Raw genomic sequence first — 117,052 nt, 5'->3', positions numbered from 1 at the left:
ATTAATGAAAGTTGTATTTATTCACTCTGCTAAGAGAGCTATCCTACAGTCATGTGTGCTATTCAGAGAATAAAACATTGAATTTATCAAAGAAGTGATAACTTGTATGAGTCCTTTTTAACAAAAATGAGAAAGTTTAATAATTTTTGGCTAAGACATTTTCTTCCTGTCACTGTCACCATTTCATGTGCTCCCTTCTTCATAATAGAAATAATTTCATACACATAAAATAATCGTGGAGTGACCGTGATGCTACTTCGAACACGATTGAAACCAATTTGGGATAATTGGATGGTGAAATAATGTCGGTTTAATCTACAAATGTGAGCTCATCTGCTTTTCCTTTTCAGTGATACACTTGTTTTTATGAGTAATCTGCATTATTGCAACATTCAGCTATAGGGCACCTAACACTTTTGAGAAATTTGAAAAATATGAAGATTCAATTATCCCAAATTAGTTCCAATCGTGTTTTCAGTAAATTAAACTCTTAAAATGTAAAAATCACCACAAGCACTGCAAACATTAGGCAGCTGCACTTTCACTCACATCGTACGTTTCCTACACTAAAACAGTGTTCATTTAAGAATCTTTTCAGATGTGCGCCATCAAACAGTGTAAGCGGATTAGGGTCAAAACCACTCAATTAAAAGGACACTTTACAGATTAGCTACCTCGCCGAATGTGGGCGTGCAATTTGATAGTACTTGACGTACATTCATAGATACAATAGATCTAAAGGTCCCTAACTAGAAACCATAGCTATACTCATTGCCATCTTATCTTAATGATAATTACTTCACCTAGTATTCCCTTCGGCAGGATATGCATTACTTCTTTTTAAAACTTACGAAGTCTTAGCGTCGTTGATGATATGCATAAAGTCATTGAATAACACACTTGATTTTAGAGCAGTTAGACACGCAGGAAATCTGTTAGTCTGCTTCATATTGTCTAAGCGTGGAAGCCGGATATATTGATTTTTAGTTAACCGTTGAAATGTTAAGGTGTGTTGTGATTCAAATGACGACAGGCAAATCCATAATAGCAGTAAAGTCCTCGATTTGTTCATTTTATAGGCCTTAGTGTGATTCGCATTAGCATGAGACTTGAGGTAGTCATTACTCGTCGAGGCTCCAGTCAGATCAAGGTGTTAGACACGCGCTTACTACAGCAGAAATAAAAATCTCGATGAAGTGAAATCAAAATATGCTGTATGGATTTCATCATCATCATCACCACCGTTGTTATGTCATATTCATTGTCTTGACAACAGTGCAGCTAGCAAGATCTGTAAGTATACAAGTTCACTATTTCCCTCTAGTTAATACAATTATCATGACTACATTATGCTGCGTTTCTCGTGTCTTCCCTCCTTTATCACCGCATGTCACAGGTGTACTCGCTAGACTTTGGCCCGACTGTCATGGGAAGTCAGCAGCACATCTGAAAAGCTATCATGTTATTATTGACCAAAATATAGAGGAAAATGACATTAAGATGTCAAACAAATGTTGTTTTCTTTTCAATTTCTTTATCATAGGAATAATATCGGGCAATTTCTCATGACAAGATTAAACAAGCAATAATATCACATTGGTATGTTTGTAAAGGGTGTGGTCATCTATATCTCGTCATCCGTGATACTTAAACGTTTGACCTTTTGAGGATTGGTAGAGTAAATACTCTTCGAATCGGTGAACTATTTTATTTGAATAATTTCTTGCAATATCAAGTCTGGGAGAAAAAAACTGATGCACATGAAGGTATTCTAAACGGAGTACGGTATGACGACCTCATAGAATGACACGGTTAATTGGTAAACACAATGGAACACAAAGGGTACTTACCTTAACACGTCTGAGATCTAACTGTGCAGCTTTTGTTATTTGATTATGTAACAAGATGGAACAATGTCGATGCTACTTTTTTCAATACACTTTTCTTCTTGAGGTTAAACGATCGACGCCCTTTCAAGTTTCAAAACAGTTTATTTTTGCGAAAACGAGCACCAGCGGAATAGTTCATTGGTAAAAGCTTGACGAAGTTAAATTTGGCGACAGATGGTTTAAGTTTGCTTCACAGCAATCGGTGTCATTATTGTTGTGATCTTCGTCATCATAATCACCACCACCACCGTCGGGGTATCATGTTTTGATGATAGTACCGCAAAGAACTCCCGCGAGATTTCGTCTTGAACTACTTCCTCTGCTTTGAATATTAAGGTTTTCAATGATGACGACGACGACGACGACGATGATGATGATACTATTGGTAGTTTGCGTACATGATATTTAAAGCAACACCATCACTAGGGTTTCTACTTTGTCCTCTGGAAAATGCAATTCGATAAATAATTCATAAGTGCTCACCTGCTCAGTAATAACAACAAATAAACTGGACAATTTATGACCAAAAAAAATGATTAAAAGGCATTTATCACCGTTGACCATTTGCCAGCTATGCAAACTAAAGGCGAAATTACTGTAATGGCGACATTGTCGTTATAGGGGCATTTTACCATTGTCGTGATATCAACTATGGCTAAGTAAAATGATAAGTTTATGATTTGCAAAGGAAAATCCTATCAGGATTTTTCACAACAACGTAACATCCTTCTACAGTAATGTTCACCTGCTGAATTTTTCAAGTTACTCAAAGCACAGTTTCTGTTTGTCTCTATTATTATTATTATTATTATTATTATACTTGGGCCTCAGCCCAAGTACATTTTTTTTCATTCCGTGGGAAAAACTGTAAGGTATAACCATTTCTGGCTGAGACCAGGGAGGGCAAAATGTATTGGCTTCATCTTTCTTGGCATAATAAATGGCGTAATGATGTTAACTGAATGGAAGTTCTGCTCTCAGCCAGTCTTGAATAAGTGAGATGTGAATATTAATGCTTCTCTATCTGAGTTTTTGCCACAAAATCTTCTGAATATAATCAAAATGTGCATCGAAATGCAACAATTAATGCACCCTCCGTTTCCTAGGCGATGGCACGACCCTTGCTACACCCACTAGACGAGCCAAAGTGGGAGGGGTAATTTCGGTTTGGTCGAACAGGAGGGCTCGAGACCAGAATTTAACATTTAAACTTGAAACATGTTTAATCACTGACAAGATGTGGATTAGTGTTAATCAAAGAGAAAGTTTGAAAAGGAAAGGTTTTATATCCCGGACACAATGAAAAACATTACGACTGGAAACTGTACCCCCAGTTGAGATAGTAATGCCCACAGCGATGGAGAACACTTATCCTTGAGCTGAGAAAACCAGACCATCATTTCGAAATAGAGCTGCAGATTCGAGAAGCTCGTTAAAAATAGCTAGGTACACCCCATAAGGGGTGGTTTCGAGTCTTGAGGGCAAATTTCGCCTCCTTCATTTAGAAATCGTACGTTTGTTTTTCCAGGGGAACACATCATTTGACACAAAATTTGCATGAAAAGGGGTCGCCAGTAAGCACGTGGTCAAATCTGGCATAAGAAACAATATGAAATGTTCGGTAAAGCCAGTCCAAAATAAACTGATTTGAACTTTTGTGTTTTGTAATTTATACCACTGCAGTAACATGACTTTTTTTGACAACATCACACAATGTAATACGTTTTGAAACTGAATACTCCGACGTATTCTGTGTCCCCTTTGCTAAAAAATACGGTATGCCGATTACCATGTAAGGAGATGATGACGTCAAGACAGATTTGTAGTGCGTTTGAGTAGTAAAGTAAACGTGGTCAACTGGGATAAGTAAGAATTTTACACCCATTTTATTCATTTATCTACATGGAGCGAAGGAAAATTTAACCATCCATGTAACTAAAGTGTGACCCTGACCTATATATGAACTCACGCATGCGCAACAGCTGGCGCAGCAGTGCATTGTCCTGAACTAAGCGGGAAATTCCCTGCTGAGCATGTTTATATACGGTTCCGAAGGTGTACGGGAAATTCCGTGTGAGTCATCACCATCAAACTAGCCTATATAAAGGGACTTTAACCCCCCGTTGTCAGTCCGGCCGGCCGGTCGCGGAGTCCAGCTGATGTTGAACACGAAGTTCCTATCGGTACGAACTTGTTCACCTGATAGATAAAATTTTAGTAATTTCCTCTGAACTTAAAATGTGACGGAAGACCATTACTTCAAATAATATGAGACGTTTCAGATGAATGGTACTGATATCTAAAGTGTTCACTCTTTTATCTCTACGTACAAATGTAGTTCCTAAGTCGTTCTCTATTCTATTCCCACCAACAAAACATTCAATACTCATTTCCCCTCCCCGATCTTTATCAATACTTATGATAATATCACAAGTTGTTCTGTTATCTGTTTTCATAGCATAATATCCAACCAAATCGTCAAACTCGTCTCCCGTAGCTAACTTTACACATCTAATGAGAACTGTACCATGTTGAAGTATTTTCATATTATCAGTCATCTGTTGATTTACTGTCTGTAAAGTGAGAACAGCTGCCTCGTCACCGACACTTTTCAAGCCCAGTTTCTTTAAAGTTGTGTCCCAAAATAATCTAACTGGAACTCCGCTAGCTGTATACGAGCAATAATTCTCCCCCTCGTTTATCCACCTTCTTAGTGTATTATCTGCCTTCATTATTGTATTAAGAGGACTAATTTTAAGGTGAATCGTATACCAAGAAGTGCAATGTATGGATTCGTAGGAGTAAGCCAACTACGAAAATCTAACAATTTATATTTGTTTACAATTGCTATCAAAATAAATCACATTCGGAGTTCCTGGTGGTTCAGCAACACCTCCTGCAATTTCACTATCCAATATATCTAAGATGTTACGCGGCACATTATAAGGCATGAATTTCTGACTATCCCCATCCCATGTCAGAGCAAAAGGAGTAGGATCATTCGAAGCCTTTGTGGCGTCAATTACAGTTTCATCAATGTCTTTAAGTTCGGAAAATTCTACAGCATGTTCGTGGGGTGGCGCCGCGGCATTGGCTAAAACGAAATATTTTTCGCGGTCTTTATAACGAAGGACGTAATCCTTATTATGATTAGCAGCCATCTTAGTATTATTGTTAACTTTAACATCACTCAGATCTTCAAGCTCAAGATTTTGCATACGAATTGTACCTAGACCGAAGCCACTTGGATCAGACATACTCCGTAGGGACCTATATACAGTGAAAATTAAAATAATACCTTGTAATATACAATACACAGTCATGGCTTCAGCAATAGGAATGACAGTTCTCGGTGCTGTATTAAATGCAACGGCATTCACAGGAGGAAATATTATCGGACAAAAGCTTTCTGGGAATGGTGAGGCTCTTATTGAAGAGAAAGTCCGACATGATAAAGCATTAGAAAAATTTGAACATGATCGCAACGTCTGGTCAGAAAAAAGATTACTCCAGGCTGACTGGGAAAGAGAAAATCGGGAAGGACGCGCATGCTGCGGCAGAATTAAGAGATACAGATGCAGAAATCCTGGAAGAAGCAGAAGCGGTGCAAAGCAACTCTACGTCAAGTCCAGTTCAATTCTCAGATTATTATCAACCCAGCCCTGAGCAAAAAAATATGAGATGATCTATATTGCTGGAGGATTGGTCGTGGGATGGTTTATGTTACACCGGTAGGCGGAACGACTACAGCAATTCAATACAAAAGCTAATTGGCCAGTTATTGAAATCGATCATGTTCCCATCCTGATCTGTTATCCAGATACGCATTGAATTCATGTAATCTCCCCCTTTTCTCAATGGCATAGAAATTGCTCCGTTTTTAAAATCGTAAGTAACCTTTTCACTTATTTCTCTCGTATCCCGGATGGGAAGTATTTGTAAACAGTTCGATACTTTCCCCTGTATGTATCCTCCGGAGGCACCCGAACCAAATGAAACATAATTTCCAGTAACATCGACTACATCTGAATGAACTATATATTTAGTGACTGTTAAGAAATCCACTTTCTTCGGACTCATAGTACTTTTTATAACTGGGTTGTCCTCAGGTTTATCTGAAAAACCAACGACGTTGGCGAAGCTACCTGTAGCATTGAAATAAACTTTAACATCTTTAGCCAAAGTTAGAAGAACGTGGTTTGTCGGCAGATGTTTTTCAAAATTAATTTTTTGCTTCAACCCGATTGCTTTGTTTAACGTATCGATATTGTAGTTACCTGGACGTATTGATTTAGTCTTCTTCGGTTGGTCACCTTCTTGATATTTTATTACATTATTCGTCGATGTTATGTTATGCCATGAATTATATAGTCCGCACTCTAGCAGTCTTATCTTCGTAAACTGTGTCGTGCCAATACAAGGGTAAAAATTAACAGTAACAGGTTCACCTGTTTGACTTTCAATCCAAATGATCATCGTTGTACGTTGTATGTATATATTACTAAGTATAAATGTTCGATGAATATTATTATTATTCCGAAGGTGCCCATTACGAAGTATAAGGTTCTGCAGGAATAATATTTTTCTGTTCAAGGAGATCTTTGGTCGCAACCGCAGCAGCAGTCGCACCGCCTAATTTTGCCAATCGAATTAAAGTTGGTCGACTTGGATCGCCAACCTCTATTTTCAGAAATTTGCTGGAGATCATAAGATATCCCATCGCAAGTCCTGCGATTACAATACCATCGTACATTGTGTTTACAACTGTTTTAATATCCATGATTGCTGACTAGTATATAAAATAGAAAAATAAAAAATAAAAAATATGGGGAGTTAATCCATCTCATACAATGTAGAGGAGCTGGGTCCCCCCTCTCCCTCCCCCTCCCCCTCCCCTCCCCTCGGAACCCCTGTCGGAACTGTTCTGGAGGGAGCTGCTACGGGCTCTGTTTTTTTCGCTTTCTGAAGCGGTTCCCGCGGTTTCCGGGGAGGACAGGGGGTATGCCGAGCACGCCCCCAATATAGCCCTAATGCAGTCAATGAAACTCCCACAATTCCTAAAACAAGATAACATTTATTATACCAGTGTGAATTATTATCACACTGTTCTTTCATTGTAGGCGGTAGGTCTGCCGCTACCGCATCGATCCCCCCTCCCCCCTCTCCCCCCCACCATTGCTTGGCGTTTCTTCTCCTTGTTTTGCCTGTTCCATTCCGCTAGTCGCTTGCCCGCAGCAACTCTCCCTGGATGCTTCGGTGGCATTGTAACTTTCTCTATGTTGCGCTGTGACGGAGTCGGGAAGGTCGTCGTTTGCGGTGTGGAGGTCGTTCCGTTTGCTGAGTCGGAACCGTTTGCGAAGTTGAATCCATTTATTTCAGGTACTATATTAAACCCGATTTTTTAAAATTTAAATGTTTACCTGTAATTAAACCGGTGGAAACTATAGCAAGTATGGGTCCCCACGTGTACGCTATCCGTCCTGATAATCGTTTTATTTCACTGTTTAGAATAAAATCCTTTTTAAGATCAGTGGCATAGTTATCTCGGTCATTGATCGGAACTACCTGACTTATTGCGCGGGCTCCTAGATCTATGAAACTTTGAGTGATATTATCACTTATAAGAGAACTGTATTTCGCTTCATAGACTTTAAATGCTTTATTCACCGTTTCATCTCCCCATTTTTCTACGTCAGCAACTGAAATCTCCTTACCAAAAAATAACTTACTTTGTCCACTTGCGATGACACAGAGTATTTTTTCACGCTTTGTTTCTATTATGGATCGAGCGTCTGAAGGCACCGAAGACCCTTCGGAACGCGTATTTGCCGCTGCCGATGACTTTATTAAATTCTCCATTGTTTGCAGTATGTTATCTATTCTTAGTAAAAAATAAAAAATTCGTTTAAACCTGAATCCGAAATATAATATTAACATGGTCTGGAATGTTAGTACGATTCCGAAGTATGGAAAATTCTCCTCCATTAAAATCTATATGTATATAGAAACACGAATAATGAGTACAGACTTATTCCCAGTTGCTTTTCAATTGAATAAGACGAGCGTACCGACAGTACAGCATGAAGATATTCCTCCCAAACCGAATGGGGGAATAAAACCTATTCTCATGGACTTAGAAATATATGTAACGCCGACAGATAAATTTACTTTTCATCCTCGGAATATATTTAAAGATAACGTAATCACTCATCGATCAGCTAAAGAAAGTAATGTCTGGCTGGGCGGGCCAAACATGAAATACTGGGACCAGCAATTAAATTTCGCCGTATGGTGCAGCACTACTGGTTGTGGTATATCATTCGCCCATCTCTTCGGTTCCGAAGGGGGGATTTCCGCCACAAATACGATCATTCTGCCGTTTTCATGTATACTTTACAATACGTCGGATCCTTCATGATGGGCGTTGCACTTCCAGACGATACCCCCACCTTCAAAGCTGGCGACAATCCATACAATCTCGTTCAATATGAACTTCTATGTACAGAATTTGGAAATATAAGCCCCACGAAGTCCGACTTTCGATATCGAAAAGGACAAAACTCAGGTCTTGGTTATGGTTATGAATATTACACTAATCGTGGTCCCGTTCGACAGCCAAAAGCGATATACAACGGTCGGGACTTTTTCCTCTCCGCCGACGGAGGCGTTTCTATACACATACCATTTTTGGAAAGAAAAAACATGTACTGTCCGACAAAGACAGACCACACTATTATTTCTTCCGAAATGATGGATCGGAGGGACAATATAATAGTTTCATTCCTCTGAAGGGAGACTCGGGACTAACAAGGCCGGTCTCGCTCGCCTCAATGAAAGCCTTGAAGCCTACGTATATTGCATACTTGGCGCACAAGCAAATATTCGCAGTACCATTGTGGGCGATACTGGCAGTGCAGTGCAAGTAAGAAAAGAATTCGGTGTTCTCCTCGAAGATGAAATTCGTAATACCGACAAAGTAATCAGTTATAGGCGATATCAAGACACAATAATGAATACTGGTGTCAAACTTGATATGGCAGTCTCGCCAAATTTACTTCTCTTACCGTCTGAGATGGTCATTCTTTCGGGCCCAGCAATCTCAGGTTATAATAATGAATTGCAATACGCAACAGATTCTATGTCCTTCGGGGTGAATGGTGATATAAACACGGAAGTTCGAGAAAGTGCTATACATGAGATGGAAGGAGGGGAGGAGGGGGGAGATCCTGTTAAGTGGCAGGACGAGCCCGGAGAGTCACCACCACCACCTCACAATGACACGACTCGGTCCCCGAAGGCGCCTTCGGAACGGGCAGCAGCAGTGACCGGCGCAGACCCTATTCATGAATATGGTAAAATTGGTTTGTTATCTTTAGCAATATTCATTACATTTATGTACAGTATATAGATCCGATGTATGCAACTGTACCATTCAACATGATTGTAACTGGACCGACAAATTCTGGCAAAACGGAATATGTAATGGATCTCCTCACCGGTCCGTACCTAGGAAAATTTGAATATATAGTTTTCATTTGTCCGACATTCATGAACAATAAAACGTATAATAAAAGATTCATTTTCACCGATGACAATGTGTTTGTGTTTCCAGTCGGACTCGATGCTGTGGATGATACACTAGCCTTCGTACGGAACGAATGGGTCGGTACAAACACTTTAATAGTACTCGACGACTGCGCCGCGTCCAAAGATATGAAGAAGCGCAGTGACGTTTTAGTCAAACTTGGTTTCAGCGCAAGACACGACGGACTATCTGTCTGGGTTCTGACTCAGCAATATACTAGTATTAGTAAACCATTTAGGGAAAACATACAGATGTTAGTACTTTTTTACACACCGAGCAAGACAGACAACAAAACTATTATTAAAGAATATGGAATGGAGGTGTCAGAACGGGAGGCCACGGACCTGGTCAGACAATTGAAAAGTAGGCCATTCAGTAAACTAGTATTTCATTTACGGCATCCGTACGACATAAAATTTTTCGTATAATATAGCAATTATGGAAGCTGAAGCCGAAGGCGCTCTTAGAGAATTATATTACAACCCGAAAACTGGTTTTGGAGGTGTACAAAAATTATATGACGCAGCACATGCCAGCGGACTCCACGTTACTAAGAAAGAGGTGCAGGAGTGGTTAAAAACTCAGCTAACTTATAATCTACATAACCGGTACCTCGTACTCGTGGCGCCTTCCGGAGGGGCCGGCGCATTTTTGTAACATCGATAGACGCTCAGTGGGAAGCTGATCTCGTGGAATTCCCTTCATCATTCGCAAAAGAGAATAAAAACATTCGATACATGCTAACAGTAATCGATGTGCTCAGTAAATACGCATGGGCCAGGCCGATACAGTCAAAAACGGCTGATGATACGTTACAGGCGCTACAAGACGTGATTAAGAAATCCGGGAGAAGGCCCGACAAACTTCAAACAGATGAGGGGCGGGAATTTACGAACCGAAAAATGCAGGGGTGGTTGGAGGAGGTGGGAATTCACTGGTTTCACACCTACAGTGACAAAAAAGCTAGCGTCGTTGAACGTTTTAATCGGACCCTCAAGACGATGATGTGGAAATACTTTACATACAGACAGACACGTGAATGGCTTTCTATTCTACCCCACCTTCTCGAGAATTACAATAACACCGTTCACGGAAGTATCAAAATGAAACCCAGGGACGTAACAGAGAGAACGATTGGCAGGCATTTTATACACTATTCGGTCCTGAGTTGGCGGCCGGGGGAGCCAACCCTGAATTCAAGCCGGGAGAACGGGTTCGAATTACAAAATACAAGACCACTTTTAAGAAAGGGTATTTACCAAATTGGACAGAGGAGATTTTCGTGGTTTCAAAAGTTGTGTACGCAGCTGGACTAGGAACGCCACCAGTTTACAAAATAAAAGATCTGAATGGAGAGGAAATACTTGGCACTTTCTACTCCGATGAACTTCAGAGCGCACCTTCAGAACGCGACGAGCTGTACAGAGTAGAACGAATTTTGAAGACGAAAAAAATTAGAGGAAAGAAATATTATCTGATAAAATGGAAAGGTTATCCAGAAAGTTTCAATAGTGGGAGCCGGAGGAAAATGTTATTAGAACTTCGTAAGTTCCTGTGCTGGTACTACGTAAGTACTTCGTAAGTTCCTGTCCATGGTACTTGTCAAGTACTACGTAAGTACTAACGTAAGTATTTACGAAAGTTATTCAATAAGTACCATGGAAAAGTCTTAATTTCTTGAAAGCCGAAAGTGTCAGTTTACCACCCCACTTCCACCCCCCACCTGGCCAAGTATTTATCATGTACTGTCGTAAGTAATGTTCACTTATTGCATCTTTTTCGGCCGTATGTGGATGAGGTGGGGGCCCCTCAGTTCCTGAACATATTAAGTTTGCAAGATCTTCAAAACGACTTCTCATGTTACCACAGTCCGTTCTTTCGAGTCCCCCTTTTTCAGCTTTATCGATAAGTTCTGGTTGAAGTATAATGTACACAACTGACATGAGCCATAGACAAGTAACTTCCCCCCTTTTCATAATGTCAAGTGCTCGTAGGTCAAACGGAGCATTATAAGCACACACAGATTCACAAGCGTTAAGAAGTTTGTGTAGGTTCTTTAGTGAGACTCGAGGTTGTTCTAGTTGTTCTTGACCAGGTGGGAAGTACGCTTTTTCAAGTTCCTCCTCCTTGAAACCGTCTATTAAAAATCCCTGGCTGCCGCCGCTCCATGCAATTCCAAAGTCAAAAGCTCGTGGATATTCTACTGGCCCGACTGTCTCGGTATCAATTGTTGGATTAAGTATATTCTTGAGAACGAGGGGCGTAAGAGCGTTCCGAATTACCAAACATGGAAGCCTGTAGTCGTGGCAAATTTCTAAGAAAGTCTGTTTGAACTTGTTGTGAATCTCTTCTAGTTCTTCTAAGGCGGCTATTTCGTACGACCTGGCTCGAGTCAACACATTCCGCCTGCAATAATCCCAAGGCATATCTTTGAATATGATAATGAAACTGGGTAAATGGTCAAATGCTCTAGAAACAATCTTTTTTTCTTCCGACTCCGTGGAAACGCCCCGGATTCGAGAAAAAGTCAGATGTTGAATTATGGAAGAGTCACAAATAATGTATTGTTCTGAAGGGAGGGGGGAGGAAACCTCCCTCCTCCTCCCAGCCTGACATTGTAAACTAAGCGTATGTTCTATAAACTGGTTCTGAAAATCAGCAATCGAAACGTGGCGCCCATTATAAAAGTCGGCAATGTTGCTGGAAAAACTAGTGTCAAATTCTGGTACGTGATACGGATCCAAATTTACTGCATCGTAACTCTTACCACTTCCAGTTGGTCCATTTATGAATATGTATGACATTTTGGGGATACTATATCATAGAAATTTTTTTTAAAATTTTTTTTTATTAAGATATATACGATAAGACAATGACAATCCTTTCTATTTCAGATGCAATAAAAATACTTGAAACCGGAGAAAACATCAAAATTGATGATGGAGGCAAATTAGTATTTGGTGAATATGTAGATCCTATTATATATGTAGACAGTGAGCTAGAAGTGGTTTTCAATATCGGACCTAAGTACGGTTCAAAAGATCCAGCTACATGTGATGAAATGTGTGTCCGTTGGCAACAAAGTCTTCAAAAGTTTACCGATCTGATAGTATTCCGTACCCTAGGTGAAAGTTTCGATGCATCCACTGCTAAAAGTTATGCTCGCAAGCCTGGCCGCTCACTCCAAGAATACTCGATAGATTTTACTATCCATCTAAAGTGTATCAGAAGCGAGGGAGCGGGGCGCAGCCGGGCATGAGGTATTTAAATTTCGATTTAAAAGAGGGGGAGGGAGAAATCACGATTTCGCTACATGTATTGATATGGTTCAAGAAATTGACTGTGCTTTTAAAGCAGTGAGCCCATTGCCAGTCCGAGAAAATCCTGCTATTGTACCTCGTAATATCAGGAAAGGTAGTAAGATAGAATTCTTAGCATTTAAACCGCGCTTAAATAAACGTGCCCTTTCTTTCACTGTTGAGAGATTAATATTTTGTGCTGCACCTAATAAACCAGAAATTCAAGATGCGGAAGAAATAGTCGACTTAGAAAGATTAGGTGAGATATATAAACAAATAAATGCTGACAAAAATATTATAGTGGATTTTGATGACCTATCATAAAATAATTATTTTTCATTTTTAAAAAATTTTAGGATAGTATATATCATAAAGATTATTATGGCCCATCGATTACATGAAGCATTCAAGGGAGCAGTTTTACGAAAAGAATTTCCTGAAGTCAAGCGAGTCGAGGATATCGGGGAGCTGGTGGATATTGAAGGTATGGTCAAAGGGGGAAAGATGTACTCTGTTTATACCGAAATGGAAGTCAAATTATCGGATCCGAAAACTGGTAATACACAACCGCGTACATTGTATGTTAAATTGAAAGATACATACACAAAAGATGTAAGAGGATCGGGATCGGATGTGGGGCAACAATTAATAGATCGCTACGACCTTATGCTTGATACAATTGAAAATGTTGAGGGTTCTGGTCTCGTTCTCGAGGAGATACTTAATTTTGAAGTAATTCTAGTAGAAGTTTTACTCGGGGCTGGGGCTGGCGCAGTCCAACTTCCCGGATGGTTAAAAAATAAGCATTGTGTTAGCGATCTGGTGCTACCTTCGGGCAGCGAGAATTGTTTTCAATACGCCATCGTAGCAAGTATAAAGTTGACCGACCCCGAGTTTCGTGAAAAGAAATGTGGTCAGGTAAGGAGAAAATGGAATACGTACGCCCCATTTATGGCTGACTACTGTTGGGAGGGAATACCCACGCCCACGCCCGCCGATATGACTGTATTCAGGCGCTTCGAGCAGCAAAATCCAGGGGTCAAACTTCAAGTATTTCAGATCTACGAAAATGATCCCACTCCCCCGTCCGACATAACTGTGTTATATAGTAGCGGAGCCGAAGGCGATCAAATAGCAAATATCTTACTGATAATCGGTGAAGCCCGAAGGTGCCACTATGTACCAATTACTGCGTTAAATCGCCTTCGTAATTCTCGTACTAATCGAAAGAATGAGCGCAGACAGAAGTGTATTTGTATGGTTTGTAAAAGAGGTTTTAAGTCAACAGAAGAATTAGAAATACATCAGGTGTACTGTGGAACAGACGACGCCCAGCCAGTTTTTCCTAAGGAAGTGTGTCAATTCGAAGGACATCGGAAGAAGGTCCCCGCCCCCTACGTCGTCTATGCAGATACTGAGGCAATTATTGAGAAGGGGACCGGCCGACACATTCCAATTTGTCTTTCGTATGTTATGGTGGAACGGTGGGGCGAAGGGCGACCACCCACTGTTTATGGTAAAAGAACATTCACGGGGCTCTCCTGTGTTACAGACTTTCTGAAGGATATGAAAGAACGGGCCGAGTATTATTCGAAATCGTATTATTGGAAAATAATACCGATGAAAGATAGATCTAATTACCAGCGTGACGGATGTGATCCAGTCTGTATTGCATGTGGAGAGCCGGCAGGATACCGAGTAGTGAAGGAGGAGGCGACCTTCTATTGCGAGGGATGTCGCCCGTCGAGAACCATTCCTATCTACTTTCACAACCTCAAGGGATACGATGGTTCTTTTATTTTGAAAAAGTTACATGAAATAGATGAGGGTCCGGACAAGAGCCAAATATAATAGCTAAGACGAGCAATGGGAGAATTATGGGTCTCTCAAACCATTAGGGTCTCTCAAAACATTTATTTTTCACGCCTCAATTGTTGTTGCCGGAGGGAAGAGGGAGATAAAGAGACGTTTCTTTTCTATAAAGTTTATGGACAGTGCTCAGTTGATGATGGGGTCATTGGCGAAGTTGGCAAAAACTGTGCCGGAGACCCACGGGTGGACGGCGGCGCCACTTTCGTATCCGAACATTCAAAGGGCGAAAGGTTTCTTCCCCTACGAATATTTAGACTTGGTTGACAGACTGGGAGAGAACCAGCTCCCGGAGAGGGGGGAATTTTATAGCGAATTGACGGAAGAGGGGATTTCAGAGTCTGATTATGAACATGCATTAAGAGTATGGGACGAAGTTGGATGTAAGACGATTCGTGATTATATGGAATTCTATTGTGAGACCGACGTTCTACTTCTTGCAAATATATTTGAAAATTTCCGTGACACATGTTTAGAAGCATATAAGTTAGATCCGGCCCATTACATGTCAGCGCCTGGCTTGACATGGGATGCTATGTTACTTTACACGGGTAATAAGTTTGGGCTCATTCAAGATGCTGAGCAGATGACTTTCGTACAACGGGGAATACGAGGAGGTATCAGCCAGTGTAATATTCATTATTACAGACAAATCATCCGGCTTACGCTGGCTCCGCCGGCGGGAATTACGATCCAGAGAAGCCGGTGACCGAAATAAAATATCTCGATGCAAACAATCTCTACGGCTGGGCAATGAGTCAGGCAATGCCTACGGGCGGACTTCATTGGATGACGATGGAAGAGTGGGAGGAATGGGAAGAAGGGGCCCGAGACGGCGGAGCGTGGGGACCTGGCGCCACCTTTCCACCAAGTTTTCTAGAAGTAGACTTAGAATACCCAGCCGAATTACATGAAGAACACAGCGATTTGCCATTAGCACCGCATCACTATGAATTTCCGAGGCAGGGCGGTCGACTGATTACAAGTGTGATGGATAGAGAGTCCTATGTCTTACACTACAAGTTGCTGGAATTCTATCTTCGGATGGAATGAGATTGAAAAAGATTTATCGGGTGCTTGCTTTCGATGAAGCTCCATGTCTCGCGAAATATATTGACTTTAACACTAAAATGAGGGCAAAGGGAGGACAGATTTTGAAAAGAATTTCTATAAGCTGATGAATAATGCAATGTTCGGTAAGACAATAGAAGATGTTCGAAAGTACAGAGACTTTAAATTTGTTTCGGACTGGAACGGCACGGATAGTGGACGTAAAAAGATTCAGAAGTATAATCCAAAGATGAAACATATAACTTTCATAACTTCCGAAGAGGATGGCGATTCCTGCGACAGTGCCCTACTGGAACTGAAAACGGATGAGCATAGATATGTAAAACCAGTTTTCATCGGCGCCGCAGTACTGGAACTTTCTAAGCTGCTTATGTATGAGACGCATTACAATTACTTTCGGGCCCAGTTCCCTGGAATACGATTAGCCTACATGGATACTGACAGTTTTGTTACAGTGTGCCAATACCCTCCCCGGATCCGGACGTAACTTTCAATGATATAGTTCGGGAAGATGTTGAAAAGAATGGTGAGAAGTCTATATATGATACTAGTGGGATGAGCTCCGTCCCCAACTTTCCGAAGATTAATAAAAAAGTGATAGGTAAATTTAAAGATGAGTTGAATGGTGAACCTATTCTTGATTTTGTCGGCATACGCTCGAAAGTGTATGCTTTTCGAACTCCCGTTTCCGAGACGAAAAAAAATAAAGGGGTGAAAGATGTTTGTGTTAGAAAACATTTGAACTTTGAAGATTATAAAGATCTATTTGAAACTGGGAAGGAGCCGGAGCCGGCACAGTTTGTACAGTTTGTACGGAAAAAGGCTGGAGAAATCCGTAGTGAAAAGCGTAGTAAAATTATGATGGCGCCAAATGATATCAAACGTGTGCAGCTATACAATCCAGACACAGGCGAATGGCTGGCAGAAACATGGCCGATAGGACGGACGACGGGTCATGGTTAATATTGTAAAGACATTAATCTACTATTTTCAATAGAGACCAGGGCATCACTGATAACATAAATGTGGGCAAATATATTGTCATCGCGAGCGACATCGCCAACCTTAATTGAGGTGTCTTTCTTCAGAATTTCAAGTTGAATTCCGTCCTTTGTGTTCATTACTTTTAAACCATTTCCATGAAACTCAATATCTTTAAAGCTACGCAGATCGATAAACAGACAGAATTTATTCTTCAAATAATCGGCCTCATCTATATCAATTTCACACCAATTTTTATCTTCAGCAAAATACCGTCGTGTTTCTTTCCAAAATTGTCTTGGTATCATCTTCTGAGCGTACACTTTATTTGCAATGCCTTCGATTGATACAGACACAGATTCAATGGAGGGGTTAAAGAAAAGTTCACTGTTCAGTTCTGTCTGATTCTGATTTTTAGTGAAGAGTATTGCGATACCTCTAATGCTACGTCGTGGTACATTTATATTTTCATTGATAACCGTGTCCGATTCTTTGAATGGGATTGTTCTAAAATAATGTATATGCTCGTAAAGGTAACTTTTTCCACCGTTGTAATAACCAGCAGTTGACCTCGCGAGATCGAGGTCAGAAATTGTCTCGTATTCCATTTGAATGTTTTTTAATTTATAATTGGTTGTAACAACCTGATTACTGACAAGTAATTGGGGGGCGGGTGCCAACGTAATTTCCCATTCAATATGACTCCCTAACGCTTTTGGATATACAACTCCATGACCTGTCACGAGGGGATGAGTGAGACGAATAGCATATTTTGTTTTATATGTGTCGAAAAGTAACTTATCGCCCACGACGTTTTGATCTCCATCGGTCGAACCGCTTCTTAATTTTCTTAGATTTTCGTTCTGAATTCCGTACAGTGTCATGTTCGTTCTCTCCTTTTTATGTTTGAAGAGATCGCGATAACATTCAATAAGGTTATATTTATTCAAATCGAAAAGTGTCTGACCCTCAAATGTGAGTTTCATACGCTCCACCAAATTTTTTGCAACATTTTGTACTACTCGGTTATATTCATCTCCCATTACTTCGAGATCAAAAACCAGGTCGAAAGTATCTGGAACTAAGAGTACTCCGCTTTCTAACTTTGGACATCGTATGATAAGTGTCTGGCCTGGATCTGCCTCACTTGGATTATGAGCAATCACGTGATGAGTTCTTTCTGACTTCGTTCCATTCGGTATTCGGTTGGTGAAAGTCGGTGATAATGTTCTATCGTACCCCATTTTTCGTGTAATGTATATAGTAGAAGAAAAAAATTACAGTTAAAAAGAAAATAAATCACATCTTACATTTCACTTCGTGTATATAATAACTTAGAAGAAAAAATCACATCTTTACGTAAATATTTCCGTCTGACTGAAAGATAAATCGATTGCCTGTGTCGCGAATCAATCGAAGAACCCAATATTCTTGGAGATGATGAGCCTCTTGGTCATCCTCAGTATCCTGGAATACAGCTATGAATTCTAGTCGCTTAAAGAAGTTAGTCTTCTGACATTCCTTCACGAAAGCTAAAATGTTATGATATAGATTATCATCTTTGAGTCGGACACCTGGATTTGCTCGAAGTATATGTCGATTTACTCGTCGGAGTTTGCACCATTCCAATTCGACAGAGAAACCAAACAGGTCTTTATTTTTGGAAAGAAACTTTGCAATATTCTTTTCACCAAACATGTTGATGCCGTAGGGGAGTGTCATATATTAATACATAATTTTATTTATAATGACTAATGTTAAACCAGTTAAAAATATCCATAGCTGTTCTCCGACAAATCCAACCACCGATCCTGCTGTTTTTAATAGAAAACTGACAAGGGAGCCGATTAAACCTGGTATTGCAGCAGCACTTTTTGCGGCCAATGTTTTTAACCATTCGCCAAATTGCTTTACAATTTCTTTCGCTTTTGTATATACTTTGGGCGGACCTGAACCTCCTGTGTTTGCTCCTCCTCCCCCTGCTCCCGCTCCTCCTCCTCCTCCTCTAGTTACAGCCAGGGCAATTGTTGATATTGTCATTCCAAGGGCAGTCAGTATTGCAGCGATTGTAATACCATTTCGTTTAAATAATTCTGTCAGCTTCAGTCTCAGTGATAATTCTGGATCAGAAATTACATCACGAAGAGACCTAGTCGTAGCCAGACTTTCACGTGCCTCACTGATCTTACCATGTTCGTATTCAATTCGATTGTCAACTTTAGCTTCTCTTGTTATGAGTTCAGCTAGTAGTTTCTTGGCTTTTTCTTTTCCTTGGGTGCTCGTTTCAGGATCCTTTAACTGTTTTTCAACTTCTCTTTTCTCTAGCCTTATTTTGACTTTTTCGTTGTTAAGGTCGCTAATACGCATATTCGCAATCCTCAATTCATCATTAATAGCTCTATATTCAGGGTTTTCATTATTCCATTTTTCGATTTTATTTTCGATAGTACGTATTTCATCGGCATTATCGCTAAAATTTTCTCGTAAATCTGTTATTCTATCTCTGAGTCGTCCAATGTCGTATGGTTTCAGTCTATCGGCCGCCCTTTTCAATAACATTTTTGTTTCATTATCAGTCAATTCTGTTAAAAAATCTGGATCTATTCCTAATATATCTTTTTTAAATTCTGCAGCTCCCTTACCTTTTATTGAGGAGGGCATTAAAAACTTCTTGCCTTTATTTGATGTCAGCCTGGCGTCTCGATAATACAGCTCTCCATCCCTAATACTAGAATTCGTATGCATTAATTCTCGTTTATGCGCATCAGTAATCCTATTACTATCTAAGTATTGGTTAGCCATTATCTCTGTAATTTCTCCTCTCTGTCTAATCAACGACTCACCTGCGGGTCTGTCGCTTGAGCCGGCCTGGAAAGGCTCGGCTTCTGCAAGGGTATTATCGCCGATAAAAGATGTTTCAGCAGTAGCATCATCGTCATTCAAATTTGTATTAACGAAATCCTGGAATGGTATATCTTCTCCTCCTTCTGCCATATTGTATTTCTATATTACTACAATTATTTTTTATCCCCCCTTACATATACAGTAAAAATGCACATCTCAGTTGTTGAAAGCGTTGAACAATTGGCTGATTACATAGAAAGAACAAGTGCTGCATATCGACGAAGTTACAAATTGATGGGTCGAATTGATATGGCTCTTAATATTACTAAGGGAATTCTTGTAAGTTCTGCTGTAATAGCAGCAATTCCAACAGTTCCGGTACTGTTAGCCTTAACTCCTATACCAGGTGTTGTTATTGATGTAATACAAGGGAAAACGGGTGTAGCAAAGAGACGAGAGAAATATAAACATTATTATGTTCAATATAAACAGCTGCTTACACAAATACAAGAAAAAGGTGCAACCCTTCGGAACGAGGAGGCTCCGGGGTCAGAACTTATTCAGGACATATTTCATCAGGCGCTAGAAATTCAAAAACAAGAAGGATTTAGTCCACCTCTGGAAAGATACCTAAGACATTATGGATTGAATGGATATGAAATTTAGTTCGCACCGATAGGAACTTCGTGTTCAACATCAGCTAGACTCCGCAACTGACTGACAACGGGGCTCCTTTATATAGGCTAGTTTGATGGTGATGACTCACACGGAATTTCCCGTACACCTTCGGAACGTGTATAAACATGCTCAGCAGGGAATTTCCCCGCTTAGTTCAGGACAATGCACTGTTGCGTCAGCTGCCAGCTGTTGCGCGTGCGTGAGTTCATATATAGGTCAGGGTCACACTTTAGTTACATGGATGGTTAATTTTTCCTTCGCTCCATGTAGATAAATGAATAAAATGGGTGTAAAATTCTTACTTCATCCCAGTTGACCACGTTTACTTTACTACTCGTTTGGTCTTGGATGGTGCGCGAAGTTTTGTCGAGGTAGCTTGTGTATTTATTTCCTAAATGGGAGATATTAGGGTCGATCTAAAAGAAGGCCGAAAAATGTTATGATACTCTAAGCGAGCTGAACTCCAATGCGAATGGTTGGATAATTTGGAGGATGTCTAGACTGATCTCGTCTCACTAAGATTATTTGGCGGTCAGTATTGAATTTCAACAGCGTCACAAGTTTGCGTCGAACGGTCAACGAACGATATTTTAGAAATCTGGAGACATGGCACATCGCAGTTTTATTTTAGTATTTTATATTTTACAAAAGATGTAAGAAGCAATGATTTTGTTGAAAATTCTGAAAAAAATATAGGAAGATTTGATCGCGAACACATTTTCACTTGGGTGTCAACTAGCCCTGCGTACGATGCTGTGTGTTCCGCTACAGCTAACCGCCCCGCTCACCACAGCCCTGCAAAGACCCGTACGTTGGGTCGGTGACTTCAAATCCATTTTGGGACTTGACGTAAAAAGCCAAATTACTGCCGAAATTCAGCGTTCTTGGGCCCAAGTCGTATCCCAGCCTACCTCAGCTACTCGATCGCTTCCAAAAATGCCAGTCTTTTATTCACTTCTCGTAAATAACCGTCGATGTCGGCAACTCTCTCGCTAGCCCTGCGTACGATGCTGTGTGTTAGCTGTAGCACATAGCATCGTACGCAGGGCTAGGGGTCAACATGGGGTCGCAGCCATGATGCCTCAAAACTTATTTCTGTCTGCACTCAAAACTCGAAAATGTCGGATATGAACCTGAAAAATAGATGTAATTTTGTTAAACCTCAGCGAAATTTCAGCCTATAGACAAAATTTCATCTAGGTAAGGTAAATTTACTGAAATTTGATCGACAAATAATCCTGAGCTTGAACGTGACAGCTCGCCTTCTCCGGGAAGTCATGCATCCGGCCAGCTGCCATATGGCCGGGTGAATGAGATTGTTTTCAAGCGACGGCGGCAGACCGTACGGGGCTCTGGATATGAACCTACCGCCGGTGTAGCTGTAATAACTGTTGCGTTGTTTTTAATCACCAGGGACGAAGTCCGAGGGGACTTATAGGTTTGGTCATGTCCGTGCGTGCGTCCGTCCGTTCACGCCTAGTACCCGACCCCATACCACGGTCCCTGGAGGGACCGTGGCCCATACAGATGCACGTCGATTTGTTTCACAATGCTATCAAATTTGGCCGTGTTAGAGGACTTTTTAGTTTACACCTCCATAGACTCCCATGTATAAGGCAGTTCTCCATAGACTCGCATGTATGATGCCAAGAAAAATAAAAATTTAGTTTCTCATCGTATTCATATTGCCTAAAGGATGCAGTGACACAGTTTTTTTGTCCCCACGGATAAAGTCCAGGGGGCTTATAGATTGGCTCATATCCGTCCGTGAGTCCATCAGTGAGTCCATCGGTTCACGCAGATATCTCAGACATTTTGACAAAACTTCACGTGACCTCAATGACCTTTGACCTCAAATATACATATTTGTCCACAACTCAGTAACCACAAGTGCTACACCCTTCATATTTGGTATGAAAGGACACCTTATGACACCATATATTGTACCTCATTAATTATGTGCATATCTTATTTTGAGCGAGCCAATAGAGCTAGAGGTCTGATTTTTGGTATATAGGAATAACTTAGCAATACAATTATTATGACAAAATGTCACGTGACCTCAATGACCTTTGACCTCAAATATATATATTTGTCCACAACTCAGTAACCACAAGTGCTACATCCTTCATATTTGGTATGATAAGACACCTTATGACACCACATATTGTACCTCATTAATTATGCGCATATATAATTTTGAGCGCGCCAATAGAGCTAGAGGTCTGATTTTTGGTATATAGGAATAACTTAGCAATACAATTATTTTGACAAAATGTCACGTGACCTCGATGACCTTTGACCTCAAATATATATATTTGTCCACAACTCAGTAACCACAAGTGCTACACCCTTCATAAATGGTATGATGGGACACCTTATGACACCACATATTGTACCTCATTAATTATGCGCCATATAATTCTGAGCAAGCCAATAGAGCTGGATGTCCAATTTTGGTATATAGGGATAACTATAGGGTAGAAATCTAAATATGCCCATCTAAATATTAGACATCTACCATCGAGAACAAAAGAAATTTGCTGTAATTTGAATATTTAAGGAGTTTAAGCAATTCCCGCTATAAATAAAGAACCCCTGCCTCAAACTCCACAAAAGTTGCTAGACATATTTTGCCGTTGTCATGCCATTGCTTCGTTTAATAACCAGTTAATCAAATGCCTCATTGACAGGAGGAAATTCAAGACCATATTTGAATAGTAGTATATATTGTCCTCAAAATTACTCTATCACGGCCCAAGTACTCATTGCCTTCAGCAATACTGCCTTGTTATTATTATTATTATTATTATTATTATTATTATTATTATTTATTTATTTATTTATTTATTTATTTATTTATTTATTTATTTATAGAGGGTGATCTGAATTACAAATGAACTGTAATTTACATCAGAGCCCTCGTCAATAAAGCAAACAAAATAATACAAAGGAAAAAATTATACATCAACAGAAAAGAAGGAAGGATATAACGAAAACATCTAATCCAGTGATGAACCCTCATTATTGAATTTTAGACAATTGCGCGATCGAGATTTTAACTGCGATAGTCTTTCAACACTTTGGATGGAAATAGGAATATTATTCCAAATCGTTGTGGCTCGATAAATGAACGATCTCTGTCCAGTAGCTGTTTTGAAAATTGGAGCGTATAAATTCCTGTTACTAGAACCACCGGTATTAATATTACTCACATCAGAGATATAACGGAACTGGTTTAAGTAATCAGGTGCAAGCCCATTCAAGATTTTAAAGGTCATTACAGCGATGAAGTAATCAATTCGAAAGTCAATGGGTAGCCAATGAAGATGAGAGAAAAGTGTACATGTAGAAACTGTAAGGTCAACACCTAAAATAAATCTGACCGCTCTCTTTTGCAGCCTGTAAATTCTTTGTAAATTACTCTTTGTGGCATTTCCCCATACAGTACAGTATATTCGAATACGGAAAGAAAAGTGGCATTGTAAACTAAAATAAGGACACTATGAGGAGTTAAAGGACGCAGCCTTTGCAAGACTCCTATTCTCATAGATAATTTCTTACACAAGTTATTTACATGATTATCCCAACTTAGAGTACTGTCAATCTCAATACCGAGAAGGTTGTGACTGAAAACATTTGAAATGTCACAGTTGTTTATACATACAATGATTGTCGCATTTGACTCTTTTAAATTGTTGGTCTTTGGGTTTGACGCTACAAACATACTCTTTGTCTTTGTGGTATTGATGGACATCGCATTGTTGTTAACCCAGGTAGAGATAGGCAGCACATTATCCTGAATTGTTTTTTCAACTTCATCAATACCATCCCCAGATACACATAAAGTTTGATCATCAGCAAACATGTCTAAGTTACACATATTTAGACACAAAGGGAGGTCATTTAAGAAAATCAGAAATAAAAAGTGGGCCTAAAATGGAGCCTTGATTTACTCCACATACAATTGGTAAAATGTTTGATTTCTCCCCTAAGTAGCTGGTAAACTGACGAGCGAAACCAGCTTAAAGAGGAACCAGTGACACCATAAATAGAAAGCTTTCTAATGAGAATTTGATGATCAACAAGATCGAAAGCTTTACATAGATCTAAAAAAATTTAAACCATTATACAAACCTAGATCAATATTATTTAAAAGTCGATCTGTTAGCTTAGGAAGTGCATTGTGGCATGAATGAAATTGTATAAAACCAGACTGCGAGCTGATCAAAAGATTGTTTGTTTGAAGATAATCATAGAAACTCTTGTCAACATGCCTCTCAATAATCTTCGATAAAGCAGGCAGAATGGAAACGGGCCTGTAGTTTTTCGACCCACTCTTGTGAATTGGTACAACTATATCACATTTAAAATAGTTCGGAAATGAACCATTTACAATTGACAAACTGAATATTTTTGTGACAGAATTAGCAATGTTGACAACACCAATTTGGAGATGTTTCGGGGAAATCTTGCCTTACTGATATATAACGAAGAAAGTTGATCCATAACAAAGCTACAGGAAATAGGCGGAATTTGAAAAATGACAGGGGCAGGATCCATTTGTTCAGTTACCCATGTTTCAATCAGACTAAAGTCAGGCTCAGTGTGAACACTTTGGCGATAACTGTTTACAATACTTGTAAAGTGGGTATTGAACGCATTTGCGATGGCCTTATTGTCAGAGAGCAACACACCATTGTGAAAAATCCGGGAACTTTGGGATGGAGAGTTTCCTTGGGACAGCATTTCATTTACAGTACACCACACAACTGAATAATTCCTGCAATTTTCTGTAAAAATATTTTTATAATAACGACGTTTTTCGGAGGCAATGGTGTGAACAACCTTATTCCTAAGAGATTTGTAAAGGAACCAGTCATCAGGCGAGTTTGAACGGGAAGCCTTGACAAGATTAAAGTCCCTAGCGTGCATGAGATTTAAAATATGTGTAGAGAACCATGGTGGCTGTTTTAGCCTTTTAACTCTTCTGACATTGTAGGGGTTGTGGTTGTTACAAACAGAATTTAAGGAATTAACCCACTCATTAAAAGTGTCATTGATGTCATTCATATTGTCAATATTAGGCCAGGAGACTGAGTTCAAGTCTCTGGTAAAATCATCTGAAACAAAATTACGATATAAAGTGTTCTCAATATAGATATGATCACCAGTACCACAACAATTACTGTTATGGCGTCTAATTACGTAGATAGGGTAATGATCAGAGAGACCTACTTCAGGTACACACACAGAAGAAATATTAAGGGGATAATTCACATAGACATGGTCTAAAGGAGTACCAGAAACCGGCCGGGTAGGGCTAGTCACAAGTTGCTCAAAATTCAAAGACGTCATACATCTGTATAAAATATGATTCTCCCCATTAGATACAAAAGGTTGATGTTAAAGTCACCCAGTACAGTCATTTCCTTTGCTCAAAGGTACCGAGTTAACTCTCGTCAGCCTGAGTATATTCTGAATTGATAAAGCTAAAAAAATCAAACATAGATGTTTCTTTTACAGAGTAAACATATATGTGCATCTCATTTCCGTAAAACCTATACTCCGTCCACAATAACATATCAACATAGACAAAATTATAACTCAATATTTACCAGCAACAACATCCTCTATTTTTATTGGTACTTTCAAGTTGCTCATAGTGACCTTTGCACTCATCTCTGATCCGTGATAAGATACCTACTCCAAAAATTTGCATGTTCATACTCAACAATGATGACATTCCTTCTATGAGTAATGCACTCACCTTTAACACTGATTAATCTACTTTTCTGTCGAAAACCCTTCTTAGGACAGTAAAGTGCTTTGTGTATAGTACCAAACGGTACAAATATAAATCTCTTAAAGTACAAGGTAGTGATTTTTGTAACGTGCTGAGTTTGAATTTGTTCGATTTGCTCAAACTCCGACTTTTTACTCATAAGTTTCAGTCGCTTTTGTACGACGACTTGCATTCTGAAGCACAATCATGAGCCTATTAAGGTGTAGTATGCGCCTCGAAAGTGAAAGCCTTAAACTTTTGCTCAAACTCTTTAAGGAATCTTTCAACCATTCTCTTTCAAAGTCAAGAATAAAATCGGGGGTCACGGTGCAAATTTTGGTACTAGATAAATTAATTACCAACGATTCATCGATATTTGAAATTCAAAATGGCCGCCCTCCCTGTGTTAACTCTAGGGAGAAAAATAAAATTTTCGATTTCCAAAAAAAAAGACGGTGAAAGTTTTTCTTTCTTCAAGGGCTTCAAAATGAGATACCACAAGTGGCAGATCAGAAATTAATTGTAAAAGTTTGAGAGTCCGAATATCTGTCCCTGAGGTGCATTATCCCTTAGCAGGTACTGTAAGCGGCGCAGACCGACAATTTACATGTAAACAATTGATAACTTGAGTATTATTGTAGATTACACGTCCATGTTTAAAACTGAAAGTACAGATGATATATCTGACGATAGAGTATGACATTTTTAGATTTTTGTTTTGAACTTTTTGAAGCTTCCAAGACACAGTACATACAGCAACTGGTACAAGAGCAGGGTCTTGGTGAAAAGCTCTTCCCCGTTGATTTAAATGTCAATGCAAGATGGTTATATGTATATAGACAGACCGTCATGGTGGTATATGGTACCGGGAATGAATATTCTTATCATCGGAATCGAATTAAATTTGATATATAATTCGCTTGTAGATTTATGTACTATCTGTGATTTCAAAAAATTGTAAGTTTACTTAAAGAAGAAAAATATCAACAAAGCCGTCTAATTTTATTCTAACAATGGTGCGAGTAATGAGTCATGAAATTGTTATTATCTTCCAAAAATCATTATTTTTTTTCATCGGGTAGGGAGTGTCCCTGGCCATAACTGAACGCTCCCTATAAATGCTTTGTATGTGCGCGCACACACATGTACATAACACACTAATTAACTAGAACAAGCATTCTGAATCCATTCCAGCAACTGGATTTGTCTCAGCTCTATACCTCTGACAGTCCTGCATTTGAGTGTCCTGTCGGTAAGTTGATATCGAGTAGTTTTGACGAAAGAAAATATTTACGAACATAAAGAAGGAATCAAAGCACACACAGTAGTGTGTTCATTAATTGCGAATTTGTACAGCATTCACTCAGCTTATTTGTCTTATTTAGGTTCTCATTGCATATAGATAGATGCAAAGACTTCGGTCAAGTTTGGTCCACTGCCGCCTATTTTAGTAAGATTTGAGATATCACATTGAAAAACAGGGATAGGCATAGAATTTTCAAACATTTTTGTGGTTTTCATGATTGGGAAAAAAATTGACGAAATTGGTATGAAATGACAAAAAGGACCTTTGATATTTGAAACCAGTGTTTTAGGGATGCCCGTTGACATCCACGCTAAATTGACATAGAGGAGTATCTAAAGCGGTGTACATACACATTAAGTTTTTAACTTTTAATGTTTTCAACTTAATTTGGAACCACGGAAGCATGGTTAGATATTGCTACACTCATTTCTGTTTCTACAAACTTATATTATGTACGGGATCTAGTTGTCGCTACAAGCTGTGTTAGCAGGTATTTAAACCTACAAGATCGGGTGTCAGCATTGGTCGAACTGTTGTAAGGCCAGTAGCACTGTGTTTCAGTGACCAGTTATAAAAGTTTTTCACCAGTGATATATTTAATATAGGCGAGAATGTTTTATTTCCTTCGCATCTAGGTTTTGTACAACGTGGTGTCTCTTGTTACCGTTGTGTAGTACAATTACAGTCATGGCAGAGTGCCGAAAATGTCTGTCAGGGGTAAGATTTAAATTGTTATTTTGCCATCGTGTCTGTCAGGGATAGGTTTGAAATTTTTACTTTGTCATCGTGTCTGTCGGCGGTAAGATTGAAATTGTTACTTTGCCATCGCCAAAACAAACATCCTTTGTCGGAAACATTCCATTATGAAGAAATTGAAATAAACATCATGAATGTGATATAGTTTTCCTTTCATTCCATCGCAATATGTGTTTACATGGCAACTATAAAAGATGAAAGCAAATCAATGAGTTCAAGTTAACGAATCGGCTATTTATGGAACACTATTTAATAATACCTTTATCAATTTATGAGTGACATGTTGGTCCTACTATGATAAATAAACATTGAATGCTTTATAAATTGTAAATTTCTCTCTAAATAGGTCGGGAGCCCATCTAACATCGGTCAAGGGTTACTCCGAGAAGATGTTTGTTGGTTTGTTGATGAGACAAACACTGGAAAAGGTGTATTCAGTATCCTACACCAATTCAATTACTTCTTGGATAGGTAAGTCATTAACTGATACACTTATGAATGTACTCTGTGGACGAAGAACCACTCATAATTTACATGAAATCTTATTTTCATACCAGGGATGTAATCTACCAACAGCATGTAAATAGCAAGCCAACTAAGCTTTCTTTCAAAATTCTAGGGTTTCATCGTCTTGAAACTCATTCAAGTACTGGTTATTCGTGGGCAGAAGGCGATCAAACGACAGTATTAGAGGGCACATGGACAAGGGGACAACCCGACAACGCTTTTGGAAACTGTACGCAGATGTATTTATCTGAAACTCACTATCCATGGTCGATGACAACGTGTGTGTCATTGCTGCCTTATACATGTAAAATTCCAGCATGCCTGTCAGGTAAGACATCAAAAGTCAATGTTGGTAGTGTGACCTTTGCACGATAAGGACAAAGCGAAATCACAGGGAATAAAGCCCGATCATAGGAAGCACAGCATTCTGGATTAAATAACCAAACATGTCTGACAACGGCTTAAAGCCGACCGTCGTACGTTCAGCTGGCGTATATCATAATTGAAATTTCACATTTTGATCAATGCTTCAGTGTCAACTATTTTTTATTGCTGGAACGGAAAGGTTTTGTGACGAGAGACAAATTTATTTGGACTGAACAAATATTGATTTAAAAATGATATCTGTCAATACAGTACACTGGATAAGAGAAGAAATGCCGGCCAATTTTAGGCAATAGTATCGTAGTAACACTGGTTGTTGTCTTTGTTGTTGGTGAATTGCCATCTCCATTAGAAATAATTGACCATGACCTGTTCTGCGTATTATAAAAAATCTGAAATGCTCCAGTGTCATAGCATCGATCATCTCCATACATAGTTTTCATTTAGTATGTTAGCAAAAAAGGAAGAACTTCGCTTGCACTTTTGCAAGTAAGGGAATCCGTACTAAAGTCGTTTGCAAAACCTCTTCTCGCTGATATGTACCTGACAACGAAGTGAGCAAACAACTGCTACATTTGTAGACAAGTTGAGTCTACATGGACTTCCTCGATTGAATCCCCACCTGTCTTCTTTGCACATCTCGTACGTCAAAGGACCTTGAATTAAACCTAACATGGAGCCACCTTGATTATCAGCTGAGTCTAGAACTTAATCGTGGTGACAACATAAAGACCTATTATTCCACGTAAAGTTGAATATGGTGGAGTCGAATATTACAATGACTAAAACGTATACACACATAATATATATATATATAAATAATATATATATATATATATATATATATATATATATATATATATATATATATATATATATATATATATATACACGGCTAGTTTTCAATCGGGTTCGAACCTACAACATACGGCATCAGTCGCCTAGCGGAGAGGCCACAGAGAGAACCGCTCGGCTAAATCTCCACTCCCAAAAGAGTGGTTCAATAGCCGGCTAAGTTGTTACATTTTTCTGACTGAGACCGCTCCACACGTTGTAGAGTTCGTGAAGCACTCACGCACGCATGCTCACTATCACACATCGCACATACAAACTTTATCGAAGCGAAGCAACGAATACATCGCTTTAAGGAAGACTGAATAGACTGATGAAGTTTACACGACAAATGTTCATCTCACTAAAAAGTTGTCTTACATTATTTCTCGTCTAATTCTATATTTTGTACTGTTTTGTATTGCACTGTTCTTTGTTACACTGATCTTTACTGTACGGTGCGGTACTACACTGTACCAACTGTACTGCACTGTGCTGTACTGTACTGTACCACACTGTACCGACTGTACTGTACTGTACTACACTGTACCGACTGTACTGCACTGTTTAGCACAGCACAGCATGATAACCATTATAAAACACTGTACTATTAGAGTATTTTATTTTAATTTCAGCATTATAGTTATCTATTGAATAATTGTGATATTAATTTTCCTTTGTGATAATATGAATCATTTCTATTATGAAAAGTAATATTATTGACAATACACACGTTTTCGATATTATCATTCAGGTCAGTTTCGATGTAGAAACAGCGGAAAGTGCTTACCAAAACAGTTGGTATGTGATGGACAATTGGACTGTGGAGAACAGGACGTGTCTGACGAACAAGATTGTATCCAAGGCTGTGGAGGAAGCGTTGACGGGGATGGTGGCAATATCGTCAGCCCTGGTTATCCAAGTGTGTACGATAATTTTCAAGAATGCACATGGACAATAACTGGATCCCCCAAATCAAAAATTTTGTTGACAGTAAGTTGTAATTGAATTCGTGCCCTATGGATGCGTTACTACCTCAATTGTAACCGTATGTAACATTCACACAAAATCCCTACGTGAATGGAGGATTCTATTTTAAATAACGCAAGCTCAAGTGATATTGAATGCGTGTTTGCTTTCCCATGAAATTCAATAATATTACTTTATCTCGCAAATTCCTAAATATGAAAAGAAAGTGAATTTTTCAAATGGTGGAACATCAACAGAAGCTTAATTATTTAAGATCTTAGAATATGAAAAAAAGTTTAGAATAATATTATTCTTATGCTTTGATAAAGAATTGTCATAATTGTGATTTTGACGTATGTAGCGAAGAGGCTGTCCTAGCAATGGTAAAAAAAACGTTTCATTACTTCGTTTCAACATCATTAGGTTTGTCAAATTTCCTATATTATCGTAAAATATAACAAGGTAGACCATCCTAGTCATATACATTTAATAACAATACATGATGGTAAATCTGTTGTAATACACGACCAAAGTCTATTATTGAATAATAATTCTTAATTGTCCAGGTTGTACGATTTGACACCGAAATGTACAACGATCAATTAGAAGTGATCGATGGGCCAGCGTACGATTCAGATAATATATTCAGCACAATGAGCGGGAATGAAATTCAGAGTATTCCCCTTTCGTCAAGCAATGTCGTCACTCTCCGATTTACAACGGATCATTCGCTGGTATATTCTGGATTCAACGTCTCCTGGCAAGCAGGTAATGACACTTGTTTTCAATAGAATGTGAAATAGCAACTTTGGTTTTTTTCCTCTTCTTTATAATAGTACACCGTCAATTAGTTATACGTTCATTTGAACATTATATCTCTTCCAATATATAACTTCCCTAGTTTAATAACACAAAACTGTTTTAATACCGCCATTTGAATAGATAGTTCTGTAACTATTTATAACATTTCAATTACTTTTGTTCTTCAAAAAGAGCACATTTCCTCCTCCTCCTCCTCTTCTTCTTCTTCTGTTAACGGTTTGCTTACTACCCTACCGCAGTTTTCACATGGTATGAGGCAAGGTTGCTCTTTTGGTCAGCTTTAAGTCTATCATTTTCTTTGCCTTTTTGTCATTTAGAATTTTGAACCATTTGAAAAGTCAATGAAAATCTTCTTCTTCTTTCACTCAAAAGCGTCCTGACACTAAAAAGTCTTCCAGTGTGCACGATATGAAGTGTCGCTGTTAACAGATGAATTCCAATCAGGACCAGAATTCAATTGTAAACAATTAATTGGGCGTCACATAAAAACACAGACTATTGGGACAAGTTAACCATCAAGCATTTTGACATGGTTTATAGAGTAGAACAAGATATAGAATCAATGAATAAATTTATGCAGACAACTACTACAACTCGGTTTTCGGTAATATCTATATTAATTTGTTAACTGATGAAGTATCAATCTCCCGTTCAACAGTGACATATGAATGTGGAGGTGATATTAGTGCACTGCCATTCTATCAAAATTTTACCAGCACGGGTTTCATGTCCAGAATTAATTACATCAACAACGAAGAATGTGTGTGGAGAATAAGAGCTTACGACCCAACTGATGTTATTACTTTACAGGTAGGTCTCAAAGATTTATCACTACAGTCTTGTGAAAAATCACTCCATCACAGATCGATCATATCTCTGATAAAACTGTAATTGCATTTCGGAAGTCTCTATGGGAAGGCCGTAACGACAATCCGATGTAGAAAGTCTCAAAACTTGTGCCACTTCAATGATCGGTAATACAGAGCAGACTATGGGCAAACCAACTTTAGATGTAACGATGGTTTTGTTCTAGTGATTAACGGCATTTTGATGCTATGACAATATGGCAATGGCAATTGCTCGACTATTCAAATTCGTGATACATCTGTTGTGAAATGATTTACTGGATTTTTACAGTTTCCCTACTTTGATACTGAGCCAAACAAAGACATAGTGTACATCAATGATGGTAGTACTGCGCAGTCTCAGCATAGATTAGCACAAATCTCTGGCTTTTCCTTACCGGAAGTACTAATAAGTACAAGCAGTGACCTGCTAGTCACCTTTGTCACCGATGATGATAACGTCTTTTCTGGATTTCAAGCTCTGTATAAATCAGGTACGTGAATTAAATAACATTTCCTTTAAGAAATGGCTATTAGAAGAGTTGTCCATGAAAATAATCGCCTTTCGAAAATCACATTATCAGTTTTCTTACATGTAAACTCTATTTTGAAATGAATTTGTGGTTTTCGATGATGAGATTCTTAGAACAACGTTTTTTTGGTTTAGAAAGTCAATTATCAATGTCACATACAGAAAACTATTTATACATTCATTTCAGGTTGTGAAGACATCAGATTATTACAGAGTTATGGTACTATTCAAACACCGGGATATGGTCATAAAAACTACCCAACTTCGTTATCTTGCTCATGGCAAATTATTGAACCAAACGGAGAACCTGTTACACTTATCTTTGACAGCAACTTTGAGCTTGAAAGCAATACTGAGGCCGACTTCTTAATCGTAAGGAAAACACTTGGAGTTATAGAAGCAATCATCTAAAAACCATTCATAAATTATGTTATTGTATATGGATAATATTCGACACACCCTGGATAAAAAGCCGAATCTTAGCATATCTTGAGGAGTACATTTATTGTCTACAAGTTGCCATGGTCACTTTAAATCTAAACTTGTCTGAGGTCATTCCAAATTCGACTAATAAATTCATCCCTGTCCACTCTAAAGCTGACCAACGACAGCCATAAATATTACATACAATATAGTAAGCTGTATCAAAACTCAGATCTTAACTATGACGATGTATTCGTAATTTATGTATTTCTTTCAAACGCTTTGTTTCATGAAAATTTTAAAATTATACTTCGATACTCCTTTCATAAATTTACAGGTTTACAACGGCACTGATGATACAGGGGCAAGTTTGACAGGAAGGTATTCTGGAAATACAAGTGGAACGCTCCCTCCCGGTACTCAGCGATCTCTTGCTGGAAACTTGTATGTCACCTTCGTCAGTAATCAGCAGCGATCTGGTATTGGATTTAGAGCACACTTTTCTAAAGGTATCTAAGTGCATGCTTTTCTACAATATACATCTTAACATGGTTACGAAAAGTCAAAGTTTGCATGCAAATATACTGCGTTTGATATTTGATTGACAGTGAAACCAGATAAAAGAGAAATCGTCCCTCGTTTTTCACTATGGGGAAATATTACAAAAGTAGAGCGAAAAGGCCATATTACACTTTCTCTTTATTCTCACCCTGGCGGTTAGAAAACTTGTTCTCGCTAACGAATGTTGAAAATTGCATTCCTCCGTGAGAATCAAGTGTGACAACCTGATTCCACCCGTTGAGTCTAGAAGTTCCAACTGTACATGGTGAGGCTGGAAGTTGTCATCATTTTTTGGCGAGAATGTACAATTTTCACCAGTCGAGAGAATTTTCTACTTCGGTGACAATCAGAATGTACAGCATATTTCATTCTCACCGATGCAGTGACAATGTCTGATTCTCACCGTAGAGGGAGTTTCTCGCAACGACTTGGTGGTGGAAGTGGTATATTCTCAACGCTGTTGGTGAGAATTCCCATTTATGGCGAAAATTTCCAGTCTTCAGCCTTACCTGTGAAAATCATGCTTTCATATTTGATTCTCACCTAATACTATAATTCCAATCATTTGTTTGTGAGAACAACAGTTTTCCCACTTACAGCAGAGAGAATTACGACAGATTCTTTGCAATATTTTCCCGTAGTATTTGTTGTTGGCTGAGTGCACGTGTTTATAACAGCATTAGTATTAATGCTAATGGCAATGTCGCAATATTGTATTGCTATCCTGGCATGGCCAGGGTGGCGGATACAGTATCGGAAGATGGTGAGTTCGAGGCTCAAACATATTGAACTGACTTCGAGTTAGAGTATTTTTACTCCTCGTCATAGAGTCGTTTGATGGATCATACTTTCATTTTGCCTCAGTCATTTTGATGATTGAACGTCGTCTCTAATAATTATTATATTACCATCCCCTGTGTCCATTGCGTTTTAATTGGTCGAGCTGAACCACGTGACTGCCCACAAATACACAGTAATGGTTTGTTTTCATGCCCGTGAATATGAATAATATCGTAAACATAGTAACTTTACGGCTAAAACGAAAATTTTGATTTGTAAAAAGATCATAATCAACCACAAATAAAATGGAGCATTTGTGGGCCGGGTTTAGACGCTTTTTTTCGAAAAAAAATCTCCGGATTTGGAAAATTTTTGCAGCGCGCGCATTACTCACAGACAGGTTCTGGGGCCCAGTTGTCGTTCGCACGGGCAATTTTCGTAAATTTTGACGGTTTTTCGGGGTTCGTTGATAATATAATGGAAATAACAGACGATACGCTGACCATTAACGTTTATTTATGGGCGCGGGTGAGAGGAAAGCCAAATTAACGGGCTCGGCAAGCCTCGCCCGTTAATTTTTGGCTTTCCTCTCGCCCTTGCCCATAAATATAGAAATAACGGGCGACGCGCTGACCATTAATGTTTATTTGTGGGCAAGGGCGAGAGGAAAGCCAAAAATTAACGGGCGAGGCTTGCCGAGCCCGTTAATTTGGCTTTCCTCGAGCCCGCGCCCACAAATAAACGTTAATGGTCAGAGCGGAGTCTGTTATTTCCATTATATTATCAGCGAACCCAAGAAAACCGTCAAAATTTCCGAAAATTTCAGGAGCGAACGACAACTGGGCCCCAGAAACTGAGCAATACGCGACGAACTGTCACGCGCGCTGTAAAAAATTGGCAGATCCGGAGATGTTTTCAGAAAAAAATATCTCAACTTGACCTACAAGTGCTCCATTTTATTTTGTGATTGATTATGATTTACGTTTGAGCTGTGAAGTTACGATACTTTGAGTTGTTAATCTTATTATTCATATTCACGGGCATGTAAACAAACCATTACTGTGTATTTGTGGTCAGTCACGTGGTTCAGCTCGACCAATCAAAATGTGACGGGCAGGGCATGGTAATATAATAAACGTTAATGGTCAGCGCATCGTCTGTTATTTCTATAATCATGCTAAGGTCAATTCAGATTAATCTGATTTGAAAGTAACCAATGATGTGTGCATGTTATCGTTAAAAGCGTGATTAGGAAACATCTGCATCACTTCCTAGATACCATGTACCTATTTGTGGCATTTGACCCTGTTGTTTGTCAACTATCCCTCTCAGAGAAAACCAACACGAAGACAGTAACATTAACATGTGTTCGTCACGTTTTTTCAGAAAGACATCATGATTAAAGAGTAATGATAAGGCCATAAAAATGCTGTGTGTTTCCATTAACATGCCCTCTTGAAACGGGGAAGCTCGGTCAAGAACTTTTGTTTTGTTTTGTTTTGTTTTAAATTGCTATTTTGGTGTGACCTACTCAAAACAGCAAAATCCTATGATTTTTGAACATGCAAAAAACGTCGAGGTCGGTAGATTTTAAATAGGGTATGTCGGTTTATCGGAAACACCTATTTCTGTATTTGGCTTGCTTGTTATTTTTATTTTTTCCATTGAACAGACTGTCCAAAACTAGTGTTACCAGCGGAAGTGGTGGTGAGCACTCAGAGTTGTGAATATGGAGCCTTGGTTGATTTCAGTTGCATTGACGGATACATTATGGCCAAAGAGTCTGTGACGACTGTAGTGTGTGAGTACGGAGGACAATGGAACATCACATCGATGGCACTACTGCCAATATGTCAACGTAAGTCATAATGATTACCAGGTTAAAACGTTTGCAATGCTAAATTATTAGTTATTGAATTATTAAGAACAACAGAATGCTTTTAGTCAGTTCATTTGATATTACTGTGTGTTCTTGATGATGACTTTCATGACTAAGATTGTCACTTTGTCAAATGAAAAGAGTTCACAAAGGCAAGTTTTTACTTCCGCTCAATGACTAACATGAACATGTACATTATCCCGACTCTACTCCGTATCAGGCGTGTTTTGCGGACAACCTGATCAAATCGCATATGGAAATTTTGTCAGTATAACAAGTAGAGTATATCTGGGAGTGGCTACGTTCGAATGCGTGGAAGGATATACATTCGTTGAGAAGAATGTAACGGAAATCACGTGTCAAGGTGATGGTACATGGGGACCAGAATATCCACGATGCTCAGGTAGGATACCCCTATGACCTGGGTCATCCAAACTTGCTTTAATCATTGACTGAAATTCTATAAACTTTTGCGTTGTTGAATTACTGATATCTAACGCGCCGTGAAAATATACCGCCTTACAAGAGGTCTCTAAGTCATATAAAAAGCGTGTGATTTGTGATAGGGTAAACTTAATGCGGATCATTTACAGTATTTGAATCAAACTGCACCATTTAAAATATTTTAAGATTGAAGAAAAATTTACAGATTGCGGCGAGACAATTTTTTTACAGTGTCCATATTGCATTATCGAACCAACCCCTTGCCCCAAAATCTAGTTGCGCTTCCAGCCACAACAGAATATGTCTAACATTGCGTTCAGATTATCTATTTTTATTTTTTAGTTTAGTGAGATGTATGGTTGATTTATTCTCTTGAACGGACCATTAACTTTTACACTAGTCATTTAGATTTGCATTTTGGGTTTTTTATATTATTATTATGTTTAGCACTCACATGTCCGCCATTGTCTGATCTCGGCATGGTTAATGTCATCGCGCAAAGTCATACACACCCGCTCGTCTTTGGCAGTGTAATTGAATTCGGTTGTCCGGACGGATATGAAATAATAGGATATACCACATCAATATGCATGGGAAATGGGACTTGGTCAGGTGATAAACCAACCTGCAAATGTGAGTTTGGAATGCTTTCTTTATTTTGTGAATCCATCATCAATACATTATTTCGTCCTTCCTTTGGTTCATTAAAGATATCAAGCGTATAGACTTTGTATTCAAATTTTTACTTGTCCTTATCCTGACAAATTGTGAAATGTTCGAGCAATCAAGTTACCAATGAAAGTAAATGGTACTTGGCACAGACAACTCTTGCTGAACTAATAGTATGCCCAAAACTGCCTTTATTTCGACATGCCGATCACTTTACAATGGTTCATCTTGATATACTTGTAATGACAATCTCAATCCGATAGGAAGTGATAATTTTTTTTCCGTTATAGTACGTGATTGTCCAAATCTCCTGCCTCTTAATTCATTCACCATAATCGGTGACAATGGTCCTTTTTCTGTTGGAGACAACGTCACATTTTCCTGCCATAGAGGATATACGATCTCTTCAAATCAACCTGATCGTCTGATATGTCTCACAAATGGATCCTGGGACGCTTTACCTCCGGTATGTTCGGGTACGTACAGTCCTAATGTCCATACAATTATCTACTTTTGGAATAACCAAAGACATGTGGCGGGACGGTTTGCGAAATGTTAACTTCTAAAATTCAGAAATAAACAACGAAATACGTAGACAATAAAAGGTTGCAACCTGAAATATATATTCATTGTACCAGTATTCCGGAATAAAATAAACGAATTCATGAGTAAATACGCAGACGCAGTAAGGTGGGTGTCTACGGAAAAGTACAAATATTGTCATTGTCTTTGTGATTACGTATGTTGAAGGGTACAGTGAGTAGACAAGATATATGATGAGAAAAACAGTGTTTCTTACTTCCTTTTTGAGAATGCATAGTAAAAGCTATACGCGATACCCTTTGTTTGATTTTGTGCAGTCTACACTATGACAAATTTTAGCTGATTAAGACTGAAAGCGTTGCTATTTCCTGAAGCGTAGAATTCTAAAGCACTCCTTTACAAACAGCTTTTCGATTGCACGAAGAAACGTGTGATGACAAACATGCCCTATGATATATTTATCAAAAGTACTAAGAAAACTACCGAGTAAGCATTTTTTGCAAGTTCAGGGCAGGAATAATCTTGCTGTCTATTTTGATATCTGATTTTGAAAGATTCAAGAAAATGACAAATTACAAAGTTTTCTTTCATTTCTTCATATGAACCAGTAGAACTTGCTGATACTGTTCTATTCATGGATAGTCCCCCTACCATGCGTAAGTTCAGAGAAGTAAGAATGTAGGATGAGTGGTTTTTTCAAATTTGATTACGACACTCAGTCACTCTTTGTTGAAGACTTGTGGTTCTCTGATTGATGGAATTTATAGATTTGAAATTATTTTTCTTTACAATCAAGATGTGAACGAGTGCGAGAATACTGCATGTGGCAACAATTCGATTTGTCGAAACTTTAATGGAGGATATTCGTGTGAGTGTGTAGGTGGCTACCAGTACCAGGGCACGGTCAATCCGACTTGTAAAGGTAAGTATTTTATGAGATAATGTCACGTTCATTGGCTCTGAGCCGATATCGATATATGGTATTTCGCGTTCGCGAATCACAGTGAATAGTCAAATTGAACAAAACGAATCCGTTTGAATTGGCTTGTTGATGCAAGCTGAATTGTTTCATGTTTGCCATATTGGCCTAATCACACCTAAGTTTCCTATAGTTTCCAATTTAGTTTAATGTCCACATGTTTGTTGTTTTAATATAGCAGATCTGTTGGTGTCTGTTGTGCACGTAATTATGGAATTACCCTTCAAGGGACAAACTTGCTATCTTTTCAAATATTTCGGTATTTTTTTTTCATCTGATTGAATATTTATGTTGTTCTGCTTACTGAAATATGGAAATTTGTCACTCTTCAGATCTCTACTCCCTCCCTGCTTGCTTGTAGAGTCTTCGATGACGCGATTTATGGGCATTGGTGCAAATAACAATTACGTCATCAGCATATTTACATGTGATGTGTCTACAGAAGGTGTGAGTAGAGCTGCACTGATTGATTGATTGATTGATTATTCAACATGTTTCAGTTGAGCAGAACAGCATAAATAACTTCTTTATACAAAATAAAAACAATCGAATAATTGGAAAAATTAGTGACTTTTTCCCTTCAACTCTTGGCTAATCTTATCCTTTCAATGTAGAAGACACAACCACCTAACCAATGCTTTGAAAATAAAATATAAACGATGACAGTAACTATCGAAGAATAATCTCATGCATACAAAGATACAAACATTTTGATGTAAACTGCTCTAATGCCCAGACATCAATATATTGACTTACAGACATTGATGAGTGTGAAGATCTGGACACGAGTTACTGTGATCAAATCTGTTACAATAGCGTCGGTGGTTATGAATGTTCCTGCTATGAAGGGTACAAATTATTTGTCGGAAGCAACGTAGCAGATTTTTCTTATGGTAGTAGCCTGGATATAGGCTCCGATAGCAGTGGACTTGAAGTCAACAAATCTTGTATTCGTAAGATATACTCTATTTTATAAATTATAGGCTAGCCGTCAAGTCAAAGAATCATGCCTTCACAAGCTTGGACTCTTTCTCAACATTTAAAAATTACAGGCCGTGTACAATGATTGAATTGAGTCAACTTGAATGATATTGCTGGACAGTTTTGCGTTTTAGAATAACGAAGATATTGATAGAGTTTGAAAAATTGACCATGCCGCTTTATTTTAACGCGACCGTATGTCAATCGCTCTTTTTTTGAAACTTACAGTTACCTTTTTTAAATTCATCTTTTCGCAGCAATTACATGTGAACTCCCGGCTGACATTAAACATGGGAAATTTATCCATAATAGTTCCATTCTTGTAAACAACATGACTATAATCAACAGCAATGATACAGTAGAAGTTGTCTGTGAAAGAGGTTACGTGGCAAATGATACCTCGTCCATTACTTGTAATATAGACGGTTCGTTTTCCAGTGCAGTACCTAGATGCATTGGTAAGTAGTATCTAGACACTGTTAAAAGTAAGTATCTCTGTGTTTGAGACAGCTCAAAAAACGGGAAATTTCGCATTTAATTTCATTTACCACTGATGATGTTTTACATTATTGAAATTTTTTTCTGACAACATAAGACGATAGAAATATTGAATAGGTGGCGCTCTGACCATTTTTTGGTTTTTTTCGCGATGCCCTGGAAATTGTGTTATTGTAACTAGCGTTGTAAATCTGTGGGAAAAATAAGAGATGAAAGTTGCACGAGCGAGAAATTCTCAAACGATCTTCATTTGTTATCTTCTGCAAAAAGTCTTATAATAATCATATAAACAGAACAATGGGCAACTATGCTTCATACGGTATACCGTAATTTCGTTTGGAAAGTGTCAAGGCATATGTCTCTTTTCTATTATTTCAGTTGCCTCTTGCGATGAACCAACACCTATCAATCATGGATACTACAGCTTTGTTAATGACAGCTACCATTATTTAAGTGTTGTTTATTACTTCTGTGATGAAGGGTATCATCTATATGGTAATGAATATCGCTCTTGTCGTTACAACTCTGTGATGAAAACGTATGAGTGGTCTGGAGTAACGCCTGAATGCAAACGTAAGAATTTTGCTCTTATTTAAGTTGCAAATAATTTATCAAAATTAAAACACAAACGACGAAACTTGATGAGCATTCCATTGAAACCTTATATTTTAAAAATCCTTTATCGAAAAGTAAGAAAAAATGATCGAAGCAGAGAGACTTTGTTTGAAACTAAGGCGAAGAGGATACAACACAACTACTCAACATAAGGCTAATTCTTTGTCTTTGTTATGTACGTTTAGTCGTAGATTGCGGAGCACTGGCAGCTCCAAAGGAAGGCTCTCTATTTTATATTGATGGAAGCACTACCTTCAATAGCATGGTTTCATTTTATTGTAATAGAGGATACACTTTAGTTGGATCAAAATATCGTCACTGTCAGTCAAATGGTTCGTGGAATGGAACATTCGCTACTTGCATTTTTACAGGTAAGGAATGGGGATTTTTCATGTCGCATCGTAAATGCGTCTAAGCAGTTATGGCATGAGTAATCTTCTTTTATCGGGAAATGGAGGTGCAAAAACGCTTGTTTTCTGCCATTATTTCCATTCTGTCATTGACATTTAGGCCATTTCCTATTATTTGTGCTTCTCTATTAATGTCGTGATAGCTTCTCCGGTCTGCTAATTTGTAGTTCTTTATTATATTTCCCTTTATGAGTTTCTTATATTGTGTTTTTATGAGCTTGTTGAATTCACAGCCGATGATTAGGAATTTGATGTATTAAATCACCTCCTCCGCTACGAGAAAAATCTTCCTTATGAACTTCACCATGAACCTTTACAGTATTCGCAATATTTGATCTCCATACATACCACCTGCGCTGACGACAGAAATCAACAGTTGTCCGATGGTCATACTACAGCATCGAGAGTCACAACGAAACAAGTTCACAGAAACAAGTTCATAGTCAACATGATTTATTACTTTACTATAACGAAACAAAAATTTAAATCAACCCGAAGGACTACATCGAGTGAGGTCTGATTTTAGCGAGGACACTTCTTTATTCGTTTATATGTGTATTCTTTTCTTATTTCACATTTAGACTATTGTGCTGATATCGTTGCCCCGTTGAATGGTCACATAATCAACAGTGACTTCACTCTGGGATCCATAGCAACATTCATGTGTAATCCTGGTTACCAACTGTATAATAATGAGCCATTGGTGTGTCAGCAGACCGACGGAGTTTCCGGGACTACGACTGCGCAACTGATGACTTCTACCAGTACAATAGTGACACTTCCATCTACAACACCTGTTGTATCTAAACACTCAAAAGAATATACATCCTCTGGTGCGGTAATCAAACACCCTCAGTGCCCCATACAGTGTCAGGAACAAACTTGCAAAGTGAAAAATATATTCTTTCAAGTCAGATTGGAGAAGAAGAAACAACGTTAGATTGGACATCGTCAGAAGAAAATTATATTAATACGGGAACGAGTTCAACCTCAACAAGACATGCAACTGTTTCCAATGCAGAAACGCCTGTTAGAACGAGAGAACCAACGTCTACTATGAAATTTCCTTTATTTGATGAAACGACTGTAGAAATCACTCGTGATGACTGGTTCTCCAACAACGCTGCTTCTTCTCCCCAAATAATTTCTGACCGGGGAAGTGATAGTATAATATCGACTGATGGAGGGGCATCATCCACAGCATATACTTCTCTCAAAACCAGGCAAAATGCGGTGACAAATAACGAAGTTACAAGATTTTCACTTACAACTTCAAAAACAGCAAAAAAAAGTACCCTTTCCGTCGATGGACAAAACAATTCTCTAACAATATCATCCATCACACAACTGGCCAGTAGCCCTTCCCAAACAATCGAAGGTTCTTCTGATAAACAAACCACCACTTTGTCCATAAGTTCTGGTACGAAATCACTTCAGTCGACGTCCAATAGTGAATACACACCTACTCTGATGGAAACCTCTGGGATAGCAAATGAGGGCAGTACTGCAGCATTTGATAGTTCAGGCTCAGCAACTGACATTGAAGTCTCCTCTGTTTACGATGTTTCAATTTCAACTTCTCGCTTGACTTTAAGCACAGCAGATTCTACTGACGAAAATTCCATTTTTCTCAAGACGACCCCCACGATTACAGAAAGTATTGTTTCATCACATAAAGATACCGCAGATTCCACAAGTTTTGACACAAGAGCTACAACTTCTGTGTCAATAAACGAAGATAAAGCTACTGCAAAAACTTTCTTGATAACAAAAGGACCATCTGAAAGTCAAATGTCCACTGTTGGACAAACAAATGCCATACAGACGACAACAGACATAAACTTTAGCAGTCCTATTTCAAAAGCAAGAGATACAAAGAGTACCCTTACAACATACAAAACAACCGATGAATCTGCATTATACACAGTCAAAGATAACACACAAATGGAAGAAACGCCAGACTCCGTCACCAGAAGTGTGTTCTCTTCTGATTTCAATGTCACAACTGCACAGTCACCTACAATCAAAGCACATGAAAGTTCTGTGTCATCAATTGATGACACTACTGAAATGATGGCATCCCCCCTTTTCTCAGAAACAGGCATCACTCTGACTGATGGTGATTATACAACCTCATCTACTGAAACAGAATTTCAGACACATCTACTTTCGACAACAAGAGATTTAGATTCAACTCTCGAAGATGTACCGGCTCATTTGATAACATCTATCAAAACAAATACAGGATCGGTATCTACTGTAGAAAGAGACAATGTAGTGCACAGCACTGCCGACATCATTAGCAAAAGTGTAATATTAGCTGACACAAATAGCACTTTCAGTACAAACATAGCATTCGATGGAAGTGAAAAGCAAACAACCTCTGTTTCAGTGGCCACGGATGTAGTTCCTGATAATGAAGATACTACTCTCTCTTTGACACCATCAATCACACCAGATATACACACTGCAACCACTTTTCAAAAGATCTCAACATCACCCAGTGTTGCTATTATGAATAAGAGCACATTTTTGTTGCCATCGACGTCAAACATCGAAGATAAAGATTCAGTGTCCACTGTTAAAAAGAACACTGGTTTAATAATCACTAGCGAACTTTCAAATAACAGGAATACTGCTGTTTCTTTGATAGCATCAATTGTATCAGATCAATACACTGCCACTTCACTTGAAAGGACTTCAATTCCGGCCAGTGGTGCTACTACTGAAGACAGTGCCATTCGAACACAAGCAACATCAACCACAAAAGATGAAGATTCGATGTCCACTGAGAAAAACAATACTAATTCGCAAACAATTATCAATACAATATCGATCCTTGGTGTTTCTACTGACGAAGATAGTGCAGCTACACCAACAACATCCTTAACACCAGGTGACGTTTCAGTATCCACCACTGATGATATTTCTGAAAAGACCTTGACATCGGCAAGTGTTTCTCCAACCAGTGAAAGACCTATTCTAATGCAATCAACATCAAACACGGGCAGTAAAGGTTCAATGTCCACTGCCAATTACGATAGTGGCATGCACACAATTTTTGGCATAATATCAACAAGTGGTGTTTCCACTGATGAAAATACAACAGCTGTTCGAACATCTGATTCAACATCAGGTGATAGTTTACTATCCACCACTGATAATATCTCTGAAACATGGACAGAGTCTATTTCAACAATTGTTCGTTCTCTCCCAACTCTTCAAGATATTATAACCACATTGAAAGGAACATTTCAAGATCCAATATCCACAGCTCATGACATTACCTACACGCAGGCCAAATCAGACTATAACTTTTACAGTCCTATTGTAAAAGTCACAGATACAACGACCACCACCACAACATACTCCGCAACAGATAAAGAATTATCATCCAGTAACGAAGGTAGCACTAAAATGCAGAAAACATCAGACTCATTAATCACAAGTGTATTTTCTGATGGATCTAATGTAACAACCTCTATTGATGGCTCTACTGATATAATGACATCCACCCATCCAATAGACACGAGCCTCACTGATACTGATAATGATTTTACAACTTCACCTTTGCCCATTACAACAGAATCTCCGTCATCACCGATTTCAACAAAAGCTAATTTAGGTTCCACTATCAATGGCGTGATAACCAATCTGACAACATCTATCAAAATAAATACAGAGTCAACAGCTACTATTCAAGAACACAATGTAATAAACACTGTTTCTAACTCAATACAAAGAAACGTAACATCTGGTGATGACGGTGCCACTGTCGACTACAGTATGTTCAACACATCCGATGGAGTGGTACAGCAAACAGACTTTCTTTCATTAACGACTGCTGAAGTTACAAATAATAAAGATATTACTGCCTCTTCAAAAACCATCACAAATGATCAACAAACTGAAGCAACCTTTGAAATAACCTCAACATATGCGGATGATACTAATGGAAGTGAAAATATAACTCTAACGGAATCTATAACAAATACTGACATGACAGGCCCATTGACCTCTACCGAAACAACAACACAACCATTGACTGTCAGTCAAACCAAAAATGAAATGGAGAGTATTACCGGTTCACTAGAAGGAAGTCTTCTATCTACCGATAAGGATACTACTTTCATGGACACTACGACGATCACTTCAGTTTCAACACAGAAAAGAACAGGCTTTGATTCGACAACCATCATTGTACTGTCAAATAATGAAGAGGTTACTACCTCTTCGACAGCATCCATCACATCAGATCAACAAACTCTCAAAATCTTTGACAAAACTTCAGCGTTTGCCAATCCTAGTGCTACAAGTAAAAGCACCACTGTAAAGCCATCGACTAATACAGAGCATGAGCAGGTAACGTCAACTGTAAAAATTAACACTGAGGAACAAACAATGTTTGGCTTAACATCAACGAGTCATCTTTCTACTTATGAAGATAGTACAGCTGAAGACACAACTACCTACACATTAGGCAGTAGCTCAACATACACGGCAGAGCGTGTCAATCAAAAGAGAACAGGATCTATTTCAACAGCCTTCAATTCAGTACATACTGATCAAGACGTCATATCCAAACTCACAAGTGCATTTAAAGGCCCAAGATCCACTACTGAAGATACCAGTTACACACCGAAAACTTCGTTTTCAAACTCTAATGCTCCAATTTCAAAAGACACTGTTACATTGACTACAATCACAGCACAAAGCACAACAGATGAGCAGTTATCATCCACTGTTGAAGAAAGTACTCAAATGGAGAAAACCTCTATGTCCACTATCCAGAGCGTCTTTTCAACTCGTTCTGAAGAAACTAATGGACTATCATTTTCATTGACAACAGATGATAGTTCTGTGACATATCAAGACACTACAGAAGGAAATATACCTTCCGCTTCTAGAGACACAAAAGCCGCTCCTCATGATGATGATGATGACTCTACAACTTTACAATTTCATAGTACAACAGAAAACCCATCATCTACACAGGTAACAAGACTTGATTTACTCTCTTCTGTCACTGACATGACAGGCCCATTGACCTCTACCGAAACGACAACACAACCATTGACTGTCAGTCAAACCCAAAATGAAATGCAGAATATTTCTAATTCACTAGAAGGAAGTCTTATATCTACTGATGTGGATATCACATTACTGGACAATACGATCATTACTTCACTTGCAACAGAACAAAGAACAGACTTTGGTTCGACAACCACCAATGTTGTCTCCAATAACGAAGAGACTACTCCCTCATTGACAGCATCCATCACATCAGATCAACAAACTCTCACAAGTGTAGACAAAACTTCAGCTTTAGCCAATCCTAGTGCTACAAGTAAAAGCACCACTGTAAAGCCATCGACTAATACAGAGCATGAACAGGTAACGTCAACTGTAAAAATTAACAACGAGGAACAAACAATGTTTGGCTTCACATCAACGAGTCATCTTTCTTCTTATGAAGATAGTACAGCTGAAGACACAACCACCTCCACATCAGGCAGTAGTTTAACATACACAGCGGAGCGTGCCACTCAGATGAGAACAGGATCTATTTCAACAGCCTTCAATTCAGTACCCTATGATCAAGACTTCACATCCAAACTCACAAGTGCATTTAAAGATCCAGAGTCCACTGCTGAAGATACTAGTTACACACAGACAAACTGGTTTTCAAACTCAAAAGCTCCAATTTCAAAAGCAACTGATACACCGACTGCAATGACAGCACACAGCACCACAGGTAGGCTGTTATCATCTGCTATTCAAGAAGGTACTCAAATGGAGAAAACATCTGTCTCCACTATCAGAAGCGTCTTTCCCACTGGTTCTGAAGTAACAAGTGAACTATCACTTTCATTCACAACAGATGAAAGTTCTGTGACATCTCAAGGAAGCACTACTGAAGAAAATACACCTTCTGCTTCTGTAGACACAAAAGCCACTCCTCATGATGATGACTCTACAATCGTACCTTTCCATAGTACAACAGAAAACCCATCACCTACTCAGGTAACAACAGTTGATTTACTTTCTACAGTCACTGACATGACAGGCCCATTGACCTCTACCAAAATGAAAACCGGAACATTGACTGTCAGTCAAACTCAAAATGAAATGCAGAGTATTTCCAATTCACTACAAGGAAGTCTTCTGTCTACTGATATGGATACTGCTTTCAGCACAATAGATGAGCAGTTATCATCCACTGTTGAAGAAAGTACTCAAATGGAGAAAACCTCTATGTCCACTATCCAGAGTGTGTTTCCTACTAGTTCTGAAGAAACAAATGGACTATCATTTTCATTGACAACAGATGATAGTTCTGTGACATACCAAGGCACTACAGAAGGAAATATACCTTCCGCTTCTATAGAGACAAAAGCCGCTCCTAATGATGATGGTGTCTCTACAACTTTACCATTTCATAGTACAACAGAAAACCCATCATCTACACAGGTAACAAGACTTGATTTACTCTCTTCTGTCACTGACATGACAGGCCCATTGACCTCTGATGAAACGACAACACAACCATTGACTGTCAGTCAAACCCAAAATGAAATGCAGAATATTTCTATTTCACTAGCAGGAAGTTTTCTATCTACTGATGTGGATACCACTTTCGTGGACAGTACTATCAACGCTTCCGTGGCAACAGAACAAAGAACAGGCGTTGATTCGACAACCACCAATGTAGTTTCTAATACTAATGAGACTACTCCGTCTTTGACAGCATCCATCACAACAGATCAACAAACTGTCACAACCTTTGTCAAAACTTCAATGTTTGGCAATCTCTCTCCTACAAGTAAAGGAACTACAATAATATCAACTTCAAATACAGAGCATGAGGATTTAACGTCTACCGCAAAAATTAACACTGAGGAACAAACAATGTTTGGCTTCACATCAATGGGTCATCTTTCTGCTTATCAAGATAATATAGCTGAAGACACAGCCACCTCCAAATTAGACAGTTATTCAACATACACGGCAGAGCGTGTCAATCAAAAGAGAACAGGATCTATTTCAATGGCCTTCAATTCAGTACATACTGATCAAGACATCATATCCAAACTCACAAGTGCATTTAAAGGCCCAAGATCCACTACTGAAGATACCAGTTACACACCGACAAATTGGCTTTCAAACTCTAAAGCTCCAATTTCAAAAGACACTGTTACATTGACTACAATCACAGCACAAAGCACAACAGATGAGCAGTTATCATCCGCTCTTGAAGAAAGTACTCAAATGGAGAAAACCTCTATGTTCACTATCCAGAGTGTGTTTCCTACTAGTTCTGAAGTAACAAATGGACTATCATTTTCATTGACAACAGATGATAGTTCTGTGACATATCAAAGCACTACAGAAGGAAATATACCTTCCGCTTCTATAGAGACAAAAGCCGCTCCTCATGATGATGGTGTCTCTACAACTTTACCATTTCATAGTACAACAGAAAACCCATCATCTACACAGGTAACAAGACTTGATTTACTCTCTTCTGTCACTGACATGACAGGCCCATTGACCTCTGATGAAACGACAACACAACCATTGACTGTCAGTCAAACCCAAAATGAAATGCAGAATATTTCTATTTCACTAGCAGGAAGTTTTATATCTACTGATGAGGATACCACTTTCGTGGACAGTACTATCATCGCTTCCGTCGCAACAGGACAAAGAACAGGCTATGATTCAACAACCACCAATGTAGTTTCTAATACAAATAAGACTACTCCGTCTTTGACAGCATCCATCACAACAGATCAACAAACTGTCACAACCTTTGTCAAAACTTCAATGTTTGGCAATCTCTCTCCTACAAGTAAAGGAACTACAATAATATCAACTTCAAATACAGAGCATGAGGATTTAACGTCTACCGCAAAAATTAACACTGAGGAACAAACAATGTTTGGCTTCACATCAATGGGTCATCTTTCTGCTTATCAAGATAATACAGCTGAAGACACAGCCACCTCCAAATTAGACAGTTATTCAACATACACGGCAGAGCGTGTCAATCAAAAGAGAACAGGATCTATTTCAACGGCCTTCAATTCAGTACCTACTGATCAAGACGTCATATCCAAACTCACAAGTGCATTTAAAGATCCAGAGTCCACTACTGAAGATACCAGTTACATACCGACAAATTGGCTTTCAAACTCTAATGCTCCAATTTCAAAAGACACTGTTACATTGACTACAATCACAGCACAAAGCACAACAGATGAGCAGTTATCATCCACTGTTGAAGAAAGTACTCAAATGGAGAAAACCTCTATGTCCACTATCCAGAGCGTCTTTTCTACTCGTTCTGAAGTAACAAATGGACTATCATTTTTATTGACAACAGATGATAGTTCTGTGACATATCAAGACACTACAGAAGGAAATATACCTTTTGCTTCTAGAGACACAAAAGCCGCTCCTCATGATGATGATGATGATGACTCTACAACTTTACAATTTAATAGTACAACAGAAAACCAATCATCTACACAGGTAACAAAACTTGATTTACTCTCTTCTGTCACTGACATGACAGGCCCATTGACCTCTACCGAAATGACAACACAACCAATGACTGTCAGTCAAACGCAAAATGAAATGCAGAATATTTCTAATTCACTAGACGGAAGTCTTATATCCACTGATGTGGATACCACTTTATTGGACAATACGATCATCACTTCACTTGGAACAGAACAAAGAACAGCCTTTGGTTCGACAACCACCAATGTTGTCTCCAATAATGAAGAGACTACTCCCTCATTGACAGCATCCATCACATCAGGTCAACAAACTCTCACAAATGTAGACAAAACTTCAGCGTTTGCCAATCCTAGTGCTACAAGTAAAAGCACCACTGTAAAGCCATCGACTAATACAGAGCATGAACAGGTAACGTCAACTGTAAAAATTAACAACGAGGAACAAACCATGTTTGGCTTCACATCAACGAGTCATCTTTCTTCTTATGAAGATAGTACAGCTGAAGACACAACCACCTCCACATCAGGCAGTAGTTTAACATACACAGCGGAGCGTGCCACTCAAATGAGAACAGGATCTATTTCAACAGCCTTCAATTCAGTATCTTATGACCAAGACTTCACATCCAAACTTACAAGTGCATTTAAAGATCCAGAGTCCACTGCTGAAGATACTAGTTACACACAGACAAACTGGCTTTCAAACTCAAAAGCTCCAATTTCAAAAGCAACTGATACACCGACTGCAATGACAGCACACAGCACCACAGGTAGGCTGTTATCATCTGCTATTCAAGAAGGTACTCAAATGGAGAAAACATCTGTCTCCACTATCAGAAGCGTCTTTCCAACTGGTTCTGAAGTAACAAATGAACTATCACTTTCATTCACAACAGATGAAAGTTCTGTGACATCTCAAGGAAGCACTACTGAAGAAAATACACCTTCTGCTTATGTAGACACAAAAGCCACTCCTCATGATGATGACTCTACAATCGTACCTTTTCATAGTACAACAGAAATCCCATCACCTACTCAGGTAACAACAGTTAATTTACTCTCTACAGTCACTGACATGACAGGCCCATTGACCTCTACCAAAACAAGAACACAACTATTCACTGTCAGTCAAACTGAAAATGAAATGCAGAATATTACTAATTCACTACAAGAAAGTCTTATATCTACTGATGAGGATACCACTTTCGTGGACAGTACTATCATCGCTTCCGTAGCAACAGAACAAAGAACAGGCGTTGATTCGACAACCACCAATGTAGTTTCTAATACTAATGAGACTACTCCGTCTTTGACAGCATCCATCACAACAGATCAACAAACTGTCACAACCTCTGTCAAAACTTCAATGTTTGGCAATCTGTCTCCCACAAGTAAAGGAACTACTATAATATCAACTTCAAATACAGAGCATGAGGATTTAACGTCTACCGCAAAAATTAACACTGAGGAACAAACAATGTTTGGTTTCTCATCAATGGGTCATCTTTCTACTTATCAAGATAATATAGCTGAAGACACAGCCACCTCCAAATTAGACAGTTATTCAACATACACGGCAGAGCGTGTCAATCAAAAGAGAACAGGATCTATTTCAACGGCCTTCAATTCAGTACCTACTGATCAAGACGTCATATCCAAACTCACAAGTGCATTTAAAGGCCCAAGATCCACTACTGAAGATACCAGTTACATACCGACAAATTGGCTTTCAAACTCTAAAGCTCCAATTTCAAAAGACACTGTTACATTGACTACAATCACAGCACAAAGCACAACAGATGAGCAGTTATCATCCACTGTTGAAGAAAGTACTCAAATGGAGAAAACTTCTATGTCCACTATCCAGAGCGTGTTTCCTACTAGTTCTGAAGTAACAAATGGACTATCATTTTCATTGACAACAGATGATAGTTCTGTGACATACCAAGGCACTACAGAAGGAAATATACCTTCCGCTTCTATAGAGACAAAAGCCGCTCCTAATGATGATGGTGTCTCTACAACTTTACCATTTCATAGTACAACAGAAAACCCATCATCTACACAGGTAACAAGACTTGATTTACTCTCTTCTGTCACTGACATGACAGGCCCATTGACCTCTGATGAAACGACAACACAACCATTGACTGTCAGTCAAACCCAAAATGAAATGCAGAATAGTTCTATTTCACTAGCAGGAAGTTTTATATCTACTGATGAGGATACCACTTTCGTGGACAGTACTATCATCGCTTCCATGGCAACAGGACAAAGAACAGGCTATGATTCGACAACCACAAATGTAGTTTCTAATACAAATAAGACTACTCCGTCTTTGACAGCATCCATCACAACGGATCAACAAACTGTCACAAACTCTGTCAAACCTTCAATGTTTCGCATCTCTCTCCTACAAGTAAAGGAACTACAATAATATCAACTTCAAATACAGAGCATGAGGATTTAATGTCTACGCAAAATTTAACACTGAGGAACAAACAATGTTTGGCTTCACATCAACGGGTCATCTTTCTACTTATCAAGATAATACAGCTGCAGACACAGCCACCTCCAAATTAGACAGTAGTTCAACATACACGGCGGAGCGTGTCACTCCAAAGAGAACAGGATCTATTTCAACGGCCTTCAATTCAGTACATACTGATCAAGACGTCATATCCAAACTCTCAAGTGCATTTAAAGGCCCAAGATCCACTACTGAAGATACCAGTTACATACCGACAAATTGGCTTTCAAACTCTAAAGCTCCAATTTCAAAAGACACCGTTACATTGACTACAATCACAGCACAAAGCACAACAGATGAGCAGTTATCATCCACTGTTGAAGAAAGTACTCAAATGGAGAAAATTTCTATGTCCACTATCCAGAGCAAGTTTCCTACTAGTTCTGAAGTAACAAATGGACTATCATTTTCATTGACAACAGATGATAGTTCTGTGACATACCAAGGCACTACAGAAGGAAATATACCTTCCACTTCTATAGAGACAAAAGCCGCTCCTCATGATGATGGTGTCTCTACAATTTTACCATTTCATAGTAGAACAGAAAACCCATCATCTACACAGGTTACAAGACTTGATTTACTCTCTTCTGTCACTGACATGACAGGCCCATTGACCTCTGATGAAACAACAACACAACCATTGACTGTCAGTCAAACCCAAAATGAAATGCAGAATATTTCTATTTCACTAGCAGGAAGTTTTCTATCTACTGATGTGGATACCACTTTCATGGACAGTACTATCAACGCTTCCGTGGCAACAGGACAAAGAACAGGCTATGATTCGACAACCACCAATGTTGTTGCTAATACAAATAAGACTACTCCGTCTTTGACAGCATCCATCACAACAGATCAACAAACTGTCACAACCTTTGTCAAAACTTCAATGTTTGGCAATCTCTCTCCTACAAGTAAAGGAACTACAATAATATCAACTTCAAATACAGAGCATGAGGATTTAACGTCTACCGCAAAAATTAACACTGAGGAACAAACAATGTTTGGCTTCACATCAATGGGTCATCTTTCTGCTTATCAAGATAATACAGCTGAAGACACAGCCACCTCCAAATTAGACAGTTATTCAACATACACGGCAGAGCGTGTCAATCAAAAGAGAACAGGATCTATTTCAACGGCCTTCAATTCAGTACCTACTGATCAAGACGTCATATCCAAACTCACAAGTGCATTTAAAGATCCAGAGTCCACTACTGAAGATACCAGTTACATACCGACAAACTGGTTTTCAAACTCTAAAGCTCCAATTTCAAAAGACACTGTTACATTGACTACAATCACAGCACAAAGCACAACAGATGAGCAGTTATCATCCACTGTTGAAGAAAGTACTCAAATGGAGAAAACCTCTATGTCCACTATCCAGAGCATCTTTCCTACTCGTTCTGAAGTAACAAATGGACTATCATTTTCATTGACAACAGATGATAGTTCTGTGACATACCAAGGCACTACAGAAGGAAATATACCTTCCGCTTCTATAGAGACAAAAGCCGCTCCTCATGATGATGATGACTCTACAACTTTACAATTTCATAGTACAACAGAAAACCCATCATCTACACAGGTAACAAGACTTGATTTACTCTCTTCTGTCACTGACATGACAGGCCCATTGACCTCTACCGAAACGACAACACAACCATTGACTGTCAGTCAAACCCAAAATGAAATGCAGAATATTTCTAATTCACTACAAGAAAGTCTTATATCTACTGATGTGGATACCACTTTAATAGACAATACGATCGTTACTTCACTTGCAACAGAACAAAGAACAGCCTTTGGTTCAACAACCACCAATGTTGTCTCCAATAACGAAGAGACTACTCCTCCGTCTTTGACAGCATCCATCACATCAGGTCAACAAACTCTCACAACTGTAGACAAAACTTCAGCTTTAGCCAATCCTAGTTCTACAAGTAAAAGCACCACTGTAAAGCCATCGACTAATACAGAGCATGAGCAGGTAATGTCAACTGTAAAAATTAACAACGAGGAACAAACCATGTTTGGCTTCACATCAATGAGTCATCTTTCTACTTATCAAGATAATACAGCTGAAGACACATCTATCTACACATTAGGCAGTAGTTCAACATACACGGCAGAGCGTGTCACTCAAAAGAGAACAGGATCTATTTCAACGGCCTTCAATTCATTACCTGCTGATCAAGACGTCATATCCAAACTCACAAGTGCATTAAAGGCCCAAGATCCACTATTGAAGATACCAGTTACACACCGACAAATTGGCTTTCAAACTCTAAAGCTCCAATTTCAAAAGACACTGTTGCATTGACTACAATCACAGCACAAAGCACAATAGATGAGAAGTTATCATCCACTGTTGAAGAAAGTACTCAAATGGAGAAAACCTCTATGTCCACTATCCAGAGCGTCTTTCCTACTCGTTCTGAAGTAACAAATGGGCTATCATTTTCATTGACAACAGATGATAGTTCTCTGACATACCAAGGCACTACAGAAGGAAATATACCTTCCGCATCTGTAGACATAAAAGCCGCTCCTCATGATGATGATGACTCGACAACTTTACCATTTTATAGTACAACAGAAAACCTATCATCTACACAGGTAACAAGACTTGATTTACTCTCTTCTGTCACTGACATGACAGGCCCATTGACCTCTACCGAAACGACAACACAACCATTGACTGTCAGTCAAACCAGAAATGAAATGCAGAATATTTCTAATTCACTACAAGATAGTTTGATATCTACTGATGTGGATACCACTTTTATGGACAATACGATCATCACTTCACTTGCAACAGAACAAAGAACAGCCTTTGGTTCGACAACCACCAATGTTGTCTCCAATAACGTAGAGACTACTCCCTCATTGACAGCATCCATCACATCAGATCAACAAACTCTTACAACTGTAGATAAAACTTCAGTGTTTGCCAATCCTAGTGCTACAAGTAATACCACCATTCTAAAGCCATCAACTAATACAGAGCATGAGCAGTTAATGTCAACTATAAAAATTAACACTGAGGAACAAACAATGTTTGGCACCCAACCACATCAAAACAGTCATCTTTCTACTAATGAAGATATTACAGCTGAAGACACAACCACCTCCACATCAGGCAGTAGTTTAACATACACAGCAGAGCGTGCCACTCAAATCAGAACAGGATCTATTTCAACAGCTTTCCATTCAGTACCTTATGATCAAGACTTCACATATAAACTCACAAGTGCATTTAAAGATCCAGAGTCCACTGCTGAAGATACTAGTTACACACAGACAAACTGGTTTTCAAACTCAAAAGCTCCAATTTCAAAAGCAACTGATACATCGACTGAAATGACAACACACAGCACCACAGGTAGGCTGTTATCATCTACTATTCAAAAAGGTACTCAAATGGAGAAAACATCTGTCTCCACTATCAGAAGCATCTTTCCCACTGGTTCTGAAGTAACAAATGAACTATCACTTTCATTCACAACAGATGATAGTTCTGTGACATCTCAAGGAATCACTACTGGAGAAAATACACCTTCCGCTTCTGTAGACACAAAAGCTACTCCTCATGATGATGACTCTACAATCGTACCTTTTCACAGTACAACAGAAAACCCATCACCTACTCAGGTAACAACAGTTGATTTACTCCATCCAGTCACTGACATGACAGGCCCATTGACCTCTACCAAAACAAGAACACAACCATTGACTGTCAGTCAAACTTCAAATGAAATGCAGAATATTTCTAATTCACTACAAGAAAGTCTTATATCTACTGATGAGGATACCACTTTCGTGGACAGTACTATCATCGCTTCCGTAGCAACAGAACAAAGAACAGGCGTTGATTCAACAACCACCAATGTAGTTTCTAATACTAATGAGACTACTCCGTCTTTGACAGCATCCATCACAACAGATCAACAAACTGTCACAACCTCTGTCAAAACTTCAATGTTTGGCAATCTGTCTCCCACAAGTAAAGGAACTACTATAATATCAACTTCAAATACAGAGCGTGAGGATTTAACGTCTACTGCAAAATTTAACACTGAGGAACAAACAATGTTTGGCTTCACATCAACAGGTCATCTTTCTACTTATCAAGATAATACAGCTGCAGACACAGCCACCTCCAAATTAGACAGTAGTTCAACATACACGGCAGAGCGTGTCACTCCAAAGAGAACAGGATCTATTTCAACGGCTTCAATTCAGTACCTACTGATCAAGACATCATATCCAAACTCACAAGTGCATTTAAAGGCCCAAGATCCACTACTGAAGATACCAGTTACACACCGACAAATTGGCTTTCCATCTCTAAAGCTCCAATTTCAAAAGACACTGTTACATTGACTACAATCACAGCACAAAGCACAACAGATGAGCAGTTATCATCCACTGTTGAAGAAAGTACTCAAATGGAGAAAACCTCTATGTCCACTATCCAGAGCGTCTTTTCTACCCCTTCTAAAGTAACAAATGGACTATCATTTTCATTGACAACAGATGATAGTTCTGTGACATATCAAAGCACTATAGAAGGAAATATACCTTCCGCTTCTATAGAGACAAAAGCCGCTCCTCATGATGATGACTCTACAATCGTACCTTTTCATAGTACAACAGAAATCCCATCACCTACTCAGCTAACAACAGTTGATCTACTTTCTGCGGTTACTGATATGACAGGCCAATTGACCTCTACCAAAATGACAACACAATCAATGACTGTCAGTCAAACCCAAAATGAAATGCAGAATATTTCTAATTCACTAGACGGAAGTCTTATATCCACTGATGTGGATACCACTTTATTGGAAAATACCATCATCACTTCACTTGCAACAGAACAAAGAACAGCCTTTGGTTCGACAACCACCAATGTACTTTCCCATACTAATGAGACTACTCCGTCTTTGACAGCATCCATCACAACAGATCAACAAACTGTCACAACCTCTGTCAAAACTTCAATGTTTGGCAATCTGTCTCCTACAAGTAAAGGAACTACTTTAATATCAACTTCAAATACAGAGCATGAGGATTTAACGTCTACTGCAAAATTTAACACTGAGGAACAAACAATGTTTGGCTTCACATCAACAGGTCATCTTTCTACTTATCAAGATAATACAGCTGCAGACACAGCCACCTCCAAATTAGACAGTAGTTCAACATACACGGCAGAGCGTGTCACTCCAAAGAGAACAGGATCTATTTCAACAGCCTTCCACTCAGTACCTACTGATCAAGACATCATATCCAAACTCACAAGTGCATTTAAAGGCCCAAGATCCACTACTGAAGATACCAGTTACACACCGACAAATTGGTTTTCCATCTCTAAAGCTCCAATTTCAAAAGACACTGTTACATTGACTACAATCACAGCACAAAGCACAACAGATGAGCAGTTATCATCCACTGTTGAAGAAAGTACTCAAATGGAGAAAACCTCTATGTCCACTATCCAGAGCGTCTTTTCTACCCCTTCTAAAGTAACAAATGGACTATCATTTTCATTGACAACAGATGATAGTTCTGTGACATATCAAAGCACTATAGAAGGAAATATACCTTCCGCTTCTATAGAGACAAAAGCCGCTCCTCATGATGATGATGATGACTCTACAACTTTACAATTTCATAGTACAACAGAAAACCAATCATCTACAAAGGTAACAAGACTTGATTTACTCTCTTCTGTCACTGACATGACAGGCCCATTGACCTCTACCGAAATGACAACACAACCAATGACTGTCAGTCAAACCCAAAATGAAATGCAGAATATTTCTAATTCACTAGACGGAAGTCTTATATCCACTGATGTGGATACCACTTTATTGGACAATACGATCATCACTTCACTTGCAACAGAACAAAGAACAGCCTTTGGTTCGACAACCACCAATGCTGTCTCAATAACGAAGAGACTACTCCCTCATTGACAGCATCCATCACATCAGGTCAACAAACTCTCACAAATGTAGACAAAACTTCAGCTTTAGCCAATCCTAGTGCTACAAGTAAAAGCACCACTGTAAAGCCATCGACTAATACAGAGCATGAGCAGGTAATGTCAACTGTAAAAATTAACACTGAGGAACAAACAATGTTTGGCTTCACATCAACGAGTCATCTTTCTACTAATGAAGATAGTACAGCTGAAGACACAACCACCTCCACATCAGGCAGTAGTTTAACATACACAGCAGAGCGTGCCACTCAAATCAGAACAGGATCTATTTCAACAGCTTTCCATTCAGTACCTTATGATCAAGACTTCACATCAAAACTCACAAGTGCATTTAAAGATCCAGAGTCCACTGCTGAAGATACTAGTTACACACAGACAAACTGGCTTTCAAACTCAAAAGCTCCAATTTCAAAAGCAACTGATACATCGACTGCAATGACAGCACACAGCACCACAGGTAGGCTGTTATCATCTACTATTCAAGAAGGTACTCAAATGGAGAAAACATCTGTCTCCACTATCAGAAGCATCTTTCCCACTGGTTCTGAAGTAACAAGTGAACTATCACTTTCATTCACAACAGATGAAAGTTCCGTGACATCTCAAGGAATCACTACCAAAGAAAATACACCTTCTGCTTCTGTAGACACAAAAGCCACTCCTCATGATGATGACTCTACAATCGTACCTTTTCACAGTACAACGGAAAACCCATCACCTACTCAGGTAACAACAGTTGATTTACTCCATCCAGTCATTGACATGACAGGCCCATTGACCTCTACCAAAACAAGAACACAACCATTGACTGTCAGTCAAACTCAAAATGAATTGCCAAGTGTTTCCAATTCACTACAAGGAAGTCTCCTTTCTACTGATATGGATACCGCATTCAGCGCAATAGATGAGAAGTTATCATCCACTGTTGAAGAAAGTACTCAAGTGGAGAAAACCTCTATGTCCACTATCCAGAGCGTCTTTCCTACTCGTTCTGAAGTAACAAATGGGCTATCATTTTCATTGACAACAGATGATAGTTCTGTGACATACCAAGGCACTACAGAAGGAAATATACCTTCCGCTTCTGTAGACACAAAAGCCGCTCCTCATGATGATGACTCTACAATCGTACCTTTTCATAGTACAACAGAAATCCCATCACCTACTCAGCTAACAACAGTTGATCTACTTTCTGCGGTTACTGATATGACAGGCCAATTGACCTCTACCAAAATGACAACACAATCAATGACTGTCAGTCAAACCCAAAATGAAATGCAGAATATTTCTAATTCACTAGACGGAAGTCTTATATCCACTGATGTGGATACCACTTTATTGGACAATACCATCATCACTTCACTTGCAACAGAACAAAGAACAGCCTTTGGTTCGACAACCACCAATGTACTTTCCCATACTAATGAGACTACTCCGTCTTTGACAGCATCCATCACAACAGATCAACAAACTGTCACAACCTCTGTCAAAACTTCAATGTTTGGCAATCTGTCTCCCACAAGTAAGGAACTACTATAATATCAACTTCAAATACAGAGCATGAGGATTTAACGTCTACTGCAAAATTTAACACTGAGGAACAAACAATGTTTGGCTTCAATTCATCGAGTCATCTTTCTACTTATGAAGATAGTACAGCTGAAGACACAACCACCTCCACATTAGGCAGTAGTTTAACATACACAGCAGAGCGTGCCACTCAAATGAGAACAGGATCTATTTCAACAGCCTTCAATTCAGTACCTACTGATCAAGACATCATATCCAAACTCACAAGTGCATTTAAAGGCCCAAGATCCACTACTGAAGATACCAGTTACACACCGACAAATTGGCTTTCCATCTCTAAAGCTCCAATTTCAAAAGACACTGTTACATTGACTACAATCACAGCACAAAGCACAACAGATGAGCAGTTATCATCCACTGTTGAAGAAAGTACTCAAATGGAGAAAACCTCTATGTCCACTATCCAGAGCGTCTTTTCTACCCCTTCTGAAGTAACAAATGAACTATCATTTTCATGACAACAGATGATAGTTCTGTGACATATCAAGACAATACGGAAGAAAATATACCTTCCGCCTCTATAGAGACAAAAGCCGCTCCTCATGATGATGATGATGACTCTACAACTTTACAATTTCATAGTACAACAGAAAACCCATCATCTACAAAGGTAACAAGACTTGATTTACTCTCTTCTGTCACTGACATGACAGGCCAATTGACCTCTACCAAAATGACAAACACAACCATTGACTGTCAGTCAAACCCAAAATGAAATGCAGAATATTTCTAATTCACTAGACGGAAGTCTTATATCCACTGATGTGGATACCACTTTATTGGACAATACGATCATCACTTCACTTGCAACAGAACAAAGAACAGCCTTTGGTTCGACAACCACCAATGTTGTCTCCAATAACGAAGAGACTACTCCCTCATTGACAGCATCCATCACATCAGGTCAACAAACTCTCACAAATGTAGACAAAACTTCAGCTTTAGCCAATCCTAGTTCTACAAGTAAAAGCACCACTGTAAAGCCATCGACTAATACAGAGCATGAACAGGTAATGTCAACTGTAAAAATTAACAACGAGGAACAAACAATGTTTGGCTTCACATCAACGAGTCATCTTTCTACTAATGAAGATAGTACAGCTGAAGACACAACCACATCCACATCAGGCAGTAGTTTAACATACACAGCAGAGCGTGCCACTCAAATCGGAACAGGATCTATTTCAACAGCTTTCCATTCAGTACCTTATGACCAAGACTTCACATATAAACTCACAAGTGCATTTAAAGATCCAGAGTCCACTGCTGAAGATACTAGTTACACACAGACTAACTGGCTTTCAAACTCAAAAGCTCCAATTTCAAAAGCAACTGATACATCGACTGCAATGACAGCACACAGCACCACAGGTAGGCTGTTATCATCTACTATTCAAGAAGGTACTCAAATGGAGAAAACATCTGTCTCCATTATTAGAAGCATCTTTCCCACTGGTTCTGAAGTAACAAGTGAACTATCACTTTCATTCACAACAGATGAAAGTTCTGTGACATCTCAAGGAATCACTACTGGAGAAAATACACCTTCTGCTTCTGTAGACACAAAAGCTACTCCTCATGATGATGACTCTACAATCGTACCTTTTCACAGTACAACAGAAAACCCATCACCTACTCAGGTAACAACAGTTGATTTACTCCATCCAGTCACTGACATGACAGGCCCATTGACCTCTACCAAAACAAGAACACAACCATTGACTGTCAGTCAAACTCAAAATGAATTGCCGAGTGTTTCCAATTCACTACAAGGAAGTCTCCTTTCTACTGATATGGATACCGCATTCAGCGCAATAGATGAGAAGTTATCATCCACTGTTGAAGAAAGTACTCAAATGGAGAAAACCTCTATGTCCACTATCCAGAGCGTCTTTCCTACTCGTTCTGAAGTAACAAATGGACTATCATTTTCATTGACAACAGATGATAGTTCTGTGACATACCAAGGCACTACAGAAGGAAATATACCTTCTGCTTCTGTAGACACAAAAGCCGCTCCTCATGATGATGACTCTACAATCATACCCTTTCATAGTACAACAGAAATCCCATCACCTACTCAGCTAACAACAGTTGATTTACTCTCTGCGGTTACTGATATGACAGGCCCATTGACCTCTACGAAAATGAGAACACAACTATTGACTGTCAATCAAACCTCAAATGAAATGCAGAATATTTCTAATTCACTACAAGAAAGGCTTATATCTACTGATGTGGATACCACTTTCGTGGACAGTACTATCATCGCTTCCGTGGCAACAGAACAAAGAACAGGCGTTGATTCTACAACCCCCAATGTAGTATCCAATACTAATGAGACTACTCTGTCGTTGACAGCATCCATCACAACAGATCAACAAACTGTCACAACCTCTGTCAAAACTTCAATGTTTGGCAATCTGTCTCCCACAAGTAAAGGAACTACTATAATATCAACTTCAAATACAGAGCATGAGGATTTAACGTCTACTGCAAAAATTAACACTGAGGAACAAACAATGTTTGGCTTCACATCAATGGGTCATATTTCTGCTTATCAAGATAATATAGCTGAAGACACAGCCACCAAGAGTCTGAAGAGAACAGGATCTATTTCAACGGTCTTCAATTCAGTACCTACTGATCAAGACATCATATCCAAACTCACAAGTGCATTTAAAGGCCCAAGATCCACTACTGAAGATACCACTTACACACCGACAAATTTGCTTTCAAACTCTAAAGCTCCAATTTCAAAAGACACTGTTACATTGACTACAATCACAGCACAAAGCACAACAGATGAGCAGTTATCATCCACTGTTGAAGAAAGTACTCAAATGGAGAAAACCTCTATGTCCACTATCCAGAGTGTCTTTTCTACTCGTTATGAAGTAACAAATGGACTATCATTTTCATTGACAACAGATGATAGTTCTGTGACATATCAAGGCACTACGGAAGGAAATATACCTTCCGCTTCTATAGAGACAAAAGCCGCTCCTCATGATGATGGTGTCTCTACAACTTTACTATTTCATAGTACGACAGAAAACATATCATCTACGCAGGAAACAAGAATCAATTTACTCTCTTCTGCTACTGACATGACAGGCCCATTGACCTCTACCAAAACGACAACACAACCATTGACTGTCAGTCAAACCCAAAATGAAATGCAGAATATTTCTAATTCACTACAAGAAAGTCTTATATCTACTGATGTGGATACAATTTTCACGGAAAATACGATCATCACTTCACTTGCAACAGAACAAGGAACAGCCTTTGGTTCGACAACCACCAATGTTGTCTCCAGTAACGAAGAGACTACTCCCTCATTGACAGCATCCATCACATCAGATCAACAAACTCTCACAACTGTAGACAAAACTTCAGCGTTTGCCAATCCTAGTGCTACAAGTAAAAGCACCACTGTAAAGCCATCGACTAATACAGAGCATGAGCAGTTAACGTCAACTGTAAAAATTAACACTGAAGAACAAACAATGTTTGGCTTCACATCAACGAGTCATCTTTCTACTTATGAAGATAATACAGCTGAAGACACAACCACCTCCAAATTAGACAGTAGTTCAACATACACGGCAGAGAGTGCCAATCAAATGAGAACAGGATCTATTTCGACAGCCTTCCATTCAATACCTACTGATGAAGATGTCATATCAGATGAGATGTCATTATCCACTATTGAAGAAGGTACTCAAATGGAGAAAACATCTGTGTCAACTATCAGAAGAGTCTCCCCTGCTGGTTCTGAACTAAAAACTGGACTATCATTTTCATTAACAACAAATGATAGTTCTGTGACATATGAAGGCACTACAAAAGGAAATACGCCTTTCGATACCCAAGACACAAAAGCCACTCTTGATGATGATGACTCTACAACTCTAGCTTTTCATAGTACAACAGAATACCTATCATCTACGGAGGAAACAGCATTTTATTTACTCTCTGCTGTCACTGACAGGACAGGCCCATTGACCTCTACTGAAATGAAAACAGGGCAATTGACTGTCAGCAAAACCCAAAATGATGTGCAGAGTATTTCAAATTCACTACAAAGAAGCCATATATCTACTGAAATGGATACCACTTTCATGGACAGTGCAACTATCACTTCAGTTGCAACAGAAAAACAAACAGGCTTTGGTTCTACAACCACCAGTGTAGTTTCCAATAATGAAGAGACTAGTCCCTCTTTGACAGCATCCATAACTTCAGATCAACAAACTCTCACAACCTTTGACAAACCTTCAACATTTGGCAATCTGCCTGCTACAAGTAACAGAATATCTGCATTGCCATCTTCATATACAGAGCAAGAGGATTTGTCGTCTACAGTAAAAATTAACAATTGGGATCAAACAATGTTTGGCTACACATCAACAAGACATCTTTCTACATATCAAGATAATACAGCTGAAGACACAACCACCTCCACATTAGGCAGTAGTTCAATATACACGGCAGAGCGTGCCACTCAAATGAGAAGAGGATCTATTTCAACAGCCTTCAATTCAGTATCTACTGATCAAGACGTCATATCCAAACTCACAAGTGCATTTAAAGGCCCAATGCCCACTGCTGAAGATACTAGTTACACACCGACAAATTGGCTTTCAAATTCTAATGCTCCTATTTCAAAAGACATTGTTACATTGACTACAACCACAGCACAAAGCACAACAGATGAACAGTTATCATCCACTTTTGAAGAAGGTACTCAAATGGAGACAACCTCTATGTCCACTATTCAAAGCATCTCTCCTACCGGTTCTGAAGAAACAAATGGACTAGCATTTTTATTGACAACAATTGATAGTTATGTGACATACGAAGGCACTACCGAAGGAAATACATCTTCTGCTTCTGTAGACACAAAAGCCACTCATCATGATGATGACTCTACAACTTTATCTTTTCATAGTACATCAGAAAACCCATCATCTACACAGGCAACAACAGTCGATGTACTCTCTACTGTCACTGATATGACAGGCTCATTGAACTTCACCGAAACGAGAACAGGACCATTGACTGTCAGTCAAACCCAAAATGAAATGCAGAGTATTTCTAATTCAGTACAAGGAAATCTTGTATCTACTGATAATGATACCACTTTCATGGACAGTACGATGATCACTTCAGTTGCAGCAGAAAAAACAACAGGCCTTGGTTCGACAACCACTGATGTATTTTCAAATAGTGAAGAGACTTCATCCTCTTTGTTAGTATCCATCATATCAGATCAACAAACTGTCACAACCTTTGACAAAACTTCAACGTTTGCCAATCTTTCTGCTACAAATAAAAGAACCACTGTAATGCCATCTACAAATACAGAGCATGAGCATTTAACATCTACTGTAAATATAAATGCAGATGAACAAACAATAGTTGGCTTCACATCCACGAGTGTTCTTTCTACTTATGAAGACAATACAGCTGAAGACACAACCGCCTCCACATTAGGTAGTAGTTTAACATACACGGCACAGAATGCCACTGAAATGAGAACAGGATCTATTTCAAACTCTAAACTCACAGGTGCAATGAAAGTCCCAATGTTCACTGCTGAAGACACCAGTTATGCAGAAACAAATTGGAGTTCACACTCTAATTCTCGAAGTTCAAAAGCCACTGATAGATCGAGTACAATCACAGCACAAAGCACAACAGATGAGCTGTTATCATCCACTGTTGAAGAAAGTAGTCAAATGGAGAAAACGTCAATGTCAACTATCCCAAGCGTCTTTCCTAGTCGTTCTGAAGTAACAAATGGACTATCATTTTCATTGACAACAGATGATAGTTCTGTGACATACCAAGGCACTACGGAAGGAAATACAACTTCCGCTCCTATAGACACAAAAGTCACTCCTAATGATGATGACTCTACAACTTTACTATTTCATAGGACAAAAGAAAAGCCATCATCTACACAGGTAACAACAGTTGATTTACTCTCTTCTGTCACTGACATGACAGGCTCATTGACCTCTACCAAAATGAGAACAGGACTATTGACTGTCAGTCAAACCAAAAATGAAATGCAGAGTACTTCTATCCTACCGCAAGGAAGCCTTATATCTACTGATATGGATACCACTTTTATTGACAGTGTAATCATCACATCAGTTGCAACAGGAATAGGACCAAGCTTTGGTTTGACAACCACCAATGTAGTTTCCAATAATGAAGAGACTACTCCCTCTTTATCAGCATCCATCACATTAGATCAAAAAACTGTCACAACTAGTGAAAAAGACTCAACAATTGCCAGTCTTTCTCTTACAAGCAAAAGAACGGTAATGCCATCTATAAACTCAGAGCATGAAGATTTAACGTCTGTTAAAATGGACACTGATGAACAAATAATTTTTAGAGACCAATCTTCGAGTGATCTTTCTACTAATGAAGATAGTACAACCATAGAAACGACTTCCTCTACATCAGGTAGTAGTTTAATGTACTCGGTTGAGAATACCATGGGGACAAAATCTATTTCAACAGCCCTCCATTCAGTATCTGGCGATGAAGACGTCAGTGAAACTCGAAGACAGACTGCTTCTTTACTAACAACACTGGTTTCAGTCTCTTCTAATAAATTAGTTTCCGATGATATCAACACCACACCAAAAACAAAAACCTTTAGCAGACAATACGAAATTTCAGAGTCCATTATTCAAGATACTCAAGACAGTACAGAAATTCATCCTACAACTTTAATAGCAAGTGTAGCTTCTGTTGGTGGAAATGCAAACACAAGATTGTCAACTTCAGACGGAAAATATGTAATATCATCGTCAAGTATTGAAAATAATACTGGAATGCAGAAACCTTCGGTCTCACTAACGAGGAAAGTAACTCTACCAGTCGAAGATAAGTCAGCTACGGAAACTACTGATGCTTTCATTCAAACTTCTCACACTTTGATGTCTACCCGCGAGGTATCATCCAGCAGACTATCGACGTTTGGTGCAGGTTCGACTTCTCGCAACAGTACACAAGGTTAATATATAATTCATTGAGAAAATTCTAATGTTAGTGTTAGTCAATATAATTTCACTAAAATAATTATAGAAGAAGTTCGTGTGTAGCCGTATTTTTCTAAGGGTCCTTTCAAATCAGCATTGCATTTTTCTTAAAAATCTTCCCGCACAGCAGAACATAAAATATTAAACAAAAGCTCGAAAAGCTCACAACACTTTCTGGAAATAAACTGTGCAATTGAATGGTACCAAGAACAATTTATGATGCCTTTGGTAAAGCAGAAGAACTATATTGTGCTTCTCTACGGCGACAATTCTATAAAATGCATTCAACAAGCCGCTCCTAACAAGAATCTGAAAGTGATATTTTCTATTGAAAGAGATACTGTCAGTCACATCTTTGAAGCAAAGCTTCATCGCGACCATAATGTCAACATCTCAAAAACTGAACGACCAACTCTCTCTTTTTAACTGGCAGCCCGCAAAAGACGGGCGATAGAAGACCATTATCTCGAAAATGAAAGGACTCAGAGGAAACCCTACTTGCCAAGCGAGTCGCCATGTAGCTCGTTCAAGACAAGGAACAGTGAAGAAAACCATCCAAATCAGCGACAACGTCGAAGTGCAGAGGACGAAAATCTTATTATTTCATGGAATGGCTCAGTACCTACCTGTATAGGTTAGTTTAACATAACCAGTTTAATATCCTGGAGTTGCCATCAAGGAACAGCGTTCCTGTGTTGCCGTCTATGATTGAAGCTGTTCATTACAAAAATACCACAAAGGGTCACGAGGGTATAAGCACGGCTAATCGCGCGGTGCTTATCAGCTTATGTCCGAGTATTTTCGTAATAATATCGCCCTGCACTTCCAGCCTGTGCATCTAAACTGTACAGATCGAGATCATTCAATGGGTCCCTTGAAGCCATCCGAAAGTGAACGAACAGAAGCCTCGAGGAATACACTTGCGCGCCTGGAAACAGTCAAGGTTAGCGCACCCAAAACGTATTGTTCTGGATGGTAGATGTATGGTAATAGTTCATAAAGTAGGTAGAGAAAACTTTATGTATCCTTTTCATTAGTTTCTGATTTAAGTCACTGCTTTGATTTTCTTTTTTGCAGATGTTCATCCTCCTGTGTTGCAGTGCCCAAAAAATTTTGTTGAGTTTGTCGATCAAATTTTCTACAATATTACTTATCCAAACATAGATGTGAGTGATAATGATGGTGTCTTTGAAATAATAATTGACCCTCCAAATGGTACCATTGTAGCTACGTATGGATTCGTCTTCGTTACAGTAACAGCAATTGATCACGCTGGCAACATGGCTCAATGTGAATTTACGATTCAAATAAAACGTAAGTGTTACACTGTGTCAGCTCTTTAATTATAGAAAGTATTCTGTACTTTTGATATGTTTGTTTATACGCATTCTACGCAAGTATTTGATTGATAGATCAAACATTTCAAATGGTTTTAGATGCCTGACAAGCTACTTATGTTCTGCTATTTTAAACCAAATTTCCGACACTCTGTTTTCATATCTTTTTACATCACGTTTTCCCAGCTGCGACATGTCCTGAGTGGTCACTTCCATCTCCAATCGCTGGTAAAAAGACCTGCAATACCTCAACCTATGATGGACAGACAACTGGAAAATCATGCGCTCTATCATGTTCAGAGGGATATGACTTCACCCAAAACGTTGGTTCACCAGGATTCTACGAGTGTGAAGTTCGTGGATCTTGGAACCCGCACAACTATGTGCCAGACTGTTCTAGTATGCAAATTTCGGTCGTTCTGGTATTCTGTTTATGATGAATTTGATCAATGAAACACTGCCATTACCATATCCGCAAAATTCCCCAGATAGATATTGCGTATTAAACATGCGGACACAGCTACCCAGTTCAAATACGTTAGTCGATTTCGTTAAAAAATATAAACAAATTACATTCTCATTTGTCCGCTTTACTCTTATATAGTTGTTTTTTATGTGGTGATAGTACTGTACTTAAAATCCTGAATGCTGTATTTCGGAATATTGAGTACTTCCTATAACACGATCTTTGCCATTAACAAAGTTAACACAATACCATTGTTACAGAACGGGAGATACCAAACGTTTGCTTGACACTTAAAGGGGACTACGTCGCTTCTACAGCATTATTCACGGCAGACTGCCAATCAAGTTTTGAGATGTCTGTGTTGGACTCTTACATAAGGGTTATCAAGACAGCCTTATTGTTTGAGTGCGATGATGTGATTCTAGATGAAGATGAAAGTAACGTTACCATCGAAATTAATAACTCAATAGTAAGTGTAAACTTCATTTTTGACGAATTATTTAGGTTTGACGAAACGTGCATCTTGCAGCATATATCTTGCACGGAAATGACAGTACGTGACTGCAATGAAATGTCAAACGTAAAGAAATATAATATAAACGGTAGATAATATCAATCTAGATTACCATTTACAGTGAATCAACATTATCAACAGCTGCTTATCAATTAAATCCATAGATAACATCAAAATTTTGTACACACATGCTTGTGCTAAAATATTGCGACCCACCTGTAATTTCTGTCCAATCCCTTTGAGGGGTAATTTCAAAATTATAGCAAGTCAGAAGGGGAAATTTGAACGTAAACACCTTGTAAGTTTGTAAGGGGGTCATTTGAAAAAATCTGAGAATTTTTTTTATTCTATCAGCCCCCCCCCCCCGCGAGGTGTTTGTGTGTGCAGCTTTACACAAGCAAATGGGGGGGGGGGGTTCATGACATTTTTTCATCTTAAAAGGGGGGGTCATCAATTTTTTGGTGCAGTGGGTAGGGGAGTTCACTTATTTTGACTGATGCGCAGGAATAATTTGCCAGACCACCCGGGCCATAATAACTGAACGCTCCCTTAGTTGTTGCCCCAATTACCATTTGCGTACGTACACAAATATTTATACGAGATATCCTCGAAGAGACAGGCACACATTGCGGGTTCACTAATTGTAATGATTTTTGTTATCTGTTTCAGAAAAAGCTGCTAGGATGACGAAATAATGCTTTGTTTATGTTCCAGATTGAAATTGTATTGACTGTTAAACTAGTCAGCCTGTCCAACAACGACAACATGACTCACCAAGACATGCTCTCATGCGGTTTGAATGTATCAAATACAATACGCGCTACCTATCAAGAGCTTGACATAGCGTCTATTGAATCCGAATATAGCACCTGTCCTGAAATTACCCTGACGTCACCGCCACAGGAAGACATGGCCCAACTTTGCTGTGAAGTCGGTCAAATCTTGAAATCTAACATGTGCCGTATGTCTCCATATTTTATCTTTCTCTGACAGCTTTCGCCGCAAGCTTCTTTTAAAATTCCTAGTTATATCACTATATTTAGTTCAATACATGGCTCGATGATAATAACAATAATAACAATATAATTACAAGTTTAGGTGTAATTCTGAGTTGAAACGTCACACTAAGAGAATCAACAGCTAGATAGCTATACAAAATCATGGAACACTAAAAGAATTGCAGAGCAATTCCAAACTTTTGTAAGTGACATGGTTTCGATGCTCCTTGGCGCTCGGATTATACCAGTACAGAAAGAAATTATCCACGAATGAGAGAAAAATCAAGTCATTTGCCTTTATATCACTCTTTTTATTTGACAGTAAACTGCATGGCCGGCACATACGCTGAGGATAATGAATGTGTTAGCTGTCCGATTGGAACTTATCAAAATATGAGTGCTCAGATATCTTGTATCAAGTGTCCTTCTGGCTACTCTACAAAAGAACGGCACAGCAAATCACGCGATCAGTGCCTCGGTGAGTTCAGGGTTATCTTCATGACATAAATACAATATATCAACCCTATCGAATCACAGTTTTCATGAAAAAACACTGCATAAAAACCCTATAATACTTACTGTATTAACATGGATTATTGCCTATATTTTAGCTGAAGAGTGCATATACAGATGAATACAGTCAAGAATCCATTTTTTGTATTCAGCAAGCCTGTATTCATGTGGATTCATGTGAATTCACGTGTATTATACTATAATACAGGCAACTCATTAATGTGAATTTATCTGAATTATTGGGTTTTCATGAAAAAAGTGCTACAAAAGTGCAAATTGTGAAAATCAAGGTCCTCTTTAGAAAATTACATTTCGATGACATCGCGTCACATATTATTTGCTATTCCTCAACAGCCAAATGCAAACCAGGCTACTTCTCGAATGACAGTTTACCACCTTGTGAGAGGTGCCCATCCGGCTCATACCAATCAGAAAGAGGCTCTAACTATTGTTTGTATTGCCCTAGTAACAGGTCTACCATCGATGTGGCAATTTCTGCAAGCGATTGCAAGGGTGAGTACGCCTTGAAAATTTTCTTCCAATCTCATACAAGTAAAATACCGAGTGACAGGCATATTGTAAGGTTGTCTAGTTTAATTGACTTATTCGCAACTTTTACAGTAAAATTATTGCAACGGCAACTTTGGTGTAATCATAAAAAATTCGTCTGAATTCGTATTATTCAATTTTTACCTCAAACGACTCAAACAAACCCAAATTGAGTCTCTTGGCACTGCAACGCTTGCAATCAAAATAATGCAACTTTAAGTTCATGATGAAACACATAAATGCAATATTGGATCATAGACTTTTATTAATTTGTCAAAGTTGATGTCCTGGTAAATAATGACTGTTTTGATGAATGGTACATTAATAGAATTCATTTTTTGAGTTTTTATCCAATCAACCACTGGAGTAACATAAACCCGCTCTGCCAACCTATGACCATTCCGTTGATTTAAAAGATCAGACATTGTACATAATAGAAGCAGTCTATAAGCACAATAATATTAATAATATCAAGTGGACGTTGGGCATGGCACTAGAACCAAAAGTTTGTGATCTGACAGGTTGTAAATTTCAATTAAACACAACAAAAAAAACCAGACTACCCATGCAGTATTCAGAAATAACAGAATCAATATTATTATTATTATTGTACTTGGGCCTCAGCCCAAGTACATTTGTTTTCATTCCGTGGGAAAAAACTCTGTAAGGTATAACCATTTCTGGCTGAGACCAGGGAGGGCAAAATGTATTGGCTTCATCTTTCTTGGCATAATAAATGGCGTAATGATGTTAACTGAATGGAAGTGCTGCTCTCAGCCAGTCTTGAATAAGTGAGATGTGAATATAAATGCTTCTCTATCTGAGTTCTGGCCACAAAATCTTCTGAATATAATCAAAATGTGCATCGAAATGCAAAGATTAATGCACCCTCCGTTTCCTAGGCGATGGCACGACCCTTGCTACACCCACTGGACGAGCCAAAGTGGGAGGGGTAATTTCGGTTTGGTCGAACAGGAGGGCTCGAGACCAGAATTTAACATTTAAACTTGAAACATGTTTAATCACTGACAAGATGTGGATTAGTGTTAATCAAAGAGAAAGTTTGAAAAGGAAAGGTTTTATATCCCGGACACAATGAAAAACATTACGACTGGAAACTGTACCCCCGGTTGAGAATAGTAATGCCCACAGCGATGGAGAACACTTATCCTTGAGCTGAGAAAACCAGACCATCATTTCGAAATAGAGCTGCAGATTCGAGAAGCTCGTTCAAAATAGCTAGGTACACCCCATAAAGGGGTGGTTTCGCGTCTTGAGGGCAAATTTCGCCTCCTTCATTTAGAAATCGTACGTTTGTTTTTCCAGGGGAACACATCATTTGACACAAAATTTGCATGAAAAGGGGTCGCCAGTAAGCACGTGGTCAAATCTGGCATAAGAAACAATATGAAATGTTGGGTAAAGCCAGTCCAAAATAAACTGATTTGAACTTTTGTGTTTTGTAATTTATACCACTGCAGTAACATGACTTTTTTTTGACAACATCACACAATGTAATACGTTTTGAAACTGAATACTCCGACGTATTCTGTGTCCCCTTTGCTAAAAAATACGGTATGCCGATTACCATGTAAGGAGATGATGACGTCAAGACAGATTTGTAGTGCGTTTGGTCTTGGATGGTGCACAGCCCTGCAAAGACCCGTACGTTGGGTCGGTGACTTCAAATCCATTTTGGGACTTGACGTAAAAAGCCAAATTACTGCCGAAATTCAGCGTTCTTGGGCCCAAGTCGTATCCCAGCCTACCTCAGCTACTCGATCGCTTCCAAAAATGACAGTCTTTTATTCACTTCTCGTAAATAACCGTCGATGTCGGCAACTCTCTCGCTGGCCCTGCGTACGATGCTGTGTGTTAGCTGTAGCACATAGCATCGTACGCAGGGCAAGGGGTCAACATGGGGTCGCAGCCATGTTGCCTCAAAACTTATTTCTGTCTGCACTCAAAACTCAAAAATGTCGCATATGAACCTGAAAAATCGATGTAATTTTGTCAAACTTCGGCGAAATTTCAGCCTATAGACAAAATTTCATCTAGGTAAGGTAAATTTACTGAAATTTGATCGACAAATAATCCTGAGCTCGAACGTGACAGCTCGCCTTCTCCGGGAAGTCATGCATCCGGCCAGCTGCCCATATGGCCGGGTGCATGAGATTGTTTTCAAGCGACGGCGGCAGACCGTACGGGGCTCTGGATATGAACCTACCGCCGGTGTAGCTGTAGTAACTGTTGCGTTGTTTTTAATCACCACGGACGAAGTCCGCGGGGACTTATAGGTTTGGTCATGTCCGTGCGTCCGTTCACGCCTAGTACCCAACCCCATACAGATGCACGTCGATTTGTTTCACGATGCTTTCAAATTTGGCCGTGTTAGAGGACTTTTTAGTTTACACCTCCATAGACTCCCATGTATAAGGCAGTTCTCCATAGATTCGCATGTATGATGCCAAGAAAAATAAAAATTTAGTTTCTCATCGTATTCATATTGCCTAAAGGATGCAGTGACACAGATTTTTTGTCCCCACGGATAAAGTCCAGGGGGCTTATAGATGGGCTCATATCCGTCCGTGAGTCCATCAGTGAGTCCATCGGTTCACGCAGATATCTCAGACATTTTGACAAAATATCATGTGACCTTGGTGACCTTTGACCTCAAATATACATTATTGTCCATAACTCCGTAACCACAAGTGCTAAACCTTTCATATTTGGTATGATGGGACACCTTATGACGCCACATATTGTACCCCATTAATTACGTGCATATCTAATTATGAGCGAGCCAATAAAGCAAGAGGTCTGATTTCTGGTATATAGGGATAAGTTAACAATATAATTTGTTTGACAAAACTTCACGTGACCTCAATGACCTTTGACCTAAAATATACATATTTGTCCACAACTCAGTAACCACAAGTGCTACACCCTTCATATTTGGTATGAAAGGACACCTTATGACACCATATATTGTACCTCATTAATTATGTGCATATCTTATTTTGAGCGAGCCAATAGAGCTAGAGGTCTGATTTTTGGTATATAGGAATAACTTAGCATACAATTATTATGACAAATGTGACGTGACCTCAATGACCTTTGACCTCAAATATATATATTTGTCCACAACTCAGTAACCACAAGTGCTACATCCTTCATATTTGGTATGATAAGACACCTTATGACACCACATATTGTACCTTATTAATTATGCGCATATATAATTTTGAGCGCGCCAATAGAGCTAGAGGTCTGATTTTTGGTATGTAGGAATAACTTAGCAATACAATTATTTTGACAAAATGTCACGTGACCTCGATGACCTTTGACCTCAAATATATATATTTGTCCACAACTCAGTAACCACAAGTGCTACACCCTTCATAAATGGTTAGATGGGACACCTTATGACACCACATATTGTACCTCATTAATTATGCGCATATCTAATTCTGAGCAAGCCAATAGAGCTGGATGTCCGATTTTTGGTATATAGGGATAACTATAGGGTAGAAATCTAAATATGCCCATCTAAATATTAGACATCTACCATCGAGAACAAAAGAAATTTGCTGTAATTTGAATATTTAAGGAGTTTAAGCAATTCCCGCTATAAATAAAGAACCCCTGCCTCAAACTCCACAAAAGTTGCTAGACATATTTTGCCGTTGTCATGCCATTGCTTCGTTTAATAACCAGTTAATCAAATGCCTCATTGACAGGAGGAAATTCAAGACCATATTTGAATAGTAGTATATATTGTCCTCAAAATTACTCTATCATGGCCCAAGTACTCATTGCCTTCAGCAATACTGCCTTGTTATTATTATTATTATTATTATTGGTGTTGCGTTGTTGTTGTTGCTGCTGTAGCTGTTATTGTTGTTTTTATTAGAACCATGGTAATATTTATGTATTGCACTTGAACAGTTGTATAACATCAACTTTTATTCAGTGTCATTTGCGATGACAATTACAAAATGACTTGTATCTGTCACTCCAAATTTATGAATATGACAATTGGAACAATTTTTGGATAATCGAGTTGTGATAAAGCGATAGCAAAAATTTCTTCACGTTACTTTTTATTATGTGACGCCTATCACATTTGCATGTAAATGAGAATTTGCTATGACTTGTAACTTTCTCTGTTGTAAGTACCTTCGACAAACTCAAGAAATGTTTCAACACAATTAGAATGTTAAATGTGAATCTGAAGTTTCTTCTGAAGACAAAAGACCCATTAACACATCACATCTTTTACGAGACAGAATATTGCCAACCAGGTCATTATTCATCATCGGGTCTAGAACCATGTACACCTTGCCCCCGTCACTTCTATCAGCCAAACATTGGTACCACAACGTGTATCGAGTGCATGAATGAAACAGGAACAATGATTGTCGGAGCAACTGGTCATAGTGACTGTACCGGTAACCAATTTTGTCTATTTGTATGCCTACCCATAGTGACTGTACCGGTAACCGATTTTGTCTGTTTGTCTGCCTACCCATAGTGACTGTACCGGTAACCAATTTTGTCTATTTGTCTGCCTACCCATAGTGACTGTACCGGTAACCAATTTTGTCTATTTGTCTGCCTACCCATGTCAATTTCTAACCATTCCTCACTGCCTCTTTGACATTTTGTTGTATTTACTGTTTATCTAGTTTTCTATTTTCTCTTTCCAAGATAATATTAGTCACCGCTTCCTTCGACTATACATTCAAAGATTCGAGGTTCATGAATGTGTTTGGTGGTTGATACACCGCTGGCCACTTCACTGTTGATTTAATCCGCTTGATGCTGTCAGAAATGCTGCCATTTTGACAAAACCGACCCTTGAACACAGGGTGCCAATCGTAAACTCTCACTTACAACCCTTGGCAAGGTCGGTTTTGTCTTTGTACAAGTAGAATTTCTAACTGTATAGTAGGCTTAATCAACAGTGAAATGGCCAGCAATGTAATTCATTATGTCTGCATTGCCATACTTTAACTAAACATTTAATGCAATCTGTACAAATGATGCTAAAATGTCGCCTAGGACATCTTGGCCTAGAAACTATTATTTTTCATGTGTATCGTAGTATTAGCAACTTAATAATATCTAAAGTACCCTAATCATTGGTCACTTTCGTAGTTCTGGACGTATGTGGTACGACTACTCCTTGTTATAACAACGGTACCTGTATAAATATCGGCAGGTGGTATGCATGTACCTGTACTGAACACTATACTGGGTAAGTACGTTTAGTTCAGCTTCAGTCGTAAGGATACATACAGACAGGGAGGTCATTACCGTGCTAAAGACAGGGAGGTCGTTATCGTGCTAAAGACAGGGAGGTCAATACCGTGCTAAAGACAGGGAGGTCATTACTGTGCTAAAGACAGGGAGGTCATTATCGTGCTAAAGACAGGGAGGTCATTACTGTGCTAAAGACAGGGAGGTCGTTATCGTGCTAAAGACAGGGAGGTCATTACCGTGCTAAAGACAGGGAGGTCATTACCGTGCTAAAGACAGGGAGGTCATTACCGTGCTAAGGACAGGGAGATCGTTATCGTGCTAAAGACAGGGAGGTCATTATCGTGCTAAAGACAGGGAGGTCAATACCGTGCTAAAGACAGGGAGGTCATTACCGTGCTAAAGACAGGGAGGTCATTACCGTGCTAAAGACAGGGAGGTCATTACCGTGCTAAAGACAGGGAGGTCGTTATCGTGCTAAAGACAGGGAGGTCATTACCGTGCTAAAGACAGGGAGGTCATTACCGTGCTAAAGACAGGGAGGTCGTTATCGTGCTAAAGACAGGGAGGTCGTTATCGTGCTAAAGACAGGGAGGTCGTTACCGTGCTAAAGACAGGGAGGTCGTTACCGTGCTAAAGACAGGGAGGTCGTTACCGTGCTAAAGACAGGGAGGTCATTACCGTGCTAAAGACAGGGAGGTCGTTACCGTGCTAAAGACAGGGAGGTCATTACTGTGCTAAAGACAGGAAGGTCGTTACTGTGCTAAACACAGGGAGGTCGTTATCGTTACCGTGCTAAAGACAGGGAGGTCGTAACCGTGCTAAAGACAGGGAGGTCGTTATCGTGCTAAAGACAGGGAGGTCGTTATCGTTACCGTGCTAAAGACAGGGAGGTCGTTACCGTGCTAAAGACAGGGAGGTCATTACCGTGCTAAAGACAGGGAGGTCGTTATCGTGCTAAAGACAGGGAGGTCATTACCGTGCTAAAGACAGGGAGGTCATTACCGTGCTAAAGACAGGGAGGTCATTACCGTGCTAAAGACAGGGAGGTCGTTATCGTTACCGTGCTAAAGACAGGGAGGTCGTTACCGTGCTAAAGACAGGGAGGTCATTACCGTGCTAAAGACAGGGAGGTCATTACCGTGCTAAAGACAGGGAGGTCATTACCGTGCTAAAGACAGGGAGGTCGTTATCGTGCTAAAGCGCTTCCACTTGTGTCATTTCGATAGAAAATGCCAAAGTAGGTAATATCCCTAAAAACTTGTCTTTATGAACGCTGAGGGGTTTCCAGCTCTTTTATCAAATTTAAAACCAGTTTGCATGATTGTGTTCAAGTGCGTGTAAAGATCACAGCAATGTCTTAAACGGTTAAGTCATGTAAGTAGTATGAACGAGACTACCATGATTGTTTGGGAGCGTCTTTGATATTGTCCAGCCTGACAAATGTTTAATGATATGTGAAAGTACAATGTTACATTTCGAACTTGCCTGAGATCGTATTTCTTTATTTTTACAACAGTTCAAGATGTCAAATCCCAGCCCTGTGTGCAAGTAACCCCTGCAAAAATAATGGAACCTGTATAGAGATTTCAACTTCAGACCCAATATTGGATTTCTACTATTGTTCTTGCATGGAAGGTTACAGTGGAAACGTCTGTGAAATTGAAGTGGATGAGTGTGTTTCATCACCCTGTCAGAACAACGCCACCTGTGAAAATAGCATCAACTCTTTTAACTGTCGATGTAATCAAGGATTTTCTGGGAATCTTTGTGAAATTCACGTCGATAATTGTCACCACCTTCCCTGTCAAAATGGTGGTCACTGTTTAGCTGACGTCACGGAATACCATTGTAGATGTAGATCAGGATTCATTGGCAATAACTGTGAAATAGATACAGGTAATATTATGACCATCAGAACAAGTTCAATGTAAATATTAATTTTAGCGTTGTCAATTGCCTGAGATATTATTGAAAAATCTACATCGCTTGAATTTTCATTATTTACATATTTCTCTGGGGGCGTATCTCGGAAGCAAAACCAGAAAAAGAAACTTTCGGGAACGTGGAGAAAAGAAACATTTTTTATCCTCGTTTATTCTTGAAGAAGAGTTTTCGTGGGTCACATCGATCGGACTTGTTCAGAGATTGCTGATGGAATGTGCTGTCATCATGTTTCAGATGAGTGTGCATCTCACCCCTGCCTAAATAATGGTACGTGCAGAGACAGTGTCAACGCCTTCTCATGTTATTGTCATGATGGTTACTATGGAAATAGGTGTCAATACGAGTTTGACGAATGTCAGAGCGATCCATGTCGTAACGGCGGAACCTGCACTGACGATATCAATGCATATAGGTGTACCTGTAACTATGGATGGTCGGGTGAGTTGTACATGTAATGCTTATACGAAAAGATAGTATGCGTTCAAAATGTCGAACTTATCCATGTAAAAGTGTGATATCTGTCAAATAGCTCAGTCCAGAAATGTATACGTATTAACTTTTTCGTGTAAAAGTTGTATCGTTATTCTTAACATTCACATTAGTCCACAAAACGGTCCATTGTTAAAAATGCTGGCTAGATCCCTACATTAAATTCAATTGCAGTAACTGTTTGAACAAAACATAGAGCAAAGTATTCTACACTGAAGGGATAATATAACATCTCTTCAAGGACAGTTTTATCGACAAACCAATAACGGAATTGTTTAATTTCAGGCAGTAATTGTGAAATAGATGTAAATCCATGTAAAAGTCAGCCATGTCACAACAACGGAAGCTGTGAACTGTCCATTTATTCGGAAGATTACATATGTGTATGTACAGCGGGTTACACAGGCAAGACGTGTCAAGTAAGTATATTGTCACAGGCGAACTAGACATCAATAGTCTAAAAATATGATATTATTTTCGTAATTATTAAAGTAATAAATCATAAATTGATATCACTAAAAGCGAGTTAGTATTTCATCCGGGTTGAGCTTCCTTTCTGAGGAGAAGCCAGGTGCAGCCAACGAACAATGCACTTTTAATTGGGTCTTTACTACGACAAGATATATTGTGCATGACAAGTAATGTGAACTGACTAAATTCAAGTCATGAGGGAAAATAATTAGCTGTTCATAATTTGCCTTCCCACTGAAATTTTTTCGACTTAACCCTCCCGCAATCAGACTCCATTTTTACCCACTCCCACTTATTTTTGCCCGTTTCTCCTCCCCACTGTCAATTTTTGAAGCTCCCCTGCCCTGTGGCGAAAAAAACTTGCCGATTTCCCCTTCCCTCGAAAAAATTTCCCTCAATTTGGCATTCCATTTCCCTGCAGACATGAAGCTACCCTACCCTGAGATGAAAAAACCTGCCGATTTTCCCCTGCCCTGTGATAAAATTCCCCTGAAAATTAACATTCCCATACAGACACATACTGCCAGGGGCCTTCTGCCGGAAACACCATGGCTCAACTTCCCCTGTACCTTCCCCTCTCTCCTCGTTTTATCGCCAAGCCCTGTCCCGGAACCATCAACCGATACCTGCCCTGCCCGACAAGAACAACTAAAATTTGCTCCCCTGCCACCTAAAAATATGTCCCCTGCCCAAGCAAAATTAAAATTTTCCCTGCCCTCAAAAATTGCTCCCGGAATAGCTTTTTCAATGAATAGCTCCGTTGGCTGCACCTGAGAAGCACTGGATAAAAGCGCTGTAGGTGTATGAGTTGTGTATGACATAGGCGGCCGGTCGGTCCGCTAGGGTGTCCAATATACTAAAAAAGGGGTACTCCTACTATATCGGACGCCCTAGCGGGCCGACCGGCCGCCTATGTCATACACAACTCATACACCTACAGCGTTTTTATCGAGTGCTGCTCCTCAGAAAGGAAGCTTAACCCGGATGAAATACTAACTCGGTTTTAGTTAAATCAATGTTTCATAATTATGATTTATTAGTTTTAATAATTACGACAATAATATCATATTTTTAGACTATTAATGTCTAGTTCGCCAGTGATATCGTTTGTGTATCTGTGTTTCGCTAGTACAAGTGTTGTGTTATTGTGATGTATTCCACATAATTTTCGGTGTTTTCCTTGAGAAACTCGTGTATTTGAAGTTATTATTCATTTGCCGTTTTTATGCTAACGGTAATATCACACGAATTTTGAATGCCCAAACTTTGTCAAAATGCCATACATATAAAATTGTGGATCGCTACAATTCTCTTGTCAACTGAAGTCAAACTACAAGTGTTTTTACATGTAGCTACATTTATCAATAATGATTTGGTCTTTGCACTGTTTCCTGAACATTTCTTTGAAGGAGGACATCGATGAATGCAGTTCATCACCGTGTAAAAATGGCGCTACTTGCCATGACCTTGTAAATGGTTATCAATGTCAATGTCAAGATGGATATGCGGGACTTCATTGTACTCTCAATATCAATGACTGCAGTCCGAACCCATGTCAAAATGATGCAGAATGCATTGATCTAATCAATGACTACGCATGCAGGTTCGTCACATACAAATAATTCTTCAGTGCATAAAGAAGGTGAAGGCATTAGTACATAACATACAAGTGTTTTGCTTTTGAATTGAGACTGTTAGTTGTCTGAGGAGTAGACTTCGCATTTGTATGTTTTGTTTTTAACTTTATGAATTGAAAACAAGCAACATCGCAGTACAACTGATTCGCACAGTATCACTGTCTATTGAGCTAACAAAAACTGAAATTGTCGCTCATTGAACGGAGAGATGTTTACATGCAATGAAACTAAATGCATGAGGAGCTATTGCAAACAGCTCTATTTTAAAAGTTCATCGACCTTTGCCGATGGTATCTTAGAACAATGCAGCAAAGACCCGAATTACTCATATGGTCGCGATTTTGTAGATGTCAGCTAGGTTTCCAAGGGAAGAATTGCAGCGCAGATATCAACGACTGTGCTGGAAATGCCTGCATGAATAATGGAAAATGCATCGATGGAATTGCAAACTATACGTGTATTTGTACTGATGGTAAGTCTGACTGGAAAAGAATCTCCATGACATAAAGCCATACACGTTGATGCGGTACAGCTAATTCAATTTGCCCCGAAATTGTCATTTATGTAAAAGAAATCTTTGGAAAATTATAATTTGTCATGCACTTACAGACAATTAGGCGAGAGAAAAGACGTCTGGGTCCGACTGAGCCAGATTTTGTCCACTTTATAATTTTCTTCTTTTTCCCAATAAAGTCCTTACACATGCAATATCGCCTATGTTTAACTCTGCACACGGCTTATTTCAAGAGTGTAGTCCTATATATGTATTGTACTATGGCTGTAAGAGATACTGTTTGGTCTACAAGTACAATAGACATCGCTTGCCTACTCAACCGTTACTGTAAAGCTAATACCATGCTATGTATGCTGGTGCGAAACATTCCTTACGTGGTGTTGATACTAGTTGTCTGAAAGAAAAATATGTTGTTATCGTCCGTTGTGGATTGTCTACGGAACAGAATGCTTTTCTGCGCCGTAGGAATGGTATGTTTTTCGTACCAATATAACGTATAGCTTTCTCTCTTACATATTATTACATGTTTTGAGTGGTAATGATTGTCAGTTAAAGTTCTACTGGGCTTTTAAATTTGATAATTGTTTCCTTTATATTTAAGGTTTCATCGGCGAAAACTGTGAACTGAATGTAAATGAGTGTGATTTTGATATTTGTGAAAACCAAGCTACTTGTAATGATTTGTACGGAAGCTACAATTGTGTATGTCCCATCGGGTTTGAGGGCAAAAACTGTGAAATTAACATTGACGACTGTCTCCATGGCAATGAATCGTGTCAAAACGCGCAGAATGCATTGATGGTCTTGGTGATTTCTCATGTCTTTGTCCAAATGGCTACGAGGGACGGCTGTGCGAAAAAGGTAGGACACTGTGTGATACTTATCGCTGTTGGTGTTCGCAATCTTCGAACACCATAGAAGTTTAACATATACATATATACATATCATCAACTGATTGGTCAGTAGATCTCTTTGTATTGCTTATATGTCATGTGACTGGTCAAAACAAAGAGTGCAATAAAGATAAATCTTACCTTACACTTCCGACACAATAAGCAAACCATTCTAAGCAATGCAATAGTACTGCGTGTGTTTGGGAGGAAGCCAAGGTGTACCATTAAACTGTTATCCTTTACACAAGAATCACGTGAAAGAAAATTTAAAATTGCCATGATGCGATAATTCCGCAAGCAATATCCAGATATTAGAGGAAACGTTTAAAGTGTCTGCGATGTTCTCAATATATTATATGTTCAGTTATGGAGCATCAAATACTTCGCACTTCTTAATTTGTAAAAAGCAATGAATCGGCATGAATATCAGTTGTCATTTAAAATGTAGCCATATTTTTCCACCTGTATAATGAGTTTGCATTACACATTTTAAAAAAATCATGTATATTATAGAGGTATTAAAGTCAATGTTTCACGGAGATCACTGCTTAGGATACTTCTTGTATTTGGTCTTTCCTAGTCTTACTATATGGCATCTTACACTTGACTGTGACTGATTTACATTTAGTTGAGAATTCATCCGTTTATTTATGTTTAACCTTACAGAAAAATCGGCAAATTTTGAGTTACTTTTTCTAGCTTCAAATTCATCCATGTCAAAATCGGGTATGTTTGATTGCCGAAGAAATTTCAGCATTTCGTTTTGGATACGTTATTCTGAAAGTGGTGGAACCGGCACGTATCTGTCACTAAATGACCATTCTAGGTAAGTAAAAACAGTGAAACTGCTGTTCAAACTTTCCGCTTTGTCCAAAACTTCATCCTTGTGATCAGTCGATAGGTTCTGTAAACCTGAGTAAACGTAACAGCGTGATCCATCAACAGTACACTCTGCTTTGGCATAATCATCCCTAGCCAATCATCCCTAGCCAGTCTCCCATGTTTCCATAATTATAGCAGATTCGTCCCCCATTTTGCTAAAATAACCATGATATTCCATGGTGTGTTAAGAAAAGGAAAGACACCAACTTATCACATGTATACAATTAGTTTTATTACAGATTTTTATTTACAGATTTTTAGTTTTTATGTTTTATGCTTCACCTGACAGAAGATAATCTTATCTGTTCTTTTCGACGCACCTGGTATGACGTCACGACGTCTAGAAATCATTTATGAAGCAAATTTATCTGATTTTTTATCTGGCCAGAATTGCTTACTCCTGTTAATATGTGCCATTGTCATCCATCCATCCTTCCATCCGTCCATCCATCCATCTCCATCCCTCTATCCATCCATCCTTCTATCCATCCATCCATCCCGTCATTAATTCATTCAGCCATGCGTCATCAGATTGTTCCTAATGACAGTTAAATGTGGGGGTCATGTAAAAGTGGGATTACTGTACTAGGTAATATCATATCACTAACGGTGAAACTATGGCGTAAGAGAGATTAAGATGATACAAAATTGTTGTGATGTTGAAATTACGGAATAGGGGATTTATTTCCCAGTCGACTTTTGTGTCTATTTATGATCAACAGCATTCGATCCATTAAAATATATAATAAAATATATCAAATTATTTCATCGTCGACCAAATACTGGACGATTTCTGAAAGAGCAGACTAAAACACTCAGCTTTAGAGTGACCTACTAGACATGCAGAAAGAAACTCTCTACTGCATCGTTAAAAGAGTAGCCTCATTTAATGGATAGTACTTGTTATATCAATCGCTTTCGTTGGACTTAATACTTTCCAACGAAAGACCCATTCTTTGTTGCAACTTTTATCCCCGTGGTCCAATCGCTAATATTCGTCGGATTAAATGTTTCCGGAGAAAAATTTGTTCTTTTTTATCTTCAATCTACTCAATTTTGAATTGGTGCGTTTCTGTTAATTATTCACAGTGGGACGATTGATGACAATGTGCTGATAAGGTTTGGTCACAACATAGAGACTTCCAGAGGAGACCGTATCAATGATGGCAAGTGGCATCAAGTCACAACTACCATAGGATGGCCAACAATGGTAATATACATGGATGGAACTCTAGTAAACCAGTCATATCACTATTCAACCAATCACGATCAGTAAGTTTACTCTAAAAATAGTGTTATCAGTGTAATTGATTAATTCCTTTGCCATAGAGATGCACTGCCCATACTGTGTCTGTACCTACAACGGCCCTAAATTATTCGTTTATTATTCAGATGATATTCTAATGTAGAGTAAAACAAGTCTTGTCGACAAGATTTTGAAATGTTAGCTGTCGAGCATGTACACTTTACTCAATATCTTGGATCGACAACGTGGCATTGTGTATACATGACTTTCTGACTGCGCCAAATTTAAAACGGTACAGTACGTCAGTTGAGTAACGTCATCGCTTTCATTCTCCTTTGTAGATGTTCGATCATTCTTGGTGAGATGTCTGACATCCATGACGATAGCCAAGGGGATAAGTGTTTTAAAGGCGAAATTACACAGTTAAATGTGTACGGCAGGCTTTTCAGTACCGATGAAATTGTTTCCACAGCTTCCAGTTGCACCCAGAATGCACCGGGTGAAATAGTACAGTGGGTGACTATGGATAACCAATTGACAGGAGACGTCATCAAACAAATGCCGTCATCATGTGGTAGTTTAAAGTGCCCGGATGGATATACTGGTAAATCATGTGAAACTGAAATAGGTAATGAGTTGTTTTGGTTGAAAATATACTTGAATATGACATATGCGTGTTCGTTATCCGTGATTACAGATGCTCATTTCAAGTTAAGACGTCTAATTTTACCGTACTTTTTAAAAATTGCAGAAATAATCTTTGCTCCAAAAGAGTCGTTCAACTAACTCCCTATCCGCCGACTTTACTCTTAACAGCTATGGATATGCTAAAATCAAAGCTCATTCAAAGCAGACCGATATTCTATTTTGCGCCTCAAACCGAAGGTTATTGTAGGTTACTGTCTAATGCTTAGTTTAACGTACTTGACATAGACTTGGAGGAGAGACAAAGTGAACAACTTACCAACTGTGAGTAGATATCGTAAGTGATTTGTTGTAAGGCGTGCGTATTGAGGGCCTGGGCTCAGGAATCCGACACATTATTCCTTCCATATCATGAAAATATTACATCGTCATCTCTTGTTCCGGCATCATCGTCAAAATCTGTGGAAGTGATTCATTTAGTTATGTTCTTTTCAGATAAAATTCCACCAGAGGTTCTGTTTTGTCCAAATGATACGTGGATTATAAATTCCAAGAGTCGTCTATCTGTAGGAGAATGGGAAGAACCGATTTTCACCGACAATGTTGAAGTGATAAATGTTACCAAGTCATACAGGATAGGTAAAATTTTGTAGACATTGTTAATATATGATATTTATTAATACTATGAAAACTATGCTGAAAAAGTCTTATTCTCTTGTGTTTGAATTTGATGGATACAAAGTTAAGCCCTGATAGCTGTAGCTTCACAACCTATCAAACTAAATAAATAACGATATCACGTCCCAGACTAAATTAAGACCATATAATTTCGTTTAACGTTTATTTTACTTGACAACACACTTTGTGAAGTCTGGTAGTATCTTGATGAGTCTCTTCACGGCATGCATGAATTTCATGTCTCCTTATTAATATTATACACAACTGACTGGCCAAACGGGTAACAGCATACGTATGTTGCCCAAGTAGGAAAACAAACGTGATACCCGAATATGACCAGCCAATATGCATCAGCGCCAAATGAGTCATACGGCGTAACCGACTCTGTACAAGTTACGATTATTGCTCCTTCATTGATTGAATCACGGATAATAAAAACCATATCATTTCCCTCTAAATGCAACAAACACTTTCTTCTATCAATGTCTAATAGTCACACAAATATTTTTTTTTAATTTTCTTTACAGGTACTGTCTTCGCATGGGGACAATATCTAGTCGCATACGTTGCAGCAGACGCCTCTGGTAACACTGCTATGTGCATATTCACTCTTTATGTCTTGCGTAAGTTGAATATTAAATTTTCAAAAACTCGAACTCATCACGGAGCGACAAGTAAACTTTTGACATCGCTATTTTCGACAAAGTGAACGCTGACATGGGCAACCAGGTATTCGATCAGTCTAGGTCATCAATAAATGATAATACCAAGTATTCTGTACGTTTTCAAATCCTTTTCAACAATGCCAATATTGGTATTTATTACAGATTTTATTAACATCAGAAAAAATTGCCGAGTACTGCTGTTTCTGTTCATTTACCCTCCGATATGTCATTGTCGCTTCAAAAGGTCAACAGAGATTATGTGAATGATCTTCTCCTGATGGATTGGAACTAAAATGTTTCAAAATTGAATCATATATAGCCATTATTTACATCCACTTCTTTGAATATGGTAAATGAATTGTCTAGATAGCGTCTCACTAAATAGTCAAACCAATCAAATATGGAAAGCTGTGGAAAGCTATGAGCACGGTATCGATGATATTGCAAGCATCTGGACGTACCATTTTAGCCAGCCACAATGTTCGAAGTTTGTCACCGTAGGCTAGGGGGTCAGCCGAGAACGTGTCCCTTAAATCCTTGGCAATTAAGATGCAGAATATGCTTGCTTTCTGTTTCAGGATTTAGAAAAAAGTTATCTGCCAGAACGGTAAAATTTATGATACTTTAGAATATCTGTGCAGGGTGTGACGTCATGTAATTGTATACTACGGATACATACATCCTTGGAAACTTTTTTACAGATTTAAGACAGTTCTCGCCTCGAATGTTAAAACTTTACTGACGCAAACTTTTAACCATTGTCTTTCAAAAAGTAAGAATAAAATTGGGGTCACCGTGCAAATTTGCGTACTACAGAAACATATTACCCAATATTTACCGATATTTGAAATTCAAAATGGTTGCCATCACTGTGTTATCTGTATGGAGAACAACTAATTTTCCATTTTTATAAAACCAAGCAGTTGAAAAATTTTATTAACTCCAAAAACTCAAAATGATCCCCAACAAGTGATAGATCAAAAGAATACTGTAAGTGTTTGAGAGTCCAAATATTTGTCCCCGAGGCTTATTCTACCTAAAGCATGCGAAGATTTATACGCAGCTATGTCTATCTATGTTGCGGGAATTTGTGAAATTCTAGTCATTATCACATTGCTGGCATATATATATCCATAAAACAGTTATGTAAACAGTGTACACAGATGAATGTGATGCACATCTATGATTTGACAGATGAATGTAACATTCTATTTTTCACATTAATGTTTTCGGCTGCTGCTTGTAAAAAAAAGCTACGTAACAAGAGTAACAGAAGAGAGCGGTTGTTTGTTCCAAATGTTGTTTGTTATACTCATCAATATCGACATTTTTTCTACTTGCTAAATATATATTCTTGTTGTTTTTACGGTTTATACCAAAGCGTTTGACTGTGAAATACCAGACCCTCCAGCGAATGGAATAAGAGTGTGTGACAGCTGGCAATATGGTATTTTCTGTGAAATACAGTGCCACATAGGTTACCAGTTTTCATCACCGCCACCGTCGTTTTACACATGTGGTCGTGAACGAAGTTTTGATCCGCAAAACCCGGAACAACCTCTGGTATTTCCTTCCTGTGCTGGTAAGACATAAATCTTGAATATCCCTGTTGTGTCGGTGCAAATCTTTTTATCTCATTAACAGTGACGTTCTCTGGGCGTAATCAAATAATACATTTGAAAATAATATTTTGACAATTTTACATGTACTATTGTAATATTGTTGCATATATCTGGTCCTACAGAATTTGAAAGGACATAATATAATGCAATGAATCACATCCGAACTTTTTGGTTTTCTGCATAAGTTGATATAAGACACAGTGACATTCACTTTGGCAGTTTATGAAATTACACATCGAAATATATGAAAAAATTCCACGGTGTCTGTAAAGTCCTATGATACATGATTTAATCCGACGGATTAATCAAAACACGTTTTACTCCCCTGCGCCACCAGATATGCCAGAATGACATGTAACAAGGTCATATGAGGCAATTTAAATGTTGTAGTCCAGAAGTGAAAAAGACTTTATTTGCAGCTTACTGTGGAAATCTATACTGTTGCCATCTTTGGGTAACTTATAGAGTTAAAGTTATGAATAAGTTAAAGGTTATGTATAATAATGTATGGAGAAGACTTTTAGGTCTTCCTTCATTTAGTAGTGCTTCTGCGATGTATGCTACAAATCATATCATGTCTCTTGGAGAAGTTATGCGCAGAAATATCTATAGCTTTAAATGTAGACTTGAAAAATCAACAAATTTACTTATTGCCGCTATCTCCTCATCAGATAGAGTAATTGATAGTGCATTCTTCAAGTTCTGGAGAAAACAACTGTATTTGAAGTAGTTTTTCTTTTCTTTTTTTTTCCAAAAGTCTGAGTTTTGTATTCATTTTCATTTACTAAATTTCTTTTCTGTATATGGACAACCCAGTCTGAAATAAATAATAATAATAATAATAACAACACGAAGACAGCTAATCAATCGATATTTTCAATAATGCAGTATTTCTCTTATGAAAATAGTTTTTAGGAAAACAGTGAAGGTATAAGCTTACGTACGCCATAATCGCAGTATCTCTGTTAACTCTTTGAGCCGAATGCTTCAACGGACCGTTTCAAAGTACACCGTCAATATGTTTACGAGGGCTGAATAGTGAACACAGAAATGACTGTAAAAGTCGGAGCTGAGCAAGGATAAAACAAGCAGACGTTTTCATGATATTGCTATCTATTATCAGTGTCTGCTTCGGTATTGTAAAATTGTTGTGTCTCGTTAGAGGTTCGAAAGACGACATCTATATAATGGTATACTGATTGTGTCATTAAAAACTGGTATATTTTCAGCTGCTATCTCTGCTGCCTCAAATTTACAAGGTAGTGTGGCTTACCCATCGGCTCAATGCGATGAAGACACGGTAAACGGTGTCATCAGTGTTTTTAAGAATGCAATGGTGCATTTAGACGCTGTCTTTGGTATTTGTGGTGATGGCGGTTGTATAATTGGAAACAACGTAAGGGCAGTGTGTGGTACAGGTAGCAGGAAAAAGAGGCAGGTTATTCAAATTGGTATAACCATCGAATTTACTATACCTTCAAACAGGTGAGTAAAATAAGTTATGAACATCCTGAAATATAACCTATGTCTTCCTGCACAAAATTATATTTAGCATTGTAGTCCACCTAACAACGAACTCACCTTAGTTTTAGAAAGAAAAAAACTGATGAGCGACTGTATGTCAACACATCCGACGATCGTAACATATGTATTATTCGAAATTGGTTTTGTACAGTAATTGGTGAGTAAAGGACGACGACTATACAATAGTCTTAGAATGAATCAAAAGTAGAATATTTCATCGAAAAATTCATTGCAAATGACTTCACTTTATGAATAGGGGCTTCGTACAGTAAAATGTGACTAAAGCATATCAGAATATAATGAATGAAAGTGTGGAAAACAATTTGAATTTCACAGTGAAGAGAAGAAAATAGAATTATGGAATATTGTCATCAGCCATATTTGTGGTTTTCCTCAAAAGAAGGTATTTAAGAATCGCCTTTTATCTTTAACAGCTCTGTTCAAATTGACACTTCTAAAATCGTAGCTGAAGCTGTGAAAGATGGATCATTCGATACCGTTAACATAACTGCTGACTCCAATAGCTTGATTGTTGAAAGAATCCAATATTGTCAGCTCGGGCAGATTTTAGTCGGCGATCTGTGTGGTAAGTCTTGCTTTGTTTACAGGCTGAATTTCTAGCAACTTGTTGGGATTTCTTGACGTCAGAAATATTGCTTTTATTTGGTCCATTATTTTATACTTAATAGATGAATGTTATGTTTTAGTATTTGTATGTAGTATAAAACATAGACTTCTCGCAGATATATTCTTTTTAACAAAAAAGATTGGACATGCATAATGCTAACATAATTTTGCAACATCTTTGAGGTTAATTGTCTAATTATTACTATTTTCTAGTCACCTGATAGGCTGCTTGCTCTTATGAAAATTACAGAGGTTTTACAGATCTATGTTCAGTAATGGATCGAAATACACTTTAAACCTAATTCTAAAACCAATACTACAATGAAAGAAACTCTCATATTTACATTGACAGTGAACTGTGGACTTGGAGAGTTTCACAACACAACCACTGATCAGTGCGTCAAATGTCCGAAGGGTTCATATCAAGACAAGGAAAGACAACTATCTTGTCAAATGTGTCCTAACGATACAACTACACAGGGAATGGGATCAACCTCAATTGAAAAATGCTTTGGTAAGTAAGATCATGCGCTATTATTTTATTTTGAACACTCCATATTTTGTGTGCTGTTGTTACAATTTATTGGTAAAGGTTTAATCGAAGAGAAGCAATGAATTGCTCAATTAATCTAATGGAGCTGAAAGTGCTGCCAACTTACAACTTTGAAAGCGTCAGTTCCACGTCTGTCTGTTTTTTTCTCTGGCTGTTTGTCTGTCTCTGTCTTCTTCTGAATTATCCATTTGGTCAAATTCTCAGTTTCCACTTCATGGTATCCTACTGTGTATTGAGTACTTGCTTGCCCACAAAAGACACACGTGTGATTCCTTTTTGCTTTCAGAATTGTGTATAATCGGGCATTACTACAATCTCCAATTCGGTATCTGTGAACCTTGCAGACCAGGATATTATCAGCATGAAGAGGGAACATTTTCATGTTTATCATGTGCAAGCGACTTAACGACAACAGACTTCGGAGCCGTCAGTATTGAAAACTGCACAGGTGCATGCATCCTTTTTGTTTCATTTTTCTGCGATCACTTTCCTTTGGTTTTCTGTTCCTGCACTAATCTTCATTTGTTTTTTGGGTTTTTTTTGTTTTTTCGCTTGCCTTCGTTAGTTTTCTGTTTCTGTGCTTATCTTTGTTTGGTTTTTTGTTGTCCAATAAGTTTCCTTGTTGAAGCGATGTCGGTAGAGTATTAAATGTATTGAGATAATTCTTCAAATTAATGCGATACGTCTGAATAAATCTTGTCAGTACTACCATGATAACAGAACGCTACCTAATTGTTTCAGTTGCCTGTGATAACCCGGGTGAGGAACAATCAGCCAATGATACCTGTGTACCATGTCCCCATGGCAGTTATCGCTCAAATCCATCCACTCAACCAAACTGTGCCCCGTGTCCTTTCGGGTATACAACGGAAGTAACAGGAGCAACATCAGAAGAAGAATGTCTAATTGGTAAGTTATTGTAGAAATAAGATCGGGAATTATTGTCTTTTTGTTAATATGGGAAAGTAGAGCTGTCCACAACCAGTCTCACTACTCACTAGAGGGCTGTCCCCTTCCAAAGATCGTTTTGTCCACCTTAAGCTAATGGGCAATTGATTATATCATATGTATTTATACTAGAAATCATCTCTTGATGATAGAAATATCCTGTCTTCATATCTGATCAATGTTGATCCAAAACCAACAAAATACCAAATATCGAAATGTTGTTTCTTTCAGCTGATTGCAATGTAGGTCATTATCGTAACGTGACCCTTAACATTTGTGTTAAATGTCCACCTGGAACCTACCAGCCGGCTATGCATCAGGATACGTGTTTAAAATGTGGAGAAGGTTTCACAACCACAAGTTCAGGAGCAAGACAGAGTACAGAGTGCATTGGTAGGTACATCTCTGATCCAAGATTAGAAGCATCAGCGGAATGGAGATTCATTGATTGATGGATGGATGGATGAATGGATGGACTGATTCATTTATTCATTTACTTACAGCAGTATGAATTTAAACGAATTTACAAAGTGCCTATGGAATAATCGCAATATGATGACTATGCAGTTTCCATTCATTTCTTAACATGCCGTTCCCGCTAATCTTTCATCAAATTATTTCTTACATACGGAGAACTTTCAGAAATACTTATTTCTTCTCAGCATTTTTGTAACAAAGTTCAATGATAAAGATGTTTGTCGTCTTAAGTTACATTGTGGGCAACGAATTGAGTTAGTAGCTGTGTTAACAATACTATGCTTGTTGATCCTCTTACAGATGAAGACGAATGCAAGTCCGGTAACGATAAATGTGATGAATTTGCAGATTGTATCAATAGTGAAGGTAGTTATAGATGCATCTGTCAAAATGGTTACCAAGGTGATGGCTTTACTTGTAATGGTAAGTATATATTTGTCGGTGTGCAAATTCAACGTCGCGACAGATGAAAGCCAAGGCTAGCAGTAGCATCTGGAAAATGTGGAAAAATAATTATTCCCGAACTAATGGCAGAATGCTACGGTGTCTTTTCGCACATCAGAATATTTTATTTTGTTGTTTATGACATTTGTATGGTTGAAATTTGTTTTCCTCGGAGCTAAAATTGTAACGCATATGTTATCCTATGACATGTCTGTGAATGGCCTTAAGGTAACATCAATCGAAATCGGAAATTTTAACACTAAATGTGTAATTCCATCAGACATTGGAGTAAGAAGTACGAGGGGAACGACTCCTTCGCTAACAACAACGTCATTTACGAAGAATCAGCCCCTTACTCAACAAGGTAACGTAGTCATAATTCCTCGATAAAGTACATCTATCCAAAACTTGGTAGACATCCATGGATAGTCTGTCTGTGAAATCTAACAAACAATTCCATTTCTCGTATACGATACAATGATTTAATTTTGATTTTATCTTACTTTCAGAACTCATTTTAATCAATTTCAAATTTTTATTTCAGAAAACATGAACGTGACAATCATCGCCAGTTCTGTTATTGCGAGTGTTGCCCTTATATTGGTTATCGCAGTGATCATTCAGCTGATAATTATACGGTTAGTCACACAAAGTTTCTCATTCGACTACATTGAACAACGTAGCTTTGTCTTTGTGTCTCAGTCTGTTTGTTCGTACGTCTATCTCTTCCTATGTTTTCTTTGTACAGCTTCCGTGAAAGTACGCAAATATAATTTATCAAAATATTATTTATCAAATATTATTTATCAAATTTCAACACCACCTACAAATAGAATGGTATGCCCCGATCATTCATATATAAGACTGTCAAGCTAAGAATCATTTCACTACTTCTTCTGTGTGATGATTGCAGGATACATGAAACTGAAGTAACAGATATCATTAATGTACTTGAAGTAATTTTGTGTTATAACGCTCTGCTTTAGCATCGAGCACTGTAATTTCCCACGAGGAGATCTGTATACATCGATATATATATATATATATATATATATATATATATATATATATATATAATGATCGCTACAGAGAGCACATGTAGCGTAAAACTCTGAGTAACGCCTAAGTCCTGTGTTCTACTTGTTATCAATTTTACTGTATGTGTGTATATATATATATATATATATATATATATATATATATATATATATATATATATATATATATATATATATATAAAACTAGATTATTTTACTCTTTCATCCACAGGTTGATGAGACAACGTCGCGACAGAATACTCACTGAACAAAGAGATAAAATTATGAGAAACTTCATTCTAGGAGATAACATAAATGAGTTGATATTTGACGGTGCAAGCTTAATAGGTGAATTGGCGGCTAATGAACAGCAAGTTAGAATACCGAGGGCACGAATTGTCAGCGTTGATATGCCCTCTGAGTTTTTCCATTACAACCCAGTGTATACAGATGGATACGGAGTCGGAGCTCGTTTTACATATTCAAATGAACCAAGCATTGCTTCGGCCGATGAAATACCTTCGGATGCACTTCAGTCCGATCCAGAATCACACTATTTTTAGATATTTCACTCGCTTATTATCGAATCAACACTTTGTGGTGGTGAATCTTTTTTCTGTTATTATTACCGTACTGTATAACTTCAACCAGGGAGTGATGGTCATTAAGTTATCCCAGGGAAAATTCTCACGAAATCGCTAATTGCAACACGCCAAGGATATGTTTGACTCAAATCGCTCTGGGTGTAAACATCTCTTGTAGTAATTAGAATGAAGATTGTTTCAAGCGTGCTCAAATGGTCACTTAAATACCATGTCTGGCCAAAAAGTTTTAAACAAAATTTTAATATTTAGGCATTTATGAACATGACTATTAGCTTTGCTGTATAAATGAATTGTTTATTTGTGTTGGAAAATGTTTGCCGTATTCTTGTTGTAGGAACCGTTTCTAGTTGTGTAACGATTTATCAGTTATACCACAGGCAGTAGAGTTCCTCTAATGTCTGTGGTTATACAAAGTATCACCACATTATTAAATGTGATTTGATTTTTACTTGTATCTTTAATATAAACACGATGTGAACTAATTTGAGAGAATACGATGTTATTAGAATTATAGGTTTTTATGAGAATATGGTTGTTTTGAATGGATTTTAGACAACATAAAATAACAAAATGAAACGCTACATTTCCTTCAGCCAGCTGCATGATGAAAAATGTTTCATTGTGAGTTTGTTTTACAACTGATATAAGTGGGCCTTCACAATTATCATAAACCTCGAGTAAAATCACTTGCCAGCGAGGAAAACTTCTGAAACTTCTGGTTTTCAAGCCAACCAATAGAATACACAATATAGTGATGCTGAGACGCTATTCATAAATTTGAACCGCTTTCCTAGTTTTGTTTATTTGTATTATTATCTAATATAATCTTCCTAATATCTCTATCATAGTATAGCATATAGCACGAAGTTTGATATCTTGAATTGCAACCAAATTGAAATTTTAAACTTCATTATTTATATATGTATCTAAATGGAAATAATAATTAATTTATGAAAAACTATTTGAGTGGCAAGAGAATGACACAACGCGATGTTCATTGTCTACCATCAAATGTTGTCTTCTCCTTCGAACTAACCATTGCGATTACCAACAGCCTGTAAAATTATCAATGCTTGATTTGTACAGATTTGTACATATGAACACATACATGTCTTTGTTGTTTCAAGCTTAATTGTCATTATACAAATATCAAGTTGAAAATTAGGCAGGCACTCAACGGTGCTATACAAGTCGCACTGATAAACCTATATTCTTGGATGTTGCTTTTGCAAAGTTTAGCAGCTGAGGCAGTCACAAATTGTTTAACATGTAGATTAGTAAGATTTTATTGACTCCAGGACAAAATAAGAATTTTACACCCATTTTATTCATTTATCTACATGAAGCGAAGGAAAAATTAACCATCCATGTAATTAAAGTATGACCCTGACCTATATACGAACTCACGCATGCGCAACAGTGCATTGTCCTGAACTAAGCAGGGAATTTCCCTGCTGAGCATGTTTATACATGTACGGGAAATTCCGTGTGAGTCATCACCATCAAACTAGCCTATATAAAGGAGCTTTTTTTTTACCTGTGTTGTCAGTCCGGCCGGCCGGTTGCGGAGTCTAGCTGATGTTGAACACGAAGTTCCTATCGGTACGAACTAAATTTCATATCCATTCAATCCATAATGTCTTAAATATCTTTCCAGAGGTGGACTAAATCCTTCTTGTTTTTGAATTTCTAGCGCCTGATGAAATATGTTCTGAATAAGTTCTGACCCGGAGCCTCCTCGTTCCGAAGGGTTGCAGCTTTTTCTTGTATTTGTGTAAGCAGCTGTTTATATTGAACATAATAATGTTTATATTTCTCTCGTCTCTTTGCTACACCAGTTTTCCCTTGTATCACATCAATAACAACACCTGGTATAGGAGTTAAGGCTAACAGTACCGGAACTGTTGGAATTGCTGCTATTACAGCTGAACTTACAAGAATTCCTTAGTAATATTGAGAGCCATATCAATTCGACCCATTAATTTGTAACTTCGTCGATATGCAGCACTTGTTCTTTCTATGTAATCAGCCAATTGTTCAACGCTTTCAACAACTGAGATGTGCATTTTTTTTACTGTATATGTAAGGGATGATAAAAAATAATTGTAGTAATATAGAAAGACAATATGGCAGAAGGAGGAGAAGATATACCACTCCAGGATTTCGATGATGCAAATTTAAATGATGATGACGATGTTACTGCTGAAACAACTTTTTCCTATGATGATAATGCCCTTGCAGAAGCCGATCCTTTCCAGGCTGGCTCACGCGATAGCCCGCAGGTGGGTCGTTTGGATGAACTTAGAGTAGGAAGCAAAATATATAAGGTTAGTCAATTCTTAGACTATAATAAAATTACTGATCCGGATGCATTAAGTGTATTGTCTACGGTTTCTGAGATTAGGGATGGAAAGCTGTATTATAAAAACCTCAAGCTGTCAAAAGATAGAGGAGGTGGATTTTATAAGCTGTCCACATTAATGAGAGAAAAAGGAGGACATGAATTTATGAGAGATGTATTAGGAGGTCGCTCTAGCGCAGAGCCCGAAAATGTGAGTCATACATCGCATTCTAAAGATGTGATAGATGATAAAATACCGGCTGAGAAGATGACGCCAGAAGACATGGGTGTATACAAAGATGAACTGACAGAGTTACGGCAAGATGCTTCTGGTAATGCAGATAAAATACAAGCTTTTGAAAATAAAATCGAACAATGGAACAATCTAAACCCTGAATATAGAGCTTTTGTTGATGAATTAAAGATGGCAAATATGCGTCTTAATGAGCTTTACAGTGAAAGAGATAAAATTATGTCAGAACAGACAGAACTTACACCTGAACTCAGAACAAGACTAGCTAAAATTAATAATCGAATTGAAGTACAACATGATATGATCAGTGGGGCACGTGAAAGACTGGCGTCGACTAGGTCTCTTCGTGATGTAATTTCTGATCCAGAATTATCACTGAGACTGAAGCTGACAGAGTTATTTAAACGAAATGGTATAACAATCGCTGCAATACTGACTGCCCTTGGAATGACAATATCAACAATTACCCTGGCTGTAACTAGAGGAGGAGCGGGAGCAGGGGGAGGAGGAGCAGGAACTGGCGGGTCTGGTTCAGGTCCGCCCAAAGTATATACAAAAGCGAAAGAAATTGTAAAGCAATTTGGCGAATGGTTAAAAACATTGGCGCAAAAAGTGCTGCTGCAATACCAGGTCTAATCGGTTCCCTCGTCAGTTTTCTATTAAAAACAGCAGGATCGGTGGTCGGATTTGTCGGAGAACAGCTATGGATATTTTTAACTGGATTAACATTAGTCATTATAAATAAAATTATGTATTAATATATGACACCCCTACGGCATCGACATGTTTGGTGAAAAGAATATTGCAAAGTTTCTTTCTAAAAATAAAGACCTGTTTGGTTTCTCTGTCGAATTGGAATGGTGCAAACTCCGACGAGTAAATCGACATATCCTTCGAGCAAATCCAGGTGTCCGACTCAAAGATGATAATCTTTATCATAACATATTAGCTTTCGTGAAGGAATGTCAAAAGACTAACTTCTTTAAGCGACTAGAATTCATAGCTGTATTCCAGGATACTGAGGATGACCAAGAGGCTCATCATCTCCAAGAATATTGGGTTCTTCGATTGATTCGCGACACAGGCAATCGATTTATCTTTCAGGCAGACGGAAATATTTACGTAAAGATGTGATTTTTTCTTCTAAGTCATTAATACACGAAGTGAAATGTAAGATGTGATTTATTTTCTTTTTTCTTCTACTATATACATTACACGAAAAATGGGGTACGATAGAACATTATCACCGACTTTCACCAACCGAATACCGAATGGACAAAGTCAGAAAGAACTCATCACGTGATTGCTCATAATCCAAGTGAGGCAGATCCAGGCCAGACACTTATCATACGATGTCCAAAGTTAGAAAGCGGAGTACTCTTAGTTCCAGATACTTTCGACCTGGTTTTTGATCTCGAAGTAATGGGAGATGAATATAACCGAGTAGTACAAAATGTTGCAAAAAATTTGGTGGAGCGTATGAAACTCACATTTGAGGGTCAGGCACTTTCCGATTTGAGTAAATATAACCTTATTGAATGCTATCGTGATCTCTTCAAACATAAAAAGGAGAGAACGAACATGACACTGTACGGAATTCAGAACGAAAATCTAAGAAAATTAAGAAGCGGTTCGACCGATGCAGATGCCACCGTCGTGGGCGATAAGTTACTTTTCGACACATATAAAACAAAATATGCTATTCGTCTCACTCACCCCCTCATAACAGGCCATGGAGTTGCATATCCAAAAGCGTTAGGGAGTCATATTGAATGGGAAATTACGTTGGCACCCGCCCCCCAATTACTTGTCAGTAATCAGGTTGTTACAACCAATTATAAATTAAAAAACATTCAAATGGAATACGAGACAATTTCTGACCTCGATCTCGCGAGGTCAACTGCTGGTTATTACAACGGTGGAAAAAGTTACCTTTACGAGCATATACATTATTTTAGAACAATCCCATTCAAAGAATCGGACACGGTTATCAATGAAAATATAAATGTACCACGACGTAGCATTAGAGGTATCGCTATACTCTTCACTAAAAATCAGAATCAGGCAGAAATGAACAGTGAACTTTTCTTTAACCCCTCCATTGAATCTGTGTCTGTATCAATCGAAGGCATTGCAAATAAAGTGTACGCTCAGAAGATGATACCAAGACAATTTTGCGAGAGGTGCGACGGTATTTTGCTGAAGATAAAGATTGGTGTGAAATTGATATAGATGAGGCCGATTATTTGAAGAATAAATTCTGTCTGTTTATCGATCTGCGTAGTTTTAAAGATATTGAGTTTCATGGAAATGGTTTAAAAGTAATGAACACAAAGGACGGAATTCAACTTGAGATCCTGAAGAAAGATACCGCGTGGGTTGGCGATGACGCTCACAATGATAATATATTTGCCCACATTTATGTTATCAGTGATGCCCTGGTCTCTATTGAAAATAGTAGATTAATGTCTTTACAATTTTACCATGACCGTCGTCCGTCCTATCGGCCATGTTTCTGCCAGCCATTCGCCCGTGTCTGGATTATATAACTGCACACGTTTGATATCATTTGGCGCCATCATGATTTTACTACGCTTTTCACTACGGATTTCTCCAGCCTTTTTCCGTACAAACTGTACAAACTGTGCCGGCTCCGGCTTCTTCCCAGTTTCAAACAGATCTTTATAATCTTCAAAGTTCAAATGTTTTCTAACACAAACATCTTTCACCCCTTTATTTTTTTTCGTCTCCGAAGTTGGAGTTCGAAAAGCATACACTTTCGAGCGTATGCCGACAAAATCAAGAATAGGTTCACCATTCAACTCATCTTTAAATTTACCTATCACTTTTTTATTAATCTTCGGAAAGTTGGGCCACTCATCCCACTAGTATCATATATAGACTTCTCACCATTCTTTTCCACATCTTCCGAACTATATCATTGAAAGTTACGTCCGGATCCGGGAGGGTATTGGTACACTGTAAACAAAACTGTCAGTATCCATGTAGGCTAATCGTATTCCAGGGAACTGGACCCGAAAGTAATTGTAATGCGTCTCATACATAAGCAGCTTAGAAAGTTCCAGTACTGCGGCGCCGATGAAAACTGGTTTTACATATTTATGCTCATCCGTTTTCAGTTCCAGTAGAGCACTGTCGCAGGAATCGCCATCCTCTTCGGAAGTTATGAAAGTTATATGTTTCATCTTTGGATTATACTTCTGAATCTTTTTACGTCCACTATCCGTGCCGTTCCAGTCCGAAACAAATTTAAAGTCTCTGTACTTTCGAACATCTTCTATTGTCTTACCGAACATTGCATTATTCATCAGCTTATAGAAATTCTTTTCGAAATCTGTCCCCCCCTTTGTCCTCATTTTAGTGTTAAAGTCAATATATTTCGAGAGACATGGAGCTTCATCGAAAGCAAGCACCCGATAAATCTTTTTCAATCTCATTCCCATCCGAAGATAGAATTCCAGCAACTTGTAGTGTAAGACGTATCTCTCTCTATCCATCACACTTGTAATCAGTCGACTGCCCTGCCTCGGAAATTCATAGTGATGCGGTGCTAATGGCAAATCGCTGTGTTCTTCATGTAATTCGGCTGGGTATTCTAAGTCTACTTCTAGAAAACTTGGTGGAAAGGTGGAACCAGGTCCCCACGCTCCGGCTCCGCCCCCCGCTCCGCCGGCTCCGCCTTCCCATTCCTCCCACTCTTCCATCGTCATCCAATGAAGTCCGCCCGTAGGCATTGCCTGACTCATTGCCCAGCCGTAGAGATTGTTTGCATCGAGATATTTTATTTCGGTCACCGGCTTCTCTGGATCGTAATTCCCGCCAGCTCCGTCAACGTAAGCAGGATGATTTGTCTGTAAATAATGAATATTACACTGGCTGATGCCGCCTCTAATTCCCCTCTGTACGAAATTCATCTGCTCAGCATCTTGAATGAGCCCAAATTTATTACCTGTGTAAAGTAACATAGCATCCCATGTCAAGCCGGGCGCCGACATGTAATGGGCCGGATCTAACTTATATGCTTCTAAACATGTGTCACGGAAATTTTCGAATATATTTGCAAGAAGTAGAACGTCAGTCTCACAATAGAATTCCATATAATCACGAATCGTCTTACATCCAACTTCGTCCCATACTCTTAATGCATGTTCGTAATCAGACTCCGAAATCCCCTCTTCCGTCAATTCGCTATAAAATTCCTCCCTCTCCGGGAGCTCACCCTCTCCCAGTCTGTCAACCGAGTCTAAATATTCGTAGGGGAAGAAACCTTTCGCCCTTTGAATGTCCGGGTACGAAAGTGGGGCCGCCGTCCACCCGTGGGTCTCCGGCACAGTTTTTGCCAACTTCGCCAATGACCCCATCATCAGCTGAGCACTGTCCATAAACTTTATAGAAAAGTGGCGTCTCTTTATCTCCATCTCCCCATCGACAACAATTGAGGCGTGAAAAATAAATGTTTTCGAGAGACCCATAATTCCACCATTGCCCGTCTTAGCTATGATTTTAGGCTCTGGTCCGGAACCCCCATCATCTATTTCATGTAATTCTTTCAAAATAAAAGAACCATCGTATCCCTTGAGGTTGTGAAAGTAGATAGGAATGGTTCTCAACGGACGGCACTTTTCACAATAAAAAGTCGTTCCGTCTAGGTATCCTGCCGGCTCTCCACATGCAATACAGACTGGATTGCCGTAATTAGAAGGATCTTTCATTGGTTTTATTTTCAAATAATACGATTTCGAATAATTCTCAGCCCGTTCTTTCATATCCTTTAGAAAGTCTGTAACACAGGAGAGCCCCGTGAATGTTCTTTTACCATAAACAGTGGGTGTCGCCCCGTTCCGAAGGGCGCCCCCACGTTCCACCATAACATACGACAGACAAATTGGAATGTGTCGGCCAGTTCCCCGTCTCAATAATTGCCTCAGTATCTGCATAGACGACGTAGGGGGCGGGGACCTTCTTCCGATGTCCTTCGAATTGACATACTTCCTTAGGAAAACCTGGCTGGGCAGTGTCTGTTCCACAATAATTCTCATGTTCTTCCAACTCTCCTGTTGACGCAAATCCTTTTCCACAAACCGTACAAATACACTTCCGTCTGTGCACATTCTTACGATTATTATTAGAATTAAGAAGGCGATTTTCCGCAGTAATTGGTACGAAATGGTTCCGTGAGGCACCGACTATTAGTAAAATCTTCGCTGTCTGTACCGTTCCACCTTCCCCTATCGGAACAGTTCTGTTAGGGGCTCCGCTACAGCTACTATAAAACACAGTTATTCCGGACGGATCGGGATCGGACTCGTAGATCTGAAATACTTTGAGTCTGATGCTCGGATTTTGTCGCTCAAAACGCTCGAAAATAGTATCATCGGCGGGTGTTGGAAATGGAATGCCGTCCCAACAGTAATCGGCTATAAATGGAGAGTACGTATTCCAATTTTTCTGGTATTACCAGCCTTCTTTTTACGAAACTCGGGGTCGGCTAACTTAAACTTGCTACGACGGCATACTGGAAGCAGTCCTCGGCGCCTCTGAGTAGGACAAGATCGCTCACACATTTCTTATTTTTCAACCATTCCGGCAGTTGGGGGCCGGGGCCAGCCCCAAGTAGTAATTCTACCAGTCTTACTTTAAAATTAGTATCTCCTCGAGAACTAGACCAGAACCCTCAACAGCTTCAGTTTATCAAGCCATTCTTTGTAGTCTTTTACTAATTGTTCTTCACTGCCGCCCCTCCCTTATCTTTTGTGTATATACCCCCTTATAGTTAACATAGTGTGTACGATTTTGCACACTTTGATCTTTTGGATTTTTGAATTTGACTTCCATTTCTGTAAAAACACGGTACATCTTTCTTTCTTTGGCCATACCTTCGATATCAATCTGCGCGATATCCTCGACTCGCTTGACTTCGTAGGAAAAATCTTTTTCTATAACTACATCTTTGAATGCTCTCCGTAAGCGACGTTTTTTTATGCTGTAATGCACAGTAAGTCTCCTTGGAATAAACTGCGGCGGCACCTTCTCCCATTTCTTCACCAATTCTTCTCTAAGATCATTGAAATCTATCCATGGTTTTTTACCGAAGGGATTTTCTAGAGTAAAACCTTTACCTGAAGAATCTGTTAAATCTGTGTGAGTCATGGTATACAGATAATTCTGAGTGTCTAGCCCTCTATTTAAATCGAGGTCAAGTATATCGACCAATTGGTTTATCTTATATTCATTCACGATTGGATCCATTGTACTGTCCTATATATATCATAAATAAATTTATTAAAAGAAATATCTATTCTAATTCATCAAAATCCACTATAATATTTTTGTCAGCATTTATTTGTTTATATATCTCACCTAATCTTTCTAAGTCGACTAGTTCTTCCGCATCTTGAATTTCTGGTTTATTAGGCGCAGCACAAAATATAACCTCTCAACAGTGAAAGAAAGGGCACGTTTACTTAAGCGCGGTTTAAATGCTAAGAATTCTATCTTACTACCTTTTCGGATATTACGAGGTACAATAGCAGGATTTTCTCGGACTGGCAATGGGCTCACTGCTTTAAAACCGCAGTCAATTTCTTGAACCATATCAATACATGTATCGAAATCGGAATTTTCCCTCCCCCTCTTTAAACCGAAATTAAAATACGCAACTGGCTGTGCCTCGCTCCCTCGCTTCCGATACACTTTAGATGGATTGTAAAATCTGCAGGTCGTTCCGATAGGATTCCCTTCGGTGACGGTTCCGATAGTATTCTTGGAGTTAGCGGCCAAACTTGCAGCATAACTTTTAGCAGTAGATGCATCGAAACTTTCACCTAGGGTACGGAATATTATTAAATCAGTAAACTTTTGAAGACTCGGTTGCCAACGGACACACACCCCATCACATGTAGCTGGATCACCTCCGAACCATATTTAGGTCCGATGTTGAAAACTACTTCTAGCTCACTGTCTATGTATATGAAAGGATCTACATATTCACCAAATACTAATTTGCCTCCATCATCAATTTTGATGTTTTCTCCGGTTTCAAGTATTTTTATTGCAGTTTGAAATAGAAAGGATTGTCATTGTCTTATCGTATATATCTTAATAAAAAAATTTTTTAAAAAAATTTCTATGATATAGTATCCCCAAAATGTCATACATATTCATAAATGGACCAACTGGAAGTGGTAAGAGTTACGATGCAATAAATTTGGATCCGTGTCACGTACCAGAATTTGTCACTAGTTTTTCCAGCAACATTGCCGACTTTTATAATGGGCGCCACGTTTCGATTGCCGATTTTCAGAAACAGTTTATAGAACATACTCTTAATTTACAATATCAGGCTTGGGTGAGGGAGGAGTGGGAGGGGTGTTCCCCTTCAGAACACTACATTATTTGTGACTCTTCCATAATTCAACATCTGACTTTTTCTCGAATCCGGGGCGTTTCCACGGAGTGGGAAGAAAAAAAGATTGTTTCTAGAGCATTTGACCATTTACCCAGTTTCATTATCATATTCAAAGATATGCCTGGGATTATTGCAGGCGGAATGTGTTGACTCGAGCCAGGTCGTACGAAATAACCGCCTTAAAAGAACTAGAAGAGATTCACAACAAGTTCAAACAGACTTTCTTAGAAATTTGCCACGACTACAGACTTCCATGTTTGGTAATTCGGAACGCTCTTACCCCCCTCGTTCTCAAGAATATACTTAATCCAACAATTGATACAGAGACAGTCGGGCCAGTAGAATATCCACAAGCTTTTGACTTTGGAATTGCATGGAGCGGCGGCAGCCAAGGATTTTTAATAGACGGTTTCAAGGAGGAGGAACTTGAAAAAGCGTACTTCCCACCTGGTCAAGAACAACTAGAACAACCTCGAGTCTCACTAAAGAACCTACACAAACTTCTTAACGCTTGTGAATCTGTGTGTGCTTATAATGCTCCGTTTGACCTACGAGCACTTGACATTATGAAACCCTACGGTTCTGTAACACCGGACTTTGAAGTTACTTGTCTATGGCTCATGTCAGTTGTGTACATTATACTTCAACCAGAACTTATCGATAAAGCTGAAAAAGGGGGACTCGAAAGAACGGACTGTGGTAACATGCACAGTCGCTTTGAAGATCTTGCAAACTTAATATGTTCAGGAACCTCCCCTGTACCACCTCATCCACATACTGCCGAAAAAGATGCAATAAGTGAACATTACTTACGACAGTACATGATAAATAATTGGCCAGGTGGGGGGTGGAAGAATAATGGTAAGTTGTCACTTTCTTCTTTCAAGAAATTAAGACTTTTTCCATGGTACTTATTGAATAACTTTCGTAAATACTTACGTTAGTACTTACGTAGTACTTACGTTAGTACTTGACAAGTACCAGCACAGGAACGTTACGTAGTTCTAATAACATTTTCCTCTGGCTCCCAACTATTGAAACTTTCTGGATAACCTTTCCATTTTATCAGATAATATTTCTTTCCTCTAATTTTTTTCGTCTTCAAAATTCGTTCTACTCTGTACAGCTCGTCGGCTCCCCGTTCCGAAAGGGCGCTCTGAAGTTCATCGGAGTAGAAAGTGCCGAGTATTTCCTCTCCATTCAGATCTTTTATTTTGTAAACTGGCGGCGTTCCCAGTCCAGCTGCGTACACAACTTTTGAAACCACGAAAATCTCCTCTGTCCAATTTGGTAAATATCCTTTCTTAAAAGTGGTCTTGTATTTTGTAATTCGGACCCGTTCTCCCGGCTTGAATTCAGGGTCAACTCCCATGGCTGCCAACTCAGGACCGAATAGTGTATAAAATGCCTGCCAATCGTTCTCCTCTGTTACGTCCCTGGGTTTCATTTTGATACTTCCGTGTACGGTGTTATTGTAATTCTCAAGAAGGTGGGGTAGAATGGGGAGCCAGGAACGTGTCTGTTTATATGTAAAGTATTTCCACATCATCGTCTTGAGGGTTCGATTAAAACGTTCAACGACGCTAGCTTTTTTGTCACTGTAGGTGTGAAACCAGTGAATTCCCGCCTCCTGGAGCCATCCCTGCATTTTTCGGTTCGTAAATTCCCGCCCCTCATCTGTCTGAAGTTTGTCGGGCCTTCTCCCGGATTTCTTAATCACGTCTTGTAGCGCCTGTAACGTATCATCAGCCGTTTTTGACTGTATCGGTCTGGCCCATGCGTATTTACTGAGTACATCGATTACTGTTAGCATGTATCGAATGTTACGATTATCTTTTAGGAATGGGGGAGGAATTCCACGAGATCCGCTTCCCATTGAGCGTCTATCGATGTTACAAAAACGCGCCGGCCGCCCCGGAAGGCACCCCCGCGAGTACGAGGTACCGGTTTATGTAGATTATAAGTTAGCTGAGTTTTTAACCAGTCCTGTACCTCTTTCTTGGTCACTTTAGTCCGCTGGCCCGTGCTGCGTCATACAATTTTTGTACACCTCCAAAACCAGTTTTCGGGTTGTAATATAATTCTCTAAGAGTACCTTCAGCTTCCATAATTGCTATATTATACGAAAAATTTTATGTCGTACGGATTCCGTAAACGAAATACTAGTTTACTGAATGGCCTACTTTTCAATTGCTTGATTAGGCCCACGGCTTCCCGTTCTGACACCTCCATTCCATATTCTTTTATAATAGTTTTGTTGTCTATCTTGTTCGGTGTGTAAAATAGTACTAACATCTGTATGTTTTCCCTAAATGGTTTACTAATACTAGTATATTGTTGAGTCAGAACCCAGACAGATAATCCGTCATGTCTTGCGCTGAAACCAAGTTGGACTAAAACGTTACTGCGCTTCTTCATATCTTTGGACGAGGCGCAGTCATCGAGGATTATTAAAGTGTTCGTTCCAGCCCATTCTTTATGCACGTAGGTTAATGTATCATCCACTGCATCGAGTCCGACTGGAAATATAAACACATTATCATCGGTGAAAATGAATCTTCTATTATACGCTTTATTATTCATGAATGTTGGGCAAATGAATATCACATATTCGAATTTCCTTAAGTACGGACCGGTGAGGAGGTCCAACATAAATTCTGTTTTGCCAGAATATGTCGGTCCAGTTATAATCATGTTGAATGGTGGAGTTACGTATATTGACATTTCCTCTGGATCTATATATTTAGTGACTTTATTCCAGTACCTACAATAGTAATGAATATTGCTAAAGATAACAAACCAATTTTACCATATTCGTGAATAGGGTCTGCAGATGCTGCCCGTTCTGGGGAGGGGAGGGGAGGCCCCCGAGTCGTGTCATTGTGAGGTGACTCTCCGGGCTCGTCCTGCCACTTCACGGGATCCCCCCCCTCCTCCCCTCCTTCCATCTCATGTACAGCACTTTCTCGAACTTCCGTGTTTATATCACCATTCACCCCGAAGGACATAGATTCTGTTGCGTATTGCAATTCATTATTATAACCTGAGATCGCCGGGCCCGAAAGGATGACCATCTCAGACGGTAAGAGAAGTAAATTGGGTGAGACTGCCATATCAAGTTTGACACCAGTATTCATTATTGTGTCTTGATATCGCCTATAACTAATTACTTTGTCGGTATTGCGAATTTCATCTTCGAGGAGAACGCCGAATTCTTTTCTTACTTGCTCTGCACTGCCAGTATCGCCCACTATGGTACTGCGAATATTTGCTTGTGCGCCGAGTATGCAATATACGTAGGCTTCAAGGCTTTCGTTTAGGCGGGCTAGGCCAGCCTTTGTTAGTCCCGAGTCTCCCTTCAGAGGAATGAAACTATTGTATTGTCCCTCCGATCCATCATTTCGGAAGAAATAGTAGTGCGGTCGTTCTTTGTCGGACAGTACATGTTTTTTCTTTCCAAAAATTGTATGTGTATAGAAAACGCCTCCGTCGGCGGAGAGGAAAAAGTCATGACCGTTGTATATCGCTTTTGGCTGTCGAACGGGACCACGATTAGTGTAATATTCATAACCATAACCAAGACCTTTATTTTGACCTTTTCGATATCGAAAGTCGGACTTCGTTGGACTTATATTTCCAAATTCTGTACATAGAAGTTCATATTGGACGAGATTGTACGGATTGTCGCCCGCTTGAAGGTGGGGGTATCGTCTGGAAGTGCAACGCCCATTTCATGAAGGATCCTACGTATTGTAAAATATACATGGAAACGGCAGAATGATCGTATTTGCGGAGGAAATTTCTTATCGAAGAGATGGGCGAATGATATACCACAACCAGTAGTGCTGCACCATACAGCGAAATTCAGTTGCTGGTCCCAGTATTTCATCTTTGGACTGCCCAGCCAGACATTACTTTCTTTCGCTGATCGATGAGTGATTACGTTATCTTTAAATATATCCCGTGGATGAAAAGTAAATTTATCTGTCGGCGTTACATATATTTCTAAGTCCATGAGAATAGGTTTTATTCCCCCGTCCGGTTTGGAAGGAATATCAGCATGCTGTACTGTCGGTACGCTCGTCTTATTCAATTGAAAAGCAACTGGGAATAGGTCTGTACTCATTATTTGTGTTTCTATATACATATAGATTTAAATGGAGGAGAATTTTCCCGGAATCCCTGTCGGTACGTTAGGGGTACTAACATTCCAGACTATGTTAATACTTTATTTCGGATTCAGGTTTAAACGAATTTTTTATTTTTTACTAAGAATAGATAACATACTGCAAACAATGGAGAATTTAATAAAGTCATCGGCAGCGGCAAATACGACAGCGCATTCCGAAGGACCAACCGCAGCGTCGGACGCACGATCCATAATAGAGACTAAACGTGAAAAAATACTCTGTGTCATCGCAAGTGGTCAAAGTAAGTTATTTTTTGGTAAGGAGATTACAGTTAGAGAAGTGGAAACGTGGAAAGATGAATTCATAACACGAGCCTTTAAAGTCTATGAAGCGAAATACAGTTCTCTTATAAGTGATACCATCACTCAAAGTTTCATAGATCTAGGAGCCCGTGCAATAAGTCAGGTAGTTCCAATCGATGACCGAGATAACTATGCCACTGATCTTAAAAAGGATTTTATTCTAAACAGTGAAATAAAACGATTATCAGGACGGATAGCCTACACGTGGGGACCCCTACTTGCTCTAGTTTCCACCGGTTTAATTACGGGTAAACATTTAAATTTTAAAAAAATCGGGTTTAATATAGTACCTGAAATAAATGGATTCAACTTCGCCGACTCAGCAAACGACTCCGTCAGAAGCCCCGCCGACGGAGCCCACACCGCAAACGACTCCGTCAGGGACGATCTTCCCTACGCCACAGCGCAACATAGAGAAAGTGTCGTTACCGACGAAGCATCCAGGGAGAGTTGCTGCGGGCAAGAAATTAGCGGAATGGAACAGGCAAAACAAGGAGAAGAAACTAAAAGCAATGAAGGGGGAGGGGGGGAGGGGATCGATGCGGTAGCAGACCTACCGCCTACAATGAAAGAACAGTGTGATAATAATTCACGCTGGTATAATAAATGTTATCTTGTTTTAGGAATTGTGGGAGTTTCATTGACTGCATTAGGACTATATTGGGGGCGTGCTCGACATATTTGTCCCATTCGGAAAGATCCTCCCCAGAAAGCGAAAAAAACAGAGCACGTAGCAGCTCCCTCCGGAACAGTTCCGACAGGGGAGGGGGAGGGGGAGGGAGAGGGGGGACCCAGCTCCTCTACATTGTATGAGATGGATTAACTCCCCATATTTTTTATTTTTATTTTTTATTTTATATACTAGTCAGCAATCATGGATATTAAAACAGTTGTAAACACAATGTACGATGGTATTGTAATCGCAGGACTTGCGATGGGATATCTTATGATCTCCAGCAAATTTCTGAAAATTGATATGGGCGATCCAAGTCGTCCAAATTTGACTCGATTGGCAAAATTAGGCGGTGCTACTGCTGCTGCGGTTGCGACCAAAGATCTCCTTGAACAGAAAAATATTATTCCTGCAGAACCTTATACTGTGTAATGGGCACCTTCGGAATAATAATAATATTCATCGAACACTTATACTTAGTAATATATACATACAACGTACAACAATGATCATTTGGATTGAAAGTCAAACAGGTGAACCTGTTACTGTTAATTTTTACCCTTGTATTGACACGACACAGTTTACGAAGATAAGACTGCTAGAGTGCGGACTATATAATTCATGCATAACATAACATCGACGAATAATGTAATAAAATATCAAGAAGGTGACCAACCGAAGAAGACTAAATCAATACGTCCAGGTAACTACAATATCGATACGTTAAACAAAGCAATCGGGTTGAAGCAAAAAATTAATTTTGAAAAACATCTGCCGACAAACCATGTTTATCTAACTTTGGCTAAAGATATTAAAGTCTATTTCAATGCCACAGGTAGCTTCGCCAACGTCGTCGGCTTTTCAGATAAACCTGAGAACAACCCAGTTATAAAAAGTACTATGAGTCCGAAGAAAGTGGATTTCTTAACAGTCACTAAATATATAGTTCATTCAGATGTAGTCGATGTTACTGGAAATTATGTTTCATTTGGTTCGGGTGCCTCCGGAGGATACATACAGGGGAAAGTATCGAACTGTTTACAAATACTTCCCATCCGGGATACGAGAGAAATAAGTGAAAAGGTTACTTACGATTTTAAAAACGGAGCAATTTCTATGCCATTGAGAAAGGGGGAGATTACATGAATTCAATGCGTATCTGGATAACAGATCAGGATGGGAACATGATCGATTTCAATAACTGGCCAATTAGCTTTGTATTGAATTATTGTAGTCCCGAAGCGGGACCGGTGTAACCCTATCGGAAGATAAACCATCCCACGACCAATCCTCCAGCAATATAGATCATCTCATATTTCTTTTGCTCAGGGCTGGGTTGATAATAATCTGAGAATTGCGCTAACGCTTGCGCTGGACTTGACGTAGAGTTGCTTTGCACCGCTTCTGCTTCTTCCAGGATTTCTGCATCTGTATCTCTTAATTCTGCCGCAGCATGTGCGTCCTTTGCCTGATTTTCTTTCCCAGTCAGCCTGTAGTAATCTTTTTTCTGACCAGACGTTGCGATCATGTTCAAATTTTTCTAATGCTTTATCATGTCGAACCTTCTCTTCAATAAGAGCGTCACCATTCCCAGAAAGCTTTTGCCCGATAATATTTCCTCCTGTGAATGCCGTTGCATTTAATACAGCACCGAGAACTGTCATTCCTATAGCTGAAGCCATGATTGTGTATTGTATATTACAAGGTATTATTTATTTTTCACTGTATATAGGTTAATCATGTCTGATCCAAGTGGCTTCGGTCTAGGTACAATTCGTATGCAAAATCTTGAGCTTGAAGATCTGAGTGATGTTAAAGTTAACAATAATACTAAGATGGCTGCTAATCATAATAAGGATTACGTCCTTCGTTATAAAGACCGCGAAAAATATTTCGTTTTAGCCAATGCTGTGGTGCAATCCCACGAGCATGCTGTAGAATTTTCCGAACTTAAAGACATTGATGAAACTGTAATTGACGCCACAAAGGCTTCGAATGATTCTACTCCTTTTGCTCTGACATGGGATTCGGCTAGTCAGAAATTCATGCCTTATAATGTGCCGCGTAACATCTTAGATATATTGGATAGTGAAATTGCGGGTGGAGTTGCTGAACCACCAGGAACTCCAAATGTTATTTATTTCGATAGCAATGTTAACAAGTACAAGTTGTTAGATTTTCGTAGTTGGCTTACTCCTACAAATCCATACATTGCACTTCTTGGTATACCGATTCACCTTAAAATTAGTCCTCTTAATACAATAATGAAGGCAGATAATACACTAAGAAGGTGGATAAACGAGGGGGAGAATTATTGCTCGTATACAGCTAGCGGAGTTCCAGTAAGATTATTTTGGGACACAACTAGTTAAAAACTGGGTCTTAAAAGTGTCGGTGATGAGGCAGCTGTTCTCACTTTACAGACTGTAAATCAACAGATGACTGATAATATGAAAATACTTCAACATGGTACAGTTCTCATTAGATGTGTAAAGTTAGCTACGGGAGACGAGTTTGATGATTTGGTTGGATATTACGCTATGAAAACAGATAACAGAACAACTTGTGATATTATCATAAGTATTGATAAAGATCGGGGAGGGGAAATGAGTATTGAATGTTTTGTTGGTGGGAATAGAATAGAGAACGACTTAGGAACTACATTTGTACGTAGAGATAAAAGAGTGAACACTTTAGATATCAGTACCATTCATCTGAAACGTCTCATATTATTTGAAGTAATGGTCTTCCGTCACATTTTAAGTTCAGAGGAAATTACTAAAATTTTATCTATCAGGTGAACAAGTTCGCACCGATAGGAACTCCGAGTTCAGACCTCAGTCATGTAGTAGAAAAATTCACATCAGCTAGACTCCGCGACTGACTGACAACGGGGCTCCTTTATATAGGCTAGTTTGATGGTGATGACTCACACGGAATTTCCCGTACATGTATAAACATGCTCAGCAGGGAATTTCCCCGCTTAGTTCAGGACAATGCACTGCTGCGCGTGCGTGAGTTCGTATATAGGTCAGGGTCATACTTTAATTACATGGATGGTTAATTTTCCTTCGCTCCATGTAGATAAATGAATAAAATGGGTGTAAAATTCTTATTTTGTCCTGGAGGTCAATAAAATCTTACTACTCATGTAGATTTCTTTCGACATGTCATTAAAAACTCCACGGTTTCTCTTAGCAACATAGATGCAACCAGAGTCTCTATTTTACTGCAAAATTTTTCGAATGATTTTCAAAACTGTACTACGAAATTATTTTGTTTCAAGTAGGTTCACACAGTGAATGTTATCGGCATAGGTAGTATTACCCGAATCTTTTGATGTAACTGTCTTAAATTAGCTAAATATCCCCACTAAAGTTTACTACCGTCATTTACCTTGTTGGAACAATTCTAAGGCCCAAAATTATAATAATAATAATAAACTGTGCTGTTCCGATAACATGGTTTTCAAAAATAGGGTAGGTAGGTTGGTCGGAATTTTTTTCCAAAATATTTTTATTTTTAAAAATGCATTTTCAGGGGTTCACGGCAGTCAAAAACTGGCCAAAACATTTCCAGAAAAATGTATCATAATCATATAAAGAAAAAAAACATAAAAGACATCCTCGTTCAAGCAAAAATCAAATACCAAGTAACGAACGCGTGATTTTACGGGGTTTTTTCTTTCTTTATTTTACTTCCGTGTTTACGTAGCTCCAAAAAGTTTAGGGTCGGCAGGTAAAACATAGGGTAGGTCGGGTTATCAGAACAGCACAATTTTTGGTTCGGCCTAATCGTTCAGTGCGCTTGGCAACATTTGTTTTCTACTTTATTTGCATTGAGTTCGCAAAACTTTAGTATTAACGGAAACTCTTATCAACCATGTAGGACAGAAATGTAAAACTGCCGGTTTAGTTGATAAATGCCATGTGCATGTGTGTAACCTCCATAAATGTAATAATCTCCATAAATGTAACATCAACCATAATTGTAATAAAATGCACCCATAAATGTAATAGCACCCATAAATGTAACAAAAATCAACCATAAATGTAATAAATCTATTTTGTCGTTACAATTGAGGAATTAGCTCCTAAATATTTATTTATGTAATAAGGAAAGCAACTCCACACATTATTCATATCTTAATTGTTTGCGTTTAGTGTGTTTTGTATATTTGGAAGTGTATTTTACATTTCCCTGTTTTGCGTACAGAACTGTTTGGCCACGGCGAGACACAGCTGTAATCTAATCGTCAGTGCAGTCTCTACTCCAGAGTGGAGGAGACTGTATAACACTACGATCCTTTAACGCCGTTTTTTTTTCCAAAATTGCCGTACTTTTTTAATCAGTCGCCTCAAATTCGTCTTCAGTGGATAAATTGTGTGGAATAATCGATAGATTGTCTGTATTCCTATGTTGTCCCTCTTGAAGTTTGTTCCTTCACTGGGCCGGGGATGCTAGGATGTCTAATTTTGTTCTACTGTGTAGTGATCGATTGTTTTTACTAGATTGAAATATAGATATATGTCCTCGTCAACATGTTTTGTGTCGTAAGTTTCTGTTATACAAAAGTTGTTTATTTCTGTTATCTGTTCTTAGTCATCTTTGTGTGGTATCACTGGTTGACGAGTTATTTTGACGTTTCCTTATTTGTAATTATCAGTGTCTAGAACTGCTGTTCCACTTCCATTATCTAACGGTGTGATCAGTACCTCGCCATTTTCTGATAGTTTTCTCAAAGTATTCTATTCTATTCTATTCTTTGTTTCGGAAAGGAAACCTAGTTTCAGGAAAGTATGCAATAATATTACACTAGTCTTACTAAAGTTATTATTTACTCAGGACATTGATAAACAAATTATCACATATGCAAGTTCAAGTTTATTACATTTATGGTTGAGTTTTATTACATTTATGGTTAATTTGTTTATTACATTTGTGGTTGTGGGTTATTACATTAATGGTTGACTGTTTTTTTACATTTGTGGTTGATTTTATTACAATTGTGGTTGATATTACATTTGTGGAGATTATTACATTTATGGAGGTTACACATGTGTGTACGGTAGCACCTTCCCAAGTGTGGCATATACAGCTCAGGTACTAACCAGATTGTTCAATATCGAGATCAAGTACCGGCCAAAAAGGAACTATGAATCCTTATCGGTTCATTGCTGATGAGCCACCATTACAGTTCACAATTATCTTCCATCGGGGTATTGCTATCAAGAGGTTGTTGGGATACATGAACAGAGTAGAGGCTCTCAGTCTTCAAAGTTAACACTCATTTACTCCAAATGTGTAGAAGTTACGGATGGGGGTAGAGACGCCCTCTCTCTTCCGTGCCCATGCTCTGCCTGATATTATCGAAACCTCGTTTATTTTATACAACACATAACACGATTGGAACTAATTTGGGATAATTGGATTTTTATGCTTTTCAAATTTCTCAAAAGTGTTAGGTGCCATACAGCCCACGAAACCAATATATGTGTTTTTTGAGGGACAGATACTTCTACAACAAAGAAAGGTTTTTTTTCTATAGGCCTAATACCAAACAAGATAGCTTTCTGATCAATACGAAATAACCGTCGAGTCACGAATAATCGCAAACCGGGTGCGTTTTAGATGTGTGTGTGTATTTCTGGCAAAAGCGGATGGCCAGATATCGGTCACGTCAACAGACATGTCAGATTGAGTCGACACATAAGTCACGTGACGTTACAAGTCGCTCTACCCGATACCCTACATATGAAAGCGAATTCGATCACATGACCACTGTCCCTTCTCACTCACATTGTGTGGAAGGGCCGGGCGCGTTCGTGGGCTTGGCAGTCTGCTTGATCGATCGATCGTCTGCTCGTCTATTGATCGCGTACAGGCTCGTTGCTCTGCCCTTTACGGCAACTAATTTTAGTTGAGTTAGAGGGCAGAGCACTGAACAGGCGATCAATTGATCGAGCAGACGACTACCAGCCCATGAACGCCTGTGAGAAGGATATTGACGTCGCGATACAGTTCGTGATGAACTGTACGATTGAAAATTGCACCTGCTGTGCTATACTTTTTGCGGTTATGAAGGGAAAATGTCCAACAATATCATTCCATGTAATATTTGATGTGAGAAACTCATCTACTTTATCACAAATTATGCACCTCGAAAAGTGAAAGACTTAAACTTTTGCTCAAACTTTCCTCAGTGAAACTTTCAACCATTCTCTTACCAAAGCAAGAAAGAAAATCAGGGGTCACCGTGCAAACTTTGGTACTAGGGAGACAAATAACTTGCGATTTCTCGATATTTGAAATTCAAAATGGCCGCTATCCCTGTTGACTGTATGGGAAAAAATAATATTTTCGATTTTCGAAAAACTAAGACGGTGAAAACTTTTCTTTCGCCAAGAGCTTCAAAATGAGTCCTACAAGTGGTAGGTTAGACGAAAATTGATAAAATTTGACGGCCCGAATTTCTGTCCCCGGGGCGCGTTCTACCTTAACTAAACTTATTGCAAATATGAAAGTGAAGATAAACGCTGTTGATTTACCTTTCCTATGTTTGCTGGCACGAGGGACTAATTCATCAACATGTCTACTCAATCTGCTGAATTTGATTTAATGACATAACGGCACTGGTGCAGTCCATCTAATAAAAAAAACAAAGGAGAGAGAGAAAGAGGCTTGTGGCAGTTTGTTTATTCAAATGTTTCTACTGTCAAAACTTCCAACTTAACTGAGACCATTTTAATTTCAGTATGATCGAATGCTAAAATGAGTTGTTCCAAATTATCCCGTAGGTTGCTTTTCACACAGATGCAGTAAATATTTAGAACTGGTAAGTTGTAAAGTTTATGA

General features: G+C 38.8%; 4 protein-coding genes across 4 annotated transcripts; all 4 read left to right on the top strand.

Moving 5' to 3' along the window:
• Window positions 1–39,600: 39,600 nt before the first annotated feature.
• LOC139142949 (serine-rich adhesin for platelets-like) lies at window positions 39,601–59,541 on the top strand. The gene is made up of 9 exons (XM_070713145.1): window positions 39,601–39,676; window positions 39,990–40,184; window positions 40,470–40,670; window positions 41,089–41,283; window positions 42,317–42,438; window positions 43,173–52,503; window positions 52,808–54,786; window positions 55,017–56,802; window positions 57,336–59,541. The coding sequence occupies exons 1-9, from the start codon at window positions 39,601–39,603 to the stop codon at window positions 58,778–58,780; spliced, it is 15,330 nt and encodes a 5,109-aa protein (XP_070569246.1). The 3' UTR covers window positions 58,781–59,541.
• Window positions 58,945–60,348, top strand: LOC139142948 (mucin-22-like). The gene has a single exon (XM_070713144.1). It carries the CDS (start codon window positions 58,945–58,947, stop codon window positions 60,346–60,348), a length of 1,404 nt encoding a protein of 467 aa, XP_070569245.1.
• A 193-nt stretch (window positions 60,349–60,541) lies between these two features.
• LOC139141716 (uncharacterized) lies at window positions 60,542–85,166 on the top strand. The gene is made up of 18 exons (XM_070711325.1): window positions 60,542–67,440; window positions 67,900–68,100; window positions 68,544–68,780; window positions 68,990–69,202; window positions 69,530–69,738; window positions 70,498–70,744; window positions 71,104–71,259; window positions 71,649–71,807; window positions 76,133–76,294; window positions 77,004–77,103; window positions 78,625–79,004; window positions 79,287–79,490; window positions 79,827–79,960; window positions 81,422–81,615; window positions 81,997–82,121; window positions 82,765–83,024; window positions 83,723–83,882; window positions 85,028–85,166. Exons 1-17 carry the CDS (start codon window positions 61,116–61,118, stop codon window positions 83,753–83,755), a joined length of 9,339 nt encoding a protein of 3,112 aa, XP_070567426.1. The 5' UTR covers window positions 60,542–61,115; the 3' UTR covers window positions 83,756–83,882; window positions 85,028–85,166.
• Window positions 84,556–94,300, top strand: LOC139142947 (uncharacterized). The gene is made up of 11 exons (XM_070713143.1): window positions 84,556–84,560; window positions 85,028–85,210; window positions 85,526–85,812; window positions 86,325–86,468; window positions 87,035–87,130; window positions 90,024–90,279; window positions 90,753–90,904; window positions 91,298–91,459; window positions 92,240–92,407; window positions 93,224–93,346; window positions 94,281–94,300. The coding sequence occupies exons 1-11, from the start codon at window positions 84,556–84,558 to the stop codon at window positions 94,298–94,300; spliced, it is 1,596 nt and encodes a 531-aa protein (XP_070569244.1).
• Window positions 94,301–117,052: the final 22,752 nt, after the last annotated feature.

The sequence above is a fragment of the Ptychodera flava genome, chromosome 10 (genome assembly GCF_041260155.1).
Source record: "Ptychodera flava strain L36383 chromosome 10, AS_Pfla_20210202, whole genome shotgun sequence".
Lineage (NCBI taxonomy): Eukaryota > Metazoa > Hemichordata > Enteropneusta > Ptychoderidae > Ptychodera > Ptychodera flava.
Note: the sequence above shows the minus strand (reverse complement) of the source record. Positions and strands in the feature narration are given on the sequence as shown.

Bases quoted from the DNA above. Each gene is read 5' to 3' on its own strand.
- LOC139142948 (XM_070713144.1), top strand. From the start codon at position 58,945: ATGTTTGGCTTCACATCAACGAGTCATCTTTCTACTAATGAAGATAGT.
- LOC139142947 (XM_070713143.1), top strand. The intron at 85,813-86,324 runs GTAATGAGTTGT...TGTTCTTTTCAG, and splicing joins ATCATGTGAAACTGAAATAG to ATAAAATTCCACCAGAGGTT. The intron at 90,280-90,752 runs GTGAGTAAAATA...TATCTTTAACAG, and splicing joins TTTACTATACCTTCAAACAG to CTCTGTTCAAATTGACACTT.
- LOC139141716 (XM_070711325.1), top strand. From the start codon at position 61,116: ATGCAGAATATTTCTAATTCACTAGACGGAAGTCTTATATCCACTGAT. The intron at 71,260-71,648 runs GTGAGTTCAGGG...ATTCCTCAACAG, and splicing joins ATCACGCGATCAGTGCCTCG to CCAAATGCAAACCAGGCTAC. The intron at 83,025-83,722 runs GTAGGACACTGT...TTAACCTTACAG, and splicing joins GGGACGGCTGTGCGAAAAAG to AAAAATCGGCAAATTTTGAG.
- LOC139142949 (XM_070713145.1), top strand. From the start codon at position 39,601: ATGACGCGATTTATGGGCATTGGTGCAAATAACAATTACGTCATCAGC. The intron at 39,677-39,989 runs GTGTGAGTAGAG...ATTGACTTACAG, and splicing joins ATGTGATGTGTCTACAGAAG to ACATTGATGAGTGTGAAGAT. The intron at 40,671-41,088 runs GTAAGTAGTATC...CTATTATTTCAG, and splicing joins TGCAGTACCTAGATGCATTG to TTGCCTCTTGCGATGAACCA.